Source organism: Suncus etruscus, chromosome X, assembly GCF_024139225.1.
Source record: "Suncus etruscus isolate mSunEtr1 chromosome X, mSunEtr1.pri.cur, whole genome shotgun sequence".
Classification (NCBI taxonomy): Eukaryota; Metazoa; Chordata; class Mammalia; order Eulipotyphla; family Soricidae; genus Suncus; species Suncus etruscus.
Genome location: NC_064868.1, coordinates 54,019,401 through 54,132,855, shown reverse-complemented (window position 1 = coordinate 54,132,855; position 113,455 = coordinate 54,019,401). Strand labels below are relative to the sequence as shown.

Genomic DNA, 113,455 nt, shown 5'->3' with positions numbered 1-113,455 from the left:
GTACAGTGTGTACGTGTGTGCGCATTCACGCCCAAACTTTTGAAAATACTCCCTAGATTTTTTTTTCTCTCTTGGGCCAAACCAGGTGGTGCTCAGGGCTCACTCCCTGTAGTGTTCTGGGAAATATATGGGGTGCATAGAATCAAACCCAGATTGGCCATGTGCAGAACAAGTACCCTACACACTCTACTTTTGCTCAAACCCATAAATATTTTCAATCTAGATCACAGATGTAACTATATGGCAAAAGTTTCCTCAGTCAGATTTTTTTTTGTCTTAGATAATTCAAGAGAGGCCAGGGTTGCAACCCTGGCACCACACACCCTTTTGTATGCTGCTGGATGGAATATGAGCAGAAGCAGGAATCCCTAAGCACTGCCAGATATCCCATAGAGAACAATTCAAAGACTGAAAAATCAGGACTCCGAACAAAATGTATTATGTGCCTGAATGTGATCTTAAGCTTCTGCAATTTAGTAAATAGGAGTTGGCAAGCTACCGTCCCCATGGGCAGAACCAGTTTTTGTAGCTCACTGTTGTATTTTTAGTTTTCCATCCTCTTTTCACACTCCACTTCAGGAATAAGATAGGAATAAGATTACTTACACCCCATTCTGAGACTTGAGGTACTTCTATACCTAACTGTGACCCTACTGACCTTTCCATACCGAGTTGTCAGAAAGGCAGAGTTTACACTAGAGGGAATACCCTGGTATGGGTATCTTCTCAGACAGTCTGACCATACGAATGTCTAAATCATGATCCCAACAACATGCACTACAATTAGGGAACCTCAGGTGTCCACATCCCAAAGAGTGTGAGCTCAGGCAGGTCTTCAGTCCCTTCCCCTTGTCTGTGACCTCAGCAGTATCTGCTCCCATAGACATCTCCCCTAGCCACCTATTGTAGTTAACCTCAAACCAGACAAGTATACCATGGTGACTATGGCTAAGCCTCATCCAGGGGTAGCCCCAACACTGTCCTTTAACCACAGTCTCATCTGTTTCTCAGTTCATGTGTCCTCAGTCTTGTTGTTGCCCTGGAATATGGGATCTCAGACTTGGAACCTCTGAGGTAGTAGTATGAAATCTGCAGGTATTGAACATAGTCTTGATAACCTCAATGTTGCCAGTTTGTGTGATAATTGGTGAGAAACAAGTGTCAGTTTTGTTGTTTTACTTTATTCGGGGCCACCCCTGGCAGTGCTTAGAACTTAATCCTCACTCTGAGCTTAGGGATCAATCCTAGCTCAAGGGATCCTGAGAGGTTACAGGGATTGAGCCAGATCGGTCACATGGAAACCCTACCTGCTGTGTTCTCTCCAGTCTCAAATGTCCACATATAGATGAGGAGAAATGCTTCAGTCTGTGACCCTGGGAGTATGATTCATTTTTTTATTGACCATACTCAGTGGTGCTCAGGGCTTACTTTGGGCTCTGCATTCAGGAATTATTCCTGGCAGTGCTAGGTGTTCTATATGGGGTGCCAGGGATCAAACCCAGGTAGAATGCATGCAAGGCAAATGCTGTAATCACTGTCCTATCACTCTGGTCTCATCAGGGAGTTTAATTCTTGCCCTAGCCCTCTCCCCTAATTTGGCATATGAGTAATCCCTAGCATTCCCCCAATCAGGTGTGTAACTCACAAAAAAAGAAGTCCACATTTAGTCACCTGACCCCAGGTTGGGGCCAGAGTTATAGCACAGCGGGTAGGGCATTTGCCTTGCACAAGGCTGACCCAGTTCAATTCCCAGTATCCCATATGGTCCCCCAAGCCTGTCAGGAGCAATTTCTGAGCACAGAGCCAGGAGTAACCCCTGAGCACCGCCAGATGTGGCTAAAATAAAAAAACCTGTGACCGAAGGAAATCCACCCCCTAATCAGTTTATCGCAGGATAATTTGCCCAAATCCAACCACCTCATGAATGTCTAGAGCAAATATCCCCAAATGGATGGATAACCTTGACTCCCCAGAAAAGACAGACTGCCAGAACCATGCAAGGTGGTAGTCGATTGACTACCTTGGGTGCAATAAGGGGTGTTTTTAGTCTGCTTAAGAAAGGTTGATTTACAGAAGAGTAATGAGTTTTGTTTGTTTGTTTGTATTTATTCCACATCCAGAAGCACTCGGGTTACTACTGGTTCTGTGCTCAGGACTCGCTCTTGGCAGTGCTTGGAGAACCATTTTGGGTACCAAGGATCTAACTGGTTGGCACTTGTGAGACATGCCCTAATTGTTATACTATACTGAGTGAAATTTTTTCTTCTGAAAATGGGATGCAGCGGGTCTTATAAGTTTGGAAATCTCTGCTCTAGTTCCTTGTCTATTTAGCTTTTTTTTTTTTTTTTTGGAATTTGGTTTGGGGGCCACACCCAGAAGTACTCAGGGGTTACTCCTGGCTCTATGCTCAGAAATCACTCCTGGCTCATGGGACCATATGGGATGCTAGAGATCGACTCTGGTTCATTCTGGTTCAGTCACATGCAAGGCAAACACCCTACCACTGTGCTACCACTCCAGCCCCCCTCTTCTGTTTATTACCTGGAGTGAGCCCCTCCTCAGTCAGTGTGGCTTCAGGAATGTCCTCTCTGGAAGAAGTAATTCAGATAAGGGAACAACTAGTGCAAAGACCCTAAGCCAGGGCTGTAGTGATAGTACAGTAGATAAGGTGCTTGCCTTAAATGCTCCCAACCCAGGCTTGATCCCTGTATCCCATCTGGTCCCTTGAGCACCACCAGGAGTAATTCCTGAGTGCAGAACCAGGAGTCACTCCTGAGCATCACCAAGTGTGACCAAAAATTAAAATGTACCTACTTAAGGCAGGTACATGCCTAGTACCTTAGAAGAACAAATGAAGTGGCAGGAGGTTGGATCAGAGATCAGAGTTGACAGAGATTTGATGCTGGTGGGCCTTTTCTCTGAAAATGATTTAAAAAATGCCAGAACTGGAGCCGTAGAGATAGCATAGAGGTAGGACATTTGCCTTGCATGCAGAAGGACTGTGGTTCAAATCCCAGCATCCCATATGGTCCCCCGAGCCTGCTGGGGGTGATTTCTGAGCTCAGAGCCAGAAGTAACCCCTGAGCACTGCCAGGTGTGACAAAAAAAATTGGCAGAATTACTTCTAGATCAAGATCATGGATAGAGTAGGGTTGTGATGGAAACCCTTAAAAATATGGGGAGATCAGGTCAGGCCTATACCAAAGTCGTAGGGCATACTTCCCTGGAGTGTAGGGGGGGAGAGAGTGAAGGTGTTATTTCTGGGACATGTGGTGGCTTTTCAGTTCTCCTATTTCCTAGAAACAGCAGGGAGTAGCCATGGGTACTGCATCAGGATAAGGGCATGATGGACCTTCTGGTTAGCCTTGGTCATTTCTCCATGCTTCTTCTAGCCTATCCCCATGTTCATCAAACACTGAGTCTAACTCTGCCACAGGGCCTTTTCACAAGTCCTTCCTCTGCTGGACACTCTACTAAAGAGAAGTCTGCAATTCAGTGTATGGCTTTCCCATGTGTTTTATCTTGTTGCCATCCACTTTTCGGGAACCCTCTCCTGATTATTTCAAATAGCACCTCATCCTTCTCTCTTCTTGTCCCTTGCTTTTTTTTTAAGTAGGTCATCTCCTAATGGAATATTCTAAATTTCTTGGTTGTGTCAGGCAAAGTCTTGTGAGAAACATAAAATACAGAGCTATAATGAGTGCCCAAGAGCTAAAACTAGTATAGATTAAGGTGCTTGCCTTGCAGGAGACCAACCATTGTTCAATCCCAGCACCACACAGGGTTCCCTAAACCATTCCAGAAGTGATCCCTGAGCCCAGAATCAGGAGCAAATGCTAAGTGTGACCCAAACTCTTGCTTCCCTCAAAAAGAAGGAAAATTTACATAGATGCAGCCTTAAAGGCGCAGGAAAGGAAATGGTATCCCCAAAGGTTAGGGTAATGTACAACTGAGTGCTGGCCAGAACCACCACATTAAAGCAGCAAAAGAATGAACAGTGAACTCTGACTCTATACCAGTATCTTCTCAGCCACTGTTGCCTCGCATTTACCCACCTGGTTAGAAGCCAGAAGGGGATAGGGTTCACTGTGGTTAGCCTTCCAGAGGTGCAGAAGATGTTAAAGAAAGAGGGAAAATTGATTGTGGGTAACCATAAGAATAGCTAACAGGGCCTGAGCAATAGTACCATAGATAAAGTGTTTGCTTTACCCTTAAGTGATCCCTGAACCCTCCTGAGCACAGAGCCAGGAGTAATAAGCACCTTACTTGTGTGCACCCTAACATATTCTTAATTTTATTTCTTTTTTTTATTTGGTTTTTGGGCCACACCCAGTGATGCTCAGTGGTTACTCCTGGCTATGAGTTCAGAAATCGCTCCTGGTTTGGGGAACCATATGGGACACCAGAGATCGAACGGTGGCCCATCCTAGGCTAGTGGGAGCAAGGCAGACACCTTACCACTTGTGCCACCACTCCGGCCCCATTTAATTTTATTGATTAAAAAATGCTTTTAAAAAGAAAAAAAGGCTTGCTCTTTAAGCCTGTAGTCTCCCTTGAACACATATCTTACTTGCTTGTTTCTGTGCTTCTTTGCTTATTTCAACTCTGGAGAAGCCCATGTTTTCTATTGAGAACATACTTCTCCCTTTATCTCCCTCACATCTGTCTAAGCAAGTTTCAGTAAAAACCAATTTGCTACAGGGGTCAGAGAGATCGAACAGCAGGTACAGCAGTAAGGATGCTTGCCTTGCACAAGGCTAATTGAGTCCTGGCAGCCCAATGATCCCCCCCAGTCACTGCAGGTAGTAATTTCTAAGTACAGAGCCAGGAGTAAACCCTGAACATCATCGGATATGTTCCAAAAATCAGAAAAAAATGTTAATAGAAAACCTAGGAAAATCCTCATGTGCTAACTTGTTTATAATGCTTTCAGAATTAGTTACCTGCTTAATTGCAGTAAGAAATTAGAAAAGATTGTTGTTCCCTGGTGACTTAAAAACTAGGTAACCCTGTGAGATTCTCTTTTATTTAAGTTATACTTTTGTTTTGAAGTCTTCACTTCCTTATTAAATGAAAAATGAAATCTTTCTTTACCATGTTTGTAAATTTTAGAGTAAGAAAGTAATTCCAACTATAACATTTTGTTTTCAAATAAATCCTTTTATCATGGTAAAAAAAAAACCTTTTTTTAGCTTTTGGGTTATACCTGGCGATGCTCAAGGGTTACTCCTGAGTCTGAATTCAGAAATTACTCCTGGGGCCAGTGCAATAGCACAGTGGTAGAGCATTTGCCTTGCACGCTGCCAACTTGGGACAGACCCGGGTTCAATTCCCGGCATACCATATGGTCCCCCGAGCCTGCCAGGAGCAATATCTGAGCACAGAGTCAGGAGTAACCCTGAGCACTGCCAGGTATGGCCCCAAAATCAAAGGAAAATTTAAAAAGTTCCTTCTAGAGGTGCTCAGGGGTGCCAGGGATTGCTAGGATCAAACTCAGATCAGCCCTATACAAGACAAATACCCTACCTGTTTTACTATCTTTTTAGACCCCACAAACAAAACACATGTTTAAAAAAATAATAAATGAAACAAAGTAAGGATATGTCCAGAGTGAAAGGAGATGCTATAGACAAGGAGAAAATCTTTTCAAACTGTATGATCTGACTAAGGACCAGGATTCAGAATATGTCAAGAACTCTACGGTCTGGAGTAAGTATAGTGGATAAAGTGCTTGCCTTGCACATGGCTGACCTGAGTTCTATCCCCAGTATATCATAGGGTCCCCCAACTCCCCAAGATCTTCAAGAATGATTCCTGAACTCAGAACCAGGAGTAAGCCCTGAGCACCACTGCATATGGCTCAAAAGGGGGGGGTCAAATAATTCTTTTTTATTGTGTTTTTTTTCTTTTGGTTTTTTTGTTTTTTGGCTCACACCCAGCAGCACTCAGGAGTTACTCCTGTCTCTGCACTCAGAAATCGCTCCTGGCATGCTCAGGGGACAATATGGGATGCCGGGAATCAAACCGGGGTCCATCCAGGTTTGGCCACGTGCAAGGCAGATGCCCTACCACTGTACTATTGCTCCAGCCCCAATCAAAGAATTCTTAAAAGTTGGTAATCAGTCATAAAACCATCTAATTTCAAAATGAGTTACAGGTTTGGTTTACTTTTTGTTTGGGGATTATGCCCAAGATGCTCAGGGGTTACTCCTAGCTTTGCATTTGGAGATTACTCCTGGTATCACTCATGGAACCATAGGGGATGCTGTACCCACTGTTCTATCTCGCCAACCCCTGAGTGACAGGTATGAACAGACAATTTAGCAGAGGGAATAGAGATGGCAGGTAAATGTGCAAAGAGATGCTGACTCATCAGCCTGTAGGGAAATGGATATTAAACTCATAGCAACGAATTATGTATCCACACATTAGGAAGGTGAACCATAAGAAGGAGCCCATACTACGTGTTGGTGAGGGTAAAACTGTAAAGTCACTTCAGAAACCAGTTTAGTGTTTTCTCGAAAGGAACCATGTGACCCAGCAAACAAAATTGTAGGTATTTATATATGCAAGAGAAATTAAAAGTTTACAATAAAACCTATATGCAATTTATAGCAGCTTTATTCATAATTGCCCCCAAGGAAAGAACCCAGCTGTCTTTCCACTGGCAATTGCATCCACAAATGAATATATACTTAGTACTCAGTCATAGAAAGTAACAAACCGCTGATTCACATGTGATCAGTGAAACTTTAAGGCACTGTGCTATGTGGAAAATATAACTGTATATACATATTGATATGATACCTGCATGATACATGCTTCCATTTGTATGGCTTTCTGGAAAAGGCAAAATAGGTCAGAGGTGCGGGTAGGTGGAGGTGTGGGAGCCACAAAACAACTATTTTGAAATTAGAAATATGCTCTGTGCCCAACTTGTAATACTAGTAACTGTTATTGCTGTTTTTTTGTTTGCTGAACCTCTGAAAATGGTTCATGGCAAAAGGAAATTTTACTGTATGTAAAATATACCGTTTTAAAAGTGCAATACTTGAGAAGCAATAAAATATATAACGTGTATGAGATGAATTGTAACTGTGCCTGTTGTTATTTTTCTGCCTGTGGGTTCTGCACAGACACATCTCAGGAATGCACCTGATAATAAGGAAAGGCCATGGTCTTCTGCAGCTGCTCAAGGCAGCACTTCCTTCTGTTGACTGGTGAGACTGGAACTGTTTTGGGCTAGAACTGTAGTATAGGGAGTAAAACACTTGCTACTATGTGACTGATCCCTGGCACTGTATATAGTCTCCTGAATACCACCAGGAGTGATCTCTGAGCACAGAACCAAGAGTAGTTCCTAAAAAAAAAAAGAGTAGTTCCTAAACACTGCTAGGGGTATCTCATCCCCTCACCCTAAAAATGGGGAAGAGGAAAAGACCCCAATAGCTTTCCCTGTACATGCAGACAGTGAAAAGACCATACAAAGATTCAGAGAGAAGTCAACCATCCACAAGGCAGAAAGAGGCCTCAACAGAAACCTGTTTGAGACTAGAGAGATTATAGTAGCAAGATGCTTCCCTTGCATGCAACCAACATGGGTTCAATCACTGGCACCTCATAGGGACCCCAAGCACCACCAGGAATGATCCTTGAGCACAGAGCCAAGGGTAAGCCCTGAGTACTTTCAGGTATGTCCCCCAAACAAAAATAAACCAATTCAACAGCACCTTGCTTTTGTAATTTTCAGCCTCTGGAATTGAGAGTAAATATGTAGTTGAGGCTGGAGCGATAGCCTGATAGGTTAAGATGTTTGCCTTGCACGGTTAGATCCTCAGCATCCCAGGCCGGAGTGGTGGTGCAGCAGTAAGGTTTTTGCCTTGCATGAGGCTGACCTAGGACAGACCACAGTTCGATCCCCTGGCATCCCATATGGTCCCCCAAGCCAGGAACGATTCCTGAGTACTTGGCCAGGAGTAACCCCTGAGTATCACCAGATGTGGCCAAAAACAAACTAACAAAAAAAAACCTGCAAGCAGTTATTCTGACCCAAGGTATTTATTGGGAAGAGAAGGACTACCCTAATGTAGAGGTAAGGGACCAATCAATCCAAGAGGTACTTCCAGTCCATAAGTGACTAGCACAAGTAAAGAAGAATTATCCTGAATAGGGTAAAACCGTTTACTCCAACAAATCATAACAAAAAATACAATGTGTTTGTTAGGGGAGGAGAGATAGTACAATGGATAGGGCATTTTTTTTTTTGGTTTTTGGGTCACACCCGGCAGCACTCAGAGGTTACTCCTGGCTCTATGCTCAGAAATCGCTCCTGGAAGGCTCGAGGGACCATGTGGGATGCTGGGATTCAAGCCACCATCCTTCTGCATGCAAGACCTAACCTCCATGCTGTCTCTCCGGCCGCAGGCATTTTTCTTGCAGTTGGCCAACTAGGACTTAATCCCTAGAACTCTAGTTTCTGCCAGGAGTGATCCCTAAACATAAATCCAGGAGTAAGTCTTGAGCACTGCTGTGTGGTCAAATAAATAAAATGTACCTGACAGGTACACTTTAAGGAGGCTGACTGGGGTGGGCGGGAGAGGACCTGGGGACACTGGTGGAAGAAAGTTAACACTGGTGGTGGGATTGGTGTTGGAATATCAAATGTCTAAAATTATATGAACACAATTGTAAATCATAATACCAATGTTTAATTTGGAAAAATATTGTAAAAACCTCAAATAAAGACATTGAAGAAAGATTATACTTTTTGGGGTCATGTTCCAAGTCATGTTCAAAATAAGCTACTGTGGGCTACAGCAATAGTAAAGCAGGTAAGGAGTTTGCCTTGATGTGGCTGACCTGAGTTTGACCCCCCCAGGACTGCATATGGTCCCCTAAGCCCACCAGGAGTGATGCCTGAGCACAGAGAATAAAGAAGCCCCGAGAATTGCCAGGTATGCCCTCCCCCAAAAAAATCAAAGTAAATTACTTGTGCCCTATATTAGTCTCAGGTTTTGCTTTTATGTTTTGTTTTGTTTTGTTTTTGAGGAGAGGGAAAGAGAGGCATATCCAGCTGTGCTCAGGTCTTGCTTACTTACTCCTAGCTCTGCACTCAGATATTACTATTGGTGGAATTTAGAAAACGCCAAGAGGTACCAGGAATTGGCTGGGGATGTCCATGTGCAATGAAAGGCAAGGCAGCCCCCTCAAGTTCTGCTTTACATAAATCTCAGAATTAGACTCAAACTTAGAAAGTTTATTGTTGGGGCCGAAGAGATAGCACAGAGGTAAGGCGTTTGCCTTGCATGTGGCCAACCCGGGAGAGACCCCGTTTGGTTCCTGGCATCCCATATGGTCTCCCAGCCTGCCAGGGATAATTTTTGAGTGCAGAGTCAGGAGTAACCCCTGAGCACCACTGGGTGTGACCCAAAAACCAATCAATAGATCAATAAAGTTTGGGGTTTTTTTGTTTCTTTTTGGGAAGGGTATTATTATTTTTTTTTTTTTTTGGTTTTTGGGTTACTCCTGGCTCTGCGCTCAGAAATCACTCTTGACTTGGAGAACTATATAGGATGCTGGGGGATCAAAGCACGGTCTGTCCTAGGTCAGCCGCGTGCAAGGCAAATGCCCTACCGTTGTGTCATCGCTCTGTCCCCCCAATAAATAAGGTTTAAAAATTATTTTAAAAAATCTTTTTTAAAAAGAAAGTTTATTGTAGATGCTGATGTAAAATAAGGTTATCTGAAATGCCAAGCATCCTTTCTAGCTTACTGTAAGTGCTCAGTAAATGTTGTGTGTTTTTTTTAATAATGAGTTAGGGGCGAGAGCAATAATATAGCAGGTAGGGCACTTTCCTTGCAAGCAGTCAACCCAGGTTCAGTTACCAGCATCCCATATGGTTCCTTGAGCGTGGTCAGGAGTCATTTCTGAGAACAGAGTTAAGAGTAATCCCTGGGGATGGGTGGGAAAAAAAAGAGTAATCCCTGATCACTGTCAGGTGTGGCCCAAAAAGCAAAAATTAAATTAAATTTAAAATTAAAAATAATGAAATAAATGGCCAGTGCACTGCACTCTGTGAGTGTGGGCACAGAGAAGCACTCAGTCTAGTGAGATCATGAGTACCAATCAGGTAAGGTGACTGTTCCCCTCAAGACAGAGCCACCCGCTGGAGAGATAGCACAGTGGTAAGGCATTTGCATTGCATGCAGAAGGATGGTGGTTCAAATCCCGGCATCCCATATGGCTCCCCAAGCCTGCCGGGGGCAATTTCTGAGCATAGAGCCAGGATTAGCCCCTGAGCGCTGCCGGGTGTGACCCAAAACCCAAAAACAAACAAACAAACAAAGACAGCCATCCTCTTGCCTCTCAGTCTCTCTCTAGTCCCATACATAGGCGATAGGGATATAGCTGACAAAAGAAGTGGGAGTATCATGCCCAGGAAGCCATGTCTAGGGGACTTTCACATGGGTTAGAAGGGAGCATCTCCACCACCTAGTCCTGATCCCCCATCAACTCACCCAGATATGCTAAGGGTATCAGAGGGAACCTAACCATTCCTCCTGTCTTGTTTGGGCAAGCGCTCCTGAATTTCAAGTCTGGCTCATATATAGAGCAAATTTAGAAATGGTAGAGGAATGTCCCCTTCCGGTTTTGGCACCTCAGTCTTACACTACCCCCCAAAAATAGTGCCTCAAGAGCAATGTTATGGTTTTCCCATTCTCTTATATCAACCCTTTCTTCAGATCTTGGAGGAGGGAGATTGGACCTATTGTGCAGTGGAAAAGGCACTTGATTTGTATGCACAGTTGATCCAGCTTCCCAAAGATCCCATATAGGAGTGATCCCTGAGTACAGAACCAGAATTAAATCCTGGGCACTGCTAGGTGTGGCCTGAAAAGGAAAGAGGAAGAATAAGAGGAGAAAAAAAACTGTTTATTGTGCAGTTCAAGTAGAGATGTCTGGATCCTTTCCCAATGTCTAGAACTCTCCTTTTACCTATGATAACATCACTAATCCTGCCTCTCAATGCCTAGTCTAACTTCCATTCCCACTGTGTTACCTATACCTAGCTTGGTTTTCTGTTTGCTTGGTTTGGGAATTTTTTTTTTATCTTTGACCATATTTGGCTGTACTCAGGGCTCTTCTGGTTCTGCACTCAGGGACCACTCCTAGTGGGGTTCAGGGGACTATGTAGAATATTATAGTCAAATCTGGGTTAGTTGCATGCAAGATAAGCACCCTGCCTGTGGTACTATATACCCAACCTCTAGCACCTATCTTCTTAAACTAGGTGTCACAACCCTATACAGGTGTAACTCAAAGGGAGGACCATTCAAACATTTTCAATAGAAAAATGGTTTCTGGGCCCGGAGAGATAGCAAAGCGGCGTTTGCCTTGCAAGCAGCCGATCCAGGACCTAAGGTGGCTGGTTTGAATCCCGGTGTCCCATATGGTCCCCCGTGCCTGCCAGGAGCTATTTCTGAGCAGACAGCCAGGAGTAACCCCTGAGCACTGCCGGGTGTGGCCCAAAAACCAAAAAAAAAAAAAGAAAAGAAAAGAAAAAAGAAAAAGAAAATAGTTTCTCTGTGGGGTGGCGAGTAGGTAGATCTGGGAAATTGGTGGTGGGAATCCTGCACTGGTGAAGGGGGGTGTTCTTTACATGACTGTAATCATACAAGTACAATTATATTTGTAATCACGGTGTTTAAATAAAGATAATTTTAAAAAAAGAAAATGGTTTCTTTGAGGCTGGAGAGATAGCATGAAGGTAGGGCATTTGCCTTGCATGCAGAAGGACAGTGGTTTGAATCCTGGCATCCCATATAGTCCCCTGAGCCTGCCAGGAGCGATTTCTGAGCATAGAGCCAGGGGCAACCCCTGAGCACTGCCAGATGTGACCCAAAAACCAAAAAAAAAAAATCGTTTCTCAATACAACCAAAGAGAAATTCAACCATGTTGAACCCTTATCTGAGGTGTTTAATTTTGTTTTGTTTGGAGTCACAACCAGTGGTACTAAAGGCTTACTCCTGTCTCTATATTAAGGGATCACTTCTACCAGTGTTTGAGAGACCCGATTCAGTGCCAGGGATTAAGCCCCAGTCAATAGCATGCAAAGCAAGCATTGTGCTATCTATGTTGCTTAAATCTAAGGTCTTTCTGGGGATGCACTCATGGGTGTATGTCTCAGTTGAAAAAGGGTTATGAGTGAGAAATAGCACAGAGGTAGGGCTGGAGAGATAGTATAGCTGGTAAAGCAGATAAAATACTTGCCTTGCAGGTAACTTCAATCCTCAACATCTCAGTAGTAGTCCCTGAGTGCAGAGCCAGAAGTAAATCCTGAGCACCACCAGGAGTGGCAAACAAACAAACAAAATGAAAAAAGATAAAGAGGCAGCTCATTTTTCAAGCCAGAGATAGCTCCGCAGGCTGGAGCACATACTTTGCATGCCTAACATAGTCTTGATCCCCACAGCATGCCCCCCAGCCCTGCACTACTGTGCACCTGGAATCAATGTCTAAGTACCATCAGGCAGTCAGGCATGGCCCCAAACAAATAAACAAAAGCAACCCTAGTCTAGCAGACATAATTTGATTTTATAGGGACATCCTATTCTTTTTCTTTCTTTCTTTTTTTGTTTTAGTTTTGGGGCCATACCCAGACCCAGTGGTGCTCAAGTCTTACTCCAAGCTTACAGGTTGATAGGGATGGGAGAGAAATCATTGGACACAATGTTTAGGGTCCTTGCAGTGCTAAGATCAAACTCAGGGTTTCCACAGGCAAAGTGTTGAACTTAGCCCTTGGAACTTTCTCTGAGGCCCCCACTTATAACCCTTCCCCCAGTGCCTTTTTACCTAAACTTTCTTTTTTTTGTTCTATTTTTTTTGGGGGGGGAGTCATACCCAGCAGCGCTCAGGGGTTACTCTTGGCTCTACGCTCCGAAATCGCTCCTGGCAGGCTCGGGGGCCATATGGGATGCCAGGATTCAAACCACCGTCCTTCTGCATGCAAGGCAAACGCTCTACGTCCATGCTATCTCTCCGGCCCCTTAAACTTTCTTTTTTTGTGTGTGGTTTTTGGGTCACACCTGGCAGTGCTCAAGGGTTATTCCTGGCTCCATGCTCAGAAATTGCTCCTGGCAGGCACGGGGGACCATATGGGACGCCGGGACTTGAACTGATGACCTTCTGCATGAAAGGCAAACGCCTTACCTCCATGCTATCTCTCTGGCCCCCCCTTAAACTTTCTTTTGAGGTGTTAATCCCACCTGGTGATCAGACCCACCCACACCTCGGATGGGGAGGACTGTATCAAAATAAAGAATAAAAAACTGCTGGCTTTGGGAGGAGACAAAGCTCATGAGGAGAGAGATGGGATAGACAGCACAGGGAGAGCTCAGCAAAAAATGAGCACATGACAGAGAGACTAATGGCAGAGAAAAGCCTGAGAAATAGAGAGAGCTGACTCTGATGAATATCTTATCTGACTGCTGTGTATAATTTCTCCACCACTGCCTTGCATCATCAGATCTGTACGCCTGAGAGGTTAGAAAAACAGTGCTTGGGGCGGCCTCACCCAACATGTAAATTTTATATTTTATTTTTTTAATCATATTTAAATATTGTAGTTTAAAAAATTTAATATTTTGACCATTTAAGTGTAAGGGCCAGCTCCAGAGGAAGTACAGGGGCTTCCTAGGGAAGAGGGAGATAAGGAGAGAAAGTGTAGCAGCCCCGAGAGGCTGGGGCTCTGAGTTGAATGTAGGCCACATTTGGCTCAGTTGGGAAAGTGTTATGCTTTTCAAGTGGCATAGGAGGCTGTGTTGTAGCACCTCCACCCTGAATGTGGATTGTGTGAGGGCCTCTCAATTAATTGGTTTCTGTACTCTGCCTCACTAGCTTCTGATTCAAGAAGCAACTAGTTGGGACCGAGCCATGGGATAACCAGTAGCACAGTTGCCTTGGATGTAGCAGACCCAGGTTCGATCGCAGTTAGCCTGAGCTCCCAAGGTGTGGTCCTTGAGTGAAGATCTAAGGGTAAGCCTTGAGTACTGTAGCAGAATGTGGCTCAACCAATGTTTCATTGCCATCCCAGATGACTGTATTGGCGACACTCTTGGGAAGGATTTCATTTAGGAGAAGGTTGTTTCAATTTACAGCCCTTGAGTTCTTTCTCTTAAAATGAAGGGAAGGTTGGGGTCTGGAGTGATGATAGCACAGCAGTAGGGCATTTGCCTTACATGAGGCCAACCCTGGATGAACCTGGTTTCAATCTCTGGCATCCCATATGGTCCCTGAGCCCAGGAGTAACCCCTGCGCACTGTCAGGTGTGGCCAAAACATACACACACAATATGTAGAAATAAAAATTAAAAATTTAATTAAATTAAAAAATAAAATGAAGAGGCTGGAGAGATAGCATTTGCCTTGCACGCAGAAGGATGGTGGTTTGAATCCCAGCATCTCATATGGTCCCTGAGCCTGCCAGGAGCTATTTCCAAGCAGATAGCCAGGAGTAACCCCTGAGCACTGCCAGGTGTGACCCAAAACCAAATAAATAAATAAATACAAAATGAAGGGAAGATGTCAGATATGGTCCCATGGTTCCCAACTCCATGTGATTATAACCCCAAAAACAAAAATTATAAACCAGTCACCATAGCTTCCTTGGGGCAAGTTATTCCTGGGAGCCATGGTATCTCTATCTGCACAGTGGGTGCTTGGGAGTGGAAACAGCTGCCTTTTTTCTGAGAAACTTCCTTTCTTTTCTGGAAGAATAGATGGTTAACAGACCTTGACAGCTTGAAGCTGAAACCCTCACCCCTGCCCTGGGCCATGCTATCCTTTCTAGAATAAAGTCTATTCACCAAAAAAACTAAAGCACTCCCACACCAGGCCATTTAAGTCAACCAGCTGGGTGACCCTGAAGGATTGGCCAAAAATTCAGTTGCCCACATTTCTTCGCTAATGGGAGGATATTTGGGTCTGGGTCTCTTCTGAAACGAACCCTGAGAACGAGAATATGAACACAGCATTTCTTGGGCCTGACTCTGGTGGCATTGGAAATCTGTGATCTCAGACGGCCACTTTCATTGGTCAGGGATGGGGCTAAAGTGATATGTACATTCCTTGTATATGTGAGGCCCTGAGTTTGATCCCCAGCCTAACATCCTCCCCTCTCAACACAACAGGGCATGGATCCCACAACAGTTATAGTAATAAAATAAGAAGATGTATGTAGTGTTCTGGGAATGGGGGGATTTTTTTAACCACACCTAGTGGTGCTCAGGAATTATTCGCTATGCTATCTCTCCAGCCCCTATAATTATTAATTTTAAAGTTAACCCATTTCTAGGGCCAGAGTGATCAACAAAATAAATGAAAATCAAAATAAATACATTTTGAAATAAGGAGCTGAAGAGATAGTACAGGAGGTAGGGCACTTGCCTTACATGTGGCTAAACCAAGTTCAATACACAGCATCCCATATGGTACCCTGAACCCCACCAGAAGTGATCCTTGAGCAAATAGCCAGAAGTAAGCTCTGAGCATCACCAGGTATGGCCCCCAAGCTAAATTAAATTTATAAAAATAGAAAAGTTACCCCATCTCTCTTTACTACCAGCTATTTTGCCTTCGATGTCAAACAGGAAGGATATTTATATTAACATATCAGTATCACCTATAAGCAATTCAAATATATTAACTGTGGAAGGCATCTGAAGAAGGTAGAGCCACATGCACTTATTGAGTCAAAAGGTGAGATTTCAGGTAGTGTGACCCAAGACCACTAGCAATACTTAGAAGTGCATTAGCTGTCACAAAGGCAGCCCAGGAGGGAAGAGAACCATCCTATTTTCAGTCTCAACTCAAGACAGATGGACCTCCTAAGGCACATCAGAGGTCTGACCTCATCTGTTGCCCTTCTGCAGCAGTCTGTCTTCTTCCAGCCTGGCAAGGGAGTTCCATTGCCAAACTATTGTGTTTTTGCCAAGTGAAGCCTCATCCCCCACCCTTTCTCCCTAGGTAACTTGACCTTACCTGCAAGACCCCGCCCATTTCTGGGAGGGGTCTTGGAAAAGGTAGATAAGGTATGGACCAGAGGGGATTAGGGCTTTTGGCTGGCGCTCTCGAGCTTCTGGTCTTTGGCCAGAATGGAGTGAAAGGGAAGATGGCTGAAAGAAGTTAAGAGGCAGGGTAGCTAAGAATGGCTGAATGCTTGAAAGGTTATGATATGGGCCACACACATGTGGTGAATAGGGCATGAATAAAGTTGATGCTTCCTGATGCCTATCTCTGGATGAGTCTGATTCCACCATTCACCTAAACCTGGGACCCACCAGCTGAATGGGGGTTGCGGAGCCATGTGGCCTGGGGTGGCAAAGAAAAATCCCTCCATCCATCCTTCTCTATCCAGCACCATAATTAATTATTTAATTCTACAGCCAAGCATCAGTTTCTAACATTGAGGCGCTGTTAAAGTGGAGTTTGGGGAGCTAGAGCAATAGTACCGTGGGTAGGTGTTTGTATTGCATACAGCTGACCTAGATTTGATCCCTAGCATCCCATAGGGTTCCCGCAAAGCATACCAAGGGTAATTTCTGAATGCAGAGCCAGGAATCCCTGGCTCCAAAACCATTTTTAAAAAAAAGGTATTTGTGGGGCCGGAGAGATAACCTGGAGGTAGGGCATTTGCCTTGCACGCAGAAGGATGGTGGTTCAAGTCCCCACATCCCATATGGTTCCCCGAGCCTGCAAAGAGCGATTTCTGAATATAGGGCCAGGAGTTAACCTCTGAGCATGGCCAGGTGTGATCCAAAAACCAAAAAAAAAAAAAAATAGATAAAGAAAAGGTATTTGTGCTTACTGCAGATAAGATCTGTGTGGGAGGTGGGGGCGAGTCTTGAAAGCACAAGGACCAAGTTCAAACATTGTAATCTGACCATCTTTTCTATCATTTTACCTATTTATTTGTTACCCACACCCTCACCTAGCCATCCACCCCATCATTCACCCAAACTACCCACCTATCCAATTATTTTTCTTCAATTCACACAGCCACTCACCCATAGTACTGGAGAGTACTAGGAATCCATCCTGCACAACAATGGGGAGAGCAGAGATAAGTCATTCCACATTGCCTTTTTAACTTCTCCTCAAGCTCACTGGACAGATACACACACACACACACACACACACACACACAACTGCAAGATTCTGTGATCACGTATCACAATGCTTTTTTAACTGCACATGGTCAAGTAGATCTGTTAGTATTTGCTGAATAAAAGGCAGACAAAGGGCACTCCCTGAAGAGGGAACCATAGGGGGTGTGGTGGCAGAGCAATTTTTTTTTTGTTTGTTTGTTTTTTTTGTTTTTGGGCCACACCCGATAATGCTCAGGGGTTACTCCTGGCTATGTGCTCAGAAGTTGCTCCTGGCTTGGGGGACCATATGGGACACCGGGGGATCGAACCGCGGTCCGTCCAAGGTTAGCGCAGGCAAGGCAGGCACCTTACCTTTAGCGCCACCGCCCGGCCCCGGCAGAGCAATTCTTAAAAATGAAAGAGATGAACTTTCAAACATGGTAGCTGAATCAGGACCTGAGGCTGGAGTTGACTCCAGAAAGTGGAGCAGAGGCCAGTGTGGGATATTTGCCTTATATGCCACTGATCAGGTTTTATTATGAGCCCCTCTAAGTGGATTTTTGGGCTACACTCAGCAGCACTCAAGGGTTACTCCTGGTTCTGTTCTCAGAAATCACTCCCGGCAGGCTCAGGGACCAGATGGGATGCTGGGGATCAAACCGAGATTGGCTGTGTGCAAGGTAAATGCCTTACCCACTGTGCTATCGCTGTGGCCCCTGAAGTGGATATTTTTTATTGGTGTTGGCTTTAGTTTGGGAGGACACAAGACAGTACTTGATGGCTAGATCTGGCTCTGTACTTGAAGCTTGCAAGGCAAGTGTTCCAGTACTGAGCCACCTGCCCAGCCCCCGAGTGTCAAGCAGTTTTTATTTTTTAAATAAATCCTGGGGAGGGGCCAGATACACAATGAATAGGGTGTTTGCCTTGCACATGGGCCAACCTGGATTTTATTCCCAGTATCCAATATGGTCCCACAAGCCTGCCAGGAGTAATTATATTTTAGGGGGTTGGGCCACACCTGGCAGCACTCAGGTTTATTCCTGGCTCTGTGCTCAGAAATTACTCCATAGCTAGAATTTATTGGAATATATATATATACATATACATATATATATACATATATACATACACACACACAAGTCAGGCTGGAAATATATATATATAAAATATATATATATATATATATATATAAAATATATATATATTTCCAGCCTGGCTTGTAACTACTGAACCCCTGACAGTACAGAAGTGAAGGTCCTATGCCTGAGGGGAAAGACAGGGTTTCTGTGTGATAAGGCTTTTGAGGTTTTGAGGCCAGAACAAGCTCTTCTTCCCTGAAGGGAAATAAAGAGAGCTCAAGGATGAGAAAGGGAAGAAGTGCATTCCAGGGAGAGGCATGGCCCAGGTAGAGGCTATGAATACAGAGAGTAAGTGAGCGGTGAGAGACCTGGAAGAGGCCTGGCCACATGGCCTGTGATCAACCAGGCTCTGGTAGACAGACCTTCCCTCCTGAGTCTTCAAAGGGCAACCCCAGAAATGAGAGATGATTCCTTAACTTTTATCTAAGCTTTTATCTGGGCTCATGAGGTGGAGAGATAGCACAGTGGTAGGGCATTTGCTTTGCACTCTACCAACTCAGGACAGACCCAGCTTCATTTCCCAACATCCCATATGGTCCCCCAAGCCTGCCTGGAGTGATTTCTGAGTGCATAGCCAGGAGTAACCCCTGAGTGCTGCTGGGTATGACCCAAAATGCCAAAAATAAATAAATAAATAAACCTGGGATCTTACTGCTCAATTCTACAGAGAGAAAGATTGTTGATCCTCTATCTATTTTGGTTTGGGGACTATATCCAGCAATGCTCGATGTGCAAGTACCTTATCTGCCAGACTATCTCTCTGACCTCATTGAACCTTTGTTAGTTTGCTTTTAGCCTACACCCAACAGTGCTCAGGACTTAGACCTGGGTCTGTGTTCAGGGCTCGTGCCTGATGGGTTTGAGGAACCCTATGTGGTACCAGGAATTGGATTTTGGTCAGCTGTTCACAGTATCTTATCCACTGTTCTATGTCTCTGCCTTGGGAAAAGATCCTTTTGAGAAGAGAATATTTATAGGCATGTGGGAGGTGTGGAAGGAAGGCCTTGTGTGCAGTCTATATATCTCCCTTGGGGTCTTGGAACAACATATATTGTTTCCATACTCCACCTGGTGGTCTTGATGTTTGAGGCTTAAGGTCACTTCAAAGTTTAAAAAGCCCTGAATATGCAATTTCAAGGCCTGTGAAGTACTGTGAATGCCTTTCAGCTTTAGGCCTCTTCGAGAATGTTATATCTATGCTTCTTACTCACTGCTAGTCTCGACAGTAATACATACATGGTTCAGAAATAAGGAAAATAGCTCAACTGAGAGTATTAGAAAGGCTTACTGAGGGCTGGAGAGATAGCATGAAGGTAGGTTTGCCTTGCATGCAGAAGGACGGTGGTTTGAATACCGGCATCCCATATGGTCTCCCAAGCCTGCCAGGAGAGATTTCTGAGCTAGAGCCAGAAGTAACCCCTGAGCTGGTGTGACCCCCGCCCCTCCCAAAACAAGAAAGGCTTTCTGGGATTTGGATGAGGGTTAGCTGATTTGAGGAAGGCTTTAAGAAAGCACTCTGGGGGCAGGAGAGATAGCATGGAGGTAGCTCATTTACCTTGCGTGCAGAAGGCCGGTGGTTGGAATCCGGCATCCCATATGGTCCCCCGAGCCTGCCAGGGGCAATTTCTGAGCATAGAGCCTGGAGTAACCCCTGAGCGCTGCTGGGTGTGACCAAAAAAAAAAAGAGAGAGAGAGAGAGCACTCTGGCAATATTAATGAGGGCCAGGTCCAGGAGAATTGGTCCAAGGTGGAAATATTCCCACAAAGGGGAGGGGCAGTTAGGACAGAGAAAGTACCACTATGACAATGATAGTTGGAAATAATCACATGGGCAAGAATTGAGTGCTGAAAGGGGGTACAGTGATATGCATGATACTTTTTCAGAAACAGTGTTGCAAACCACAGTGCCTAAAAGGAAACAAGAAGGCAGAGATAGAGAAGTGTTTGCCAGAGTCCAAAGCAATGGCACATTGGGTAGGACATTTACCTTGTACGTCGTTATGTTGACTCAGGTTCAATTCCCAGCATCCCATGCATCCCCAGGCATGAACAGGATTGATGGTTTGGGTGTTTTGTTTGGTTTGGGTTTTGGTTTTTTCGGCCACACCCTGTGACGTTCAGGGTTACTCCTGGCTTTGCGCTCAGAAATCGCTCCTGGCTTGGGGGACCATATGGGATGCTGGGGGATTGAACCAGATCCTTCCTAGGTAGCACGCAAGGCGGATGCCTTAAGGCTTGGGCCACCGCCCCCCCCCCCATCCCTTTTTTTGAGGACTGATTCTTAAGTGCAAGCCAGGCGTAATCCCCAAGCATCACAGGGTGTGGCACAGAAAGCCAAGAAAATTGTCTACCACAGAGGCAGGCTGGAGGGGTGTGAGGTCTGAAAGAAAACTGGGATGGTGGGAAATGTACACTGGTGAAGGGTGATAGATGTTGGACATTGTTTGAGTAAAAGTCAGTCGTGAACAACTTTTTAACCGTATGTCAGGGTGATTCAATTTAAACATTTCCCAGAAGGGGGTCGGAGTGATAGCGTAGCAGGTAGGTGTTTGCCTTGCATGTGGCTGACATGGGTTTGATCCCTGCCATCCCATATGTCCCCCAATGATTTCTGAGAACCTGGAATGATTTCTGAGAGCAAAGCCAGGAGTGACCCCTGAGTGGTGCTGGGTGCAGCCAAAATTTTTTTTTCAATAAAAATGGTATGTGTTCTGGATTGGAATTGGGTGTCTCAATAAATCATAGCCAGAAAGAAAAGACTAAGTCATAATTGGGGATCAGAAATGGAGCTCAACAGGAAAACACTTGCCTTGCTTGTTTACCATTCTGGGTGTCATCCCTGGTACTTCAAATAAAGAAAGAAAAATAAAGTGATAATTGTGGGGGTGGATTGGTGGTGGTGGTGGTGGTGGTGGTGGTAAATGGGGATAGGAGGGAACTGGATAAACAGCCCAAAGAGCAGGATTGCAGTGTATGCGATTGCTTTGCATGTAATTGATCCTCAGTTTGATGCCAGTACCCCATGTTTTCCCCCAGAACAGCTGGGTGAGTCCTTAGGTACCCTTCTCCCCAGCACTATAAGTTGTAAGTCTGGCTTTGCCAGGCCCAAGATTTGACCCATCAGGTTGGCATTGCCAGGCCACTGGGAATGGTCGCTGAGTACTATTTAAGAGGGATGACCTCCACACCCATAAAGAATGAAAGTGTTTGTTTGTTGTTTGTTTTTAAAAAGCGCTCTGTGAGTCAAATTAGAGGACAATGCAGTCATCTTTGTGGGCAAGGTAATGTTCATGTTCTGTGTTAAAATGTGATTATGGAACATCCTTGTTCTTCCTTTTTCCTTCCAATGTCTAATGTTTATGTTCCATGAAATGAGTCAAGTTCAACAGTAGGACAGTGAGGTCTAGCTGTTGGCCTCAGAACAGAACCTGAGAGGAAGAGCTGTTTTTCTTACTCCATATATTCCTAAATACATGGCTTGATAAGACTGAATGTTAGTCCAACAGGTACTACCACTAAGTGGGTAGTACAGCACACGGCTGACCTAGATTCAACCCCCAGCACCCTCCAGGAATGATACCTGATTGCAGAATCAAGAGTAAGTAAACCTGAGTACTGCTGGGTTTGGCCCTAAAACCAAAAACAAATTAAAAAAAAATATGGCTTTAAGGTCCAGGGAGGTGGTTCAAAAGGATGAAGTGAAGGCATGTGGTGGTCCTGGGTACAACCCCAGCAATTTATGGTCCCTTGAACACCACTGGGTGTGCCCCTTTATCTAAAAGTTTAGACTTTCTAAATTTCTGAATCCCACAAATGATTTTATCTATGTTTTGTTCACTTATTTTGATATTTGGGGAAAACTTTTGTTTTCCTTGATATTTTGGATTGTTTTTTGAATTTCCACTTCATTGATTTCTGCTCTAAGCAGAAATTATTTTGTTCTTCTTACCTATTTTTGGTTCATTTTGTTGATCATTTTTGAATTTTATAAGCTATGTCATTAAGCTTCTCAGGCCCCTCTTCCTGATGTGTTCTTGCTAACTTATAATTTTTCTTCTTAGTACTGTTTTGCTGTGTCCCACAAATTCTGATAATTTGTATCTTTATTCACACTTGTTTCCAGAAATCTTTCGATTTCCTCTCTGATTTTGAAAGGTCCGGGCGTCCTAATCTAGCTGCCCTACGCAGAGAAATGAAGAGGCTGAGGACCCAGCAAATGCTCCAGCAAGTTCTTTATTTCTGACCAGAACGGTCAAGGTCAATGTGTGCCCAGAATAGGACAGAGACAAAGACCACGTGGCAGTCTAAGTTCGTTCTTATATACCCTAAGAAGGGGGAGGGAGAAGGGGCAGTGATGACTTCCTTAAGGGCGGGACACCTGCCAAGGTAAAACGAGTTATTGGTGGGGCCGAGGTAGTGACGACTTCTTTAAGGGGCGGGACATCCGCCAAGGTTGGTGGAGGCGGGGCTGACTTCCCTTTTCAATTTCATGTCTGACCCACTGGTTGTTCAGTAATGAGTTGCTTAATTTCCAAGTGCTAAAATTTTTCTTTTGTATCCCTTTGTAATTTACTTCCAATTTCAGTGCCTTGTGATCTGAGAAGATATTCTGTACAATTTCTATCCTCTTGATTTTACGGAGGCCTGTTTTATGGGCCAGTGTGTGGTCTATCCTGGAGAATGACCCATGTGCATTGGAGAAGAATGTGTATCCAGTTTTCTGGCAATAAAGTGCCCTGTATATATCTACTAGGCCACTTTTTTCCATTTATTCTTTCAGAGCTAGTATATTATTGTTGGGTTTCAGTCTGTTTGACCTATCAAGGAGTGATAGGGCAGTGTTGAGGTCTCCCACTATCATTATGTTGTTATTGATATCTGCTTTCCAATTGCTCAACAATTGTATTAAATATTTTGCTGGTTTCTCATTGGGTGCATATGAGATTAGGAGTGTGGTTTCTTTCTGTTATACATAACCCTTGATTATTATGAAATGTCCATCTTTGTCCCTTAAAACTTTTCTAAGTCTAAAGTTTGTGTCATTTGATATTAATATGACCACTCCAGCTTTTTTAGGAGTTGTTTGCTTGAATGATTGTGCTCCAACTTCTGATTTTGAGTCTATGTTCTTACAATTCAGATGTGTTTCTTGTTGGCAGCAGAACGTTAGATTCAGCTTTTTTATCCATTTGCCACTCTGTGTCTTATAAATTGTGCATTTAGTCCATTAATGTTGAGACAGATAATTGTCATGGGATTTAGTGTCATATTTATATAGGAGTTTGGTGTGTCTGTTGGTCTGTCTTGTCTTAAAGTAGACCTTTAGTTTTTTCTTTTAAGGCTGGTTTTGAGTCTGTAAATTTTTTGAGGTTTTTGGGTCACATCTGGCAGCGCTCAGGGGTTCCTCCTGACTCTACACTCAGAAATTGCTCCTGGAAGGCTCCGGGGGACCATATGGGATGCCGGGATTCAAACCACCTTCCTTCTGCATCTAAGGCAAACGCCTTACCTCTGTGCTATCTCTCCAGCCCCTTTAGTCTATAATTTTGTGAGCTTCTGTTTATCCATGAAACTATGTATACTTCCTTCAAACCTGAACATTAATCTGACTGTGTGCAGTATTCTAGGCAAAGCACTCATTTCATTGAGTTTTGTCATTATATCCCATCACTGCATTCTGGTCCTAAGGATTTCTTGTGAAAGGTCTGCTGTAAATCTTAAGGATGTTCCTTTGTATGTAATTTCCCTTTTTGATCTTGCTGCTTTTAGTATTCTATCCCTATCTGTGGGATTTGTCATTGTGACTAGGATGTGTCTTGGGATGCTTTTCTTCAGGTCTCTTTTAGCTGGTAGTCTTCAGGCATGCAAGATTTCATTGCATGCACTTTTTTGCTCTGGGAGTTTTTCTGCAATGATGTCCTTGACTGTTGATTCTTCCTGGGGATTTTTTTCCTGTGTCTTGGGACTCCAATGATTTTTATGTTGTTTCTGTCGAGTTTACCAAACACCTCTATTTTCATCTGTTCCCATTCTTTGAGGATTTTTTCTATTTTCTGATCATTTTCTTTAAGGTTCTTTTCCAATCTCTTCTGTTGTATGGAGTTATGATACATCTCACCTTCCAACTCACTAATTTGGTCCTTTGATGTTATTACTCTGTTAGAGAGGCTTTCCATTGAGGTTTTCATTTCACTTACCAAGTTTTTCAGTCCCGTTATTTTAGTTTGGAGTTCTCTCATTTCTATCTTCATATCATCTTGGTTCTAATTTGTGGTTTGTTCAGTTTGATCATGCTTTCTTTGAGTTCTATGAATATTCTCCATATTTTTTCCTAAACTCCTTATTTGAGAGGCTTACGAAGTGATTGGCACTTTTTGGATCATTAGAGCTGCCATCTTCATTCTCTATGTATGGTGTTGGCCTGCATTTTGTTTTCCCATTGTCACACTTGTAGTGTGGTGTTTTTCATGTGTGTATTGCTGTTCATTGGCTAGAAGATGTGTGAGGCTGCAAAGCAGAGTGGCCACACTCCTCTAGCTCTGCACTTCGTGGGCAGAGACAACCTACCTCTGTTTTTGTGCCCTCAACAGATATTTTCTGCTGTCATGCCCTATGGAGCTGTACTAGATGGGTGGTTTAAGGCAGTTTCACAGAGTAGAGCAGAGGCAAAAGTTCAAAATGTCTCCTGTGTGCCAAAGTGCATGGCAGAAATCAGCATAACTTATATCGCAAGTATTTGAAGGTTACATAAGGATAGTAACTTGTGTTTTTTTAATTTTGTTGTGACACATCTAATTGTGCTCAAGGCTATTTTTTGTTTGCTTTTGTGTTACAGTCAGTGGTGCTTGGGAATACTCATGACTCTACACTCAGAAATTATTCTTAGCAGTGGTCAGAGGACCATATGGGATGCCAGGGATCGATCCTGTGACACCTGGGTACAAGACAATGCCCTACCCTCTATATTTTCGCTCCAGCCCCAAGATAGTACCGATTTGAACCTGCAACTTAAAAAAGAATCCTTAAGCTCTGTATTGATATAAATGAATAAAGAAATACATGAGGAAGAGCATTTTTAACCATAAAATCCCGGTCATACATGTAAAAAATAATTATCCTTCAGCCATCAACATAGTAATTGCTTCAGGCATAGATCCCAATGGATGACAAACTAATGAGTAGAAAAATTAAGTGGATAAATTGGTTTCGAGCCACACCCATCTGTTCCCAGAGCTTACTCCAGCTCTCTGCTTAGGGATCATTCTTGGTGGGGTACAGGTTACAGGGGTACAGGGTACCAGGTATTGAACCTGGGTCAGTCAGGTGCAAGGTAAGCAATATCCCTGCTGTAAGTGGAAATTTGAGAGAAAACATGAGGATTGCATGGTCTCAAAATATCTCCTTGAAAGACAGCTGTTAATTACAAGAGCGAAATCACACATTTAGAGGGGAGAGACTTCAAAGACTCCACCATAGTCAAATGATAGAAATTAACTCCTACCACTTGGAAATTAGCCAATACTTTGTGCCTCCTTATACACTGAAGAAATCATAGTATACATTTTGTAGAATTACTGCCAAAATGGCACAGTCAAGAATATATCAGATAAATCAAATTTAAGGACATTCTTCCCAGGAACTTACTAGATCTCTTCAAAAACATCAAGATCATGAAATATAAGAGAAGAATGAGACTTGGTTCAGTTTGAAAAGACCTGAGAATAGAATGTATCTTGTGACCTAAGATTTCACCTGTAAAATAATAGAATGGGCACTACTCACTAGGATGGCTAGATTCAAAGTCTTAGTGAAAACAAGTATTAGTAAAGATGTGAGAAACTGGAACTCTTATTTGTCTGATAGGAATGTATATGAACGTAATTTTTCTTAGGAAATTCAAACCCAAGTATTTGGTTGAAAGGACATTTTGTCTACAACTTCTATCAAATAGTTTAGGAAAAAAATTAAGGAGATAGCTCTCTTGGGACTGAAGTGCTCTGAGTTCAATTTCCAGCATTGCTGAGGGCAGAGATCTGTTCGCTGTGGTCCTGTGGCCAAGGCCTCCTATCCCTATCACTACTGTGGATGCCCCCCAAATTGGATATATATGATATATACAGAGTATATAATTGTATATAAAAGTATGTAATTGTTTATAAAGCTTGACAATTTTGTGTTTGGGGGTGTTTTTGTTTGTATTTTTGCCAATCCAAGAAGTGAGAGAGGGTATTTCATTGTAATTTGCATATCTTTATTTACAAAGGGACCACTGAGAATATCCCAGGGGCCGAAGAGATAGCACAGCTGTACGGCATTTGCCTTGCATGCAGCTCACCCAAGACAGATGGTGGTTTGAATCCTGGCATCCCATATGGTCCCCCTGAGCCGGCCAGGGGTGATTTTTGAGCCAGGAGTAAGAGTAACCCCTGAGCACCACTGGGTGTGACCCAAAAACAAAACAAAAAAAAAAAGGAATACCCCGGGGACAGGGAGATAGCATGGAGGTAAAGCATTTGCCTTGCATGCAGAAGGACGGTGGTTTGAATCCTGGCATCCTATATGGTCCCCCGAGCCTGCCAGGAGCAACTTCTTTTTTTTTTTTTTTTTTTGGTTTTTGGGCCACACCCGTTTGACGCTCAGAGGTTACTCCTGGCTATGTGCTCAGAAATCGCCCCTGGCTTGGGGGGACCATATGGGACGCCGGGGGATCGAACCGCGGTCCTTCCTTGGCTAGCGCTTGCAAGGCAGACACCTTACCTCCAGCGCCACCTACCCGGCCCCGGCAACTTCTGAGCATAGAGCCAGGAGTAACCCCTGAGCGCTGCCGAGTGTGATCCAAAACCCAAAAAAAGGGAATATCCCAGAAATCATAAACCCCCAAATAACAACAAAGGCTATAACATTTCAAACATTAGTGTGCCCCCACTCTATTAAATTACAGTGATTAAAAAGAGCTCAACAAAAGAACACACCTAATAAATATGAAATGTTTTTATCTTTATTTAAACACTGTGATTACAAATATGATTGTAGTTGTATGATTTCAGTCATGTAAAGAACACCCCCCCTTCACCAGTGCAACATTCCTACACACACCTGTACTCAAGACAGGCTTTCTACTTCCCTCATTCATTCACATTGTTAGGATAGTTCTCAATGTAGTTATTTCTCTCTTTTTTCTGGTTTTTGGGTCACACCTGGTAACGCTCAGGGGTTACTCCTGGCTATGTGCTCAGAAATCACTCCTGGCTTGGGGGGCCACATGGGACAGCGGGAATCGAACCGCGGTCTGTCCGAGGCTAGCGGTCTGCCCGAGGCTAGCGCAGGCAAGGCAGGCACCTTACCTCTAGCGCCACCACGCCGACCCCTGTAGTTATTTCTCTAACTGCACTCATCCCTCTTCATATCGTGAGCTGGACCTTCCAGCTATCATCTCTATTGTCTTTGAGTATTAATGCAAAAATGTCTTTTATTTTTCTTTTTTTTTTTTTTTTTTTTTTTTTTTTTTTTTTGGTTTTTGGGCCACACCCTGTGACGCTCAGGGGTTACTCCTGGCTATGCGCTCAGAAGTTGCTCCTGGCTTCTTGGGGGACCATATGGGACGCCGGGGGATCGAACCGAGGTCCGTTCTAGGCTAGCGCAGGCAAGGCAGGCACCTTACCTCCAGCGCCACCGCCCGGCCCCTTTTATTTTTCTTAAGACCCATAGATGAGTGAGACTATTCTGGGTCTGTCTCTCTCCCTCTAACTTATTTCACTCAGCGTAACAAATTCCATGTACATCCATGTATAGGAAAATTTCATGACTTCATTTCTCCTGATGGCTGCATAGTATTCCATTGTGTATATGTACCTCAGCTTCTTTAGCCATTCATCTGCTGAAGGGCATCATGGTGGTTTCCAGAGTCTGGCTATTATAAATTGCGTGGCAATGAATATAGGTGTGAGGAAGAGATTTTTGTATTGTATTTTTGTGTTCCTAGGGTATATCCCTAGGAGTAGTATAGCTGAATCATGTGGGAGCTCAATTTCCAGATATTGGAGGAATCTCTATATCGCTTTCCATAAAGGTTGGACTAGACGGCATTCCCGCCAGCAGTAGATAAAAGTTCCTTTCTCTCCACATCCCCACCAGCACTGCTATAAACATGAAATGCTATCTGATTGTTTTACTCTTATATTTTCTTGATAACTAACAACATGTTGCACCTTTCATTCATCACACATAATGGTTATTTCAGGTGAACTCAGTTGTTAATTGTCTGGTCAGGACTACTATCCAGTTTCTTTTTTTTGGGGGGGAGGTCACATCCAGCAGCACTCAGGGGTTACTCCTGGCTCTATACTCAGGAATCACTCCTGGCAGGCTCGGGGGACCATATGGGATGCCGGGATTCAAATCCCCGTCCTTCTGCATGCAAGGCAAATTCCCTACCTCCATGCTATCTCTCCGGCCCCTACTGTCCATTTTCAAGTGTACTGTTTCTCTTTTGTTGTTGTTGTTGTTGTTGTTTTTGAGGCCATACCTGGCGAAGCTCAGGGGTTACTCTTGGATCTGCACTCAGAAGTTGCTCCTAGCAGGCTAGGGGGACCATATGGGATGCTGTGGGATCGAACCTGGGTCTGTCTAAGGTAGGCCGCATGTAAGGCAAATGCATTACCGCTGTGCGATCACTCGGCCCCATTTCTCTTTTTCTTATAGATTTTTTGGGACTTTTTTGGCCATACCCATTTGATGCTCAGGGGTTACTCCTGGCTAAGCGCTCAGAAATTGCCCCTGGCTTGGGGGGACCATATGGGACGCCGGGAGATCGAACCACGGTCCTTCCTTGGCTAGCGCTTGCAAGGCAGACACCTTACCTCTAGCGCCACCTCGCCAGCTCCTCTTACAGATTTTTTGATGTCCTTCATATATCGAGAATCTAGGCACTGGGTCTTAGTCACAGAAGTCAAAAGACTGGTTGGAAACAATCAAGTCGGTGAAGCTGAGGGTGACACATGGGAAGGTGCTTCTGGTTTTAAATGCCCACTCCTGCAACTCAGGGAAATATTCCTGGCATGTGCTGTGGGTTACTGTTGACTACACTTGAGTATGTTTGACATCTGAAGGAAAAATGTAGAATTCAGTCTGATTCTTTGTGGGGGGGGGGGGGCATTTGGGCCACACCCGGCGGCTCTCAAGGATTACTCCTGGCTCAGCGCTTAGAAATCGCTCCTGGCAGGCTTGCGGGATCATATGGGATGTGGGGGATCCAACCAGGTCTGCCCTGGTTTGGCCACTTGCAAAGCAAATGCCCACCTGCTGTGCTATCTCTCTGGGCCCAAGAATTCAGTCTGATTCTTGAAATGTTTGATTTGCTGTCTGTTAAGGAAAGGACTTTGTTTCCATGCATCTAGTCCATGTAGCTATTATCTATACATACTCTGATGTTAAATCCTTTCGATTGGTAATGAGTTGAAGTTCCATTGAACTTCACATTAACCCTCTTAGACAGACTTTCAAGTTGCCATCGATGTTTACCAGCAAAGAACTGATGCTCTTTTGCTTAACGTAAAGAACCACTGACGTGCATGGAGTAAGGCATACCTGGCCCTGACTGTATTAACAGGCATTCATTTGATTAGAATTTATTTTCCTTAGCCTCTCAGCTTAAAGTGCGATCCGGTTCAACCATGACTTCCTTTTCTCTTCCACATCAGAGAGCATTAGAGCCTGTAGTGTGCTCTCAAACAGTGCTCCTTTTGGAAAAGGGACAGAGCAGTCCTCAGAGACTCCAGAGTGGAGAAGTCTGAGGGCAGGTGCTGCATAAAATCCCCCAGTAGGTATGTCCCATACAAGCCTTTGTTCCGGGGGTGCTGTGCTTTACCAATGCCCCGCCTCCCTGCCGTGTTCTGTCCTTGCTTCCTGACTCACAGGCTACGCCGGCAAGTTGCCGGCTTAACCTTCAATTACAGTGGGTAATTAAGTAGGCAAATTTATTTTCATCAAACAGCCAAGTGCTCCCAAGGAGTCCCTGGAGGATAGGGGCTGAAGTTGTGTTCCTAAAGGGGTTCTGGCTGAGAAGACTTGTAACGAAAAAGAGGGGCAAGAGTGGATTTGCCAAAGCACCTCTGTGCACAATAACAGTAAGTGACTTGTGCAAAAGAGCAATTTAGGAGGGAGCAGGCTTACCTTCCTCCCTCCCCCATTTTTTCCTATCTCAACTCTCCAGGCTGGGAAGCCAGATCTCTAGAAGCCTATTAGAGGTTGGAACAGCAAAGAAAGCTAAAAGTGCCAGAAGGCAGACAGTGAATGCGGTGTGAGCGGGCGCTGCACTCCTCTCCACCTCCTTCCCTCCATCCTCCTGCTCCCTTCCTCCTCCGGCTCCGCCCCGATTCTGCCCGCTCATTGGCCGATTCTACCGGCTGGGCCTCTCTCCGAATTTAAAGGGCCCGCTTCCGCGCCGCCTTGGGAACCGCAGCTGGTCCCGGCCTTGCGGCCTGCGGGGGAGGCTGCCCGGAGGAGGCAGCGACGGTGGAGGTGGCAGTGTGTCCCCGGCCCCCAGGACCGTGGCTTCCTTCTCGGCCAGGTAGGTCTTCAGGAGTGCTCTCGCGGCTCCCCGGTTCCTATCCAGAGCCGGCCTCCCCGCAACGATTTGCAGCGCGTGTCCTGGGCCCTCCCTCCATCTCCAACACCTTCCAACTTCCCCTGCCGGCTATGACCCCGACCACCAACTCCAACTCCTTACCCACTCCAGGCCTAGGTAGGGATTTTTGTTGGTAGCCTGTGGCAGCCCGGAGGGGGTGAGATGTGGTGCCCAGAGGATACAGGATAACCCCCCCACAACCGTACAAGGACAGATGCACAAGGCCCTGAGTGTCACAGGATCTCCCTGTCTGCCCTCCACGAAGTGACTGTATCTTGGAAACTGGGGAACCTCTCCCCCATTTGCTGTAGGGGCCTATACACCATTCACTCTCCTTAGAGGGGGGCCTTCAAAGCAAACAAGAGACATTGGACTGTATGTGCACACCCAGGACACCCATATGCACACAGTTGTGGCTCAGTCTAATGTGCCTGACACAGTCTTCCTAAATGCTCCTGTATTTTGAATGCACGACTTGGGCTGACCCATGCTGAAATCTCAGTGCTCGTGTCCATCCCTTGCCCAGTAAGTTATCCTTGCTCCCTCTGTATCCACCCTCTCCCCGTTGGCAGGTCTATCCATCTGTCCATACATCTGTGGGGGTCTGCAATGGCCACCTTTAGCCGCCAGGAATTTTTCCAGCAGTTGCTGCATGGCTGTCTTCTGCCTACTGCCCAGCAGGGCCTTGACCAGATCTGGATGCTCCTTGTTATCTGCCTCACCTGCCGTCTCCTCTGGAGGCTTGGTAAGTGCCTGCCACGCAATGTGCTCCCACCACCCGGCCATATCACATTTGCCACATTTATGCATGCCAAGCCCCACCTTTTCCTGCCACATCTTGCCAGGCCAAGCCAGGATTCAACATGTCCTGCCCACCACATCCCTCCAAAACAAGTGCCATTTCACCACCTCCACATTCTCTGTTCCGCCAGCCCATGCTCCCCTAGCCAAACCACATCCTGCCATGACAAACTCAACCATTATCTGTTCCTGGGCTCTGGATCTTGGAGTCCTAGCACAAGGTGGTAAGATGGTAAAATGCTGATGCCAGCGGATTGTGGAATCCTGTATATACTCTCCCCACCCCAATGGCAGGGTTCGAGTATTCTGACATCGGTGGCTTCCCAAATGTTACCATTGGGAGGTGGAGCTTGGTGGTAGAAAACTTGCTTTATATATGTAAGGTCCTGGGACTGATCCGTGGTACTGTCCAAAGCCAACCCAAATGCTGGCATTTGAATTTTGAGGACCTAAAGAGAGTTTTGGATTTGAGGATTCTAGAATGTTTTCCATTGGTTGCAAATCTATAGCCCAATGATAAGGCACCCTAAAATTCCTAAAGGATACTAAGATTTCTGCACACCCACAACTCAAAAGTGTTCAACACTTGCTTATTATTTTCTTTGAAATATGTTTTCCCAGGTTTATCATTTTGAAATATTTCAAAGTTACAGCAAACTTTCAAGAACAGTACAATGAAGGGCCAGAGAGATAGCACAGTGGGTAAGGGGTTTTGTCTTGCATGTGGCCAACCCAGGTTTGATCCCCAGCATCCCATATGGTCCCCTAGACTGCCATGAGAAACTTCTGAGTACAGAGCCAAGAATAACCCCCAAGTGCCGCTGGGTGTGGCCCCAAAACAAAAGTAATAGAATAGTACAATGAACACACATCTGTGCTGTCAAGATCTTTTCCTATTAGCTCTAGCCATCTTCCTCTCTAACTCGCTTTCTGAGTCACCCAAACCCCTGCTGACATCATGATACTTCACTCTCTATCCTTCAGTGTGTAGCCCCCAAAGACAACCTTCTCCACCACTGCAACCTTAGTCATCAGTTGGACACAGTTGCAGTATTATCCACTAAAAATCAATAGGCATCTTTTATCTAGCCCCCTTGGGAAATCTCTCTTTGCTTTCCACCCAGGCCCTGCCACCTCTCCAGCTCCCCAACACCTACCTACTCAAGGCCCACTCCAACCCAACCACTATCCATCCTCAGGGCCTTTCAAGGGTGCATGCTCGGCCCATGGGACCCTTTCTTCCTACCAACCCACCCAAACTTCCCCTGTTCTCTCTTATCCAAGGGTTACCCTCCTACTTGAAGCATGCAAGCACCGTGGCCGGTGGTTTCTTCAGCCTCTACCACTTCTTCCAATTGCACATGGTTTGGGTCGTGCTACTCAGCCTTTTGTGCTACCTCGTGCTGTTCCTCTGCCGACATTCTTCCCATCGGGGTGTCTTCCTCTCCGTCACCATCCTCATCTACCTGCTTATGGGGTATGGGTGTGCATGAGGGGGATTGTGGGCACAAGGCCCTCAAAGGGATATCCAGGGTGGGGATGGGGTTGGTGATTATTTTTTCCCAAGGCAACTTGGTTATTTTTCCCAAGGCTGTATGAGCTTGGGCTCCCCCTGGAGGAGGGAATTTTGGAGACTAGAATCCTCTTAAAATTATGTAGGACTAGCTGGAGAGATAGTACAGCAAGTACTTACTTGCCTTGCACACAGCTCAACCGGTTTTGTTTCTCAGCATCCCATATGGCCCTATAGCACCATCAGGTGTGATTCCTAAGTACAGAGAGCCAAAAGGAACCCCTGAGCATCACCAGGTGTGGCCAAAAAAACAAAACAATAAAACAAACTACAACAACCAAAAAAAACCGGTTAGGGGGCCAGAGAGATAGCACAGCGGTAGGGTATTTGCCTTGCACAAGGCCGACCCGGGAGGGACCCGGATTCAATTCCCAGCATTTCATATGGTCCCCTGAGCCTGCCAGTAATGATTTCTGAGCACAGAGCCAGGAGTAACCCTTGAGCACTTCTGGGTGTAAACCAAAAACCAAACCAAAAACAATGGTTATGCAAGGCAGGAAGTGCTAGCCTTCTGTGCACCTGAGTTGCTGTCCCTTCCCTCTCAGCCCCTCTCCCTTCCCCACTGTGGTCTCTGAGACCAGGGGAGACCAAAACCACCCCCTTTTTTTCTCAGTGAGATGCACATGGTGGACACAGTGACATGGCACAAGATGCGAGGTAGGCAGACCTGGCTGTATCACCCATTCCACTTCTAACTACCTACACTGGCTTTTCCTTGCACAATTTTAATCTTGTGATTCCCACTCCTCTGAGTCTCAGATTACCCTGGTATCTGTCTCTTTTTTCTACCATGCCTTTCCCTGGGTCCTCCTGGGCCTTCTTGTATATATACCTTGGTCTTGAAGTAAAGGGTGTCTGCTTGGCCTGGGCCCACCTTTTCTCTGGCTCTTTGCCTCCCTGTATACCCCACCCTCCTCTTTTCTATCTCGCACATGATGTTCTCCACCCTTCCATGCTGCCCTACTCTCCGCCTATGAACATAACCGTGGGCACCACACATAGGGGCCCAGATGATCGTGGCCATGAAAGCGGTATCTCTGGGCTTCGACCTGGACCGGGGCGAGGTGGGTGCTGTGCCCTCACCTGTGGAGTTCATGGGCTACCTCTACTTCGTGGGCACCATCGTCTTTGGGCCATGGATATCCTTCCATAGCTACCTACAGGCTGTCCAAGGCCGCCCGCTGGTGAGGTCCTGGGAGAACAGGTGGGCAGGGACTGTGGGAGCCACCAAGGGGCATTGCTCATGGAGTTTTGATCACTACAGAGCCGCCAATGGCTGCAGAAGGTGGCCCGGAGCCTGGTGCTGGCCCTGCTGTGCCTTGTGCTGTCCACCTGTGTGGGCCCTTACCTCTTCCCGTACTTCATCCCCCTCGATGGCGACCGCCTCCTTCGCAAGTGAGCACACAGCTTTCAAGGCCTCTGCCCAGCAGTGAGGGGGTTGGGTAGGGATCTGAGGTCTCCCCAGATCTGAACCTCTCTCTTAATACTTCTGTCTGTCTTCTGTTACTACAGCAAGAAACGCAAGGCCAGGTAAATGAGGGCAGGTTCTGAGAGTGCGTGGGGTTGTTGGCAGGATGGGAGGGCGGGGTGGCAGATGGGGTTTGGGAGTGCAGTCAATGACTGATTGGTTCTAGAAGTTGCCATCTGTGTTCCCATCTACCACCCCCACTCTACTTGAAAGAGAGTATGGGTTGTCTGTGTGATTGACGGAGCATTGGGACTTGTATCCAGCTGACACTACAACACAGACTGTGTCCATCTGCCCTAGATTCACTGCTAGAAATGGGGCCATGTGTCTGCAGTGGGAAAAGACATATGTATTAGTTGGCCATACCAAGCTGATCTGCCTCTGGGCCTCAGGTCATCAGCACCATCCTCATGGTTTGCTGAGCACCCACTGACCTCCCATTTGGGAATGACAGTCTGGCTGGTTGTGCCCTTGTTACCAATGGGGTGTGTAACTGTCAGAGACATCTAGCCTGTGGATAACTTGAGCCATTAGTGAGACTGATAGAAGCATGTTGTGTGTGTATGTCAATTCTGTTCTCTAGTCATGTGATATGGAACCAAGGAATCTTCCCTGTCTGCAGAACTGAACTCTAGGTGGGGAACTACCAATTTTGGGGGAGCCAAAGATAGGACAGCAGAGACAGTACTTGTCTTGTACACAACTGACCTCGATTTAATCCTTGGCACTACATAGGGTTCTTCCTGAGCTCTGAGCACAGATATGGGTGACCCAACTCTCATCTTCCATAATATTATCCTACTGCTTCATGTGTCACCCCTCCCTCACTCTGGTTGCTGACTCTAGCAGATACTGAATGAGGCTCAACAAGCTCAAGTGATATCTCTAGTATTGCCCCAAAAAGTAACCAGATAGTCACCACAGGTCTGCTTCCAGAACTTCTGCCTTGCCCAGTACAGGACTTCTTTGGTCTCTTTGGGACCATTTCAAGCATGGATAGACATAGTGATTTCTCTGGAGTATAGACTGGAGGAGGTCACATCAGGATGCTGATGGACTCTGTGCCTAACTGAAAGTACTTCTGCCCACCTCTTATCACTGAGTGAAACTAGAGGCAGGGTATTTGGCTGCTACGATTTGTGTTGCCCCCCCCCAATAGATAGAGGCTGTGATGTGTGATCTCCAACTGACTGGTTCAGGGACTGGCAGTCCCACCAAGTAAGATGCAGGAGCTTGGCCTATTATCAGGCTGCTCCTGTGTCATTTGAGCTACATGACACTAAACCATTGGCATGTGTGTGCGTATCACAGCCGGCTGACTTGTACCATCATGTTTCTGTCTTGTCAATGCACTACTTGGGCCAGCCTACAGGGTCTCTCTGACTCTTTTCCTTTCTTCTCTGCTGCCTTCCTGACCCCTTAGGGGCCCTAGGGGAGCCATGGTAAGGTAAGTCCATTGAGTGGGGCTGGCAATGCTGACTAATGGTGGGTTAGTGGGCTGCACGGGACCTGATGCTTGCTTTTTCCTCTCCACCCCCTCATTCCTGTCTCTCCAGGTGGTTGCGGGCCTATGAGAGTGCGGTCTCCTTCCACTTCAGCAACTACTTCGTGGGTTTTCTGTCTGAGGCCACAGCCACGTTGGCAGGGGCTGGCTTCACCGAGGAGAAGGATCACTTGGAATGGTGGGAGGGCCACTGGAGGGCCCTGCTCCTAAGGGGTTCTCTTGGGAAGAGCTGCAGGGAGGAGGGCAGGTGCTCCTGGGTGAGGAAAGAGGCCAGAGAAAAGTATAGCAGTCAGATGAGTGGAGATCCCAAATCAATGTGTTTATCTCTTCTGTCCACAGGGATCTAACTGTGTCTAGGCCCCTGAATGTGGAGTTGCCCCGGTCCATGGTGGAAGTTGTTACAAGCTGGAACCTGCCCATGTCTTACTGGCTAAATAACTGTAAGTCACCAAGCCACATCTCACAGAAAGACCCTTCACATGTCACACTTCAGATATGCACTGAATACTTACTCCATACTGAGTATTGAACATTGCAGGAGTCAAACACTTCGAATCTCTGCCCTTATGATGTCATTGCTTTTTGGAGAGGGTGAGTTTGGGCCACACTCACTCCAAATGTTCAAGGCTTACTCCTGTCTATGTACTCAAAGGATCACTTATTTTTTTCTTTTGGGGTTTGGGGGCCACAGTGGGCATACTCCTGACTCTGTGCTCAGGGATCATTTCTAGTAGGCTCACAGTACCATATGGGATTCCAGAGATTGACCCTGGTTCACCTGACAAATACTCTACATGCTATACTATTGGCTCCAACTTCATGGGATCACTTCTAGTGGGGCTATGGAAACCACATATGTAAAGTGTTGAGGATGGAACCTGGGTCAACCACATGCAACACAAGAGCTTTATTCTGTATGCTATCTGGTCCCATCCCTGCCCTTAGAACTCACTAGTTTTATGAGAGCAGCAGATTATACATAAGAGAGAAAATACAGAAGAATTCCTGTGGGGGACTGGAGTGAGAGGACAGCGGGGAATAAGCTTTCCTTACATATGGGTTCAATCTTTGACATCAGATAGAGTCCCTTGAGCCCCAACAAGAGTGACTCCTGAGTACAGATCCAGGAATCAATACTGAGCACCACTAGGTGTGACTCAAACCAAAACAAATAAGAGTTCAGGTGGTGATAAGTGTTCTGATAATTAATAATAATAAAGGAACAGACAAAGATCCAAGATTGGGGGCCAGAGTGATACACAGTGATATGGCATTTGCCTTGCATGCAGCTGACCCAGATCAGACTCGGGTTTGGTCCCCTGAGCCTGCCAGGAGCAATTTCTGAGCTTGCCAGGAGCAATTTCTGAGTGCAGAGCCCTGAGCACTGCCGACTGTGGCCGAAAAAAAAAAAAAAACCCACGATGATCCAGGATTTTAGCAGGAGTGGAGTTGGGGTATGAGACTGGACTTTTTGTTTAGTTTTGGTTTGGGGGCCACACCCACTGGTGCTCATGTGTTACTCCTGGCTCTGCACACAGAAATCGCACCGGGCAGGTTCAGGGGACCGTATGGAATGCCGGGGATTGAACCTGGGTTGACCACGTGCGAGGCAAATGCCCGACTCACTGTGCTATCTCTCTAGCCTCAAGACCAGACTTTTAAATAAATTAGTCAGAGAAAATCACCCTAGGGAGGGAATTTTTGAGCCAAGACCTGAGAATGAGTGAGTGAGCAATGTAATAAGTAAGGGAGATGAATGATGAAGGCAACAGTCAGTGCAAAGGCACTGAGGTAGAATTAGGTCTGGTCCACTGGCAGAACAGCAAGTAGAAAAGTAAGGTGGGGGCATAGTGAATAAGGGGGAGCACAGAGAGGCAATGAGGTTGAAGAGATGACAGGGGTCTGGTCTTATAAGATCATGGCAAGGATTTGGAGGGAGCTTAAAAGCAGTTCTTAGGAGGGGTTGGGGATTATTCTCAGAGATCTTCAGCCAACTAGAGCAGATGGTTCACTGCTCAAGGTCAGCAGTACGGGATGCCACCAAGACCACTCCATAAGTGTTCACAGACCTTCAAGGCCATACTCAGTAGTGTGTGGGAATCTGTAGTGGGCTAAGACTCAAACTCAGGATCTCAAGCATAAAAAGCATGTATGCACCATTTCCTTTTTTTGTTTTTGTTTTTTTGGGTCACACCCGGCACCGCTCAGGGGTTACTCCTGGTTCTATGCTCAGAAATCACCCCTGGCAGGCACAGGGGATTATATGGGATGCCAGGATTCTAACCACTGTCCTTCTGCATGCAAGGCAAACGCCTTACCTCCATGCTATCTCTCTGGCCCTGCTTTGTATTTTTTAAACTTTATATATTTATTAATTGATTGGTATTTTGGCCACACCCAGCACTGGTCAGGGGATACTCTTGGCTCTGCACTCAGAAATCACCCTGGCAGGCTGGGGGACCATATGGGATGCCAGAAATTGAACCAGGTCCCACTGTGCTATCTCTCCGGCCCCCATGTTATTTTTGTTTTGTTTTGTTTTTATATATGGAACACTTCACAAATTTGTGTGTCATCCTTACGCAGGGGCAATGCTAATCTTTTCTGTATTGGTTCAATTTTAATATATATGCTGCCAAAGCAAACACAGAGCACATGCTTTGTATGTGAGAAGCTCAGGTTTGGTCCCCAGAATCATATTGTCCCCAAGCAGTGTTGACCAGAAGTAGCCCCTGAACACTACTGTTGGGTGTGGCCCCCAAACCAAAAAATTAATATTTTTATTAAGATACCATGATTAACAAAGGTATTGATAGTTGAGTTTTAGATATACTATGTTCCAGCACTAGTCACATCCCTAGTGTCAAGTTTCCTTGACTAGTATCCCCAGATTCCCTCTCATACCCCAATCCACCTCTTTGAGACTAAAAATATAAAAGAGCTAGGGGTAGCTAGAGCCCTAGAATACTGGTTAGAGCACTTTCTTTTCATGTGACGAACCTAAATTTAATCCCTAGCACCCCATATGGTCCTTGTCCTCTGATCCCCACCAAGAGTGATCCCTGAAGGCAGAGTCCAGGAGTAAGCCTGAACACCACATGGTGTGGTCCAAATGCAAAATAATAATAATAATAATAATAATAATAATTAAAAACTGCACTTTGGACATGTGAAATTTGAGGTCACCATAAATGTTATTTTTCCTGGAGGTTACAACAGGATTAAGGTATGTCTCCTCCCTTTGCACCTGGCCCTCCAGAAGGCCAGGGGCTCTCATGAGATTCTTAACCCCCATCTCCTCCCTCTAGATGTTTTCAAAAATGCTCTCCGCCTGGGAACATTCTCGGCTGTGCTGGTCACCTATGCAGCCAGTGCCCTACTGCACGTGAGCAGGGCAAAATTGGATTAGGGTGGAAGCAGGGTAGGGGTAGCAGGGACCCTTCCCTCACATCCTCATCCTCACATCTCCCAGGGCTTCAGCTTTCATCTGGCTGCAGTGTTGCTGTCCCTTGCGTTTATCACATATGTGGAGCATGGTGAGTGCAAAGCTGGGCCGGCAGACTGGGTGGAAGATTGGAAGGGGAGAGGATGGAACTGCTATTCTCTAGAGCTAACCTGATCCTCTTCTCTCCCATGCCTGCTGCTCCAGTCCTTCGGAAGCGCTTGGCTCGGATCCTCAATGCCTGCATCTTGTCAAAACGGTGCCCCCCAGACTGTTTGCACCAGCATCGTTTGGTGAGGGCTCAGCCTGGGCTCCTTGATAACCCCACTACCTCCCTCACAGAGGGCATTTCTGTAACCAACTTAGCTCTACCCCCAGGGTGCCTGGTTTCTTTTGATGCTTGGGCTAGACCCCTAATTAGACCTTACATCACTGGCATACATTTCTCTAACATTTATCCAGTGGCTGCTGCATGTGGAGACAAAGCACCATTCTAGAGTGCTGGAACTACAACAGTGAACCAAATGGACAAAGTCCCTCTGGGGACCAACATTTCAATAGAGAAGACAGGATATTCAAAACATCAGAAGCCCTTCAAGCTTGGTAGCTTGTGATTAGTGGAAAGGAGAAAATACTTAAGGAAGGCTTAGGCATTGTCGAGAGTGAAAAATTTAAATTTTACATAGAGAATTGACAAGATCTTTAGCCTAAATGAGGAGGGGGGTATTCCAAGCCAAATGAGCAGCAAGTATAAAGACCATACCTGAAGAGGGCCCACAGTGTCCCTGAGTAACCTCCAAGAAGTGGTATAGCTTGTCCAGAGGGCATGGGGAGAGAATGGCAGGAGCTGTGGGCCTAGGGTTACTTCTGTGTGAATTTGCATTCAGTTAGTGATAAGAAGTCTGGACATCCTCAGGTGATATCTCTCCTACCCTATCACTCATGCTTCTCACCATCATTCTGCCTTTTTTCCCCAATCCTATGGTCTTCCCCAAATTGGATGCCTTTGTGTTAACAGCACCCTCATTCTTGGATACCCTTTGAGCTCCTGTAGGAGTTGAACTACCATCCCTACCCCAGTTGATGCCGGGACATCCTCCTTCATGGGACTCGTTGGGCCTGGAGCATCTTCCCTGGGCTCCCCTACCCAAGTATGATGGAGTACAAGTCCAGGTGCCAAGCCCTCTATCCCCCACAGGGCCTGGGGGTTCGAGCCTTAAACCTGCTCTTTGGGGCCCTAGCCATCTTCCACCTGTCCTACCTGGGTTCCCTGTTCGATGTCGATGTGGATGACACCACAGAGGAGCAGGTGAGGTGGGGCCCTGGGGTAGGGTGACCCAGGGATATTGGTACAGATTCGTGGGAACCACACAGACCAGGTTGGGAGGCTGAAGCAGGGTGCTTAAGCCCTCAGATCTTCTCAGATCTTCTTTCTATTGTTTTTTTGTTGAAGTGGTATATTATGTAAAATATGAAGAATTAACTTTAAACTTTATTTTGTAGACATGGAGTACTAACCCCAGCTTTTACTTGGGGTAGGGGTAGGCATATTCAAGAGGCTATCTATTCTTGAGGTGGGGTGCAGATTGCCCAAAGGACTATACCTGGCTCAGTGCTCATGAATGACCCCTGGTGGTGCTCTGGGGGAATTCTATGCAGTGTTTGGGATGAACTAGGCAAATGCCTTCTTCACTTCTCTAACTCTCTGGTTTCTAGGTTTTTTTGCCCTCTTTTGGTGGGTGTTGGTTTGGGGACATTCAAGGCAGTTCTCAGGGATTACTCTTGGTTCTGTGTTCAGGGATTACTCTTGGCAAGGCTCAGGATAAACCCAGATGGACCACATGCAAGTCAAGCACCCCATTCTAACCACTATATTGTCTCTCCAGTCCTGGTCCCAGCTCTTCTTTAAGAATTATTTCTTGGGGCCAGAGAGATAGCATAGTGGTAGAGCTTTTGCCTTGCATGCAGCCAATCCAGGACGGATTGTTGTTCGAATCCCGGCATCCCATATGGTCCTGCCAGGAACGATTTCTGAGCTCAGAGCCAAGAGTAACCCTGAGCGCCGCCAGGTGTGACCCAAATACAAAAAAAATCATATTTTGGGGCCGGAGATACAGCACAGCGTTTGCCTTGCACAAGGCCAATCCAGGACAGATCTGAGTTCTATGCCTGGCATTCCCTGACCCTGCCAGGAGTGATATCTGAGCACAGAGCAAGGAGTAACCCCTGAGTGTCACCAAGTATAGCCCCAAAACAAAATATAATCATTTCTTTTTTTAGGTAGGCTCTAGTTTATTAATCAAGGTCATTCCTGACTGTGCTAGGGAGTTCATGTGGTACTGGGGTTTAACACTTGCTTCCTGCATGCTAAGCCTGCAGAAAGTCCTTAAACCTTTTTCTTGGCCCTTATTTCATTCTGGGTGTCACAACCACCAATGTTCAGGACTTATTCTTGAATCTGTGTTCAGGGATCACTCATGGTGGGCTCAAGAGGCCATAGGGAATGTCAAAACCTGGGTCAATTGTGAGCGAGACAAGCATCTACCTGCTATGCTATTGCTCTGGTCCCTATAATTTTTCATACTTAATTTTATTGTTGTGGAGCCCATTAGTAGCAGTGTCCCAGTGAGGTGCTGAGGGTTAATAGGGCCACAACCTATGAGGGCTGTGTTCTAGGGGCCCTACAGTTCGGAGGAGCAAATTGGTGCTCATATATTCTACTACTTGAAATGCATCTCTATCCTAAAATTGTTTTGCTTTGTTTTGAAGTCATACTTGACAATGCTCAGGAATTACTCCTGGTTCTGCACTCAGGGATTACTCCTGGCAGTGTTTGGGGAACCATATGAGGTACCATAGTTTGAATCCAAGTCATCTATGTGCAAGACAAGCACACTAGCCATTATACTTTGCTGTATTATTTCTCTAATCCCTGATTTTTTTTTTGTTTTTGGGCCACACCCAGTGATGCTCAGGGATTATTCCTGGTTGTGCGCTCAGAAATCGCTCCTAGTTTGGGGGGGCCATATGGGACCCTGGGGGATCAAACCGAGGCCCGTCCTAGGTCAGCGGCATGCAAGGCAAGCACCCTACCACTGCGCTACCCATCCAGCCCTTTTTTGTTTTTGTTTTTGTTTTTTGGGGGGGTCCCACCCGGCAACACTCAAGAGTTACTCCTGGCTCTACGATCAGAAATTGCTCCTAGAAGGCTTGGAGGGACCATATAGAATGTCGGGATTTGAACCACCATCCTTCTGCATGTAAGGCAAACGCCTTACCTCCATGCTATCTCTTCAGTCCCTGGACCCATTTTAGTTATTTTTTGGAAGTGAAATTGTACAGGGGTTAAGAAGGTGCTTGCCTTGCATATAGCTGACTCTATTTAAATCCCTGACACCACACTTTGGTTCCCCAAATACTGCAAGGAATAACTCTTGAGAAAAGAGCCCCCCAAGTGATCTCTCAAAAGTTATTTTGTGATGTTTTTGGAGGCCTGTGGTACCAGGATTCCAACCCAGGATTTTCAACCAAGATATGAGTTCTACCACTTGAGCTATGTTCCATACACCCACCAGCCTAATTTTTTAAAACATGGGATTTTGTTGTTGTTGGGTTTTTTTCCCAGTTTTTTTTTTAGCCACATCCAGGCACACACAGGCACTCAGAGGTTGCTCCTGGATCTGTTCTCAGAAATCACTCCTAGCTCGGGGGACCATATGGGATGCCAGGGATCAACCCAACATCTATTTTGGGTCAGGCATGTGCAAGGCCTTTCCACTGTTCTACCACTCTGGCTCCCATGTTTTCTTTTGGCCAGGAAGATGGTTCAAAGGGCTGAATGGCATTCATGCTTTGCATGCTGGAATCCCAGGTTTAATTTCCAGCTCCACATGATTCTCCTAGCACTGCCAAGAGTGACCCTGAGCACAGAGTTGAGAGTAACCCAAGTATTGCCAGATATTATTTTTACTCAGAAAGAATTTGCAAACTCTGTATTCTACTTCAAAAATGTGTATTTGGGTGGGCAGAGGTGGCAGGAAATGAATTTTATAATTATATATTACTTTTATTTATACAGAACATGCACATTCTATGTTCTATTGCTTTTTAAAAGTAAAATTTACATTTATTCCTATGGCTTTTGTTGGGGCCAAGAGATAGTACCTTTTGGGCACTTGCCTTGTACTTGGCAAACCCAGGTATAATCCCCACCATCCCATACAGTGCTACAAGCCCTCCAGGAGTGAGCCCTATGCACTGCCAGGTGTAGCTCCCCAAAACATATGACTTTTTTTTTTTTTTTTTTTTTTTTTTTGTGGTTTTTTTTTTTTTGGGTCACACCCGGCAGTGCTCAGGGATTATTCCTGGCTCCAGGCTCAGAAATTGTTCCTGGCAGGCACGGGGGACCATATGGGACGCCGGGATTCGAACCGATGACCTCCTGCATGAAAGGCAAACGCCTTACCTCCATGCTATCTCTCCGGCCCCTGACTTTTATTTTTTTAGTTAGACATTTTTCCCCTTTTCCAACCATAGCTATAATGCTTGAGGTGGTTCCTAGCAGTGCTCAGATGATCATGCACTCCCAGGAATCAAACCAGGGCTCCCACAGGCAAAGACTCTCTTTTAGTTCAGGTTTGTCTGTTACCCCCAAATCTGTGCTCTGAGGTGGCTCCTGGAGGTACTTAGAGGACCATGAAAGGATCGAATCCAGATATCCATTGTATAGCATTCAATACATCTAATTAACTCTCCATACTCTTAGTTTAACTTTTTGTTTTGTTTTGTTTTTCTTTCTTTTTTTCTTAGTTTAACTTTATCATGTTTTGTTTTGTTTTGTTTTGAGTTTAGGGGCCACACCTGGTGGTTCTCAGGGGTTATTCCTGGTTCTGCACTCAGGAATCACTCCTGGTGGTGATCATATAGGATGCCAGATATTGAACCCAAGTAAGGCCCATGCAAGGCAAGTTCTCTTAACTAATGCTCCAGCCCCTTAACTTTTTTTTGAAGGGGTGGATACTCAGAGGTGCTTATGGCTTACCATATATTCCAGCGTATAAGACGACTTTTGAAACGAAAACAAAAGTCAACTGAAAATTGGGGGTCGTCTTATACACCGAGTATATCCCGAAAAACATTTTTATATGCCACTAAACAAAAATCATCTGGATATTGCCACGAAACGAATTTTCCAACTCCATCATGCACCAATCACTGCAAGGCTGCTCGGACCGCCTCTCTAATTCAGCCAATCCAAGCAGGCTTTTTATGCATGCAAATTATACAATGTTCTGTATCCAAATCTACACTGTAAGGGGCCGGAGAGATAGCATAGAGGTAAGGCGTTTGCCTTTCATGCAGGAGGTCATCGGTTCAAATCCTGGTGCCCCATATGGTCCCCCGTGCCTGCCAGGAGCAATTTCTGAGCCTGGAGCCAGGAATAACACCTGGGCACTGCCGGGTGTGACCCAAAAACCACAAAAAAAAATCTACACTGTAAAAAGACTGCTCAGATTGGCCAGAGTCAGAGAGGAAGTCTATGACAGTATAACCTTTGAATCTTTGTTTGTTGTGATTGACTCACTGTGGTACATGCAGTTGCAGCACAGAAACATTGTTTTATACAGCGGATATAGTCCTAAACCTATGTTTTAACTGTAAAATTAGGGGGTCGTCTTTTTTTTTTGTTTTTGTTTTTGTTTTTGTTTTTGGGTCTCACCCGGCAGTGCTCAGGAGTTACTCCTGGCTCCATGCTCAGAAGTCGCTCCTGGCGAGCACGGGGGACCATATGGGACGCCGGGATTCGAACCGATGACCTTTTGCATGAGAGGCAAACGCCTTACCTCCATGCTATCTCTCCGGCCCCAGGGGGTCGTCTTATATGCCCAGTCATCTTATATGCCGGAAAATACTACTATCTCTGTGCTCAGGGATGAATCCTGGCAGGGCTTGAGGGAACCACATGGGGTGGCAGGGATCCAAGTCAGTTTGGCCACATGCAAGGCAAGCACACTATCTGCTGTATTATTGCTCTGACCCCTAGTTTGAAGTGTAATTGAATTGAAGATAAAAAGGTGTATGACTGGGAAGATAGCTTAAAGCAGTGGAGTGCATGCTTGGATGTTCTAGGTCCTAGGTTTAATATTTAGCACCATATTGACCCCTCTGTCCTACCAGAGTGTCCCTCAAGACCCCCAACTTGGTGGGCCAACAATCTATCAAATCTCAGGCCTGCAGTGCTGAGCTGAGTAGCATTGGGTTTGCCTCCAATCACAATGTACTACTGGTGAGGTTCTTCCAGAAAAGAAAATTGAAATGTGGGGCCTGAGTGATGGCGCAAGTGATAAGGCCTTGCCTGCGCTAGCCTTGAATGGACCATGGTTCGATCCCCCAGTGTCCCATATGGTCCTCTCAAGAGTAACCCCTGAGTATCACAGGGTGTGGCCCAAAAACCTAAAAAAATAAAAAAAAAAGAAAATTAAAATGTAGATGATACATGTGTGTGGTTTTGGAACCACATCTAGCCATGCTCAAGCTTATTCCTAGCTCTGTGCTCAAGGATCACTCCTGGCTGTCCTCAGGAGACCATGTGCAGTACCAGGGATTGAACCTAGGTCAGCCATATGCAAGGGAATCACCTTATTTGCTGTACTATTTTCCATCTCTTAAGTTTTATTTTAAAAATAATTTTTTCAGGGCCGGCGAGGTGGCGCTAGAGGTAAGGTGTCTTCCTTGCAAGCGCTAGCCAAGGAAGGACCACGGTTTGATCCCCCGGTTTGATCCCATATGGTCCCCCCAAGCCAGGGACAATTTCTGAGCACTTAGCCAGGAGTAACCCCTGAACATCAAACGGGTGTGGCCCAAAAACCAAAAAAATAATAATAATTTTTTAATTTTTTGATTGTGAAAAATCTGAGATTTGCTTCTTTCTAAATAACTTTTTTATTAAAACATTTAAACTAGGGCCCGGAGAGATAGCACAGCGGCGTTTGCCTTGCAAGCAGCCGATTCAGGACCAAAGGTGGTTGGTTCGAATCCCGGTGTCCCATATGGTCCCCTGTGCCTGCCAGGAGCTATTTCTGAGCAGACAGCCAGGAGTAACCCCTGAGCACTGCCGGGTGTGGCCCAAAAACCAAAAAAAAAAAAAAAAAACATTTAAACTAGCTAATGTACCTCACATAGTTTCAAATCAAACAATAGGGGCTGGAGTGGTGGTGCAGTTGTAGAGCATTTTCCTTGCACGCAGCTGACCTAGGACAGACTGTGGTTCAATCCCTGGCATCCCATATGGTCCCCGGAGCCAGGAGCAAAACAAAAAGCAAACAAAACAATCAAACCAAACAATATTTAACATATTCATTGGAAAGATTGGGGGGTGGGCCACACCCAGTGGCACTCAGGGGTTATTCCTGGCTCTGTGTTCAGAAATCACTCCTGGCAAGCTCGGGGGACCATCTGGAATGCCGGAAATCAAACCCAGGTCTATCCCAGGTCAGCAGTGTGCAAGGCAAATGCTCTACCACTATGCTATCTCTCTGGCCCCATTGGAAAGATTTTTTATCTTTGGGCTACATCTGGTGATGCTAGGGGTTAGTCCTCACTCTACACTCAGAAATTACCCCCATGCAGTGTTGGAGCACCATTTGGGATGCTGGAGATTGAACCTATATCAGCCATATGCTAGGCAGGTACCTTACCCACCATACTATCGCTCCAGCTCCATCACTGGAAAGTCTTAATCCCTACTATCTGTCCTCTGCTATTTTAGAGGTTATTTAAAAATATCCTGCCTAGTGCTGGAGAGATAGTACAAGGGTTAAAGTGCTTTCCTTGAATGCAGCCAACCCCAGTCCACTCCCCACTGCACAGTCCCCTGTCTCTCACCAGGAGTAGACTCTGAGTACAGCTGAATGTGGTTCAAAAATCCTCTCCTTCAAAAAATATTTCATAAAGGTAAGCCTAACAAGCCTGCCTTCCTTCCTTCCTTCCTTCCTTCCTTCCTTCCTTCCTTCCTTCCTTCCTTCCTTCCTTCCTTCCTTCCTTCCTTCCTTCCTTCCTTCCTTCCTTCCTTCCTTCTGGTTTTTGGGCCATTCCCAGTGACACCCAGGGGTTACTCCTGGCTATGCACTCAGAAATTGCTACTAGGGCCGGGCGGTGGCGCTGGAGGTAAGGTGCCTGCCTTGCCTGCGCTAGCCTAGGACGGACCGCGGTTCGATCCCCCGGCGTCCCATATGGTCCCCCAAGAAGCCAGGAGCAACTTCTGAGCGCATAGCCAGGAGTAACCCCTGAGCGTCACAGGGTGTGGCCCAAAAACCAAAAAAAAAAAAAAAAGAAATTGCTACTGGATTGGGGACCATATGGGATGCTGGGGATAGAGTCCAGGCCCATCCTGGGTCAGCCACGTACAAGGCAAATGCCTTACCACTCTGCTTTCCTTCCTTCCTTCCCTCCTTCCTTCCTTCCTTCCTTTCTTCCTTCCTTCCTCCCTCCCTCCCTCCCTCCCTCCCTCCTTCCCTCCCTCCCTCCCTCCCTCCCTCCCTCCCTCCCTCCCTCCCTCCCTTCCTTCCTTCCTTCCTTCCTTCCTTCCTTCCTTCCTTCCTTCCTTCCTTCCTTCCTTCCTTCCTTCCTTTCTTGTTTTTGGGCCATACCCAGTGACACCCAGGGGTTACTCCTGGCTATGCACTCAGAAATTGCTACTGGCTTGGGGATCATGTGGGATGCTGGGGATAGAGTCCAGGCCCATCCTGGGTCAGCCGCGTACAAGGCAAATGCCTTACCACTCTGCTTGCTTGCTTGCTTGCTTCCTTCCTTCCTTCCTTCCTTCCTTCCTTCCTTCCTTCCTTTCTTTCTTTCTTTCTTTCTTTCTTTCTTTCTTTCTTTCTTTCTTTCTTTCTTTCTTTCTTTCTTTTCTTTCTTTCCTTCCTTTTTCTTTTGTTTTCTTTTCTTTTTTCTTAATCAGCAGTGTTCAGTGGCTCTTCTTGGCTCAGTGCTTTGGGTGAAGGGATTACTCCCTTTGGTGCTCAAGGGACCATGTGGTATCAAGAATCAAATCTAGGGTTCCTGCATGCAAATCCTGCATTCAACCTGTTGTGCTATCTACCCAGTGCCCCTTACTCTGGTTTCTGCCCTAATACATGAACCAGTTGCTTCTGCATGTTTCTTATTTCCACAATAATTCTCAAAAATCTTCCATATTACTCTGTCATCATTCATTTTCTACCTTGAAGATATGACACTATAGTTTGATCTTTGTGGTATCTGTGGACAGCCCAGTTATTTATTTATTTATTTATTTATTTATTTATTTATTTATTTATTTATTTATTGGTTTTGGGTCACACTCGGTAGTGCTCAGGGGTTACTCCTGGCTCTATGCTCAGAAATTGCTTCAGGCAGGCTCGGGGGACCATATGGGATGCCAGGATTCAAACCATCATCCTTGTACATGTAAGGCAAACGCCTTACCTCCATGCTATCTTTCCGCCCCCCCCCCCCCAGTTATTTCTTGTGCTTTGTTACTGTAATAGCCACTGCAGCAAGTAATATTCTCCCATGAAGTCACGTGGGCATAAACCAAACTTTAGAATTCAATATGGAGAAGTCCCCTTTTTGCCTCACTGTTAGCAGTGTGTGTTAGCCCACCCACAGAGTGCCTCTGAGACTTCCAGCATATTTGCCAAAAGTTAGGAAGATTATATGTGAGACTGGGTATATTTTCATATATTTTCCTTAACTGAGAATTTCCCCCTTTGCCATTTTTCACCTGAAAAAGTTGATATATGTGGGTCTGGAGATATAGCATGGAGGCAAGGTGTTAGCCTTGCATGCAGAAGGATGGTGGTTTGAATCCTGGCATCCCATATGGTCCCCTGAGCCTGTCAGGAGTGATTTCTGAGTGTGAAGCCAGTAGTAAACCCTGAGCACTGCCGGTGTGACGTAAAAACCAAAAAAATAATTTCATGTATGGGGGCCGGAGACATAGCACAGCAGTAGGGGGTTTTGCCTTGTACACAGCCATCCAGAAACGACAGTGGTTTGAATCCAAGCATCCCATACAGGCCTCCAGTCTGCCAGGGGTGATTTCTGAGCACAGATCCAGGAGTACCCCCTGAGCGCCACTGGGTGTGGCCCAAAAATAAAAATAAATTCATGTATGGAGCTCTTGAAAGGAGAGAATTCTAGGTCAGATAATTCCTTGTTTTGTTAACAATGTTTTAAGAAAAAAAAACACCCAAGAGGGTGGGGTAGGGGATTAGATTCACTTACCATTTCCTGTGTACCTGAGCTCTTCCTTGTGGCTTCTCTTAAGACTGAGTCACAGCATTACCTTTCAGGAAGGATGAGTTTTCCCAAGAACTTCATTCTTGCTGAGTAAGAGTGTTAACTCTTTCTCTCCCACAGGGCTACGGCATGGCATACACTGTCCACAAGTGGTCAGAGCTCAGCTGGGCCAGTCACTGGGTCACTTTTGGATGTTGGATCTTCTACCGTCTCATAGGCTGAGACACATCTGTGCACCTTCAGAGCTCCCTCAAGACTCCTTCTCAGAGAGCCAACTTAAAGGAGGATGACGGAAGACATTCTTGACCCCTCTACATCTTTGACCCTCCTAAGATCCTTCCATGCACCCATGCAAATACATTTCCATGCCTGTCAATCCCCACCCCCACCGCAAGGCGGGAAGAGGGGTGATCCCTGCTGGTGCATAGGAATAAGGATTGGGGAACATTTGGGGAAGCAGAAAGCGGGAGATCCAGGGCCTCCCCTGCCTTCCTTCTTCCTTTTTATATAGTTCGTTATTGTCAAATAAAAGTAGGAAATATACAAAAGGCTCTTTCTTCAGTGCTCAGTGGGGAATAGGAGTGAGGGAGGAAGAAACAGCACCAACAAAAACTTCGAAGCTGGAAAGCTTGAAGAGGGAGCAAGCTGAAATAAGTTAATGGTTCATTTATGACTGTTCATGGTCAGATGACAAGTTCGAGACAGTCACTGCTTGATTTGAGTTGGGCCATGGCAGACTGGCTAGTTAGATGTGGGGGAAGAGCTGATATTAATAGGCTGGAAAAACAAGGGAGCCTTTCTAATGAGTTACTCTGATGCCGGCAGAGTGGAGAGAAAGAACGGATGTAAAAGTGAAGAGGTTGTGGGTTCGAATTGGAGAGGAGGTCTAGGATGAGTCTGGCTGTGACTGACAACTTTGGATGCCAGGCTAGAAGTTAGGGGATCTTTTTTGTTTGCTTTGCTTTGTTTTGGGGACCACACACAGCTGCGCTCGGGAATTACGTAATCCTGGCTCTACATTTAGAAATTACTCCTGGCAGGCTCAGCGGACCAAATGGGATGCTGAGGACCAAACTCGGGTCGACCCTCTGGCAAGGCAAACAAGCGTCCTACCCGCCGAAAACGGATTAGCTGTCTGGCCCTGAAATAGAAATAAGAGGACTCTCCCCGGTGCCATTTCGTGAGCCGAAAAGGAAGCAGAATATCTTAAAAGCCTTCGGGTAGGAGGGTCTGACTGATTAGAGACTCCTGACTCAGAATCGACCAACAGCAAAAGTGGCACCACGAGCAAGAGGCAGGGCCAACAGCTCCTAGAGGACTCCCATTGGTCGGATGAGGCACCAATTATATTCCGACCCGTTTCATTGGTCCGATATGTATAGCGGCGAAACATTAAGGGATGGGGCTTCACTAGGAATGTCAAAGGTCCTACGAGGCGAGCTCGAGAAAGCCGGGAGCCTGTGGAAGAAGCTGCTGTGAGCGCGCTGGTGGGTGAGTGCCTCCGCTCGGTCCGCCGCTGGCAGCTCCTTTAGCTGAAGGACTAGACTGCCGGCACTGCGATGAGATGCTTCTGTCTCCCGCAGCCTCGCTATTAAGCGCCGCCGCGAGGCACTTTTCCCTTAACTCCCCACCCCACCACCTACACCGCTGTTCCTGCGCGGTGGGGGGTGGGGGCGCACTGCCGCTCCTCCTCATTGGGCGTTTGGACCGGAGGGTTCCAGTTTTCATTGGTGTTCTGTGAATCTGACCTTCCTTTTCCTCCGGGCGCGTTTTGAGGTTTGGGGGTATCATGTTTGCGCCACACGGAGAGTGTGAGTCAAGAGTTCTGCTCTACTTTTTTCACTTCTTTTTTGTTTGTTTGTTTTGTTTTTGTTTGTTTGTTTGGGGGTCACACCCGGCCGCACTCAGGGGTTCCTCCTGGCTCCACGCTCAGAAATCGCTCCTGGCAGGCTCGGGGGAAACATAGGGGATGCCGGGATTCGAACCACTGTCTTTCTGCATGCAAGGCAAACACATTACCTCTGTGCTGTGCTTTCCAGATTGCTGGGAGAGACTCTTTCCGCGGATGTGCTGACCCTTGGAAAGGAAAAACACATCCTGGTTTCTAAGGTCCTCAACCCCCCCCCCCACACACACACACCCGAAATGGACTTTGCCTCTCCTCTGAAGGCAGGGAACCGGCCTGGCTCTCTTGTCTCCCCAGCTGTGTGATTCCGGAAACTGGGGATCTGCCTGGTCCCTGAATCACCTTCTCCACCAGACTGTGCCTATTGGGGATGGGAACCATATCTTATTTCCTGTTTCCCCTCCACCAAACTGTTAGCAGCGTGGGCAGGAATCAGGCTTGGCTCTCACTTCTGCCCTCCGGTGACCCCTAAAAATTGGCACCTGGGTTTGATTCAGGTGTTTAATACATTACAGGGCTCCAGAAAAGCTGGAACAAGTGTTCAGTTCTTAAAAATGCATCTGATTCTATTCTTGGGTGGATTTTTTTTTATTTGCTGTTGTGGAGGTCACACCTAGTGGTGTGCTGCATAGGTGTAGGTGGGATTGGGGGCAATAAATCATGATGAACATCAAGCCCAGAATCTTGTATGTGAAAACCAGGTACTCTACTATTTGAACCACTTGATAGCCTTATAATTACTCTGTTTAATGCAGTCTTCCACTCCATTTATTGATAATAGAAATCCATTGACTTTTTTTGTGATAATACTTGCTTTGACTTTGATTTAATGATCTCATGAAGTACTTTTTCTTTATGCAGGTTCCTTTTATTCGTTTTTGCTTCTTTCCACTCTACACTAGGCCACAACAACATGCCCACCAATGCCAGCCCCTTACATCCATATTGGCCTCGCCATCTGCAGCTGGAAAACTTCGTGCCCAATGACCGCCCTACCTGGCATATCCTGGCAAGCCTCTTCTCTGTCTCTGGGGTCTTAGTTACAGCCACATGGATACTGTCAGGGCATGTTGCAGTCGTTCCACTGGGAACTTGGCGGAGATTGTCCATGTGCTGGTTTGCCTTCTGTGGGTTCATTCACATGGTGATTGAAGGCTGGTTCAGCCTCTATCACAAGGATCTTCTGGGAGACCAAGCCTTCTTGTCCCAAGTCTGTAAGTATTGTTGCTCTTTGCTGACAAAAGGGAGCTTTCTGGGCCAGAGAGATAGCCTGGAGGTAGGACATTTGCCTTGCATGCAGAAGGATGGTGGTTCAAATCCCGGCATCCCATATGGTCCTCTGAGCCTGCCAGAAGTGATTTCTGAGCATAGACCAGGAGTAAACCCTGAACACTGCTGGGTGAGAACCAAACCCCCCCAAAAAAAGGGCGGGGAGCTTTCTGAGCAGTGATGGATTGAGATGCTTATCCATTCAACCATTCTTCGAGGAATATGTTTAACTTATTTGACATAAACATAGTAATGTGGGTGACAAAACTATAAGTGACGAGCCATAGAAATAGTACAAGAATTAAGGTACTTGTCTTGCATGTGGCTGACTACAGTTTGAACCCCGCCACCTCTAGGATTACACACATTAGCTTCAATGTGCTCAACTGTAAAAGAGGAATAATAGTAATATCCAATATATATAAGTGACTTAGAAGAAAAAAACTGAGGTAATAAGTGACTTAGAAAAATGGTAGATAGTAGGTGTCATGTAACTGTTTGTTATCCGCATCATTATCATCATCAGTTTTGTTTTGTTTTGAGGCCACATGCAGCGATACTCGGGGATTACTCCTGGCTCTGCTTAAAGATAACTCCTAGTGTTATGCCAAGTATCTAACATGGGCCAGCTGTGTGTAAGGCAAGCACCATATCCACTGTACTATTGCTCCAGCTCATCAACATTTCGATTTATCCCTTTTTACACAAACTGAAAATCCCTATTTTCTTTTTTGTTTGTTTGGTTTTTGGTTTTTGGTTTTTTGGGCCACACCCGGCATTGCTCAGGGGTTACTCCTGGCTGTCTGCTCAGAAATAGCTCCTGGCAGGCACGGGGGACCATATGGGACACCGGGATTCAAACCAACCACCTTTGGTCCTGGATCGGCTGCTTGCAGGGCAAACACCTCTGTGCTATCTCTCTGGGCCCAAAAATCCCTATTTTCATTTTTGGGAGGTTTTGTTTTTGGGCCACACCTGTTGACACTCAGGGGTTACTCCTGGCTATGCGCTCAAAAATCACTCCTGGCTTGTGGGGGCCATATGGGATGTCAGGGGATCAAACCTTGCTCCGTCCTAGGCTAGCGCTTCCAAGGCAGACACCTTACTTCTAGTGCCACTGCTCCAGCCCCTCCCTATTTTCATTTATCTTGAGTAAATATGGAGTAGGAGTAGAATGGCTGAGTCATATCATAGGTGTTGAGTTTAAATTTATGAAAAAGCAGCCAACTGTTTTCAAAGTGGCTATACTAGGCTGGAAAGAGTATTCAAACAGCTGGAGCACATTGTTTGTATACAGGAACGCTAGATTCAGTTGCTAGCACCTCATGGTTCCCAAAATACTGCTGGGATCATCACCATGTAGCACTAGGTGTGTCTGAAAAATCAAAGACTACCAAAACAGGGCCAGAGATGATTTAAAAGGCTGGAGCATATGCTTTTTCATTTTCTTTTGTTTTTTTGGGGGGTCACACCCAACAGTACTTGGCTTAGTCCTGGTTCTGATCTCAGGGATCACTCCTGGCAATGCTGGGGGAGGGACCAGAAGGGCTGCCAGGGTTCAAATCCAGGTCTGCTACTTTCAAGGCAAGCATCCTGCTTGCTGTACTGTCTCTGCCCCAGCACATGCTTTTTGAATCCTTAGTACCACATGGTGAGAATTGACTCCCACACAAAAAAGAAATTCCTCTACTATTTTATAGTCCCACCAATAACATAATTTTAGTTCCTCTACATCCTTTGCCTATACTTTTAATGATCGCTTTTTGTTTGTTATTTGTTGGGGGGCCATACCCAGTGGTGCTCAGGGCTTATTCCTCCCCTGGCACTGCACTCAGGCATCACTCCTAGCTGGGTGAGCGGATACTATGGGGTGCTGGGGAATCAACTGGGAAGAGGGAAGAGCCCTATTTACTATACTCTCAGATCCCAAACTGGTATCTTAATTTTTAGTCTTTGTGGGGCCAGAAACATAGCACAAAGGGCAGGGTGCTTGCCTTGCATACAACCCATATTTTGGTATGGCCCCAAAACCAAAACAAAAAATTTTAGTCCGGGCCGGAGAGATAGCATGGAGGTAAGGCATTTTACCTTGCATGTAGAAGGATGGTGGTTTGAATCCTGGCATCCCATATGGTCCCCTGAGCCTGCCGGGGGCAATTTCTGAGTGTAGAGCCAGGAGTAGCCTCTGAGTGCTGCCAGGTGTGACACACACAAAAAATTTTAGTCTTTATAATGAGTGTGAATGCTATGTTATTATGGTAATAGTTTTCCTTAAGGACATAGAAATTTGAATATCATCTGTGTGTTTAATGGCCATTTCTAAATCCTCTTATGAGGAATATGTTCTAGTCTCTCATATTTATTTTTGTATTTTGGCCACACTAAGCAGTGCTCAGGAGTTATTCCTGATTTCTGACTCAGTCCTACTCCTGGAAGTTCAAAGGGAAATATGGGTGCCAGAAATGGAAAACGGCCTCATACTTGAAAGGAAGTCAAGCCACATCCCAACCCATCTACCTTTTTCTGTTTACTTCTTTTTTTGTTTGTTTTTGTTTTTGGGCTACACCCAGTGATGCTCAAGGGTTACTCCTGGATATGTGCTCAGAAATCACTCCTGGCTTGGGGGACCATATGGGATGCTGAGGACTGAACCCAGGTACATCCTGGGTCAGCCACATGTAAGGCAAGCGCCCTTTCCGCTGTGCTATCATTCCAGCCCCTCTTTATACTTCTTTTTTTTTTTTTTGGTTTTTAGGGCCACACCCGGTATTGCTCAGGGTTCCTCCTGGCTGTCTGCTCAGAAATAGCTCCTGGCAGGCACGGGGGACCATATGGGACACCGGGATTCGAACCAACCACCTTTGGTCCTGGATCGGCTGCTTGCAAGGCAAACGCCGCTGTGCTATCTCTCTGGGCTCTCTTTATACTTCTTTACTAATTTTTTCTTGAGTGAGGGAGTTGGGCCACACCTGTTTGTGCTTGGTGCTTACTCTTGTCTCTGTGCTCAGGAAATGCTCTGTGCTGTCAGAGATTGAACCCAGGTTGGCAGCATGCTACAAGAGTCTTCCCCCTGTGTTATCTTTCTGGCCCTTTTACTTATCGTTTTTGTTTGTGTGTCACACCCAGCAGTGCCCAAGGGTTACTTCTAGTTCTGCACTCAGAAATTACTCCTGGCAGGCTCAGGAAACCATATGGGAGATGCTGGAGATTAAATCAGGTCAAATACATGCAAGAGAAACACCCTACTGGCTCCAGTTACTCATGTTTTTACTTGCATGTTCCCACCTGGCTTTGATCCATGACACCCTCTAGGATTCCCCTGCCAAATAAACTGCTTCTCAGCAGTTTATTGGCTACTCATTCAATCCATCAGCTAAACTTTGATTGACTACCAGGCAGTCACAGCAACATGTACAGTTATATCTGGTTTGCATATATTTAACCATAAACAGACTTGAAAGACTATAATCCAACTAACCACCCCATTTCACAGATAAAGGAATTGGTTGTGGAGAGGTTATAATGTCCACCATGTTATATGGGCTTTGGGCTCTCCCAAGGAATTCTCCCGCCATTATTCTTCATGTATGTCTTTTGTCTTCTCCAGGGAAAGAATATTCCAAGGGAGACAGCCGCTACCTCCTGTAAGTCTGCATCTTTTTGTTCTTGTTGTTGTTTTGTTTTTGTTTTGGGGCACACCCGGTGGTGCTCAGGGGTTATTCCTGGCTCTGCACTCAGAAATCACTCTAGCAGGCTAGGCAGACCATATGGGATGCTGGGGATCAAACTGGGTCTGTTCTGGGTTGGCCATGTGCAAAAAGCAAAAGCCCTACCTCTGTGCTATTGCTCTGACTTAAGTCTGCATCTTTTCAAGTGAGACTAGCATTGGCTGGGGTGGTCAGTTTGACAGAGCACAATGACACCACTCATTCCTGTCTTTTTTCTTAGAAATGACAACTTCATGATCAGCATGGAGACCATCACAGCATTCCTATGGGGCCCACTCAGTCTCTGGGTGGTGATTGCCTTTCTCCGCCAACAGTCCTTCCGTTTTGTCCTACAGCTTGTAATCTCAATGGGTGAGAAAAGGGGTTAATGCTGGAGGTACTGATAGTGAATCCAGTAACCTGGGGAGGGTTCCTTTTATTAGAATCTTGCAAAGCAGGGCAGTTTTTTTGTTTCAGGGACCTTAGCCAATGGTGCTTAGGACTTTCTCCTGGCTTTGTGCTTATGGATCACTCCTGACAGGGTTTAGAGAAACCTATGAGGTATCAGGGGTGGAACCCAGGTCAACTATGTGCTGTCCTATCTCAAGGGCCAAGGCACACTGAATAACACACTTGTGGAATGGTCAGGGCCACTTTGTGAACTGCTTTCAAGGAGGCAAGCCTGTTTCTCCTCTATCTCTGTGTCAGGTCTTCTCTGCATATTATGTGGGGCTGGCCCAGTATGGTGAGAAACCTGTAGATCTTCTCAGATTGGGATTCTGAGTGCCCACCTTCATCTGGGATTCTGTCCTCTTGTATTCTTTCCATTTTTATTTTCTTTAGTTCTGGAAGTGCACATTCTCTTGAATGCTGGAACTGAGTGAGCTGTATTGAATTACCCAATTTTTGAGTTTTCTTAAGTTCTGTAGACACTCAACTGAGTTCAGAAATTCTCAGCTCTGAATTCTGTAATTCTCCCCAAGGATTTCTTTGATTATTTATTTTTAGCTATAGCATTTCATATTTAATTTGTTCATTTTGTAGCTCACACCTGGCAGAGTTCAAGAGCTTCTTCCAGTTCATTGCTTGGGTGTTACTCACTACAGTGCTTGAGGGTGCTGGGGATTGAACCCAGGCATCCCAAATGCAAACCACATACTCCAGCACATTGAGCTATATCTTTGGCTCGATTATATATTTTTGTTACTGTATCTTTAGGATTATACTCAGTATCCAGGGACTATTCATAGCTCTGTGCTCAGGACTGGCTCTTGCTGGTACTTGGGATATCATATGTGGTATTAGGGATTCAAGAATAAAACAAAGAGACCATAGAGATAGTACAGCAGATAGGGCATTTACCTTGCATGTGGCCAACCTGGGTTCAATGCCAAAAAAAATGTAGGGTGAGCTGGAAATATAAGACAAGTAATTTAACTCTTGTATTCTCTCTAGCCCCTGATTTTATAATTCTTGGGGATCTTGAATCTTGCACCCTTTAATGATGCCTTGGAATAGCTCCTCCTCTTTATAAAGTCTATTCTTATCTCTTCTGTGCACAGGTCAGATCTATGGGGATGTACTTTATTTTATGACTGAGTACTTTGATGAATTCCAGCATGGAGAGGTGGGTCATCCACTCTACTTCTGGTTTTATTTTGTCTTCTTGAATACCGTGTGGCTGGTGGTACCTGGGATACTTGTGTTTGATTCAGTGAGGCAGCTCTCCCAGGCCCAAAGCATGCTGGATGCCAAGACTGCAAGAACCAAGAGGAAGCAGAACTAATGAGTAGTGGACTGGTCTTGCACAGTGACTGAGAAAACTTCCTGAGGCCTGGAGTGAAATCCTGTTTCTCTGGGTTGGAAGCACAAAACAAATGGATCTCTCAAACTCAGACTAATGGAAGAGGAAAAAAGGGACCAAAGATAGGTTGGGGGTACAGAATGGAGCTCCCAAAGAAGCCATTTGGGACAAAGATCCAAGAGTTTATCAGAAGTCCATGATGATGGCAATTTTTTAAATCAGGAAATAAAAACACCTTGACCCTAATACTATGATTTTTCATTACTGATGCCAGAGACATCCCATGATTGACCCAACAGATACTTCCATTTCTCCGACCACCATTTTCTCAAACATAAAGCTCCATCGTTATGCAAACCTCTAATATGTGACCCCTAGACCTACATCACAGATCCACAAAGTCCTGTTTTTCACTCTACAGATGCTACCACTGTCCCACTCCAGTTTACTTGTCTAAGTAAGCTTAGGTTGCCAAATCCAAAATACCACAGCAAGGCTGGAGTACAGCAGGTACAAGTACAGGGCATTTGGCTTGTACACAGCCAAACTAGGTTTTATACCCAAAATCCTATATAATTTCCTAAGCCCACCAGGAATAATTCTTGAATGCAGAACTAGGAATAACCCCTGAGCGTTGCTGTGTCCCCTCAAAATAAAAGAGGGCTTGAGAAAGTATAGGGGTTAAGTCACTTAACTTGCACAGAGCTAGCACCATTTTAATATTCAGCACTGAACAGAGCCAGGAGTGATCCCTGACCATAGAACCAGTAATGAGTCCTGAGCATTGCTAAATGGTTGCCACTTTCCCCTAAAAAAATAAATGACCAAAATGAATAATAAAACTGCAGATATGGGGGCAGAGAGATAGAACAACGGTAGGGCATTTGCCTTGCATGCAGCCAATCCAGGACAGAAGGTGATTGGAATCCCAGAACCCCATATGGTCCCCCGAGCTTGCCAGAGTGATTTCTGAGCACAGAGCCAGGAGTAACCCCTGAGTGCCACCGAGTGTGACCCAAAAACCAAAATAAATAAAAGCCCTGCAGATAATAAATTGGGCTGGAAAGGTACATAGTGGGTAGGTCTCTTGCTTGGCAAGTGGCCAACTTGGGTTCAATCTCTGATGTTCCACCTAAGTACTTTCAAGAGTGATTTCTGAATGCAGAACAAGGTGGAAAGGTACATAGTGGGTAGGTCTCTTGCTTGGCAAGTGGCCAACTTGGGTTCAATCTCTGATGTTCCACCTAAGTACTTTCAAGAGTGATTTCTGAATGCAGAACAAGGGGTCACACCTTAGCATCTCTCAGTGTGGCCCAAAAGTGAAAATAAAAACTGCAGATAACTAAAGACTGACTCCAGATAATCTGTAGAGTAGGAATTCAGTTCAAATCTTGGTTCTGCTAGAGACTACAGTGTACCTCCCAAAAAATGCTGGTCAAAGTCATATATTGCTTCTCACTTCTTTTGTATCACTTCCTCATTTACTTAAGCTTCACTTATGCTCTTTTATAAAATGCCAGGTTTTTCACCTTCCAATACTGTCTATTCTCTGTGCCACTTAACTACTCTTTATTCCTTAAATATTATTTCTTTTTGAGGGATGGGAGGCACACTTGGGTACTCAGGGTTTACTTCTGGAAGTGCTTGGACTATGTTTGGTACCAGGAATTGAATCTGGGTTGGTTACATACTGGGCAAATGTCCTCTCTGTCTCTACTTTAACCATGTTTCTACCTGGCATTCACTGGTCTCATCTGTAATATGCTAATAATAGTACTTACCTTGTAGAATTTTAATGAAGATTAAATAATATATGCAAACTGACATACTCTCTATTTGTTGAATGGCAGAACACATGAAATGAATACATGAAAGAGAATGTTACCTCCTGGAACTGTAGCAATGACTGCCCACTTGTGTGTGTTGTATGTGTTTTGGGTCACACTTGGCAGTGCTCAGGATCTACATCTGGCTCAGTGCTCAGGAATCACTTCTGGTGATGTTTGGAGGACCATATTCAATACCAGGGATCAAACTTGTACCTCTGTTATGCAAAAATATACTCTAGCCCATTTAGTGATCTCTCCAGCTCAAGGACTCCCCCTCACTTTTTGTTCTCCTTCATCTACTGTCTTTTTTTTTTGTTTCTGGGCCACACCCGGCGATGCTCAGGGGTTACTCCTGGCTGCTCAGAAATAGCTCCTGGCAGGCACGGGGGACCATATGGGACACAGGGATTCGAACCAACCACCTTTGGTCCTGGATCGGCTGCTTGCAAGGCAAACGCCGATGTGCTATCTCTCCAGGCCCCATCTACTATCTTTCTAGTCCAGGCTCTAAACAACCAAGACAAAAGTATTTGAGAACATAATTTCTCCATATAAAACCTGTGTCTTGGGCTGTGGAGATGGTTCAAAAGACTGGGACACAAAAAATGACAAAAAAGAACTGGGACACATACTTTGCATGTATGAGGCCTGAGTTTGATCCCTGGTATCACATAGTCCATTTCTGGGAGTGGCTTCCAAATTAAACTAAAATATAAAGCTTGTACCTCAGTAGCCTCACACTAAACTCCAAACTCCAGGTACATGTTGTTCATCTTACTTTGCTAGAGTTCTGTTGTTGTTTGGGGGCCATACTAGCTCTATCCAGGGCTCACTCTTGGCTTTGTAGTCCGAGATAATTCCTGGTGGTGCTCAGAAATGCTCAGGATCAAACCCATCTTGGCTGTGTGCAAGGCAAATATCCTACCCACAATTCTATCTCTCTATTCTCCCATTTAACAAGCCATAACTCACCTTGTTTCCATCAAAAAAAATCTAGCAATTCTAGTTCTGTGCTCAGGAGACACATGTGTCAGTGCTCAGAGGACCATATGCAGTGCTAGATATCAAACCCAAGTGAGCCACAAGGCAAGGCATGCACCCTATTATTTTTTTAATTTTTTATTTTTAATCATGAGAAGATGCAAAGAGAGAAGACAAGGTAAAGTTACAGTGGAAGGACAATCATCCATAAACAGAATTCTCAGAATAAATCCCCTTGCTGATACCTTAATTTTGAACTTTCAGCCAAAGAACATTAAGAAAAATAAATCAGAGCCCATGTACAATTACTTTGTCCCTCAAGTCCCCAGACTGAAGTACATTATAACATTTCTTAGCAGTACACAAAGCAATATAAGGCCATAAAACGTATGTAATTAACTCCTTAAACATTGAAGGCATAGTATTTTTTTACATTTCCATGCACATGCATATTATTTTAAGTTAACCTCAAAAGTTTAAGTGGGTTTTTTTTAAGGATTAGAGTCAAAGGAGCACCATAAAAACGGTGTTACAGTGGCAGTTATTGTTTGCATAGGCTCACCAAAATATGGGGGTCATGGAAAGGAAAAGCCTTGGCCTAAATACAAGGATACCCTACCCCTGAAGTTTCCTGCCATAAGACCAACTCTAGGCTCCAGGCAAACTAGTTTGTCCAATCCAAGTCATTGTCTGTAGTGCCAATACACTTTTATTTTTCACACAGTCTCTGTTGTTGGTATCATGTTTCTGTATTAAAGGTCTGGAATCTGCATATCCTAAATTGAAGTCAGGATGGGTGCACCCTATTATTTTTACTATCTTTCTGGCTGACAAGTTTTTTGTTTTGTTTTGTTTTTGGGTCACACCTGGTGGCTCTCAGTGGTTACTCCTGACTCTGTGCTCTGTCGGGCTCGGGGGAATCGAACTACCATCAGTCCAGGATTGGCCACATGCAAGGCAAATGCCCTACCTCTGTGCTGTCTCTCCGGCACTGACAATATTATTCTAAAATATATCAAAATAGGGGCCAGAGCCATAGCACAACGTGTAGGGCATTTGCCTTATAAGCAGCCTACCAAGTTTGATTCCCAGCATCCCATGTGGTCCCCTGAATATGCCAGGAGTGATATCTGAGCACAGAGCCAGAAGTAACCCCTGAGCTGCACTGGGTGTGGCCCCAAAAGATAAAAAATAAATAAGATATCAAATTAAAAGGCTTGAAAGATAGTATAGCAGGTAAGGCTCTTGCCTTGCACATTTTCGACCTGAGTTGAATACCTGGCATCCCATATGAGCACTGTCAGGTATAACCCCTGAGTACAGAGCCAGAGTAAGCTCTGAGCATTACTGGGTGCAAACCCTTCTCTCCTCCACACAAAAAAGAAAAGGTATCAAAATAAAATTGCAGACTTGCTTTAAATAGTAAAGGGTAGCATCTATTCAACCTATAATAGCTAAAGTGCAGGTATCTTACAGGATTCCTTTATTAGAAACTACATTTGTGGGTCCAGAGAGATAGCACAGCGGTAGGGCATTTGCCTTGCAAGCGGCCGACTCAGGACCAACGTTGGTTCGAATCCCAGCATCCCATATGGTCCCTGCGTCTGCCAGGAGTGATTTCTGAGCACAGAGCCAGGAGTAACCCCTGATCACTGTTGGGTGTGGCCCAAAAACAAAACAAAAAAGTAAAAGGAAAAAGAAACTACATTTGTAAAGGCAGTCTGTATTTTTAAAGCATATGGATGCTTGCCATGAAGTTAGAAATGCCATTTTGTATTTTGCACACATAAAGTTTCTCAAAGGATTTGGCCAGAAAACTATCATAGGGGTTAACGTGCATGCCTTGCATACAGCTGACCCAGATTGGATCCCAACACCACAAGATTCCTCCAGCACCACAAGATTCCTCAAGGTACAGCACTGGTGGCTCCAGAATACTTCCAGGGTGGCCCAAAATCACTCTCACACCACTTCAGGGCCTGTGCAGCATGGGAGAGGAGGGTCAGAAATTCCTCAAAGAAGTCTGAGATATGTTGTCATTCTGCTAATATTTAGGAGAAATACCATTTAATAACTACCCCCACGTATTGTATTAAATCAGATTAAGGAAAGAATATTTTGTAAATTATTATCACTACTACTATTATGATTGGCTTTAGGATCACATCCAGTGGTGCCCACAACTCCTATATTAGTGCCCAGGGGTCATTCCTAAGATTTCTGTGGGACCCTGCTACAGTGGATATCTAACCGGGTTCCACTTGGATCTATCTTTCTAGCCTTCTTTTGTAAATTATTTAAGTGTATAATTCACAGAAACTGCAAAAATCATGCATGTATCTACGTGAATTCTCACGCTATAACTTTGAAGCAATTCCAGAAAAGGTTTTATTTTCAGGGGCCGGAGAGATGGCACAGCGGTGGGGTATTTGCCTTGCGGTTCGGCCTACCCAGAAGGGACCCTATTCAGTTCCCAGCATCTCATGTGGTCCCCCAGCCTGGGTAGATTTCTGAGTGCAGAGTCAGTAGTAACCCCTGAGCGCCGCTGGGTGTGGCCCCAAAGCCAATCAATTAGTCAAGTTGTTTTTTAAAAAGGGGGGTGGGTTTCCATTTGAACAGAGGGCCACAGGCATTTGAAAGAGATGACATCATCTGTCAGCAGAAGCACGCGGCGCCCAGTGCCGGATGTGGGGTGGTTCAATCCTGAAGCAGCAGCTTTCTTTTCCCCGCCCTCTTCTCTGGCCTGGATAGATCATCCCTAGAAGGAGGTGAGCCCGGAAGTAGACAGCCCAAACAGCCCAATCATGAACGAGGGTAGGCGGGGCCTCAGCCTGCACCTGCGTACTAGCTGCAGTGAGGCCATTTGCCCGACTCCACTGGGTTCCAGGTGGGCGGGACCGTGAAGGGGGCAAGGTCGAATGGCGCCTGCTGCGCCTGCGCCTGCGCCTGCGCCTAGGCCCTAGGTGGGGCTGCCGGCTCCCGCACTCCCCTTTACCGATAGGGTTGGGGTAGCTGTCGACCGTCACCCTAAAGTGGGTGGTGGTGCGATGGCGACGCCCTCCCGGTCCTCGGACTTGGCCGCCTCCGGAGCGCCCTCGCCTGGTGGGGGAGCCCAAGCCACAGCGGCGGAGGAAGAGGAGCGAGAGGTGGTGCGGGTTCGAGTCAAGGTGAGGCTGACTGCTCACACGGGCTCCCCAAGAGATCTGTATCGCTTTCATTGTGGACCCTTCTGCACTCAAACTGTACTGTACACTATTTGTGGCAAGCTTCCGATCACGAATTCGTCCTCCTAATCCTCATCTCTATTGTATCTATTATCTCCACACTGTCTTTTTTCCCTTATATCACACAGATGAGTGAGACTATTCTGTTTATTCCTCTCCTTCTGACTCATTTCACTCAGCATACAGAGTAAGCTCCTTGTCCAACCATGTATTAGCAATACAGGGTTAATCTGTTAAGATTGAGGGAGGAGCCCGAAATTTTGGGTGTTGCCTAAGGGATAAGTCTTGAGGACTGAGTTATGGGGAAAGAGAAGGGGAAACCTGTGGGGGGGGGCAAGAAAAGGAGACTGGGCCTGAGGACACGACATGGGGGGAGGACTGGAAATGGTGGAAAGAGAACAAGAGAAGAATTAGGGCTATTATTGAGTGGAGGGGAGGGGTTCTAAAGAACTGTTCTAAAGGCCGTTGCCGTTTCTGTGTTGTTGAGTGCACTTTTGTGTCTGTTACCACTCTGAATGAGCTGGTGTGCTCCTTGGGGAAGCAAACAGCTCAATCCAAGTGATGCTTTGGACACTGGTCAATGTCAAGGGGCTGAACCATAAATGTGGGGATCTAGGGAGTTATTTGAATCATGGTTATGCTGAAAAGTGCACATAAAGGTGTGGTGGGAGCAGAGACCCCAGGAAAGGGAGTCATTGGTAGGATAGAGAGGTGAGGTGACTACAAAACCTAAGTGTCAACACTGGTGTCAACCTATGACCAAAATAAGAAAATTTTCAAAACTGAGGTTGCTATAGGAGACAGGATGGAAGTGGGAGGGAACCTGGGGTTATTGGTGGTGAAGAGAATATTAACACTTGTGTAAGGGTGTTGTATTTGGGCCATTAAATGCCTGAATCTTTTAATATCATCACGGTGACTCAATTTTAAAAAATCTTTAAAGAAAAAACGTCCATCATGTGTGCTTAATATTCTACAGAAAAAACAAGAGTTAAGCCTGGGAGGTGGGGATAAATTTGATATATTCCTTTAGGTTCCTGTATTGTAGGATCCAATACAAAGAGGGGAACAGTGTTAAGAGGTGAGTCAGAGAGGTAAGTTGGACCTTTGAGGGACCTTTCATGTGTACCCTATAAGAAAACTGTTGCAATGGTTGCTAGCCCACAGAAATGATGACTTGAATTAAGGTGGTAATCAGTTCAATTCAGTGGCATAGAGGAAGCTTCAAGGGAGAGATTTGGGAGTTCAGAAAAGATGATGATTGGGGCCGGAGCGGTGGCACTAGCGGTAAGGCGGCTGTCTTGCAAGAGCTAACCTAGGACAGACCGAGGTTTGATCCCCTGAAGCAATTTCTGAGCACATATCCAGGAGTAACCCGAGTGTCATCAGGTGTGGCCAAAAACAAAAAAAAAAAAAGGAAAGAAGGAAGGGAGGAAGGAAGAAGGGAGGGAGGGAGGGAGCTAGGAAGGTTGGTAGAGAGGGAGGGAGGGAGGAAGGGAGGGAGAGAGGGAGGGAGGGAGGGAAAAGAAAAGATGAGGATTGCCCCAAGGAAAGGCCCAGAACCACCATGTGTTTAAGAAATTTCATTTGGGGGGATTTGGGGGTTTGGCCACACCTAGCAGTGTTCAAGGCTTACTGTACTCTGGCTCTGTGCTTAGGGATCACTCCTAGAAGAAGGGACTGTTACAGGATATCAGGGATTGAATCCGGTTCAGCTGTGTGCAAGGCAAGTGCACTACCTGCTGTACTGTTGCACCACATTGTTGAATATCTACCAGCCTCACTGTTCTAAAAGGGCTAAGTGCAGGAGGCTGCCTACGGTATTATAAGCCCACTTGCTGGAGACCCTGGGGTTGCCTTTTGAGAAATTTATTTTTTTTACTTTTTTAAAAAAATTTATTTAAACACTATGGTTCCAAAGTTGCTCATAATAGTTTATCCTCCACAGATAAAGTTGTTCATGATTGAGTTAAAGTCATGCCATGTACAACCTTCATCAGTGCGCATTTCCCAACGCCAATGTCCCCCGTTTTTCTCTCCCCTGATGCCCTCTTCCATTTCACCTACCCTCTCCCTCCTGCTTCTAGGACAGGCATTTTACTTTATTCTCTGTCTCTATTTCTCTCTTCTTTTGACACTGTGGTTTTCACTACTGTTAATGAATGGGTGCCATGCATGTCACTTTATCCCCTTTCAGCACCCAGTTCTTGTCCAGAGTGATCAATTCCAACTATCACTTTCATTGTGGACCCTCCTCTACTCAAATTGTACTCTACACTATTTGTGACAAGCTTCCTATCACAAATTTGTCCTCCTAATCCTCATCTCTATTGTATCTGTATATTACCTCCACACTGTTTTATTTTCCTTATATCACACAGATGAGTGAGAATATTCTGTTTATTCCTCTCATTTTTGGGGTTTTTTTTGGGGGGGGACACACCCAGCAGCACTCAGGGGTTACTCCTGGCTCTACACCCAGAAATCACTCTTGGCTTGGGGGATCATATGGGATGCCGGGGATCGAACCTGTGTCCATCCTGGGTCAGCTGTGTACAAGGCAAACACCCTATCGCTATGCTACCACTAAGCCCCCAAAGAGTGAGCCCTTATGATTCTTTCATTTGTATTTTTGGCCACACCCAGTGGCATTCCGGGGTTATTCTTGCTCTGCGCTCAGAAATTGCTCCTGGCAGGCTCAGGGGACCATATGGGATGCCAAAGGGTATTGAACCTGAGTTGGCCATGTGCAAGGCAAATGCCCTACCTTATGTGTTATAGCTCTCCCCCCACTAGAACATACTTTTAATAGAGGCCAGTCCAGAGCTTTGGAGGCATAGAAGGTTCAATTACTGGACTATTGTAGCAGCATTTACTTCACTCTCTTCACTGCCTCATCCCCCAAACCCCACATTCTGTTTATTACAGAGCAATGCAAAGATCCCTTTATGTTTGTTTTTTTAGTTTTAGTTTACACCCAGTGGTACTCAGGGGTTACTTCTGGCTCTACACTCAGGAATCACATTTTGGTAGTACCTGGAGGACCATATGGGATGCCAGGGATTGAACACAGATAGGCATCATGCAGTGCAAGCACCTTACCCATTATACTATTACTCTAGGTCCTATGAAGATCCAAAATCAATCAAACCATGTCTCTCTTCTTAGAACCCTTCAGTGACTCCCCCCAACTCAAAGACAATGCTCCAGTCTTCACCATGGCCCAGATGCCCTCATCTCTGGCCCCCCTTGACCTTACTATCTACCACTCATTCAGCTTCACTCTGGTAATGAACATCCACATGATCTGCTCCATGTCTTCTCTCCCCAGAAATGTGAAAGTTTCTTGCAGCCCGAGTTTCGTTCTTTTGCTGTAGACCCTCAGATCACCTCGCTGGATGTATTACAGCATATCCTCATCCGAGCTTTTGATTTAAATGGGTGAGTGATGGGATGTTATAGACTCTAACAATTGCTGTTACAGTGGTTATATAGTTTTTGTGGTGGTATGTGGTAATGTTAATTGGTTTGTTTCTATTGGTGGGTGGTTTGTTTTTGGCCCATACCTAGTGGTACTCAGGGTTTACTTTTGGCCTTGTCTTCTGTTCAGGAATCACTCCTGTCAGTGCTTGGGATATCAGAGGTTGTAGCAGAGACCAAACTGGGGTTAGCTGCATGCAAGTCAAGTGCCTTAACCTCTGCACTATTTCTCTATGGCCTCTGCTTTATTATTATAAATAAACCCATGGTGAATAACCACATACACATATTCCTAGTAGTGATATTACTGAGTTAAAGAGTACATATGGGGGGCCAGAGTGATAGTACAGTGGATTGGGTGTTTGCGTTGTACACAGCTGACTTGAGACTGACCTGGATCCAATCTCTGGAATCCCAGATGATCCCCCAAGCCTGCCAGGAGCTATTTTTTAGTGCAGAGCCAGGAGTAACTACTGAATGCTGCTAGGTATGGCCCAGAAACAAAAAAAAGTATATATGGGGCTGGAGTGGTACAGTGGGTAAGGCATTTGCCTTGTATGAAGCTGACCGGAGTTTGATCCCTGACAATGTATATGGTCCTCCAGCACTGCCAAGAGTGATTCTTAAAACAAAATAAAACAAATAAGGGACCGGAACTATAGTAGAACATTTGTGTTCAATGCAATTGACCCAGGTTTGATTCCCTGGAATCATATGTGTTCCCCTGAGCCAGCAAGAGTAATTCCTGAGTACACAGCCAGAAGTAACCCTGAGTATCACCAGGTATGGTCCCAAACAAACAAACAAAACAAAAAAGAAGTAGCTTCAGGATACAGATTGATGTGACAAATATATACATATATTTATTTATTTATATAAATACTTTACTCCCATTTTATCCCCATTCTAGAGGGGCCAACATTTTATCATTTTTCAGTGTACATTCTAGATACATGCAGTATGTATCTGCTCGTCTGTGTAATTGAGCTCAGTGGGCCTAATTTCAGGCTATTTCAGTGCTTGGACTAGAACCCAGTATAGTTGAGACTGATTCTCAGCACCTTCTTCTTTCCTGGCTCTTTTTTTTTGTTTTTTGTTTGTTTGTTTGTTTGTTTTGTTTTTTTTTGGACCACACCCAGTAGTGTTAAGGCCTTATTCTGACTCTGCACAAAGGGATCATTCCTGATGGACTCCAGGACCATACATGGTGCCTGGGATCAAACCTGGCTCCTTTGGAAACCATCCCTGCATCTCCAGGGCATAGTACCACTAAGTTGACCTGCCTCCTCTGTCCAGAAAGAAGAACTTTGGCATCAGCTACCTGGGCCGGGATCGGCTTGGGCAAGAAACATACCTATCACTTCTGTCTGATTGGGACCTCAGCATGGCCTTCACTACTGCCTCCAAACCTTACCTGCAGCTGCGCGTAGACATTCGGCCCACTGAAGACAGTGAGTACTCAATGCCCCAATGTCTGGGTCGGAGGAATCACTGTTGTGGGACCCATAAGGTGATGCTATCCTCTCAACATGCAGTCAGAGCAGGTGAGGTGAGAAGGTCTATGGCTCGGCCACAGTGCAGTACAGTGCAGAACTAAACTATTGTAGTAGCCCCCTCTTCACTGTATTCCTGCTCCTGCCCTTGACTTCATTGTCTGTTCTTTGCATCTAGAAAGTAGACACAATGGGATCCTAGGGTCTTTGTGAGGGGTATTCATGTACAGTGCTGGGAAAGGAGTTTCTAATACACCTCAGATGCTCCCAGTGTGAGCTCCCAGCCAGGGAGAAGGCTATAAGGGCTAACACATGCAGGAATTCCAGGCTGGATTCTGATACATGGTCCCATGTGCACCACCAGGAGTGACCCATGAGCCAGATGTCATTCCCATTCATTGCCCGATGTGGCCCAAAAACAAAACCCACAAAAATATTCCCTTAAAAATAATAATTATTGGGGCTGGAGTGGTGGCACAAGCCTTAAGGTATCTGCCTTGAGTGCACTAGCCTAGGATGGACCACAGTTCAATCCCCCAGCATCCCATATGGTCCCCCAAGCCAGGAGCGATTTCTGAGCACATAGCCAGGAGCAATTTCTGAGCGCATAGCCAGGAGTAACCACTGAGCATCATCGGTGTGGCCCAAAAACCAAAATAATAATAATAATAATAATAATAATAATAATAATAATAATAATATAATACTGATAATAATAATAATTGGAGGAGAAAAAAGAAAAATTATGATTATTGGGGCCAGAGAGATAGTATAGCGGTAGAGCATTTGCCTTCCATGCAGCTGACCCAGGACAGATGGTGGTTTGAATCCTGGCATCCCATATGGTCCCCAAGCCTGCAAAGAATGATTTCTTTTTTTAATTGATTGATTGGTTTTTGGGCCACAACCGGTGGTGCTCAGGGGTTACTCCTGGCTCTATGCTCAGAAATCACTCCTGGCAGGCTCAGGGAACCATATGGGATGCTGGGAATCGAACCAGGTCTGTTCCAGGTCAACAGCATGCAAGGCAAATGCCCTACCACTGTGCCATCTCTCCAGCCCCAGGAGGAGCAATTTCTGTTTTGTTTTGTTTTGTTTTGTTTTGTTTTTGGGTCATACCTGGCAGCGATCAGGGGCCACTCCTGGCTCTACACTCAGAAATTGCTCCTGGCAGGCTCGGGGGAACCATATGGGATGCTGGGATTCGAACCACCATCCTTCTGCATGCAAGGCAAACACATTACCTCTGTGCTATCTCTCCGGCCCCGGGGAGGAGCGATTTCTGAACACAGAGCCAGGAGTAACTCCTGAGTGCCACCAGGTGTGGCCCAAAAACCAAAAAAAATTATCACATAATGATCATAGTACATTAACTTTATCTCATAAAATAAATGCAAAGTCATAGTAGAGCTGTACTGTGATGTATTCTATATACCAGGATACAATGCTAAAGTGAAGTTATAATGGCAGTGGTCCTTCTTTTCTTACATTCACTTATCCTGAACCCATCTACATTTGTTTGTGCTCTTGCTCTCCCATTCATTTGTTCCTTGGATCTTAGTCACTACCTATTTGTTTAATTTGGTTTTGGCTTGGTGATCATTCATGGCAAGATCTGGGGGACCTTGGGGCCCAGAGAGATAAGGACAGTGGTGTTTGCCTTGCAAGCAGCTGGTCCAGGACCTAAGGTGGTTGGTTCGAATCCCAGTGTCCCATATGGTCCCCCCGTGCCTGCCAGGAGCTATTTCTGAGCAGACAGCCAGGAGTAACCCCTGAGCACCGCCGGGTGTGGCCCAAAAAACAAAAAAAAAGATTTGGGGGACCAAATGTGGTGCCAGCAATGGAACCTGGATTGGTATGTGCAAGGCAAATGCTCTAACCACTGTACTATCTCTTGGCCCCTCATAGTATTAGGAGATATATCATGTCTGTTTTTTCAGCAAAAAACAAAAACTGATGTATGTGCATGTATGTGTGTATATATATATATATATATATATATATATATATATATATATATATATATATATATATACCTAGAGAATAAAATGAAGCAATCTAATAAAAAAGTTAATAAGTTAATAGACTGGGAAGAGAGTCCAGTAGTCAGAGGCACATGTTCTACATTTGTCAGTACCTGACTTTGAGCCCAGCATCACATGCCTTCCCCCACTGCCAGCACCTCTGCATATAGCTTCCAAACACCATCCCTGGGGGTAACCCTGGTCCCTGGCACAACAGAACCCGAGCAACTCTGTATTATCAGACTTTAGCACTGAACTTCCTGGTCAGGTATCATCAGAAGTGACCCCCAAGCCCACTTAGCAATGCTCTGGAGGCCCCCAAGAAATCTTTTTTTTTTTTTTTTTGGTTTTTGGGCCACACCCGGTGACTCTCAGCGGTTACTCCTGGCTATGTGCTCAGAAGTCGCTCCTGGCTTGGGGGACCATATGGGATGCCGGGGGATCGAACCGCGGTCCGTCCAAGGCTAGTGCAGGCAAGGCAGGCACTTTTACCTCTAGCGCCACCGCCCGGCCCCAAGAAATCTTAATAGGTGGAGCCAGAGCAATAGCACAGTGGGTATGGCATTCGCCTTGCATTCAGCCAATTCAGGTTTGATCCCTGGCACCATATATTGTCCCCTGAGCCTGCCAGGAGTGATTTTTCAGTACAGAGCCAGAAATAACCCCTGAGTGGCACCAGATTTGACCCAAAAACAAAAACAAAAAAAACCTTAACAGGAGAGCTAGATGAAGGAGGTATGGATTTTCAGTGTATCCACCTTTTGGGGGGGACACCGGCGGTGCTCAGGGGTTACTCCTGGCTCTGTGCTCAGAAATCCCTCCCGGCAGGCTCAGGGGACCATATGAGATGCCAGGAATCAAACCCGGGTCCATCCCAGGTTGGCTGCATGCCATGCAAATTCCCTACCACTATGCTATCACTTCGGCCCCGTATGTATCTTTTAATTTGACTTTGGGGCATTGGGTTATACCTAGTGGTACTTAAAGGTGACACCTGAAAGTACATTTGGGAGCTCATGCAGTACCAGGCATCTGTCTGGGTCAGCTACATACAAGGCAAGCATTTTAGCACTCTGTGTTCATCTTTTTTATTTTGTTTTGTTTTGGGGCTATATCTGGTATTGCTTAGTGTTTACTCCTGGCTCTGCTCATGGATGCCAGGGATAGAACCTGGAAAAGCCTCATGCAAAGCAAACACCCTATAAACTGTACTATCACTCTGGCCCAACATCTTTTTTTCCAGTACTTTTATTTTTTGAGGGGGCATACCCATTGGTACTCAGGATTACTCTTGGCTCTGTACTTAAGAATCTCTCCCGGTGAGCTCAAGGAACCAAGTGGGATGCCAGGTATTGAATTCAGGTCAGCCACATGCAAAGCAAGTTCTCTACCTACTGCACTGTCTCTCTGTCCCCTGTGTTCATTGTTTTAATGCTACTGATTTGAAAATAAGTTTATTTTGGTTTGGGGATTACACCCACATGTACTCTGGGGCTATTCCTGTTGTGATGCTCAGGACTGAACTCTCATGGTACTCAAAGGAATATGGTGCCAGGTATTTGAACCAGGATGGTCCACCTGCAAAATAAGCGTGTTACCCCTGTACTGTATATCTGGTCCTGTTTTGACAAGTTTTTTAATGTGGAAGGTTAGGAATATAGCCCAGAGTTAGAGCTGGTGCTTAGCATGTATGAGGCCCTGGGTTTGATCCTGAGCACACACACCAAAAAAAACTTTTGAGGCTGGAGTGAGTACAGGATCAGTTATGTGCAAGGCAAGTACCCTACCCAGTACACTATCCTTCCAGTCTCATAGTGCACTGGGAAGAAGCCCAGGTTCAGTTCCCCCATGGCTTCAGGCAAACCCTCTATCCTACCAAATAAAGAGAAAACCAACTTTCCAGTTATCTATGAGACCACTCTTTTTCTTTTCTTTTTTTTTTTTTGGGTTTTGGGTTTTTTGGGCCACACCCGGCATTGCTCAGGGGTTACTCCTGGCTCTCTGCTCAGAAATAGCTCCTGGCAGGCACGGGGTACCATATGGGACACCGGGATTCGAACCAACCACCTTTGGTCCTGGATCGGCTGCTTGCAAGGCAAACTCGGCTGTGCTATCTCTCCGGGCCCGAGACCACTCTTTTTCACTTTTTTGTTTTTGGTTTTTGTTTTTGGGTCACACCAGCAGCACTCAGGGGTTACTCCTGGCTCTACACTCAGAAATCGCTCCTGGTAGGCTCAGGGAATCGTATGGGATGCCGGGATTTGAACCACCATCCTTCTGTATGAAAGGCAAATGCCCTATCACTGTGCTATCTCTCCGACCCCTCTTTTTCACTCTTGTGTCATGTACCAGTTTTCTAGTTTGTTTCTGAATTCATGATCTCTGTTTCACTGATACTTACATTGTTATACTGAGCTTGTGGAAACAATGGGCTATTGTGAGCCCTGTGGGAGTCTCTCTTTCCAGGGATCAGAAATTTCTACCACTTGTACTCAGTGTGCCAAGTCTAGATTTGCAACCAGTTTTGCATTTATGATACAAATGCTTTCTTTGTGTTTCAAATGTCACCCAAGTTTTCTTTTTACTAGATAGATTATTATTATTATTATTATTATTATTATTATTATTGAAGTATCATGGTAATAGTTTGCTAATACTTTTGTTGTAAATTCAACTGCTCCTTCACTTCTACCACCCTTTGCCACTTCCTTGTGCAAAGTAAGTGCCCTGCCTACTATACTATCATTTCAGTCCCTCCTTTATGATTTCTGAATTTCTCCTCTTTGTAACTATTCCTTTATCCACAGTATTGGACAAATATTCTCTCACATTTTCTAATCTGTTTAGGTTTTCTTTTTCCATATTGATCACTATTTTGTCGACCTAATCTTTATTTTGTCCACTAACTCAATTATGAACTTATTCGGTAAAAAGCATGAGCCCGGAGAGATAGCACAGCGGTGTTTGCCTTGCAAGCAGCCGATCCAGGACCTAAGGTGGTTGGTTCAAATCCTGGTGTCCCATATGGTCCCCCCGTGCCTGCCTGTCTGTCTGAGCAGACAGCCAGGAGTAACCCCTGAGTACCGCCGGGTGTGGCCCAAAAACAAAACAAAACAAAACAAAAAGCAAACAAACAGGGCTGGAGAGATAGCATGGAGGTAAGGCGTTTGGCTTGCATGCAGAAGGACGGTGATTTGAATCCCGGCATCCCATATGGTCCCCCGAGCCTGCCAGGGGCGATTTCTGAGCGTAGAACCAGGAGTAACCCCTGAGCACTGCTAGGTATGACCCCCCAAAAAACCAAACAAACAAAAAATCCTCTATTATGAACAACCTTGTAACCATGGTGTTTAAGTAAAAATATATTTAAAGAAAAGGAAGGAGGGGCCTTAGCCATAGCACAGCAGTAGGGCATTTGCCTTGCATGTAGCCAACCTTAGACAGACCTGGGTTCAGTTCCCAACATCCAATATGGTCCCCCAAGTCTGCTAGGAGCGATTTCTGAGCTCAGAGCCAGGAGTAACCCCGGAGCACAGCTGGGTGTGGCCCAAAATCAAAATAAAGTCTTTATAAAAAAGAAATGGACAGGAGAGTTAGCACAGTGGTAGGGCATTTGCCTTGCACTCAACCAACCCAAGACAGATGATGGTTTGAATCCCAGAATCCCATATGGTCCCCCAAGCCTGCCAGGAGCAATTTCTGAGTGCAGAGCCAAGAGTAACTCCTGAGCACCACCGGGTCTCACTCAAAAACCAAAAAAAAAAAAAAAGGAGAGAGAGGGAGTGGAAGAGAGAGAGAAGTAAAATGCCTGCCCCAGAGGCAGAAAGGGGAGGGTGTGTGGAAGGGAAAATTGGATCATTGGTGGCAAGCAATGTGCATTGCACTACAAATCAAAGTGTCTAAAGGAAGAAAAGAGACAGAGGTAGAAAAAATATTAGCATGGGCCAGATTTACAGTACAACAGGTACTCTGCACACTGCCAACCCTGGTCTGATCCCTGGCATCCCATATAGTGCCCTGAACACCACCAGGAGAAATGTTTGAATGCAGAGCCAAGAATATATATATGTGTGTAAATCTATATGTATCTATATGTGTGTATGTATATATCGCAGGCCAGAGAGATGGAACAGCAAGTAAGGTACTTGCCTTGCACACACCTACCTACATGTGATCCCTACAGCTCACACAGCCTCTTTTTTTTGTTTTTGGGCCACACCCGGCTATGCTCAGGGGTTACTCCTGGCTATCTGCTCAAAAATAGCTCCCTGCAGGCATGGGGAACCATATGGGATGCTGGGATTCGAACCAACCACCTTAGGTCCTGGATCGGCTGCTTGCAAGGCAAACGCCACTGTGCTATCTCTCCGGCCCCTCACACAGCCTCTTGAGCCCTACCAGGAATGATTCCTTAGACTAGAACCAGAAGTGCCCTGAGTACTACTGGGTATGTCCCATTCTTGGAAAATTTATACACTTGTAGAGTAATGGGTATAGTAGTTCTGTAACTATAAAATAACAATTTAGGGGGCTAGAAAAGTAGTACAGTGGGAGGGCATTTACCTCATACTCAGCTGATCTGGAATTGAGCCTCAAATTCCATATAGTTCCTGAGCACTGCCAGGAGTGATTTCTGAGCATTGCCTTGTATGCCCCCCCAAAAGACTACAATTTTTGTTTTAAACTATGATACCAATAATCAGTGATAATAACATCTTTTATTATTTTTGTTTTTGAGATTATTTTTTGTTTGGGGGACATATCTGGTTGTGTTCAGTACTTACTCCTGGCTCTTCACCCAGGGATCATTACTGGAGGGGCTCAGGGAACCATATGGGATGTTAAGAATAGAATCTTTTTTTTTTTTTTGGTTTTGGTTTTGGTTTTTGGGCCACACCCGGCAGTGCTCAGGGGTTACTCCTAGCTATCTGCTCAGAAATAGCTTCTGGCAGGCACGGGGGACCATATGGGACAACGGAATTCGAACCAACCACCTTTGGTCCTGGATTGGCTGCTTGCAAGGCAAATGCCGCTGTGCTATCTCTCCGGGCCCAAGAATAGAATCTTGTCAGCGATATGCAAGGCAAGAGCCTTACTGCTGTACTCTCTTTTGTTCCAACACACCAGCATCATTTATTAAGTAAATGGGCATGTAGTTCGATGGTAGCATGACTTGGAAATAACCTTGCCTCACAATTAAATGAATAACCACCTTTTGACATTGATTTGAATTTTCTTTCTTTTTTTTTTTTTTTTTTGGTTTTGGAGCCACACCTGATGGTGCTCAAGGATTACTCCTGGTTCTGCTCAGGGATCACGCCTAATGGTACTGGGGATTGAATCCAGGTCAGTTACATGCAAGGCAAGCATGCTGTACTGTCTCTAGCTCCTTAACATTGATTTGAAATGTCACATTTGTCATATATTCAATTTTCTCATAAATTTGGGGAGTTTGGGGGCCGAAGAGATAGCATGGAGGTAGGGTGTTTGCCTTGCATGCAGAAGGACAGTTGTTTGAATCCTGGCATCCCATAAGGTCCCCCAAGCCTGCCAGGAGCGATTTCTGAGCATAGAACCAGGAGTAACCCCTGAGCACTGCCGGGTGTGACCCAAAACCAAAAAAACATTGGGAGAGTTTGGAGGGGGGACACCTAGCAGTGCTCAGGGCTTACTCCTGACTCTACACTCAGGGATCATTTCTGGCGGCACTCTGGGGGGCTACCTGTAAGGCAAGTGCCCTTCTGTCTGTACTACCTTTTCAGGTCTTGATATTTTTTGGTTTTTGGGTCACACCTGGTGGTGCTCAGGGGTTACTCCTGGCTCTGCCCACAGAAGTGGCTTCTGGCAGGCTCAGGGGACCATATGGGATGCCGGGATTCAAACCACCATCCTTCTGTATGCAAGGCAAATGCTCTACTGCTGTGCTATTTCTCTGGCCCCCATTTCTGGGATTTCTATTGCATTCTATAAGTAAACTTTATTTTCCTGTTGATATGCTAACACCCTAATTTGGGGAAGGTGCAGAGTTTGAGCTACACATGACTATGCTCAGGGCTTACTCCTGCCTCTATGCTCAAGGAACACTCCTGGCAGTGCTCAGATATGCCAGAGACTGAAACAGGGTTTGCTGGGGCTGGAGAGATAGCACAGCGGTAGGGTGTTTGCTTTGCACGCAGCCAACTCAGGATGGACGGTGGTTCGAATCCCCGCATCCCATATGGTCCCCAGTGCCTGCCAGGAGTGATTTCTGAACTCAGGGCCAGGAAGTAACCCCTGAGCGCCAGCGGGTGTGACCCACAAACTAAAAAAATAACAGGGTTTGATATAGGCAAGGTAAGTGCTTTCCTTTCTATATCTCTGGCCCCAGCTAATATTTTTGCTCATAGTGGTCTTGTGATAATAAATAAGGCAAACACTCCCTCCCTCCCACGATTTTTATGTTACTTCATTTTCTTTTTTTGTTTGTTTGTTTGTTTGTTTGTTTGTTTGGTTGATTGGTTGGTTGGTTAGTTGGTTGGTTTGGGACCACATCTGGTGGTGCTCAGGGGTTACTCCTGACTCTGCAATCAGAAATCTCTCTTGGCAGGCACAGGGGACCATATAGGATGCCAGGAGTTGAACTCGGGTTTGTCCCTTGTCAGCCATGAGCAAAGCAAACACCCTGCCACTGTGCTATTGCTCCAGCCCCAGTTCTTTGTTTTCTTAAGTGTGAATTCATTCATATCAAGCATAAGATATTTTATTCAATTTTAGAGGAAAAACATATAATTTCTATTTATATAGTAATGAGGCTTTGAGAAGTTTGCCAATTTTACAATAAGGAAATACTGGGTATATAGTATATCTTATGTAAAGTAACCAGCAGGGCCTGGGATAGCCATCCATATTAAAACTCTTGGTTAGGGGCCAGAGCAGTGGCACAGTGGTAGGGTGTTTGCCTTTCATACAGCTGACCTTGGATGGACCGCGGTTCGATCCCCCTGTATTCTATATGGTCCCCAAGCCAGGAGCAATTTCTGAACACATAGCCGGAGTAACCCCTCAGTGTCACCGGGTGTGGCCCGAAAACAAACAAAAAAATAACTCTTGGTTATTTATTTTCAGGGAAATATGTGTGTTCATACCTCATGGGTTGGGCCAGAGCAATTGAGCAGTGGGTCAGGCACTTGTCTTGCATGAGGCAAACCTGGATTCTACCCCCAATACCCCATATAGTCCCCTAATCATCAAAAATAATTTCCTGAATGCAGAGGCAAGCGCTAACCTAGGACAGACTATGTAGATCCAGGAGTAACCCCTCAGAATTGTTGTGTATATTTCCCTAAAAAAGTATAAATTCGGGGCCAAAGACACAGCAGTAGGGCATTTGCCTTGCAAGTAGCCAATTCAGGACGGACTATGATTCGAATCCTGGCATCCCATATGGTCCTTCGTGCCTGCCAGGAGTGATTTCTGAGTGTAAAGCCAGGAGTAACCCCTGAGCGTCACTTAGTGTGGCCCAAAAAAACAAATAAACAAAAAACTTTGCAGGTTATTTAAAGACTTTACATAGTCTTATGTCTGATCACATTTTCCACAAGATGAATTTGTAGGTACAAATAGAATAAAGATTAGTTTATACTGTACTTTTCCCTTTATTCATAGGTCCTTTCTTCCTTTTTCTTTCTTTCTCTTGGGGCCAGTTACAGTGGTGCTTAGGATTTGCTCCTGGCTTTGTGCCCAGCAATCATTCCTAGTAGTGCTGAGAGAACATATGTGTCCTAGGGATTAAATTAGGGTCAGCCACTTGCAGGAACTAATGCCTTGCCTGCTGTACTATGTCTTTGGTGCTGTTTTCTCTTTTTCTTTTTTTGAGGGGCACACATCTGGCAATGCTCAGAGGTTACCCCTGATTATGCAGTCAAAAATTACTGACTGCAGTGCTCAGGGGACAATATGGATGCCAAGAATCAAATTCAGGTTAGCCAGGTGCAAGGCAAACACCCTTCCCCCTATACTGTCTTTCCAAACACTCTTTTTGGTTTTTTTGTGGGGGAGAGGTTACTCCTGACTCTGTGCTCAAAAATCACTCCCAGCAGGCTCAGGGGACCATATGGGATGCCAGGCATTGAACCCGGGTCTGTCCCAGGTCAGCCGTGTGCCAGGCAAATGCCTTACCACTGTGCTATCTCTCTGGCTCTTTTTGTTTTTAAATGAATATATTATGCTTTTCTTGGCCTATAGTATCTTAGGCATGGAGTCCTGTTTATTCTTACAGTCCTACTGTTGCATTTGGTTTTTGTCTGTGTTCACATTTAGGGTTCTTCTGTTTTTTAGTCTTTGTCATCTGACTTTGATAGATCTCATAAAAACCTCATGATTGGGGGGCTGGAGCAATAGTTCAGCAGAAAGGGCATTTGCTTTGCTGGTAACCAAACCAGTTTCGATCCCTGGCATCCCATATGATCCACCAAGCAGTCAGGAGTGATTTCTCAGCACAGAGCCAAGAAAAAACCCTGAGCACTACCAGGTGCCCCTCATTTTTAAACCTCATCATTGAATTTATGCTTTTTTTTTTCATTTTGGGGTCACACCCAGAAGTGTTCAAGGGTTACTCCTGGCTCTGTGCTCAGAAATCATTCCTGGAAGGCACGAAGGACCATATGGGATGCCAGGATTCGAATCATAGTCCGTCCTGAATTGGCTACTTGCAAGGCAAATGCCCTACTGCTGTGTCTTTGGCCCCGAATTTATACTTTTTTAGGGAAATATACACAACAATTCTGAGGGGTTACTCCTGGATCTACATTCAGGAATCAATCCTGGTAGAGCTCAGGGGACCATATGGGATGCCAGGGATTAATCCTGTTATCAAGACAGACATTGTGAGGCCAGAGTGATAACATAGGGTAAGGTGTTTGCCTTGCATGCAACTGATCTGAGATGGATCCAGGTTTAATCCCCAGCATCCCATCTGGTCCCCTGAGCCTTCCAGGAGCTATTTCTGAGCACAGAGCTTAGGAGTACCTCCTGAGTGCTGTTGGGTGTTGCCAAAAAAAAAAAAAAAAGACAAGCATTGAATTTCTCTATTATCATTGTCATGGTAGTTGTTAATGTAGTTATTTTTCTAAATGCATTTACCACTCTTTGTGGTAAGCTTAATATAATGGGCTGGACCCTTCTAGCCTCATCTCTATTGTATCTGGGTATTATTACAATAATGTCTTTTCTTTTTGGGTCATACCTGGCAGCACTCAACGGGTTGATCTTGGCTCTGCACTCAGAAATCACCCCTGGCAGACTTGGGAGACCAAATGGGATGCTGGGATTCGAACCACCATTTGGCTGCTTGCAAAGCAAATGCCCTACCACAGTGCTATCTGTCTGGCCCCCTTTTAATTTTTTTGTCTTTTTTTTGGTGGGTGGTGGTCGTTCTGTGGTGGGTTGTAGGTGGTTGGTGGTTGGGTGGTGGTGGTGGTGGTTGTCTTTTTCTTTTATATCCCACAGATGAGTGATACTATTCTGTGTTTATCTCTCCCTCTAAATTATTTCAATAAAAATAATAGTATCCATATCTATCCATGTATAGGAAAATTTCGTGACTTCATCTTTTTTCTAACAGTTTTGTAGTATTCCATTGTGTAGATGTACCACAGTTTCTTTAGCCACTCATCTGTTGTCAGGCATCTGGATTGTTTCCAGATTCTGGCTATTGTCAAAAGCACTGCTATGTGGGGGGAAGCACTGCTATGAACATAGGAGTGCAGAGGGCATTATTGTATTGGGTTTTTGTAGTCCTAGATTATGTCCCTGGTAGTAGTATTGCTGGATGATATGGGAGCTCAATTCCAGTTTTTTTTAAGAAATATTCATACTATTTTCCATAAAGACTGGACTAGATGGCATTCCCACTAGCAGAGAATGAGAGTTCCTTTCGCCCTACATCCATGCCAGCTATGGTTCTTTTTCTTTTTTTTTTTGTGATGTGTACCAGTATCTGTGGCGTGAAGTGGTATCTCATTGTTGTTTTGATTTGCATCTCACTAATGATTAGTAATATGGAACATTATTTCATGTGCCTTTTGGCCATCTGTATTTCTTTGTTTTTTGTTTTTTTTGTTTTTGGCGGGGGGACACACCTGGCGGTGCTCAGGGGTTACTCCTGGCTGTCTGCTCAGAAATAGCTCCTGGAGGCATGGGGGACCATATGGGACACCGGGATTCGAACCAACCACCTTTGGACCTGGATCGGCTACTTGCAAGGCAAATGCCGCTGTGCTATCTCTCTGGGCCCCATCTGTATTTCTTCTCCCCATTTTTTGATGGGGTTATATGTTCTTTTCTTTTTAAGTTCTGTCAGTACCTTGTTTTTTTGTTTGTTTGTTTTTTTGCTTTTTGTTTTTGTTTGTTTGCTTTTGGGTCACACCCGGCAGCGTTCAGGGGTTATTCCTGGCTCTATGCTCAGAAATCACTCCTGGCAGGCTCAGGGGACCATATGGAATGCTGGGGTTCGAACCACCGACCTTCTGCATGCAAGGCAAATGCCTTACCTCCATGCTCTCTCTCTCCGGCCCACTGTCAGTACCTTGTATATCTTAGATATTAGCCCTTTATCTGATGGGTATTGGGTGAATAGTTTCTCCCATACTATGGGTGACCTTTTTTATCTTAGTCTCAGTTTCTTTTGAACGTCAGTAGCTTTTCAGTTAATGCAATCCCATTTGCTTTTCTCTGCTTCCATTTATTTGGACAGTGGTGTTTCCTCCTTGAAGATGCCTTTAGTCTCAATGTCATGGAGTGTTTTGCCTATGTTTTCTTCTATATACCTTATCGTTTCAGGTCTGATATCAAGGCCTTTAATCCATTTTGTTTTGACTTTTGTGCATGGTGTTAAAGGTCTGAGCTCGCTTTTTTGCATGTGGCTGACCAGTTGTCCCAGCACTACTTGTTGAAGGAGCTTTTCTTGCTCCATTTTGCATTTCTTGCCCCTTTATTAAAGATTAATTGATTGTATGCCTGGGAGTCATTCTCTGAATACTGAAGTCTATTCCATTGATCTTGAGGATCCGTCTTTATTCTAGTGTGATGCTGATTTAATGATTATTGCTTTGTAGTATAATTTGAAGTTGCAGAAAAGTATGCCTCCAATCTTTTTCTCCCTAAGGATTGCTTTAGCTATTCTTTTTTTTTTTTTTTTTTTTGGTTTTTGGGCCACACCTGGTGGTGCTCAGGAGTTAATCCTGGCTGTCTGCTCAGAAACAGCTCCTGGCAGGCTCGGGGGACCATATGGGACACCAGGATTCGAACCAACCACCTTAGGTCCTGGATCGGCTGCTTGCAAGGCAAACGCCACTGTGCTATCTCTCTGGGCCCTGCTTTAGCTATTCTTTAGTGTTTATTGTTCCAAGTGAAATTCAGGAGTGTTTGTTCCACTTCTTTAAAGAATGTCATGAGTATTCTTAGAGGGATTGCATTAAATCTGTATAATGCTTTGGGGAGTATTGCCATTTTAATGGTATTAATGTTCCCAATCCATGAACAGGGTATATGTCTCGATTTCCTTGTTTCCTCTTGGATTTCTTGAAGCAGTAATTTATAGTTTTCTTATATAGGTCCTTCATTTTTTTAGTTAAGCTGATTCCAAGATATTTGAATTTCTGTGGTGCTATTGTGTATGGAATTGTTTTTTGTTTTTGTTTTTTTTTGGGGGGGGTCATACCTGGCAGCACTCAAGGATTACTCATGCCTCTGTACTCAGAAGTAGCTCCTGGCAGGCTCGGGGGACCATATGGGATGCCAGGAATTGAACTGGGATCTGTCCTGGGTTGGCCACGTGCAAGGCGAACACCCTACTGCTGTGCTATCGCTCCTATCCTGGGATTGTTTTTGTTTGGTTTTGGTTTTGGGTCACACTTGGTCATACTCAGGGGTTACTCCTGGATATGTGCTCAGAAATCGCTCCTGGCCTGGGGGACCATATGGAGCGGTGGGGATCAAACCGTGGTCCATCCTAGGTTAGCGCGTGCAAGGCAAACATTCTAATGATTGTGCCACCGCTCCGTTTCCTAGAATTGTTGTTTTTGTTTTTGTTTTTGTTTTTGTTTTTGTTTTTTGGGCCACACCCGGTGATGCTCAGGGGTTACTCCTGGCTATGCGCTAAGAAGTCGCTCCTGGCTGGGACGCCGGGGGATCGAACCGCGGTCCGTCCTAGGCTAGCGCAGGCAAGGCAGGCACCTTACCTCTAGCGCCACCACCCGGCCCCCTAGAATTGTTTTTTAATGTCTATGTCTTCTCTATCATTTGTGTGTAAGAAGGCCATTTATTTTTGTGTGTTAATTTTGTATCCTGCCACTTTGCTATATGAATCTACTGTTTCTTTTTTTTTTTTTTTTTGGTTTTTGGGCCACACCCGGCAGTGCTCAGGGGTTACTCCTGGCTGTCTGCTCAGAAATAGCTCCTGGCAGGCACGGGGGACCATATGGGACACCGAGATTCGAACCAACCACCTTTGGTCCTGGATCGGCTGCTTGCAAGGCAAACACCGCTGTGCTATCTCTCCGGGCCCGAATCTACTGTTTCTTAGGAGCTTTTTTTGTTGAGTCTTTAGGATTTTCTTTTTTTTTCTTTTTTATTTGTTTGTTTTTGTTTTGGGGTCACACCTGGCAGCACTCAGGGGCTACTCCTGGCTCTATGCTCAGAAATCACCCCCGCAGGCTCGGGGGACCATATGCGATGCTGGGATTCAAACCACTGTCCTTCTGCATGCCAAGCAAACGCCTTACCTCCATGCTATCTCTCCAGCCCCAGGATTTTCTAAGTATAGTATCATATCATCTGAAAATAGTAAGAGCTTGACTTCTTCCTTTCCTATCTTGATGCCCTTGATATCTTTTCCTTGCCTAATTGCTATTGCAAGTACTTTCAGTACTATGTTGAATAGAAATGGCGAGAAGGGGGCAGGCTTGCCTTGTGTAGATCTTAGGGGAAATTCCTTTTTTTGTTTTTGTTTTTGTTTAGTTTTGTTTTTGGGTTGTGGGTTACACCCGGCAGCGCTCAGGGGTTACTCCTGGCTCTATGCTCAGAAATTGCCCCTGGCAGGCACAGGGGTCCATATGGGATGCTGGGATTCAAACCACTGTCCTTTTGCATGAAAGGCAAATGCCTGACCTCCATGCTATCTCTCTGGCCCCCAGAAATGCCTCTCTGTTGTTGTTTTTGGGTCACACCTGGCAGCACTCAGGGGTTACTCCTATCTCTGTGCTCAGAAATTGCTCCTGGCAGTCTCGGGGACCAGATGGGATTTGGGATTTGAACCACTGTTCATCCTGGTTTGGCTGCATGCAAGGCAGACACCCTAATGCTGTGCTATCTCTCTGGCCCAGGAAATGCTTTTAGTTTTTCTCCATTGAGTGTAATATGTGCCATGGGTTTGTGGTTAATGGCCTTGACTTGAGAAAGTTCCTTCCATTCCCATCTTGTTGAGAGTCTTTATCATGAATAGGTGTTGGACCTTATCAAATGCTTTCTCTGATTCTATTGATATGATGATGTGGTTTGTAATTAGGTTGATTGATTTGAACCATCCTTGCATCTCCAGAATGACTACTACTTGGTTACAGTGTATGACTTTCTTTTTTAATTTTTTATTTTTGTTTTTGCTTTTCTTGTTTGTTTGTTTTTGCTTTTTGGGCCATACCCAATGATGCTCAGAAATTGCTCCTCGCTTGGAGGACCATATGGGATGCTGGAGGATTGAACCATGGTCTGTCCTAGGTTAGCGTGTGCAAGGCCCTACCACTTCCACCACCACTCTGGCCCCATTTCTTGATGAGACATTGGATCCTATTTTCTAGGTTTTATTGAACTTTCAGCTGTGTTCTTCAGAGATATTGGTCTGTAGTTCTCTTTTTTTGTTGTATCTCTGTCATCTTTTGATATCAGGGTGATATTAGCTTCATACAAACTCTTTGGGAAGGACTGAAGTGATAGCACAACAGTACCTCATTTGCTTTGCACGGGGCTGACTCAGGACAAACCTGGGTTCAATCCCCAATGTCCGATATGGTCCCCTGAGCCAGATGCTATATCTGAGCACATAGCCAGGAGTAACTCCTGAGTGTCACCAGGTGTGACCCAAAAACAAACAAAAAACTCATTTGGGAGTATTTCTGTTTCTTTAATTTCATGGAAGAGCCTGAAAAGTATAGGCAGTAGGTTTTCTTGGAAGATTTGAAAGAATTTGTTAGTGAATCCATCTGGGCCTGGTCTTTTGTTTTTGGGAAGACTTTTGATTACCATTTTAATTTCCTCGATAGTGATAGAATATTCATATATGCTAGATCACCTTGTTTCAATCTTGGAAGGTTATAAAAGTCCAAGATTTTATCCATTTCTTCCAGGTTCCCATGTTTTGTGGAATAGTTTTTCTCAATGTAATCTCTGATTACCCTTTGAATTTTTTTATTGTTGTTATTGTTTTGGTTTTGGAGCCATACCCAACAGTGCTCAGGGGTTACTCCTGGAAGGCTCGGGGGACCATATGGGATGCCAGGAATCAAACTTGGGTCTGTCCCAGATCAGCTGCGTGCAGATGTCTTACCACATGTGGTCTATTTTGGAGAATAACCCATGTGCATTGGTGAATATTGTGTATTCAGTTTTCTGGGGATGAAGACCCATACATATATCTACTAGGCTAATTTCTTCTGTTGCTTCTTTCATTGCTAGTATATTCAAATTAAGTTTCAGCCTGGTTGACCTATCATGTGTAACAAGGCAGTGTTGAAGTCTTCCACTACTATTTTGTTGTTATTAGTATTTTCATTTAAGTTTGTCAGCAGTTTATTTAAAATATTTTGCTGGTCCCTCAGTGCATGTGTATATGTTCAGGAGTGTGATTTCTTTTTGTTATACATATCCTTTAATTATTAAGAAATGTCTATATGTCCATCCCTGTCACTTATTTTTTGTTTTTGTTTTTTTGGGTCACACCCGGCGGTGCTCAGGGGTTACTCCTGGCTGTCTGCTCAGAAATAGCTCCTGGCAGGCTCAGGGGACCATATGGGACACCGGAATTCGAACCAACCACCTTTGGTCCTGGATCGGCTGCTTGCAAGGCAAACGCCACTGTGCTATTTCTCCGGGCCCTATTATTTTTAAGTCTAAAATCTCTCATCTGAAATTAGTATGGCAACTCCTGCCTTTTTCTGGAGTTGTTTGCTTGAATGATTGTCCTCCAACCTTTGAGTTTGAGTCTCTTGTTTGTTCTGACTATTCAGATGTGTTTCTTGTAGGCAGCACAACGTTGGATTCAGCATTTTGATCCATTTTGCCACTCTGTGTCTCTTAACTGGTGCATTCATTTCATGACATTGAGAGGTGATTATTATGGGATTTTGTGTCATCTTTTAGTAGGAGTTTGGTGTGTCTTGTCTGTTTTATCTTTTTTTTTGGTTTTTAGGTTACACCCAGCAGCACTCAGGGGTTATTCCTGCCTTTGCACTCAGAAATCGCTCTTGAGGGGCCGGAGTGGGGCACACCTGAGCATCACTGGGTGTGGCCCCCCAAAAAAAGAAATCACTCTTGACAGGCTTGAGGGACCATACAGGATGCTGGGGATCGAACCTGGGACTGTCCAGGGTTGGCAGCATGCAAAGCAAATGCCCTACCACTGTGCTATCACTCTGGCCCTCATGTCTGTTTTATCTTAAAATAGATCTTTCAGGGACTGGAGAGATAGCATGGAGGTAAGGTGTTTGCCTTTCATGCAGAAGGTCATCGGTTTGAATCCCGGCATTTCATATGGTCCCCGAGCCTGCCAGGAGAGATTTCTGAGTGCAGAGCCAGGAGTAACCCCTGAGCGCTGCCGGGTGTGACCCAAAAACCAAAAAAAAAATAGATCTTTCAGTTCATCCTTTATGACTGATTTTGAGTCTGTAAAGTTTCTAAGCTGTTATTTATCCCTGAAGCTTTGTATTCTTCCTTCAAACCTGAATGTAAGTCTGGCTCGATAAAATAATCTTGGCAATGCATTAATTTGTTGAGTTTTTCTTGTGACAAATCTGTGGTAAATGTTAGGGATGCTCCTTTGAATGTAATCCCTCTTTTTGATCTTGCTGCTTTCAGTATTCTATCACTATCTGTGTGGTTCATCATTGTGACTAGATTGTGTCTTGGTGTGCTTTTCTTTGGATCTCTTTTGGCTGGTACTCTTCGGGCATGTAGGATTTGGTTGCATGTACTCTAGCTCTGGGGATTTCTCTGCAATGGTGTCCTTGATTGCTGACACTGCATGGGTGTTTTTCTTTTTGTGTCTCTGGGACTCCAGTGATTCTTATGTTGTTTCTTTTGAGTTTATCAAAGACTTCTAGTTTCTTCTGTTCCCATTCTTTGAGGACTTTTTCCATTGTCTGATCATTTGTTTTGAAGCTCTTTTCCAACGTCTTCTATTATATTTTTGTTGCTATCCATCTCATCTTCCAGCTCATTGATTCTGTCTTCAGCCACTGTTACTCTGTTGGATAGGCTTTCCAGTAAGGTTTTCATTTTGCCTGCCAAGTTTTTCAGCTATTATTTCATTTTATTTTGGTTTTTTTTTTTTTTTTTTGGAGGGGCCACACCTGGTGGCGCTCAGAGGTTACTCCTGGCTCTGTGCTCAGAAATCGCACCTGGCAAGCTCAGGATATCATTTGGGATGCTGGGGATCGAACCCAGGTCCTTCCCAGGTATGCTGCTTGCAAGGCAAACACCCTACCACTGTGCCATCACTCCAGCCCATGGCCATTATTTTAGTTTGAATTTTTCTTTTTCTTTTTTTTTGTTTGTTTTTGGGTCATACCTGGTGGTGCTCAGGGGTTACTCCTGGCTCTGCGCTCAGAAGTGGCTCCTGGCAGGCTCGGAGGACCATATAGGATGCCTGGATTTGAAACATTGTCAGTCCTTGATTGGCTGCTGTGTGCAAGGCAAATGCCCCTAACACTGTGCTATTTCTGCAGTCCCCAAGTTTGTATTTTTCTTATTCCTACTCTCAGATCCTCTTGATTCTTATTGTGGCATGTTCAGTTCTATCCATGCTTTCTTTGAGCTCTATGAACTCCATAAATTCCTATCTGAGAGGCTAAATAGGTGCTTGGCACTTTTTGGGTCATCAGAGCTACTATCTTTGTTCTTTATAAGCATGGTGGAGGCCTGTATTGTTTCCCCATTGTTGCGGTTGTAGTGTGATTTTTTTCTATGTCCTATGCTGGGATTTCTTAACTATAAGGATTGCAGTGCCACAGATTGGAGTGAAGCAGCCAGGCTCCAATGACTCTTTGTCTTGGATTCTGTCCCTCACTTGGATGTTGCCAACATGGCTGCTGGGTCCCAAAGCCGCAGGGTCTGCCACTGTGGCCTCTTGCCTCTGGGACGCGGGTTCCACAGCTCTGGTTCCCTGCCTTAGATCTTGCTTTTTAAAATAAACAAATGCTAGAGAATTCCTTAGACCATCTCCCTTTCCTATCCTACCCATCCTTCTTGTTAGTTGTGGGCCACTCGCAGCAGTGTTGGAGTATGCTATCATTTGGGGGGCTTGGGCCACATCAGGCTTACTCCTGTCCCTGTGCTCAGGGATTATTCCTGGTAGAGCTTGGCAGACCATATGGGATATCGGATATCAAACCTGGGTGAGCTGCATGCTAGAAAAGTGCCTTATCTGCTGTACTATCTTACTAGCCTCTGTTTATTTTTAAATTAACATTTGTGGGGACACAGCTGGTAGTGCTAAGGAAAGGTGGTGGACTCCTCTTTGCTTCAGTGCTTATGGACTCATGATGTGCCAGATCTAGAACCCAGGGCTCCTGTGTGCACACCTGTACTTCAGCCAATTAAGCTTTATCCCTAGCCCCTCTTATGGCACCAAATGTTAAGTCTTGGGGCTAGAGAAATAACCCAGAGGTAGGGCGTCTCCCTTAGATGCAGGAGGACGGCGGTTTGAATCTCAGCATCCCATATGGTCCCCTGAGCCTGCCAGGAGCAATTTCTGAGCATAGAGCCAGGAGTAACCCCTAAGTGCTGCCGGGTGTGACTCCAAAAAATGTTAAATCTTCCACCCTGTCATTGATCTCTTACTGAAATGTACCCAGCCATTTTGTGAGCCAAAGTTCCCAGCAAAGTATTATTTGGGGCTTTATATTTTGCTGTCATTTGAATGCCCTTGGCCATGTGATGTAGGCAGCCTGGCTTCTTGCACAGGGCAGGCACCCAGGCACTGAGTTCTGGAAATCTTTCCTACCTTCTCTCACAGCACTACCTTCTCGGTCTTCTTCCCCAGGTCCTCTGTTGGAAGATTGGGATATCATCAGTCCCAAAGACGTGATTGGTTCTGATGTGCTGTTTACTGAGAAACGCTCATCACTCACCGCAGTGGCCCTACCCTTCACACAGTCCATCCTCTCTCAGGTAGTTTCAGGAATCCCAAGGGGGTAGGGGGCTGCTGGCACCCCTGATTCTCAGCAACTGCTTCTACCTGTTCCCCACCCTTCTGACTGGTCACTCTCTCCCTGCCTTCATGTGCAGGTGGGCCGCACCTTGTCGAAGTTCCAGCAGGTGCTGAGTTGGTCCTATGGGGAAGACATCAAGCCCTTCAAGCCACCTCTCAATGATGCAGAATTTCACACATACCTGAACCATGAGGGCCAGCTCTCCCGCCCTGAAGAGTTGCGCCTGCGCATCTACCATGGCGGTGTTGAGCCCTCCTTACGAAAGGTGAGCCAGGCTCCTTGTGGCTGCCTGGCAGGTGCATGTTATTGATGCTCTTCTAGGCCCAGAAGTTCTCCAGCAGGAGGGGGAGCACCACTGGGAATCAGAAGTGGGAAAGCATACTCACCTAGGCAGGTGGCAAGGAGGACAGTGACACATACTGAGGTATGCCTGCTTGTTGGTGGAGATACGCAATCTCATCCCCTTTCGTGCCCGGACAGGTGGTGTGGCGGTACCTGCTGAATGTGTACCCAGATGGGCTGACAGGCCGCGAGCGCATGGACTACATGAAGCGCAAGAGTCGCGAATATGAACAGCTGAAGAGCGAGTGGGCACAGCGGGCCAGTCCTGAGGACCTGGAGTTCATTCGAAGCACTGTCCTTAAGGATGTTCTACGCACTGACCGGACCCACCCCTACTATGCTGGGCCCGAGGACGGGCCACATCTGCGGGCCCTACACGACTTGCTTACCACATATGCTGTTACCCACCCACAGGTCTCCTACTGCCAGGGCATGAGTGACCTTGCCTCGCCTATCCTTGCTGTCATGGACCACGAAGGTCATGCCTTCGTCTGCTTCTGTGGCATTATGAAACGCTTGGCTGCCAACTTCCATCTTGATGGCCGAGCCATGGCCACCAAATTTGCGCACCTCAAGTTGCTTCTGCGACACGCTGACCCTGATTTCTACCGGTACCTGCAGGAAGCTGGTGCTGATGATCTCTTCTTCTGTTACCGCTGGCTGCTGCTTGAACTCAAGCGTGAGTTTGCCTTTGATGATGCCCTCCGCATGCTCGAGGTCACCTGGAGCTCACTGCCCCCTGACCCACCTGAGCACGAGGTCGAACTTGTTGGACCCTCCAGCCAAGTAGTTGACACTGGTTTCGATGGCCACCAGGGGCGACCCATGCGACAGCGGCACATGCTCAGGCCTGCCAGCAAGGTAGGCGAAGGTGGTGCCTTCGAGCAGGTCATCAACAACTTTGCTGTCAACCACCATGAGCCAGGGGGTGGGGGGCGTCTTCTAAGACAAACAAGTCTGAATGACCTACAGCAGCTAAGGGATCACACAGGCCCCAAGAAGAACCTCCAGGCCCAGCAGTCCAACTCAGCTGCACTTATTAGTTCCAAGTCCCTCTCTGAGCCCTTGCTGAACTTCCCAGACCCCTTGCTCTCCTCTTCTTCCCGCCCTGATTCCCCATCATCTTCCTCTCCATCTTTCACGCAGGAGGCTTCACCTGCTGGTGATGTGGCTGCAGGCTCACTTTTGATGCCAGAGGTGGAATACACACAAGACCCTGGGAAGCCCCTGGCTGCCCCTTCTCCCCTGGGCCTGCCCCCACCTCAGGAGTTTGGCCGGGGAAATCCATTCATGCTGTTCCTCTGTCTGGCCATCCTGCTAGAGCATCGTGACCACATAATGCGCAACGGGCTAGACTACAATGAGCTGGCTATGCACTTTGACCGCCTGGTGCGAAAACACCACCTAGGCCGTGTCCTTCGCCGAGCCAAAGCCCTGTTTGCTGATTACTTGCAGTCTGAGGTGTGGGACTCGGAGGAAGGGGCTGAGGCAACAGCCCCATCTTGATCAGCGTTCGCTAAGGAGGGCCAACCCCACTTCCCTGCCTGCCAGCCCATGACTTCTCTAGGCCCTCTTTCCCTTGGTCTGGGAATTTAAGACACCACCTATGGAGGCCAACAACCTCCTTTGATTTGCTGTCATTTCATTTTTAATAACTTTACTTTGTACACATGAAGGTCAATGAGTTCTGTGTATTTCTCCGCCACCTTCCTGATATTTATTGTAGATGGAGATTCCAGGGTATTCTTTTACTCCACAAAGCAGAAAAACTTGAGTTGCTGGAGAGCAGTGGGTACTATCCTAGTAGTGGGAGAATGAATCAGAGGGAAATAGGTTTGAATAGGTGAGCCCAGGTTGAGGACTCTTGGGGAACCCTCCATCTGCCTATAAGAATTTGGGAATAAAGGTTTACAGGACAGGACTAAAAATATGTCCTTAATTCTAAAAAGACTGGACAAATAGGGGAACCTGGCAAACAGTGAGTCAGCCATATGTTACCATTCCTAGGAGTCAACCCTTTGTTTTGTCTTTTATTTTATTTGGTTTGGGGGCCATACCCAGCAGTACTCAGGGATTATTTCTAGCTCTACACTCAGGGATCACACTTTTTTCCAGTTTTAGCCAGATTAGCCTCATGGAAGGCAAGTGCCCTGCCAACATACTATTGTTGTAGTGTCCTTCTGTGTAATATTATTTTAGTTTGGGGGTCAAATCTGGCAATGCTGAGGAGTCACTCCTGGCTCCGTGCTTAGGAATCACTCCTGGCAGTGCTTAGGACCATATGGAATGCTGTGGATCAAATCCAAGTCAACTACATGCAAGGCAAGCACCTTACCTGCTGTACTATCTGTTTAGCACCCCTCTCTGCATCTTAAACACAGCTTTTTTTGCTGGAGAAATAGCTCAATTGGCTGATCACATGCTTTCCATGCAAGAGACCTAGATTCCAGTTCCAGAACTGCATCCCCTAGTACAGAGCCAGGAGTAGACTCTGGGCACCTGCAAGTGTGCTCCTTACCCCATAAAAAACTAACACTGGAGCCAAAGAGATAGCACAGCCATAGGGCATTTGCCTTGCACACGGCCGACCCAAGACGAACCTGAGTTTGATTCATGGCATCCCATTTGGTTTCCCAAGCCTGCCAGGAGTGATTTCTGAGCACAGAGCCAAGAGTAACCCTGAGCACTGCCAGGTATGGCCCAAAAACAAAACAAAAAAAAAAAACTAATGCTAATTTTGGCAAGTGCTGACCGTGATTTAAGATACTTTTCTTAGGGGTGGAGCAGTGGCGCCAGCAGTACAGCATTTGTCTTGCACGCGCTAACCTAGGACGGACCACGGTTCGATCCCCCGGCATCCCATATCGACTCCCAAGCCAAGAGCGATTTCTGAGCACAGAGCCAGGAGTAACCCCTGAGCATCACTGGGTGTGACCCAAAAATCAAAAACAAAAAAAAAGATACCTTCCTTAAGGGCCTGACAGATAGCATAGTGGTAGGTCATTTGCCTTGCAAGTGGCCGACCCAGGACCACGGTGATTCAAATCCCAGCATCCCATGTGGTCCCCCGTGCCTGCCAGGAGTGATTTCTGAGCAGATAGCCAGGAGTGACATTTGAGCACCATTGGGTGTGGCCCCAAAACAAACAAAAGAGACACCTTCCTTGGCATTTGCTTTGGGGCCAACTTGAGGGACTTTGACCTTGCCCTTTTAGCCTTTAAACTGGTTTGCAGCTCCTGGGTACCTGTCCAAATATTTCAGAAAGAGAAATAATTTCTTTATTTTTCCATTTCTTCAGTATGGCCATAGCAACCAAAGCACCAAAAAAACTCAAGCCCCGGGGCCGGGAAGGTGGCACTAGAGGTAAAGTGTTTGCCTTACAAGTGCTAGCGTAGGATGGACAGCGGTTCGATCCCCCGGCATCCCATATGGTCCCCCCAAGCCATGAGCGACTTCTGAGCGCATTAGCCAGGAGTAACCCCTGAGCATCAAACGGGTGTGGCCCAAAAAAAATCAAGCCCCAAGTCTCTTCAGAGGTAAATCATCCCAAAGTACTTTCTTTTCCCATTTTACCACTCAGAAAGCAGATCCTCTTCTGGGCCAGGCACTGTCTTCTTCCAAAGACATGGCAGATGATAAGTTTATCTGAGGGTCCGTTAAGTCATGACTTCACCATGTCATGTTCTGACCCAAAGTTGCTACATTAGGCCACGCTACCAGAGAAGGGGACATGAGGAAAGCCATGTTTCTAACAAATGTTTCTCCCAAGACTAGAAAGAACCTTCTGAAGTTCCCACCTCCTCACTCCAGCACTGAAGGAGAAGCTGACCCATTCTCAGATGTGAGATCAGGGACTGTGTTTTGACCAGCTGCTCCAGGCCTAGGGAGTTAGCAAACATGGATAACAAGGAGCAGAGAGATTTGAGGGAGTCACACCCAGCGTTGCTCAGAGGTCACTTCTGACTATGTGCTCAGGAACTTTTCCTGGTGGTGCTCAGGGGACCATATGAGATGCTGGGGATTGTACCCAGGTTGGCCGCATTCAAGGAAAATGCCCTACCTGCTGTACTATCTCTCCTGGCCCCCATAGAGATATTAAAGCAAGTAAGGCTTTGCTTTGTATATAACCAACCACGATTTGATCCCCCAACACTCGATGTGCTACTTAGAGCCCTGCCAGGAATGATCCCTGAACATAAATCCAGGAGTAATCCCCGAGCACTGCAGATTTTGCCCCCCCAAAAGGCTCAGGCACCTCCTTTAGAGAGCCATCCAATATGGGTATCTGATCTTCTGAGGATCTGAGTTGGTTCTTTGGTCAGTGATCAACTAACCCCTCTAGGGACACTTTGATGAATGAGCTCAGAGTTTTGAAAAATCAGAAAAATCATGTCTGTAAATGGCAGCTGGTATGGCTGTGGGCCAGGGAAGTGCTGTCTGGATCTGACATTTGACTGTCCTATAATACAGAAAGCTCCATCAGTCACCAAGGATTCCTGGTTCCTGCCAAGATGACAAACATTACGAGCCACTGCTTCCTTGTGCCAGCCCAGGGTTTCTGTTTTTGGTTTTGGTTTTGTTTGTTGTTTTATGCGGGGGCCACACCCAGCAGCACTCGGTCACTCCTGGCTCTACTCTCAGAAATCGCTCCTGGCAAGCTCAGGGGACCATATGGGATGCCGGGATTCAGACCACCGTCCTCCTGCATGCACGGCAAATGCCCTATCTACATGGTATCTCTCAGGCCTCAGCCCAGGGTTTCTGAAACTTTCCACTCAGGACACTTCTTGCCCAAGAGATGTTGGTGCAATCCCAATAAAATATAGATATAAAGAATATTGTGGGGCCGGGCGGTGGCGCTAAAGGTAAGGTGCCTGCCTTGCCTGCGCTAACCTTGGACGGACCGCAGTTCGATCCCCCGGTGTCCCATATGGTCCCCCAAGCCAGGAGCAACTTCTGACCGCATAGCCAGGAGTAACCCCTGAGCGTTACTGGGTGTGGCCCAAAAAAAAAAACCAAAAAAAAAAAAAAAAAAAAAAAAAAAAAAAAAGAATATTGTGAAAAAAAAAGAATATAGTGTGGGGCCTGAGAGATAGCATGGAGGTAAGGCATTTGCCTTTCATGCAGAAGGTCGGTGGTTCGAATCCCAGCATCCCATATGGTCCCCTGAGCCTGCCAGGAGAGATTTCTGAGCGTAGAGCCAAGAGTAACCCCTGAGTGCTGCTGGGTGTGAACCAAAAACCAAAAAAAAAAAAAAGAATATAGTATCTGGGACAGAAAGATAGTACAGCGCTAATACTCTTGCCTTGCAGGTGGCTGATCCTAGTTTGATCCCCAGAATCACATATGATCCCCTGACTCCTGCCAGTAGTGATCCCTGAGATTATTAGGTATGGCCCAAAACAAGAAAAAGCAAAGAAAATAGTGACTGATAATCAGATTTATTAGAAAGCACATTGTCTGCAACCCCCCACATCCTGCACATCCTGTTATGCTGACTCCTTATGAGTTCTTGACCCAGGGTCAAGACCCTCCCTAAGTCAGACTCTAACCTAGGGAGAGAGCTCCATAGGCTGAGTGCATGTTTTGTAACCAGGAAGCCTGGATTCAAGAAGCTAAGCCTTGGAGTGGAGAGATAACACAGCAATAGGGCATTTGCCTTGCATGCAGTAAACCAGGAGGGATCCGGTTCAATTCTCAGCATCCCATATGGTCTCTCAGCCTACCAGGCCAATTTCTGAGTGCAGAACCAAGAGTGTGACCCCTGAGCCTTGCTGGGTGTGGCTCAAAAAGCAATCAATTAATAAATTTGTTGTGTTTTTTTTTTAAAAAAAAGCTCAGCCAGGGGCCGGAGAGATAGCATGGAGGTAAAGTGTTTGCCTTGCATGCAGAAGGTCAGTGGTTCGAATCCCGGCATCCCATATGGTCCCCTGAGCCTGCCAGGAGCGACTTCTGAGCATAGAGCCAGGAGTAACCCCTGAGCGCGGCCGGGTGTGACCCAAATCCCCCTCAAAAAAATGAAGCTCAGCCTTCACCAGCCCTGGAGAAAGTAGAGGGGGAAACACAGGTTCCTAGATTGTAGCATAACTGTGCTGGTCCTGTGGGGTAGGACGGACACCTGTTTGTGTGTTTGAGGCACACTCAATAGTGCTCATGGTTTACTCCTGTGTTCTGTATTCAATGGCAATGCTCAACAAGGGTTATGCCTCGCTCTTCAGAGATAGTTCAGTGGAGGTCCATGTTTGGACCCCAGCATTGAATGGTCCCCTAAGCATTGCCAGGAGCAAAGAGAATAAAGCTAGGATTAGGCCCTGAGCATGATGGTTATTGCTCCCAAACCAAAAAATAAACCAATCAACCTCATCCATGAAGTTTGGATTCAGGCACTTGCTTGAGGTTCTCGTTAAATTGTCAGCAGAGGATTGGAGAAATAGTACAATGGATAAGGCTATGGCTTGCATGTGGCTGATTGATCTAGTTTATATCCCTGGCATCTAATATGGTTCTGTCTCCATCAGGGGTGATTCCTAAGTAAAGAACCAGGAGTTAGACCTAAGCACCACTAGGGTGACTTCAAAACAAACAAACAAATGTAGATTTTGAAAGTAATAGGGGGAAAAAGGCAATACAAACTATGCCAAAATTAGGAAAATCCTACTTCCTAATTAAGAATTATCCTAATTCCAGGGCCGAAGAGGTGGCGCTAGAGGTAAGGTCTTGCAAGCGCTAGCCAAGGAAGGACTTCGTTTCAATCTCCCGGCGTCCCATATGGTCCCCCCAAGCCAGGGGAAATTTCCGAGTGCTTAGCCAGGAATAACCTCTGAGCATCAAACAGGTGTGGCCCAAAAACCAAAAGAAGGAAAAAAAGAATTATCTTAATTCCACTAAGAAAATTAAAATCACAACAAAATTAAAATCAACAAGTATGTTCACCATAAATGCAAATATTTCTCTTCTTTTTTGCAGTTTTCAAAGGCTTTAATAGTAAAGACTTAATAGAAAAGAAAAACTCAATCTATTTAGGTCCACATCGAGATGAAGAGATGTTTCCAAATAGGACATGGTGCCCCTTATTCGTAGATAAAATATAGAATGCTTCACGAACTTGCGTGTCATCCTCTTGCAGGGGCCATGCTAATCTTCTCTGTATCATTCCAATTTTAGTATATGTGCTGCCGAAGCGAGCACAGTGCAAATATTTCTTTTTTTTTTTTTTGGTTTTTTGTTTTTTGTTTTTGTTTTTTTTGTTTGTTTGTTTTGGTTTTTGGGCCACACCCAGCAATGCTCAAGGGTTACTCCTGGCTGTCTGCTCAGAAATAGCTCCTGGCAGGCACGGGGGACCATATGGGACACCGGGATTCGAACCAATCACCTTTGGTCCTGGATCGGCTGCTTGCAAGGCAAACGCCGCTGTGCTATCTCTTCAGGCCCAAGTGCAGATATTTCTATGAAAAACTGAATATTTTTTTAAATATAGAAGTTGGGAAGTGAAAAGAGATAATACAGAAGGTAGGACACTGCCTTCTTCTCAGTCCTAAACCCAAAACACCAGGAGTTATTCCAGAGCATAGTGCCAGGAGTAAGCCCTGAGAACAACTGGGTATGGCCCCAAAACAAAGACAAAATCAAAACAACACAAGACACAACTGGGTTTGCTCTTTAAGCCCATCTTCTCCCTTGAACACATATCTTGTTTGTCTCCATTTTTCTTTGTTTGCTTTCTACTCTACAGAAGCCCAAATTCTCTCTTAAACACCTATGTGCTCTCTTTTCCTCTCACACAGTTCTAAATAAATTTCAATAAAATCTATCTGACAGGGGCCAGAGCAATAGCACAGTGAGTAGGGTATTTGACTTGTGAACAGCCAACCTGTGTTCAATGCCCAGTATTCCACATGGTCCCCTAAGCCTGTCAGAAATAATTTCTGAGTGCAAAGTCAGGAGTAACCCCTGAGAGCCACTGAGTGTGGCATCAAAACAAAAGAAAACAAACTATCTGGCAAAAATTTGGGAAAAAAAGAGCACGTTGAATAAAACCCATGCATCTATGAGTCACAGAGGAACCACGCAATGAGAAAAGAACAAGTGCAGTAGAGAATAAAACAGGACCGGAGAGATAGCATGGAGGTAAGCATTTGCCTTGCATGCAGAAACTCTGTGGTTCAAATCCCGGCATCCCATATAATACCCTGTGCCTGCCACAGGCGATTTCTGAGCATGGAGCCACGAGTAACATCTGAGCACTGCCGGGTGTGACCCAAAAACAAAAGAATAAAGAAACTCAAAAATAAAAAATAAGGGAGGCCGGAGAGATAGGGATTCAGTGGGCGCTTACCTTGCATGTGGCTGATCTGAGTTCAATATCTGGCACTCCACAGGGTATCACTATCTCCTTCAGAACTAATCTCTAAGGACAGAAGTAAACCCTGGGGGCCGGAATGGTGGTGCAAGCGGTAAAGCATCTGCCTTGCACGCGCTAGCCTAGGACAGACCACAGTTCAATCCTCTAGCATCCCATATGGTCCCCCAAGCCAGGGGCGATTTCTGAGTGCATAGTAACCCCTGAGCATCACTGGGTGTGGCCCAAAAAAAAGGAGCCAAAGAGATCCACAGCTGAAGGGCCTTTGCCTTGCATACAGGCGTTCCAGGACGGACAGTGGTTTGAATTCCGGCATCCCATATGGTCCCCCATGCCTGCCAGGAGCGATTTCTGAGCACAGAACCAGGAGTAACCTCTGATTACCACCGAGTCTGACCGCCCCCCAAAAGAAATAAACCCTGGGGCCAGAGCAGTGGCACAGCGGTAAGGTCAAGTTTGCCTTGCAAGCGGCTGAACTAGGACGGACCGCTGTTCGATCCCCCAGCATCCAATATGGTCCTTCAAGCCAGGAGCAATTTCTGAGTGCATAACCAGGAGTAACCCCTGAGCGTCACCGGTGTGCACCCCAAAAAAGAAGTAAACCCTGTACACCATTGAAACTCCCCAAAAATATTTTTTGTTTTGGGGCTACACCCAGCATTGTTCAGGAATTACTCCTTAACTCTGCACTCAGGAACCACTCCTGGCAGGGCTCGGGAGACCATATGTGGTACCGGGGATTGAACCTGAGTCAGGCTTGTGCAAGACAAACACCCTATCTGTTGTACTTTGGATCGAAAAAGGTTTGAGTTTTGTTTTGTTTTTTTAGAACTTTATTAATATATTTTAAAAGAATGAAAAATCTGAATTGAAAAGACAAAATATCAACAAAAATAGCTAAAAATTCCTTTCTCTCCACGTCCTTATCAGCACTGATTATTCTTTTTTTTTTTTTTTTTTTTTTTTTTTTGGTTTTTCGGGCCACACCCGTTTGATGCTCAGGGGTTACTCCTGGCTACGCGCTCAGAAATTGCCCCTGGCTTGGGGGGAACCATATGGGACACCGGGGGATCGAACCGTGGTCCTTTCCTTGGCTAGCGCTTGCAAGGCAGACACCTTACCTCTAGCGCCACCTCGCCGGCCCCAGCACTGATTATTCTTGTTCTTTGTGATGTGTGCCAGTCTCTGTGGTGTGAGATGGTACCTTGTTGTTTTGATTTGCCTCTCCCTGATTATTAGTGATGTAGAGCTATTTTCATGTGCCTTTGGGCCATTTGTATTTCTTCTTTGAGAAATTGTCTGTTCATTTCTCCTTATATTTTGATGAAGTTAGATGTATTTTTCTTGTTAAGTTCTGTCAGTACATTGTATATCTTCTATATTAGCCACTTATCTGATGGGTATTGGGTGAATAGTTTCTTCCATTCTGTGGGTGGCTTTTGTATTCTACGCACTATTTCCTTTGAGGTGCAGAAGCTTCTCATCTGTTTATCTCTGCTTCCACTTGTTTGGAGAGTGATGTTTTCTCCTTGAAGATGCCTTTAATCTCAATGTCATGGAATGTTTTACCTACGTGTTGTTCTATATACGAGGATGTGGGGAGAAAGGAACTCTCATTCACTGCTGGTGGGAATGACACCTAGTCCAGTCTTTATGGAAAACAAACCCAACTACAATCATGTTTGTAATCACGGAGTTTACATAAAAATATTATTTAAAAGTAGCTAAAAATTGTAAGTTAGTTGGGGCCAGGGATAGTACAGCATACCTGCTTGTCAAGCACAGTGCCAACCTAAGTGATCCCTGGCATTCCATGTGGTCCTTATAGCACTGCCAGGAATGAACCTGAATACAGACTCAGGAGTAAGCCCTGAGCATTGCTAGGTGTGGCCCCAAAACAACAGCAAAATACAAGTAAGTTAGTACATAAAGGTTTCGGGGAAAAAAACCAAGTGTGCTCAAATTGATGCAAAAGTAAATAGAACAACTCAACAAAGGAAATAATGAGAGGCCAGATCAATAGTACAGCAAAGAGAACCAGAGAGGCAATAGAACAGGTAGGGCATTTGCTTTGCACAAGGCTGACCAGGGTTTGATCTCGAGCATCCCATTTGGAACCCAAGCACTGCAAGAAGAAAGTCCTGAGTGCAAACCCAGGATTAGCCCCTGAGAATTATTGGATGTGGTCCAAAAATAAAACAAACGCAATCGCCATGTTCATACCAGTCCAGCTCTATAGACTCACTCTTTTCTCAAAGGAGATGTAAACCAAGCTGTAAAAAATCATGTGTACACCAGCCACGCAGGTGAAAGATGGCAATCTCAGAAGCAGAGGGCAGGCCAAGCCCTGCTCTGCTAAAGCCATGACTGCTGCATCCATCAATCATAATCTCTTTGCCTATGGCCCTGCTCCGCCACTTCTCTATGATTCTCTGCAGATACACCAATCTGACCAAACTCCAGGTATGTCACTATTTGGGCTTAGATCACCAGGGCTTTTTTTGGAGTGAATGCGGGACCTCCACCTCCACATTCTACTATTTCCAGGATACCTGACAGCTGAGAATATGCCCACAAAGGCCGCAGTATCAGTAATAGTACTTTGAATTCCTGGACAATTTAATTTATTTGATGCTGTCATCCCCATAGGAACACACCAATTTAGTTGCCAATGTGTAGTGAAGTAACTTAATGTTTGGAAACAAATTAACAGAATAGTCAGCTACCAACAAGGGCTTACAAAACCTTCTGCCAATGACTCAATGACATACATTGGACATACATAAATACAACAATTTTCACACATTTCCTTCCTTGTCACTGTACTTTTTTTAAGGGGACACACTCAGCAGTGCTCAGTTTATTCCTGTCTTTGTGATCAGGAGTCATTTCTGGTGGGTGTGGGAATCCTGGTGGGATTCCGGAGATCGAACATAGGTCAGCCAAATGCAAGGCAAGTGCTCTACCCACTTTTTTTTAATATTCTGCCCCCTGTTTAAAAAACTTCTCTTCCTTTTTTCTTTTTCTTTTTTTATTTATATTCTTTTATAAAATAGCTTTGCTTCACTATTTGGAAACAAATGCATTATGGTCAACTTTGTGATGCATGTTCTTTAAATAAATTAAGTAAAAATAATAAAAGAAAATGAAAAAGTACAATGAGGAAGTAAAGTGCTTTTCTTACATTCAGAGGACATGGGTTCAATCCCTGGCCTTGATTATATGACCGCCCAAGCCTAGCCAGGAGTAATCCCTGAACACAGAACCAGAAGTAAGCCCTGAGCACCTCCAGGTGTGGTCTTAAAAGCAATAAATAAATAATTTAGAGAAAGATTAGAATTATACTGCCAGGTATGGCCCCCTAAAAAATAAAACCAAAAATACATTTTGTGGGGCTGGAGTGGGGGAGCAAGCAGTAGGGCATTTGCCTTGTATGTGCTAACCTAGGATAGACCGCAGTTCAATCCCTCAGTGTCCTATAAGGTCCCCTAAGCCAGGAGTGATGTCTGAGCACATAGCCAAGAGTAACCTCTGAGCATCACTGGGTGTGGCCCAAAAAGCAAAATATGTAATATTTGTTTGCCTTGTATGCAGTTAGATCGCTGGCATCCCATATGGTTTCCCGAGCACCACCAGGAGTAATTCCTGAGTGCAGAGCCAAATGCGGCCCAAAAATCAAAGAAAAATTCAGTTTAAACTAAAGCAAAAGTACAAATGGCAGGGTGCTTGCCTTGCACATAGATAGCCTGTGTTTGATTCCTGGCACCGTATATGAACCCTCAACTAGTTTCAAGAGCATTTCTCCAGTGAAGAGAAGAGACAGCAATGTGTTCTAAGCACAAAAACTAAACTAAAATGGGGGAGGGCAGAGCGGTGGCTCAGCGGTAGGGTGTTTGCCTTGCACGTAGCTGACCTAGGAGGAACTGCGATTCGATACCCCGGAGTCCCATATGGTCCCCCAAGCCAGGAGGGATTCCTGAGTGCAAAGCCAGGAGTAATCCCTGAGCATCACTGGGTGTGGCCCCAAAACCAAAAAAAAAAAAAAAAAGTAAGGACTATGGAAGTACCTTGATTGGTTGAGAGCATCCTTTCCATGCAGTAAGCTCAAGTTGACTCCTAAGCATTTCATGGTCCTCCAGTATTGCCAAGAGCACCACTGATGATTTAGTCAGTATAGGTGCTCAGCACTGCTGAGTGTAACACCCAAAACAAAACAAAAAATATTTGCCAAATTTCAGCACCAGATATGATATTAAAAATGGGGGGGGGGCAGAGAGATAGCACAGTGGCGTTTGCCTTGCAAGCAGCCAACCCAGGACCTAAGGTGGTTGGTTTGAATACCGGCATCCCATATGGTCCCCCGTGCCTGCCAAGGAGCTATTTCTGAGCAGCTAGCCAGAAGTAACCCCTGAGCATAGCCGGGTGTGGCCTAAAAACCAAAAAAAATATTTTTGGTTGTTTTTGAGCCACATCCAGTGATGTTCAGGGGTTATCCATGACTATGCTTCCAGGAACCTGGGTCAGCTATATGCAAAGCAACTGCCTTACCCACTGTATTGCTCTGGTCCTATTTTTTGTTTGTTTGTTTGTTTTGGGTCACACCTGGCAGCGCTCTATGCTCAGAAATTGCTCCTGGCAAGCTTGGGGGACCATATGGGATGCCAGATTTGAACCACCATCCTTCTGCATGCAAGGCAAACACCCTACCTCCATGCTATCTCTCCAGCCCCAGCTCTAGCCCTATTTGATATTTTTCTTTGTTTTCTGTTTTTATAGTGACAGAGATCAAACCCCAAACCTCACACATGTTTTGGCCTAATTTTATATTTTTAACTGATTATTTTTTGTTTGGAGGACACTGCCAGCAGTGCTTAGGGTACACAGGGATCATTCCTGACAGGTTTGAGGGATCATGTAGGGCTCCAGAGACTGAATCTAGGTCAGTCGCATGCAAGTCAAGTTCTCCACTCAGTCAGTGCATTATCACTCCAGGTCCCAGATCTTGTATGTGTGGGTTTTGGGGGTGAGGAGATGCATCCCCTTCTGGTGGTGCTTGAAGACCAACAGGATGCCAGAAATTGAACCTGAATTGGCTGATATATGGCCCCAGCCCAGACTTTTTTTTACATTTAGTCAAAGAACTGTGATTTATAAAGTTATTGATAGTTAAAGTGTTTTGTTTTTTGTTTTGTTTTTTTTTTTTGTTTTGTTCTTTGGGCCACACCTGGTGATGCTCAGGGGTTACTCCTGGCTATGCGCTCAGAAATTGCTCCTGGCAGGCTTGCGGGGCCATATGGGATGCCAGGGGAACCGTGGTCCATCCTAGATTAGCATGTTGCAAGGCACCCTACCGCTTGCGCCACCACTCCAGCCCTTATTGATAGTTAAGTTTTAATCATATATTAGTTCAGCAACAATCCCACTACCAGTATAAACTCCCATCACTAGTGTTCTCATAGTCCACCGTCCTTCATCTCACCCTACTGCCCAACTCCCTGCCTGACTGCAACCTTGACAGGGACATTACAAAGTTCAGTGGTTGCAGTTTATATCCCATGTTTTCACTGCTGTTAAGTCTGTGTTTTGGATTTATAGCTATACCACTCTTTCCATATTACCAATATAATGGAAGCTCCTACCTTCTATTCTCTCATTATTTCCCTCTCATATGCTTTCTTTCCTTCTTTTTTTTTTTTTGTTTTTGTTTTTGGGTCATACCCGGCAGCACTCAGGGCTTCCTCCTGGCTCTGCACTCAAAAATTGCTTCTGACTGGTTCGGGGGACCATATGGGATGCCAGGATTCGAACCACCATCCTTCTGCATGCAAGGCAAATGCCTTACCTCCATGCTATCTCTCCGGCCCCTCCTTTCCTTCTTGATTTCTTTCCTGTTCCATCTCTAAACTTAGGGTCAAGAGTAGATACCAGACATTTTGAGATCCAAATAAAGACCTTTTCTGAATAGGGGCTCAGGTTCTCTGAAGGGTATTCTAAGACCAGCATGTATGTATGGACAAAAAATCTATTCAGGTCATTCTGGGTATAGAAGACAAAAGTCAAATAAGTCTATTTTGTGGACACGTAACATACCGTACTCTGAAAGTAACAAAGCTAGTTTGGGATGGACAAATCCATTCTTTTTAGCTTGAGCTACACCTGGTACTGCTCCAGAAATTAGCCATGTCTCAGTGCTTCTTGTTCCCTGTTTGGATTACTTCTGGTGGTGCTCGTGCAACCAGAATTTCTGGGATCTAACTGAAGTTCTCTATTTTGGGGGGATGTGGTGGCTACACCCAGCAGTGATCAGGGGTTACTCCTAGTTCTGGACTCAGGAACCTCTCTTGGTGGGCTCAGGGGACCATAAGGAATGTCAGGGATTGAACCCGGATTGGTCATGTACAAACACCCTATCTGCTGTGCTATTGCTCCGATTCCTGAGTTATATTCCTGAGCTATATATATTATCCAAATCTAAATTTATTAAATCCGTTCTATGGAAGTCCTTTCTGTGAATCAATGATTCTGTTTATTCTGTCTTAGTACCAAAATTGTTTTGTGGGTTGAGAATCACTTTGTTTATATTTTGGAGGAAGGGGAGCCATATCCAGCTGTGCTTAGGGCTTATTCCTGGCTTTGAGCTCAGAGATCACTACTTTAGGGGACTATATGGAGTTTTGAGGATTGAACCTGTGTTGACTCAAGGAAAGAGCCCTGCCTGCTGCTGTCCTATCTCTTTGGTCCCATGAGAATCACTCCTTTTGTAAATCTGCACATCTTGTTTTGTAGAATACAATTCAGGCAGTCTACTGGTAGAGAAATCAAGAGATTAGTTTCCACTGGTTGCCAGATATAGATGAAAGCTACTCAGAAATGACAAGGACCCCATCAAAAAATGGGGAAGGAGGGCTGGAGCAACAACACAGTGGTAGGGCATTTGCCTTGCACGCAGCTGACCCAAGACAGACCTGGTTTGATCCCCAGCGTCCCATATGGTCCCCCAAGCTTTCCCTAAGGGAAGCTTCACTGGTGGCGGAGGGATTGGTGATGAAATATTGCAACCTAAAACTCAAATTAAAAAAGGGGCCGGAGAGATAGCGTTTGCCTTTCATGCAGAAGGTCATTGATTCGAATCCCAGCATCCCATATGGTCCCTGAGTCTGCCAGGAGCGATTTCTGAGCCTGGAGCCAGGAGTAACCCCTGAGGGCTGCTGGGTGTGACCCAAAAACCAAATAAATAAATAAATAAATAAATAAATAAATAAATAAATAAATAAATAAAAAGAAAATGGGGCCAGAGAGATAGCATGGAGGTAAAGCATTTGCCATTCATGCAAAAGGACAGTGGTTCGAATCCCAACATCCCATATGGTCCCCCGAGCCTGCCAGGAGCGACCCAAAAAGCAAAAAAAAAAAAAAAGAGAGAGAACGAAAGAAAGAAAGAAAGAAAGAAAGAAAGAAAGAAAGAAAGAAAGAAAGAAAGAAAGAAAGAAAGAAGAAAAGAAAAGAAAAAAGTGGTGGTGGAATTGTTGCACCGGTGAAGGGGGGTGCTCTTTACATGACTGTAATCATACAACTATAATCATGTTTGTAATCACGGTGTTTAAATAAAGATAAAGGAAAAAAAAGAGGGGCTGGCGAGGTGGCGCTAGAGGTAAGGTGTCTGCCTTGCAAGCGCTAACCAAGGAAAGACCGTGGTTCGATCCCCCGGCGTCCCATATGGTCCCCCCAAGCCAGGGGTGATTTCTGAGCACTTAGCCAGGAGTAACCCCTGAGCATCAAACAGGTGTGGCCTGAAATACCAGAAAAAAAGAAAAAGAAAAAAAAGAAAAGAAAAAAGAAATGAGGGGCTGGATAGATAGCACAGCGATAGAGCATTTGCCTTGAATGCAGCTGACCCGGAATGGACCTGGGTTCAATTCTTGGCATCCCATATGGCTCCCCGAGCTTGCCAGGAGTGATTTTTGAGTGTGGAGCCAGGAGTAACCCCTGAGTGCTGCCGGGTGTGGTCCCAAAACCAAAAATAAGTAAATAAATAAATAAAAAGAAATGACAAGGAGTTCCTGGCACTGCAAGAATTCTAGAGGACCATCAGGAGTGATCCATGAATGCAAAGCCAGGTGAGACAGAGAGACAGAGAGAGACACGTCAGGATCAGATACTGAGAAGAGAGAGAGAGACATCAGGATCAGATACTGAGAAAACAGAGTGTTTGGTGTAGAAGGCTGTGGAGGAGTGGGTACAGCATGTAATGTACTTGTCTTCCATAGGGGCAATGACCTAGATTCGATTCCTGGCAGGACATAAGGACCTGAGGCCTAATATGAATGATCCTGAGCTCACAGCCAGGAGTAAGCCCTTAGCACACCTAGGTGTGGCAAAATAAATCCTGAAGGATGATAACCTCAGGAATGGGAGAGGATAAAATATCCAGCTGTCGGGGCTGGAGTGATAGTACAGAATTAGAGCGCTTGTCTTGCACTTAGCTGACCCTAGTTGGTTTGACTGTTAGTATCCCACATGGTCCCGCCCAAAGTGATTCCGGGGGTGCCAGAGCCAGGAGTAACCCGTGCACACTGATTGCTGTAGTCACTTCCCACAAAAAATGACCCCAAAATACCATCCGAACTGTAGAGGGATGTAAAGTCCGTTATCTTCGGAAGATAAGGATGTTCTCAGGAACCTAGAGGAAGCTAAGTGCTATCTTGAGACTATCTAAACGAGTGCGGGAAACCCATAAGGATACGGAGCATAAGAGCACTGCTAGAAAGGGACGGGGGCGAGACTAAATTCGTGTGGAGCAGGGATGAAGATGGCTGGATTAGTAGAGGAATACTGATATACGGGTGCACCAATCAGACAAAGGCCGCCACCATTCCCGGAAGCGTGCTGATCACCTTGCTCCCTCGGCTCCGCCCAACACGCCTCCTGCTGGCCTGAGCCAATGAGCGCTCACGTCGGCAGGGACGCGCGGTGACGGCTTCTACGTCTGCTTTATCAAGCGTCTTCCCGCGCGCGAGACGCCCCACTCTTTCTGCTTCTCGGCCGCGTGTGTCTTTGCAGCATCTTCCGTTCTGCATTTCCAGGTAAGCCAGCTGCTGGTGTCCTACCAGGCCAGCGGCCCTCCTCGCCTCCCTGATGGGCGGCAGAGTTTGCTTCCCAAGTAGCGGATTCTGACTTGTAGGCTTTGGGCTTCTCCGAGGCGGGCCGGTCGCACACTTGGAGGCGAAACATTCCCTTTGGGGGAAGGCTGCCTGGTGCTCTGTTCGACTGCGAGGACCGCTGGGAGGGGCAGGCGGCGTCGGTGGCGACCTTACCCACAGCCAAGACTGAAGGGCCACCCTTCCCCCCCTTCCCCACGTGACCGCCGCCATCTTACTCTGCGGGCACCGCGGAAACGCAAAGGTTTTCTGGGCCTGCGCAATGGTAGAAAATGACGGGTGTGGCGGTAGTGATGTTGTGAGCATGCGCTAAAGCGCCCCCCATGGCTACCGCGTGGAGCTGTCCCTGCAGACTCCTTTTTTGCCCGCTTGCTCGGCCTCCTTAGTTCGGTTTTTGTGTCTCGTGTGTTTTCGTCCCTCCCCCGTTGCCTAATTTTTTTGTGGGCCGTCGCTTATTTTCTTTTCACCTACCGCTATCCCCCACCCTCATTCATACTCTATCCCTAGGACTTGAAGTCACCGCCATGTCCTCTGAAGAAGGGAAGCTCTTCGTGGGAGGGCTCAACTTTAACACCGATGAGCAAGCGCTGGAAGACCATTTCAGCAGCTTTGGACCCATCTCTGAGGGTAAGATCTGGGAAAGGGTGATGCCTGATACTCCCAACAATTTTGAGAAAGATCGGGATGTCCCACCCGACTCCATCCTTTTGTTCCCAAGTCGAAATCATAAACTTGGGCACAGCAGAATGACTTAACCTTTATTGTCATGAATGATGGAGAGTTCCATTTTCTACTGACAAACCCTCCTAGCACTCACCTTCTCGTTCCCCAGTGGTCGTAGTCAAGGACCGGGAGACTCAGCGTTCCCGGGGTTTTGGCTTTATCACCTTCACCAATCCCGAACATGCCTCAGATGCTATGCGTGCCATGAATGGAGAGGTGAGGCTTCCTACCTGCATAGGGGCCCTTGACCGCACCTGTCACTGCCACCATTATTTTTCCCTATGCCTGCTAGGGCCAACGTGGCCACCAGCCCCACAGTGCCCACTCACAGGAGCGTGACTGCCTTCTGTTCTAGGGGGTGGAGGGCAGCGGCAGACAGAGCCGGGCTGTCTGGGAGGCGACGACTGGTCCTGCATGAGGCCGAGAAGCCACCTGTGGATGGTTGACCTGCCCTGGGCTTAGGTAGTAGAGTCTGCAGACCTGTGGGCCTGGCCCGGAGAGGACCTCGTGAGTCTTCTGGGATGGACTCTGAAGCCTCAAACCAAGAGAGGTGTCTAGCCCTAATAGTCGGGCAGCTTTAGAGGAGTGGGGAGGAGAACTCAGCCTGAGTTCAGTCAAGATGTAAGTAGTGGCAGGGGAAACACGGTGGAATCAGGTCACTGTGGGAATACAAAGCTCTCAAAGGAGCTTGCTCTGGAACGGCACCCAGAAATTGGTGCCCACAGAAGTTTCTGGACCCTTTTGCCCACTGCCCTGCCCATTCTTTTCTTACCACTACTGTACCTCAACACCAGTACTTACTTGTTTCTTCACACCTAGTCTCTGGATGGTCGCCAGATTCGTGTGGACCACGCAGGCAAGTCTGCCAGGGGAACCCGAGGGGGTGCCTTTGGGGCCCATGGGCGTGGTCGCAGCTACTCCAGAGGTAAGTAGAGTATGGTAAGTTGAATCATGAGGTACAAAAGAGACCTGCCTGATAATTGTATTTCTAGATAACTCATTTAACTATCTGCTATAGGTGGTGGGGACCAGAGCTACGGGAGTGGCAGGTACGACAGTCGTCCCGGAGGATATGGCTATGGCTATGGAAGGTCCAGAGACTATGGTGGCAGGTGGGTAGCAAAGAGGTTGAGGTACTTAGGCTTCCTTCTTTGAAGTCTTAATTTTTTGCATCTTCATGTTTATCTGGCTGTTAATTATGTATGCCTTTTTGTTTGTTTTATGGGGGTCACACTCAGTAATGCCTGGTTATTCCTGGCTCTGCACTTAGAGATTATTCTCTTGGCACTTTTCAGGGGACTGTATGAGGTGCTCGGGATTGAACCGTGGGTCAGGCGCATTCAAGGCAAATCCTATATATATATACACACACACACACACACACACACACCTGCTATATTATCTGGCCTCTTGTGTGCTATTTTGGGATTGTACTGAAACTCAGTTTTTAGTTATATACATTTAATCTTCAGATCACGTAGTTGCTGCATACAGTAGAGTCTGCATGTGTGCTTTGTACTGTTTATTTTTCTAATTTCTATTATAATACCATGATTTACCAAGATCATGATACTTTCAGTGACATGTTTAACACGGTTGACCTATGATGTGTGTAAATTGGTTTATGTACACTCATACTAAGCCTGACATATCTTTTGAAAGTTTACATTGTGTTTACAAACCGACATAGGCAATGTAAATAAGATTTTCAATGTGGGGCTGGAGCAATAGCGCAGCAGTAGCGCATTTGTCTTGCACCCGGCTGCCCCAGGATGGACCTGGGTTCCATCCCCGGCATCCCATATGATCTCAGAATCCAGGAGCGATTTCTAAGCGCATAGCCAGGAGTAACCCCTGAGTGTCACAAAGTGTGGCCTAAAAGCAAAAAAAAATGATTTTTAATGTTGGGGGATGGGAAGGGTTATGTAACACAGTTTTTTCCCCCAGAAGCCAGGGTGGTTATGACCGCTACTCAGGAGGAAATTACAGAGACAATTATGACAACTGAGATGAAGCATACACACCTAAGGTAGGTGAGACGTGATTGCAGATAATGAGCAGATCTGTCCCTGGTCTTGTCAGGTTCTCCCATTCTTTACTCCTACTTGAATATACCTGGTCTGCCTGCTTGCTATCGTCATTCCTATACCTCTCTTCCAGTTGCCTATCTGCTAGGCAGCCTTGGGAGGAGTAACGAAGGGTGGGGTGTGTGGAAACCAATCTTTGCTGTAATCTTTACTTACTTATGGAGGAGGTGAAGGGGTGCCCCTGTTGCTCAGTTCTCAGCATCTGTCAACCCTGGGTGGTAAGCATGTTAATCTTTTCCGTCCCAACATCACAATTGTTCTGTTTCTTACTGTTCTCAGATACACAAGGAATAAAACTTCTGATCCAGGACCATCCTCTCAAATGGCTGTATTTATAAAGATTTTTGGAGCTGCACTGAAACAACTGTTTTAGTATGTCAACTTACATTTTTGAATTGAGCTCCCAAGGTAGCTTGTTAAAGACCTTTTACTTATGGAAAGCTCCACATTTTTAAACAATTTCTCCCATTGCAGACTTAAAAATTTTGGGACATTTTAAGAGTCTGGGTAATTTTTCTTTTTGCTGGCTTGGACTCAGGATTATCAGTTCTGGCCAAAAATTGGCCAGATAATTTTTAACAATAAGGTGCATTTACAGACTTTTATAAAACTTACACATGATCCTTAAACTAAGGAAGCAATTTCCAAATGTAACTGCAAGAAGTCTCCATCAAGAACAATTACTTGAGGCTTATTTTCTCAAGCTCACCACCCAGATTATATAGAAAAGTTTCTTAAAAATATTTGTGAATGTCATTTTTTAAATACTGGAAGAAAAATATTCTGTTGTGTTCATGTAGCCCTTAAGGTGTCCTTTGAAGAGTTGATTAAAAAGTTGAAACTTGAAAATAAATCACAATCTGTAGTGCTTTTCTTAACCTAGTTTGTGAACCAAAATAGACCCAGGAAGAGGAAGGCTTTCAGAAAAGTTTCTTAGTAGGTTGGTGGACATGGGCTGTGCAAAGTTTGGGTTGGTTTCAGTGGGACTACATGAGGCCTGAGAGGGTAGAATAGGGTAAATTAAGGTCAAAGCCCCTATGACAGAAGTGCAGTTTCCTGGGACCAGAGCAGTGATGCAATCGGTAAGGCATCTGCCTTGTATGTGCTAGCATAGGACAAACAGTGGTTTGATCCCCCCGGTGTCCTATATAGTCCCCCAAGCCAGGAGTGATTTCTGAGCACATAACAAGGAGTAACCCATGAGTGTCAATGGGTGTGGCCCAAAAACAAAAAAAGAAATGCAGTTTCCTGAGTGCATTGTCTTGATCAGTATCAGCATGTGGTTCAGACTGTTAGATGTTTGAATTTCCCTGGCTAAGGTATGCTTGAGTATTATCAGGTGGAGACCTTATAGAATGTAAACCTCTGGTGGGCAATAAAGCCTATTGTCATAAATAGCAATTTGGGGGGTTTGGGGAGATAGCGTGGAGGTAAGGCGTTTGCCTTGCATGCAGAAGGACAATGGTTCAAATTGTGGCATCCCATGTGGTCCCCCAAGCCTGCCAGGAGCAATTTCTGAGCATAGAGCCAGGAGGAACCCCTGAGCACTGCTGAATATGACCCCCAAAAATAGCAATTCTGATTCCTTAACCTAAAGTGTTTGAGGAGAGTACTAAATAAACTTACCTGTTAAGAAATGAGGTAGAGGGGCCCGAGAGATAGCATGGAGGTAAGGCGTTTGCCTTTCATGCAGGAGGTCATCGGTTCGAATCCCGGCACCCCATATGGTCCCCTGTGCCTGCCAGGAGCAATTTGTGAGCCTGGAGCCAGGAATAACCCCTGAGCACTGCTGGGTGTGACCCAAAAACCACACACACACACACACAAAAGAAATGAGGTAGAAATCTGATTTCAAAACAGTTCTGAGAGCATAGTCTCTCTGGATTCAGATTCCAGGATTTGTATCCTAATTATTGCTTCCCACCCACTCAACCATGCTAGAATCATTTAACATGTTTCAGCCTTAGTGTTTTGGGGACTGCTTGGGGCTAACTTTCTGGCTCTACTAAACAGTCCTGGCAGGGCTCCAGACCATATGGAGTACTAGGAATTGAACCTAGGTCAAGAATGTGCAAGGCAAGCCTTTACAGTTTTTTCTGCTGCATTTTACTCACTATTGTTTTTGCAGGGGATCCACACACCCTAGGGTATGCAAGTACCCTAGGTCTGCCTTTCACATTTCTTTTTTGAGGCTCTATCTAGCAATGCTGATATTTTAGTCCTGGCTCTGCTCAGAGATTACTACTGGTTGACTTAATGGGTTTCTGGGGTGCCAGGGATTGAATCCCTCAGATGTGTGCAAAGCAAATGGCCTACTTGCTATACTTGAAGCCCACCTTTCACATTTTCTGTGGGAGCTAAGTATATTATTGAACCTCAGAAGAGTTGGTAAGGTCTGCCATCACAGGCATTCGAGGTGCCTAGGTGCTAATCTTTCTGGTGCTTGCATTGGTGTCTTGTAGGTTCTCTTCCTTCCAGTATCTTTGGCTTCTATCTGGATGGGTGGCCTTATGAGTTCTTGGACATCCTGAATAAACTTGTGGGACTATAGTCATAGGCTTAATGGGAATCTTCAGAATTCCTGTGTTAGAACAGCCCTTCTCTATGATCGTTGGAAATTCCTAATGTCACCAT

At 45.5% G+C, this 113,455-nt stretch overlaps 4 protein-coding genes and 2 non-coding genes across 10 annotated transcripts; 4 read left to right on the top strand and 2 right to left on the bottom strand.

The window, feature by feature from the left end:
* Positions 1-30,685: 30,685 nt before the first annotated feature.
* Positions 30,686-50,525, top strand: PORCN (porcupine O-acyltransferase). Its single transcript, XM_049767282.1, has 13 exons — positions 30,686-30,851; positions 31,481-31,653; positions 32,994-33,186; positions 33,896-33,939; positions 34,285-34,466; positions 34,547-34,677; positions 36,307-36,432; positions 36,594-36,694; positions 39,563-39,639; positions 39,727-39,790; positions 39,904-39,989; positions 40,895-41,005; positions 50,098-50,525. Exons 2-13 carry the CDS (start codon positions 31,518-31,520, stop codon positions 50,197-50,199), a joined length of 1,353 nt encoding a protein of 450 aa, XP_049623239.1. The 5' UTR covers positions 30,686-30,851; positions 31,481-31,517; the 3' UTR covers positions 50,200-50,525.
* On the bottom strand, positions 38,796-38,898 carry LOC126000281 (U6 spliceosomal RNA). Its single transcript, XR_007492633.1, has one exon. It is a non-coding gene; the product is annotated as a U6 spliceosomal RNA (small nuclear RNA).
* A 663-nt stretch (positions 50,526-51,188) lies between the features above and the next one.
* EBP (EBP cholestenol delta-isomerase) lies at positions 51,189-58,901 on the top strand. 2 transcript variants are annotated; one of them, XM_049767346.1, is made up of 5 exons: positions 51,189-51,461; positions 52,776-53,097; positions 56,760-56,796; positions 57,101-57,231; positions 58,422-58,901. In XM_049767346.1, exons 2-5 carry the CDS (start codon positions 52,797-52,799, stop codon positions 58,643-58,645), a joined length of 693 nt encoding a protein of 230 aa, XP_049623303.1. In that variant the 5' UTR covers positions 51,189-51,461; positions 52,776-52,796; the 3' UTR covers positions 58,646-58,901. The 2 variants fall into 2 exon arrangements, with proteins under 2 accessions (XP_049623303.1, XP_049623304.1); XM_049767347.1 differs by having other exon boundaries at positions 51,389-51,481; positions 52,791-53,097.
* A 5,448-nt stretch (positions 58,902-64,349) lies between these two features.
* On the top strand, positions 64,350-92,192 carry TBC1D25 (TBC1 domain family member 25). Its single transcript, XM_049767228.1, has 6 exons — positions 64,350-64,640; positions 68,029-68,138; positions 69,474-69,628; positions 89,984-90,111; positions 90,229-90,417; positions 90,633-92,192. The coding sequence occupies exons 1-6, from the start codon at positions 64,521-64,523 to the stop codon at positions 91,998-92,000; spliced, it is 2,070 nt and encodes a 689-aa protein (XP_049623185.1). The 5' UTR covers positions 64,350-64,520; the 3' UTR covers positions 92,001-92,192.
* A 5,383-nt stretch (positions 92,193-97,575) lies between these two features.
* Positions 97,576-97,682, bottom strand: LOC126000191 (U6 spliceosomal RNA). Its single transcript, XR_007492552.1, has one exon. It is a non-coding gene; the product is annotated as a U6 spliceosomal RNA (small nuclear RNA).
* A 10,161-nt stretch (positions 97,683-107,843) lies between these two features.
* On the top strand, positions 107,844-111,674 carry RBM3 (RNA binding motif protein 3). Of its 4 annotated transcripts, none has more exons than XM_049767371.1 (8): positions 107,855-107,936; positions 108,035-108,255; positions 108,519-108,638; positions 108,844-108,950; positions 109,554-109,659; positions 109,753-109,846; positions 110,682-110,763; positions 111,101-111,674. In XM_049767371.1, exons 3-7 carry the CDS (start codon positions 108,536-108,538, stop codon positions 110,740-110,742), a joined length of 471 nt encoding a protein of 156 aa, XP_049623328.1. In that variant the 5' UTR covers positions 107,855-107,936; positions 108,035-108,255; positions 108,519-108,535; the 3' UTR covers positions 110,743-110,763; positions 111,101-111,674. The 4 variants fall into 4 exon arrangements, with proteins under 4 accessions (XP_049623330.1, XP_049623328.1, XP_049623329.1 ...); XM_049767372.1 differs by having other exon boundaries at positions 108,035-108,276; XM_049767374.1 differs by having other exon boundaries at positions 107,882-107,936; positions 108,053-108,276.
* The last annotated feature ends 1,781 nt before the right edge of the window (positions 111,675-113,455 follow it).

Excerpts from the sequence above, each read along its gene's own strand:
- PORCN (XM_049767282.1), top strand. The coding sequence starts at position 31,518 with ATGGCCACCTTTAGCCGCCAGGAATTTTTCCAGCAGTTGCTGCATGGC. Across the intron at positions 36,433-36,593 it reads GAGAAGGATCACTTGGAATG|GGATCTAACTGTGTCTAGGC; the intron begins GTGGGAGGGCCA and ends TTCTGTCCACAG. Across the intron at positions 39,640-39,726 it reads CAGCCAGTGCCCTACTGCAC|GGCTTCAGCTTTCATCTGGC; the intron begins GTGAGCAGGGCA and ends CACATCTCCCAG.
- EBP (XM_049767346.1), top strand. The coding sequence starts at position 52,797 with ATGCCCACCAATGCCAGCCCCTTACATCCATATTGGCCTCGCCATCTG. Across the intron at positions 53,098-56,759 it reads AGCCTTCTTGTCCCAAGTCT|GGAAAGAATATTCCAAGGGA; the intron begins GTAAGTATTGTT and ends TGTCTTCTCCAG. Across the intron at positions 56,797-57,100 it reads GGAGACAGCCGCTACCTCCT|AAATGACAACTTCATGATCA; the intron begins GTAAGTCTGCAT and ends CTTTTTTCTTAG.
- TBC1D25 (XM_049767228.1), top strand. The coding sequence starts at position 64,521 with ATGGCGACGCCCTCCCGGTCCTCGGACTTGGCCGCCTCCGGAGCGCCC. Across the intron at positions 64,641-68,028 it reads TGGTGCGGGTTCGAGTCAAG|AAATGTGAAAGTTTCTTGCA; the intron begins GTGAGGCTGACT and ends TTCTCTCCCCAG. Across the intron at positions 90,112-90,228 it reads CACAGTCCATCCTCTCTCAG|GTGGGCCGCACCTTGTCGAA; the intron begins GTAGTTTCAGGA and ends CTTCATGTGCAG.
- RBM3 (XM_049767373.1), top strand. The coding sequence starts at position 108,536 with ATGTCCTCTGAAGAAGGGAAGCTCTTCGTGGGAGGGCTCAACTTTAAC. Across the intron at positions 108,639-108,843 it reads CTTTGGACCCATCTCTGAGG|TGGTCGTAGTCAAGGACCGG; the intron begins GTAAGATCTGGG and ends CTCGTTCCCCAG. Across the intron at positions 109,847-110,681 it reads TCCAGAGACTATGGTGGCAG|AAGCCAGGGTGGTTATGACC; the intron begins GTGGGTAGCAAA and ends TTTTTCCCCCAG.